Raw genomic sequence first — 144,179 nt, 5'->3', positions numbered from 1 at the left:
CAGGGAGAACTCTTAAGGTTTTATAGGGCTCACCCATATGCTCCTTAGTTTGGGATCAAGCCAGTCGGATGTTTATTTATAAGTTCCAGCTATCTGCAACGTCATCCGTGACATGCGGTCACTGTAAAAGTCACTGTTAAAGGAGCGGTCACTGTGAAAGTCACTGTTAAAGGGGCGGTCACTGTGAAAGTCACTGTTAAAAAGGCGGTTACTGTCTAAGCTCTCTAGGACGTACCGTTTCCGAGATATTTCAAAAAATTACCCACATTAGCCAATTCAAGCCTGGAAGTCTTTCTCTTCAAATCCGAACTGCCATAAACACAGTTTTACTCCAGGTTTCCATAACAACCCAGCCATTTTCTTTTCTGCTTAAAGGGGTGGGTACGGTGGAGGACACTGTATAAAAAAGGGACGGGCACAGTGGAGGTCACTGTTATTAAAGGGGCGGGCACTGTGAAGGTCACTGTTATTAAAGGGGCAGGCGCTATAAGGGTCCCTGTTAAAGGGGCAGTCACTGTGAAAGTCACTGTTAAAGGGCAGTCATTGTGAAAGTCACTGTTAAAGGGGCGGTCACTGTGAAAGTCACTGTTAAAGGGGCGGTTACTGTAAAAGTCACTGTTAAAGGGGCGGTCACTGTGAAAGTCACTGTTAAAAAGGCAGTCACTGTTAAAGGGGAGGTCACTGTAAAAGTCACTGTTAACGGGGCGGTCACTGTGAAAGTCACTGTTAAAGGGGCGGGCGCTATAAGGGTCCCTGTTAAAGGGGCAGTCACTGTGAAAGTCACTGTTAAATGGCAGTCACTGTGAAAGTCACTGTTAAAGGGGCGGTCACTGTGAAAGTCACTGTTAAAAAGGCGGTCACTGTTAAAGGTGCGGTCACTGTAAAAGTCACTGTTAAAGGGGCGGCCACTGTGAAAGTCAATTTTAAAGGGGAGGTCACTGTGAAAGTCACTGTTAAAGAGGAGGTCACTGTGAAAGTCACTGTTAAAGGGGCGGTCACTGTGAAAGTCACTGTTAAAAAGGCGGTCACTGTTAAAGGGGCGGTCACTGTAAAAGTCACTGTTAAAGGAGCGGTCACTGTGAAAGTCACTGTTAAAAAGGCGGTCACTGTTAAAGGGGCAGCCACTGTGAAAGTCACTATTAAAGGGGCAGTCACTGTTAAAGGGGCAGCCACTGTGAAAGTCACTGTTAAAGGGGCGGTCACTGTGAAAGTCACTTTTAAAGGGGAGGTCACTGTGAAAGTCACTGTTAAAGAGGAGGTCACTGTGAAAGTCACTGTTAAAGGGGCGGTCACTGTTAAAGAAGCGGTCACTGTGAAAGTCGCTGTTAAAAGGGCGGTTACTGTGAAAGTCACTGTTAAAGGGGTGGTCACTGTGAAAGTCACTGTTAAAAAGGTGGTCACTGTTAAAGGGGTGGTGTCACCGCCAGTTCTGTGAGAAGGTCTGGCAGACGTTCTTCTCTACCTCTTGCATGACGTTCTTTGTTTTGGTTTCACTTTCTCATCTCCTTTCCTTCTCCCAGGTGTCATCCATTTAGACTAATTGTCTCCCTTTATATTCCCTCCCATACTGCCTCACTTTGCGGTTTATACTACTTCCCGGATGAGGTGTTCACTGCTGGAGGCTGCTGCTGCTGTTTGCTCAGATAAGTCCTTTCCTTTATTTGTGTTTCCTTGCTGGCTTGATTGTAGGTGACCCTGGATCCGTCCGTATTAAGTGTAGGGAGCCGGTGGTCGTGTTCCCTCACTATTATAAGGTTTTCAGGTGTCACACAGTCTTAGGTACGTGGGCATGCAATCGTCTAGCATTGAGACCCTTGCATGGGCATAGCAGTCAGGGAGAACTCTTAAGGTTTTATAGGGCTCACCCATATGCTCCTTAGTTTGGGATCAAGCCAGTCGGATGTTTATTTATAAGTTCCAGCTATCTGCAACGTCATCCGTGACATGCGGTCACTGTAAAAGTCACTGTTAAAGGGGCGGTCACTGTGAAAGTCACTTTTAAAGAGGCGGGCACTGTGAAGGTCTCTGTTAAAGGGGCAGGCATTGTGGAAGTCACTGTTAAAGGGGCGGGCACTGTGAAGGTCACTGTTAAAGGGGAAGCCACTATGAAGGTCACTGTTAAAGGGGTGGGCAATGCTAAAGGGGCGGTCACTGTTAAAGGGGCGGGCACTGTGGATGTTGCTGTTAAAGGTGCAGGCACTGGTAAAGGGGCGGACACTGTGGAGGTCAATGCTAAAGGGGCGGCCACTGTGGAGGTCAATGTTAAAAGGGCGGGCACTGTGGAGGTCATTGTTAAAGGGGCGGTTACTGTAAAGGTCACTGTTATGGGGGAAACTGTCGATATCTTTTGAGACCCTTGCATGGGCATAGCAGTCAGGGAGAACTCTTAAGGTTTTATAGGGCTCACCCATATGCTCCTTAGTTTGGGATCAAGCCAGTCGGATGTTTATTTATAAGTTCCAGCTATCTGCAACGTCATCCGTGACATGCGGTCACTGTAAAAGTCACTGTTAAAGGGGCGGTCACTGTGAAAGTCACTTTTAAAGAGGCGGGCACTGTGAAGGTCTCTGTTAAAGGGGCAGGCATTGTGGAAGTCACTGTTAAAGGGGCGGGCACTGTGAAGGTCACTGTTAAAGGGGAAGCCACTATGAAGGTCACTGTTAAAGGGGTGGGCAATGCTAAAGGGGCGGTCACTGTTAAAGGGGCGGGCACTGTGGATGTTGCTGTTAAAGGTGCAGGCACTGGTAAAGGGGCGGACACTGTGGAGGTCAATGCTAAAGGGGCGGCCACTGTGGAGGTCAATGTTAAAAGGGCGGGCACTGTGGAGGTCATTGTTAAAGGGGCGGTTACTGTAAAGGTCACTGTTATGGGGGAAACTGTCGATATCTTTTTACGACACACGGAAACATAAAATGAAATAGATGAAATATACCCGTGCGAAGCCGGGTCCCTCTGCTAGTACTGTATAATAACGAGAGTATGCCCTGCGGGATGTGTGTAGACATTAATACAGCGCTCAAGCCGTCTGCCTGTTGCGCTTTCACAATACAAAGTGTCAGCTCAGCAGGGCCGGTTCCCTGTGATATGTATTGGTGGAAGACAATGGGGGAGATTTATCAAATTGGTGTACAGCCAATCAGATTCCACTTTTCATTTTTCAGAGCTTTGGAAAATTAGAGTTGGAATATTATTGGTTGCTATGAGCAACTAAGCCAGTTTTCCTTTATACCAGTTTTGATAAATCTCCCCCAATGTGTGAAGTATAAATAGGGAGGCTGGGTGCTACCAGCCCACTTCATAATAAGAGGTAATCGGCCCACCAGAAATTGTCCTGATGGGTTGAATTGCCAATCCGCCCCTGCTACTTGATCAGCCAGATCCTACAGCAGTATAGTATATGGTTAGATAGCCATACTTTGAAAAGTGGAACCTTGGCACTGCAGTTGGCCTGTCACAGACTAAAGAGAGGTTCAGAGTGTATTGAATTTTACTGTTCTTTACCAGAGACCCCTTCAAAGACTTTTTTGACAGTCATTTAAAAATGTTGACTCAGTATGATCAAAAATAGTAAACTGAGTAATACTTAACTTATTGATCCTCAGATGCTAACTCAATCACTGGCTGCAGTGGTGACCTATGTGAGACAGTGACAGGTCTCACGCAGGTTGGAGGCAAGGAAGGGGTGGATAGTGCGGTCCACACCCCTGTTCCACCACAGGTGAGACAAGCTGGATTTAATCAGGCTGGCATAAAGCACCTCCCAGGGTGTCAGAAGGGGGGAAGTGTGTTACCTGTAGACAGAGGCCTGGAGGCTCTGTCTGTGTGGTCTCAGCTGGGCAAGGCTGAGGGACCACAAGGCTGGGAGATAGCCTGGAGGTGGGGGGACAAAGCGACGCCTGGGAGGGTCGCAGGGCTATAGTCAGGCGGACTATTAGGCCCCAACCCCCACAAGAGACATTGGTCTGGTGGACAGAGGCCTGGAGGCTCTGTCTGGGTGGTCTCAGTTGGGCAAGGCTGAGGGACCACGAGGCTGGGAGATAGCCTGAGTTGGGGGACGCAGCGACGCCTGGGAGGGTCGCAGGGCCATAGTCAGGCAGACTACTGAGCCCCAATCCCCCACAAGAAACAGTGAACTAGAGACAGTGGGCATACTGTGCTCTGTACAGCCAGGAGGCTGTGGGACATTGGCTGAAAAAGCCGCACAAGTTCAAAGGGTGTGAACTGTAACTTAGGTGAGTCAGGAAACTGTGTTAGTTAGAGCCTAGCCGGGCAAGTGTTTATTATTTTGTCATTTTGTTGTTGCTGGTGTTGCACAATAAATGCACTGTTTGGACATTATATCCGTGTCTAGTGAAGTAACCTGTGAGAATGACCCCCGGAGAAGAGCTAACCCCCCACACCTACCACAGCCGTTGATTGGAGTGATCATCTTCGGCATGTGTAGAGGAACCAAAAAGAGACTAGTGAGGGTCTATGAAGTGTCAGAACAGAAGTGGCAGGTGGATGGGGGGGTTAGTAAAGTGAATATGTTTTATTATTTTACACCTCATGGAGCCAGACAAACACTTTAACTAGTCAGTTCCTCAGGTTGCAGTACTCAGTACCTATTGGCAGCAAGATGCATCAGGTTGGAATGGAGAGTAGCCAGATGGAGCCATAAGTCAGGCTGTGGCAGATCAGCCAGGAATGACAAATCCAGAGGGCGTACTGGAGGGAGATTCAGGAGGTAAAAACAGAAAGGCAAATGGAAAAGGATCAAGGGGTAGGACAAACAGCAAAGTCCAAGATACAAAAGCTGGGTGAAAACAAAGGCAGGCCATAGTTTATATGCAGACTAGAAGCAGGGTCCAGAAGCATGAATTGACAATCAGACAAGGGAAAGGAGACCCTTAACAGTTAAAGTAGGCCACCAGAATTGGTTTGCATCTGCTTGCCATGGGATAGCAGCAGAGGGTACCTGATGGCTACTGCATTGTGTCCCACACTTTGTAGAGGTGATGCAGTGGTGCTGGAGCAGGGAGAAGTATGTAAAAGGAAACCCCTGTATATACAAAAATAGAGAGTTACGCTGCAAGAGCAGCTCCATCCTTGGTGGAATCAAGCCATCATCTTATAATGTGGACAGTGATTAATCGGATAAAATTATCCTCCTGGCAAAATCAGCAATTTGATTTTAAGAACTATATTCAGCATGATACATAATGATGGGCAATGGTATATTCAGTGATCTGCAGGTGATCGTGACCAGTATATGCAATATGCATTGTCCAGTTTTTGTCTAGTTTTATTAAAGCACACATGGATAGTCAATTAATAAGACAAGGCCTACCCTTGCAAAATCAGCTGAGTGCTTGGGGAAGCCTTACTGACAGTGATTTAAATATAGTGTAAATGGGGCTATCTTAATGGAGTTATGCAGGATTGGAAAAACACGGATGCTTTCTTTGCAAATCATCACCACACCTGTCCACTGAATTCTGTCTGGAATTGCAGTTCAGCTGAATACTGAAAACTGAGCTGCAATACCATACACAACCTGTGGAGAGTTGACATCCTCTTCGTTTTTGCATTTTCATTTTTCTTCCCTATCTTTCTTGAGCTATACTTTTTTTATTTTTCCGTTCACATATCCATATGAGGGCTTATTTTTTGCTGGACAAGTTGTACTTTTTAATGCCACCATTTAGTATGGCATACTATGTAGTGGGAAGCCGGGAAATATTCCAAATGGGGTGGAATTGGAGAAAAATGAAATTCCTCAGTTTTATGGGTTCTGTCCCTACGGCGTTCCCTTTGCGGCAAAACCGACCTGTGCCCTTCATTTTCTGGGTCAGTACGATTGCAACAATACCAAATATGTATCGTTTTTTTTTCATGTGTAAATAGTGTTAAAAATAGATTAAAACTTTTTTTTTACATCACCATATTCATTACGTTTTTTATAGTTATATCTACTGAGCTGTGTGAGGGCTAATCTTTTGCTGGGCGATCTGTAGTTTTTATTGATACCATTTTGGAGTGTGTGTGACTTTTTGATCACATTTTATTACATTTTATTACCTATTCTACAGAAAGGGGGTTGATTACATTTTTTTTTATTTTTTATATTTTTTGTGGTTGTGTAGCTCAAGTTTGAGGATACAAAACTATTTTTTTCCTTCAATATTACCACACTCCATACAGTGTTGACCTGCCACCTGGTGGCCAAAATAGGAATTGCAGCTCCAATACCCTGGGTATTGAAATCAAATACCGGCATCCTCATTGGCTGAAGTTTTTTAGCTTTTAGATGCCGCGATCACACTTGATCACGGCATCTAAAGGCTTTAATGACCGCGGGTCTCTGCTGTTTGAAACAGTGGAGAACCACCGGCCATGCTGCCCGTTGCATGTGCGAGCGGGCGACATGTTTACCCATTGCGAAAGGGTTAAACCTAGCTGCAAGTGTTAATTAGCCATGCCACAGGAGAAATAAATCAGTGGAATGTTTGTTTACTATATGGTCAGGTAGGGTCCTCCAGAGAGAGATGCTCTCTTGGTAAGGGCTCATGCACATGTATTTTGCGGTCCGTAAAACACGGATCTGCAAAAAAAAATAAAAAAAGATGACATCCATGTGATGTCCGGATTGCATCTGTTTTTTTTGTTGCAGATCCATTGTAACAATGCCTGTCCTTGTCCGCAAAATTGACAAGAATAGGACTTGTTCTATTTTTTTGTGGACTTGCGGGCATACGAAAATGGAATGCATATAAAGTAATTTCCTTTTTTTTTCGTGGACCCATTGAAGCAAATAATTCCGCATACGGGCTGCAAAAAAATACGGAAATACGGTCGTATGCATGAGCCCTAAGGAATCATGCACACGACCGTATGTAGTTTGCGGCCCACAAAAAATGGATCCACAGATGACATCCATGTGCATTCTGTATTTTACGGAACGGAACAGCTGTCCCTTCATGGAACTGTACTATCCTTGTCCGTAATGCGGACAATAATAGGACATGTTCTATTTTTTTGCGGAACGGAAATACGGACATAGGCCTCTTTCACACGACCGTGTATCCCCCATGGCCGTATTGCGGCCCGCATAGGGTGGGTCCGCAATAGACAGGGCACTGGCTGTGTGCTTTCCGCATCACCGATGCAGACCCATTCACTTGAATAGGTCTGCAAATCTGGAAATGCGTAACGAAATGGAAGCACTACGGAGTGCTTCTGTGGGGTTCCGTTCCGCAAAAAGATAGAACTTGTTCTATATTTTTGCAGAACTGAGGGATCGCGGAACCCATTCAAGTGAATAGAGTCGCGATCCGCATGTGGCTGTCCCACGGTTGGTGCCCGTGCATTGCGGTTCGCAGCACGGCCACGGGGGACACACGTTTGTGTGAAAGAGACCATGCGGAAACGGAATGCACACAGAGTTTTTTTTGCAGACCCATTGAAGTGAATGGTTACGCATACGGTCAGCAAAAAAAACTGAACGGACACGGAAAGAAAATACGTTCCTGTGCATATGAGCCCTAAGGCTGAGTACACACTTCAGTTATTTGGTCAGTCATTTTCACCAGTTGTTATGAGCCAAAACCAGGTGCGGGTTAAAAACACAGAACAGCAGCAAATCTTTTTATTATAGCTTTTCTCTGAGTATGCTTTACTACTATTTCAACTGATGGAAATAGCTGACCAAATAACTGGTGTGAACTCGGCCCAAGGGCTCATACATGAAAGTATTTTCTTTGTGAGTCCGTTCATTTTTTTTTTTTGCGGTCCTGTATGCGAAACCATTCACTTCAATAAGTCTACAAAAAAAAATAAAAAAATGACTCTGTGTGCATTACGTTTCCGTATGTCTGTATGGCTGTTCCGCAAAAAAGATAGAACATGTCCTATTCATGTCCATTTTGTGGACAAGGATAGGCATTGCTTCAATGGATCCGCAAAAAAAACGGATGTAATACGGATATCACATGGATGTCATCCACAAAATAAATACGGTCGTGTGCTTGAGCCCTAACTTTTGTCTTTTGCAGCTAAATGATTGAGGTCCTTCTATGAGAACACCCTAATAGGGTAACTGAAGATTGCTTTCTAAGCCAGGCAAACAGTAGCATATTCTGCATCAATTTCCTCATAGTCAGTGTTATAATTTGTTTTCTAGGTAGTGTGGCAAGCAGTTTTGTAGTCATTTGCATACATTTGCATACATTGCTTTATAGCAAGGTGACCTGCAAATTGTTTCTAAGGCTGAGTTTACATCACTGTTTATCTTTCCGTTTTTGGGATCTGTCAGAACTGAAAAACAAAACAAAAAAAAGGATCCGTTATTTTGAGCATCAGTTATAATCAGTCACTTCCATCAGAGATCAGTTATTTTAGATGGGATTGCAGTACAAACTGATTCTAACTGAGCATAACTGATGTTCAAAATAACCAAATATTTTTCCTTTTTTCTGTTCATCTGATGGATCGGAAGAACGAAAAACCAAACGGTGATGAGAACTCGCCCTTAGGGCTCATGGCCATGCCTGTATCGTGGCCCAATAACAGCGGGTCCGCAATATATAGAGGCATCGACCATTTGCACGCGGTATCACGGATGCGAACCCATTCACTTAATTAGGTCCGAAATCCGGAAGAAGGGTGCGAAACGGAGATACGGAACCCTATGGAAGCACTACGGAGAGCTTCCGTGGGCTTTCTCTCAGTGCCTCCGCACTACAAAATTGTTTTTTTTGGAAGTGCAGACAGATCATGGACCCATTCAAGTTGAATGGGTCTGCATCCATCTGCAGCAACCTCACGGATGGTGCTCGTGCATTGGGGACCGCAAATTGCATGAGCCCTAAAAAGTTTTCTACTAATTTCTCTGTGATGCGTTAAAAAACTCAATGCTTCCACCTAGTGGTTATATGTGCTGATAAAGAGTTTGTATACATATTACAAGTGCCTTCCTGGAGATTCAAAAAAAAAAAAAAAAATCTAGCATTTTCTCATATATCCTTTGACATGCTAGCCCCACTTACTACAGATACTTTGAATTAAGTATTGTGAGGGATGAGAATCCATTTTGTATAAACATGTCCTTCATCTTGTGCATATGTGAAAAATTACTGAGCCAGCTGTGAAGGATGGGGGGGGGGGGGGGGGGGTGTTCTGTGAATAAAACAAATGTTCTAGCTACAAGGCCACGGTAAGCAGCTCCCTTGCTCCCCTTATCAGAGTTTGATGTCCAAGAAAGTTATGTTTTGTTTTTCAGTTTTAGGATGTGCAGCTGAAGAATGTCAACTCTGAGATAAGATGCTGCAGAAACTTTTTAATTATTAGAATTCTGTTACTATAGTGCGGAAGTATTGCCTTTTATGAATAACGAATCAAATCATTCGTTTCGATTTCCACCCCCTTGGTGGTGGGCCAGATTTGTCTATGATTACCTGTAGTGTTATAAAGATGTATATGTGTGTGGAATAAAGGATAGAATCTGATTCAGCAGTGTGTCTGTGTCAGCTCTCTGAGCGCTCATAAGGACACTTCAATTGGGACCCCGACAATTATAGAAGAAGGGTTTTTTTCCCCAACAAAACTTGGCGCCCAATGTGGGGCTCGACTAAAGGACACTTCATTGATCTCCCGACAACTTGGATAATCCGGACCGGGATGGACAGATATAAAAGACAGCGCTGCAAGGTAAGAGACTTTATCTTACATTATATCTGTGCCTCCTTGACCGGTTGTCTGGTTCGAGGGATTTTTGAAGGAACGTACATATAAAGTCCTTCTACAGTCGAGTCCATATTGATAGAGAACCTTGAAAGTTGAAAATACCTATGATTGTTGGGTTTAGTTTCTGATCATGAGTTACTTTGATTGATGATATTTTTGGTCTGGCTTTAGGAGTCACGGTATATGTTTTGTTTGTTCTTTACTGTGTTTGGAAAATTGCAGAACATTAAAGAAAGGGAAATCTCAGTTAGGCCTCTTGCACACAAATGTGTGCGCCCCGTGGCCGTGCTGTGGCCCGCAATGCACGAACACCCACCGTGGGGCAGCCACAGCGGATCGCGGACCCATTCACTTTAATGGGTCGGCGAGCTGGCCGTTCCACAAAAAGATAGGACATGTTCTATCTTTTTGTGGAACGGAAGTACGGGACGAAACCCCACGGAAGCAGTCAGTAGTGCTTCTGTAGGGTTCAGTTCCGTGCTTCTGTTTCGCACCATTCCACATCTCCGGATTTGCGGACTCATTAAAGGGAATAGGTCCGCATCCGTGATGCAGAATGCACACGGAATGCTGCCCGTGTATTGCAGATCCGCAAATGCGGCCCGGAATACGGCCACGGAGCGCACACGTTCGTGTACAATAAGCCTAACAGAGTACACTAGGTGATATAGTGAGGAACCTCTGAGGAAACTGAGGGGAAACAGACATCTGAATTTTGTTACTTTCTATAGTTGTTCTGGTACAGTTGAAGAGCATGGTACTGCCTTTCTGTTTGAGTATACAACACTCTACCTCGCACAACTTCTCCTCTACATCCCTCAGTTTCAACCTCATCAGCTACTTTTATCCATTTATCAACCACTTCTTCACATCCACGATCCTTTAGTCGTGGCCACATCAGTTAGAAAATTATGCCCGGCTGACTGCGGGAGCCCGATACAGGATCATGCAGTCACAAGGGGTGCACCGCGCAGGCGCCAGACTTGCGCGATTCCAAGGAATCAAAAATATGTAAATCACAGTCAAGAGGGGACGGGTAAGAGGCGGGCTTTGATTGATTTGAAGCAAGGAGGCCACTGCCCCCTTGACTTCAAGCTCACAAGAAAACAGAGCGCTCATGGAGATAAAAAAAGCGTTTTTCTCAAGTATGGATTATCGAATTTCTGGCTCACACACATGATCAATAACAGACTGGGGGCTGCTATAAGGTAATGCTGGCAGTTTTATATCACTTTTGGAGGTCACAGGTTCCCTTTAAGGGGTTTGATATACCTGCTTCCAGCAAATATTCATTAAGGGGTTCTATATACCTGCTTCCACAAATACTGCTCTTCTATAGGGACTTTGTCATAGGGTCATTTTGAAAATGACAGGCAGAGGAAGAGGCAGGCCATTCCGCAGGGATAGTAGGGGTCAGGCAGGTGCACCAGGCCGGAGCCTAAGTGGGAAGTTGGAGAAGGTACGTGCGATTACTTCAAAGGACGCACTAGAGTTGGTTGAGTGTCTCACTCAGCCTTCCGCTTCTGTACCTTCCTCATCCTCTGCATCAGCACCCTCCTCACTCTCTGCTGTGTGCACCCCCAAAGACACCACCACCACCATAGCCCCTCCACTTGGGTCAACGGAATTATTTTGCCATCCATTCCCAGACCTTACTGATGCGCAGCCATTCTTGGCATCGGATGAGGAAGAGGAGGTAGCAACAGCCACCACCTAGCGGTCTGACGACAGTACCCAGATCAGCCCAAGGAGGGTGGTCCCCGCTGTTGCTGCCTACTCCGAGATCTCTAATGTCAGTGGTGGTGAAGGTGACGATGATGACGTGTCGATGGATGTCATGTGAGTGCCCACAAGAGAGGAAGAGGAGGGGAGTTCAGAGGGAGAGATGGAGCAGCAGATAGGGAGGAGAAGGAGGAGAAGCAGGCAGAACTCGCAGTGCACAGGAGGCAAAAAGCAGACTGCAAATTTATCTGGAGCGAGCCGAAAACCATGCACGGTCACACGTGGCGCTCCCAGGATGCTGGCACATGGCTCCGCAGTGTGGGCTTTTTTTAACGTGTCAGCTGCTGACAATAGTGTTGCCATCTTCAGCCTGTGCTGTCAACGCATAAGTCGCGGTAAGCCCAACACTCACCTAGGGACGACTGCCTGAATAAGGCACCTGGCCTCCCATCACCGAGCCCAGTGGGAGCAACGCCGTCAGAACCCACAAAGCCACACTCCCGGCGCTCCACGTCTTGCCTCTTCTCCTTCTCCTCTCTCCTCCCATTTCTACTCCACTCCACCTTCCAACGTGCCATCGTTGTGTTCATCTGGCAAAAGGCAGGCTTCCGTGGCCCAAATGTTCGAACGTAAAAAGTTGATGATGCCGGATAACCGTCTTGCCCAACGGCTGACCGCCAACTACTGCCATATAAACTGGTGGACTCGGAGGCCTTTGGCACACCGCAATGGAAGGTCCCCGTAAGGAAATATTTCTCCCAGAAGGGCATCCCAGGGCTATATGGCCATATTCAGCAGCAAGGGAATGTATCTCTGGCACACTGTGTCGGTGCCAAGATACATCTGACACAGACATAGACTAGCAAACACAGGCAGGGAAGGTACATAACTTTTACTGCCCACTGGGTGAACCTTCTGACAGCTGTCAAGCATGCAACCCGTGGCAAACATGTGGATTTGGTGTTACCGCCACGGATTGCATGCAGAGCTGCCTCTTCTTCTCCTCCTCCTACTACATCCTCCATCTCCTCCTCGGCTGACTCCTCCTTTTCCACTGCTACCGCCTCTTCCGCTGCACCCCCCAGCTCCCCAGAACCTATTCGACGTGCCAAGTGAGACGTTGCCATGCTCTGCTGCGGCTGTTGTGCCTGGAAGACAAGAGCCACACCGGTCCTGCACTGCTTTCAGCTCTGCGGTCACAGGCCGATCAGTGGCTAACCCCACTGAATTTGACAGTTGGTAAAGTGGTGTGCGACAACTGTGCCAATCTGCTGAGCGCGCTGAAACAGGACAAAATGACACACGTGCCGTGCATGGCACACGTCCTGAACTTAGTTGTACAGCGATTCGTTGCCAAATACCCCGGGGTCCAGGACGTCTTGCGGCAGGCCAGGAAAATCTCTGGCCATTTTAGAAGATCTTACACACCCATGGCTCGCCTTGCTGACGTTCAGCGGCGACATCACCTGCCCGTCCGACGTCTGATTTGTGACTGCCCGACGCGCTAAAACTCCACCTTGTATATGCTTGATAGGCTGCTCCAGCAGCAACGTGCCATTAACGACTACCTGTACGAACTCTGCGGCAGGACAGGTTCTGAGGAGCTTGTTTTTTTTTCCACCGTGCCAGTGGCTGCTCATGCACGATGCATGAAGACTTCTGCAGCCATTTGATGAGATCACCAAACTGGTCAGTCGCAGCCAGGGCGCCATCAGTGACATTGTACCTTACCCCTTATTTCTGGAGCATGCATTGCGTCGTGTCATTGATCAAGCCGTCGAGGAGCAGGAAGATGAGGAAATCGCAATGCTGAATGAATTCCCAGGGGGGGCTACTCTATCTGAGACAAATCAGCAGGAGTCTGAAGATAAGTCAGAGGAGGATGGTTCCTGGGAGGAGGAGGAGGAGGCGCAAGAAGAGCAGGCTTTAAACTTTTCTGGGATCCCTGGTGTCGTCCGTGGATGGGGGGAGGAGACCGAGGACGACATTCTCCTAGGTGATGAGCAGGAGCCAGGCCGCTCCACCGATTCCAATTTAGTGCAAATGGGGGGCCTTCATGCTCCAGTGTTTGAAGAGGGACCCCCATATAAAAAGCATAAAGGGCAAGGACCAGTACTGGGTGACAACGTATTTAGACCGCCGGTACAAACACAAAATGGCGGACATGTTACCAGCATCACAGAGGGCTGTCAGAATGCAGCATCGTGGCTGCATTCATGACAGCCTGTGAGATCCAGCCCCCTGGATCTCACAGGCAGAAGGCTGTAAGTGTATTACAGTGTGTAATACACTTACAGCCAATGCATTACAATCCAGAAGTATTGTGGTGCATTGTAAAGGGGATCAGATCCCCAAAAGTTAAAGTCCCAGAGTGGGACAAAAAATAAAGTGACAAAAGAAGTTAAAATAAATAAAGTTTTACAAAAAAATGTAAAAGTTTTAAGTAAAAAAAAAGAGTCCTTTTCCCAAAATAAAGTTAATTATTTTTTTTTTAAATAGGAAAAAAAAGAAAAGTATCGACCGGCTCTATAAACATATCACATGACCTAACCCCTCAGACGAACATCGTAAAAAAAAATATTAAAACTGCTAAAAACTTTGCTAAAAAAACATTTTTTGTCACACCAAGCGATCAAAAAGAAGTATGCCCCCCAAAAAATAGTACCAATCAAACCGTCACCTCATCCCGCAAAAATTGTCAATCTCCCAAAAAATAAAAAATTATGGCTGTCAGACTATGGAGAAACTAAAAAGTTTTTTTGTTTTTGTTTCAAACATGCTTTTATTGTGTTAAAGTAAAAATAAATAAAAAAAAGTTGACATATTAGGTATCGTCGCGTCCGTAACAACCTGCTCTATAAAAATACCACATGTCCTAACCCCTCAGGTGAATACCGTAAAAAGATAAAATAAAAACGGTGTCAAAAAAGACTTTTTTTGTCACCTTACATCACAAAAAGTGTAATAGCAAGCAATCAAAAAGTCATATGTACCCCAAAATAGTGCCAATCAAACCATCATCTCATATCTCGAGTCTCCTCTCCGCACGTTTGTTGGCTGTTACGCAGCCAATAAACATGCAGGTAAGTACTGCCCTTCACTGTAATGCCGTAGCCATGTTCGTTACTGGCATTACAGTGATTGTCTGGCGGAACCCGTCATCAGGTGCTATATAGCACCCGATGACACGTGTTCGGCTCAGTGTTAGTCAAGGAGAGCTGTGCTGAAGAAGAACTTGTCAGAGACCCAAAAGTCCTTTTAAGGACTATTGTTGTGTGTGGCAGCAGCAATATATATTTTTAGCGCAACCTGTGCTAAATTGCTAAAATTTTACAGACCCAAAAGTCCTTTTAAGGACAATTGTGTGTGGCAGCAATATCTATTTTTAGTGCATCCTGTGCTAAATAGCATGCAATAGTTTGGCCGCTGCAGACAGCGACATTTTCTGCGCTACATCTCCTGTGTAACGTGTGCGCATCCCAAAAATATCTGTGACATCAAGTGTACTTTTTCCGTAGAAGGTGTCCGCTGCGGACAGTGACATTACCTGGGGTACAGCTCCTGTGTAACATTTCCACATCCTAAATACCTGTGACATTCCCTGTAATTTTATATTAGCCGCTGCTGACATCAACGACATTATCTGCGGTATATCTCCTGTGTGACGTTTTATATACAAAAAAGTATCTCTATGCACCAGGTATATATGTGCAGAAATATGTCACACCTCTAATTAACCTATTTACCACATGTGGACTGAGTATATATAAAATATAACTTTTACTTTAGATTCACTAAAAGCATAAGTGGTTGCAGTGGGACGAAAGACAAAATAACATACATACATATAAACACATATATTGCCACCGTCTAGGACTGCGGTAAGATAGTATTGGTTTGATCTTACCCCGTCCTGTAGACACACGATCAGATAGACGGTGGATGGCGTCAGTGCCCCGGTGTAATGATGGGCACTGGTGACCAAATGCTTCTGTGCGTATGGCAAACTGGACACTCTTATAATGCCCTGGTCTAGAGCCCTCACTATATGGATGGTTAGGGGCTATCCTCATAGACCTGCCTCAACGACACAGAGCACCCACCCCGACAGGGGCGACCCCATACGGAACCTGTCCCTAAATGGGGCCTATTCCCTGTAAATCCCTTACTGTATAGCCCTACATGCCATGTTTCATTCCATTAGAATTGGAACTCATCAGGGGTTTATTCAAGTCAGAAGGTTTTACTTCAGGAGAAAGTTTCTTTCCTTCTAGGTATGAGGCAGTATGGACGGTCAGTGGTACACGTCCCTACCAGGGTATGGGAAAGTGTTCCCAACGATACCCTCGCCTCACCGCAAGATGCCAGCAGTGCGGACAGTATCTCCTGTGTGACGTTTCCACATCCAAAATACCTTTTTTAATTTTTTGGCGCATACACTTACAAATCCTACGCTACTGTACGTGTGACATACGTTCAAGAATATATAACATTTAACATAAAGAAGGCGAGCAGTAAGAGACATGGAAGTGGCCGTGATGCTGATGGTGCACGCAGAGCCAAGAGTCTGGTCAACACAATCCTCACCCTGATCCTCCTTCCTCCCACCTTGGAGAGTCTTGCCAAACAAGTGATCCCACACTCAGATATTCCGAGGAGCTCTTTTCAGCTCCATTCCTTCATTTGGGCCTTTCGACAAGCCCGCTTGAAGAGAGACATGAGATCTTGTGCCCTGATTCCCAAACTCTTGAGCATCCACAGTCACAAGAAGATTACGGTGGGGAATTAGTGTTTCACGAGGAGGATGATGATGATGAGAAACTGTTGCCAATAAGTCAACGGAATTTAGTGTCTCAAGAGGTTGATGATGAGGATGAGACACAGTTGTCAATAACTGAGGTTGTTGTTAGGTGAACAAGTCAGGAGGATGAGCAGAGTAAGGAAGTGGAAGAGTAGGTGGTGGACAATAAAGTCACTGACCCAACCTGGGAAGGTGGCAAGCTGAGCGAGGACAGCAGTACAGAGGGGAAGGGATCCGCAGCACCGCAACAGGCTGTAAGAGGCAGTGGGATGGCAAAAGGAAAAAAGCGGGCCACACCAAACAGGCCCGCAACTGTTCCATGGAGCATACCCTTGAGGCAATCTTCCTTGCCAAGAGGTAGGTGTTCCGCAGCCTGGCGCTTTTTTGAGGAAAGTGCGGACGACAAAAGAATTGCAATTTGCAACCTGTGGCATAAAAAAATGAGCAGGGGCGTGAACAAGTAGCAACCTCACCACCACCAGCATGATCCGCCACATGGCATCAAAGCACCGTAATAGGTGGGCCGAACGCCTGGGTCCACAATCTGTGTCTGCGGGTCACACCACTGCCTCCTCTTCCCCTGTGTTATGTGCTGGCCAATCCCCTGTCAAAGGTGCAGGCTCGGATGCCTCCCGCCCTGCTCCTGGAACTTTGCAAGCACCATTAGCGACCACATCCACTTCCGTGTCCCAGCGCAGCGTACAAATGTCCTTACCTCAGGCATTTGAACGCAAGTGCAAATTCCCAGCCACCCACCCACAGGCCATAACACTAAATGCGCAACTTTCCAAATTACTGGCCCTGGAAATGTTGCTATTTAGGCTTGTGGATACTGAGGCCTTCTGCAGTTAGATGTCGGTGGCCGTCCCTCTTACGCAGTCCCCAGCCGCCACTAATTTTCACGGTGTGCCGTGCCTGCCTTACACCAGCATGTGTCCCTTAACATCACCCATGCCCTGACCAACGCAGTTACAGGGAAGGTCCACTTAACCACTGACGCATGGACAAGTGCTTTCGGCCAGGGATGCTACATTTCCCTGACGGCACACTGGGTGAACGTTGTGGAGGCCGGGAGCGAGTCGTACCCTGGGATGGCACAGGTGCTACCGACGCCGAGGATTGCGGGCCCTTATTCCATCAGGGTTTCCGCCACCACCTACTTTATTGTCTCCAACCCCCACTTCTCTGCCTCCTCCTCCACTTCCACCTCAGAATTATCCTCTTGCAGCACCAGTCAGCCATCAGTTGGTAGCTGGAAGCAGTGTAGCACTGCAGTGGGGAAGCGTCAACAGGCCGTGCTTAAGCTGGTCGGCTTAGGTGACAAACAGCACACCGCCGCAGAGCTCTGGCAGGGGAAAAGAAACCAGACTGGGCTGTGGCTCTCGCCACTCAACCTACAACCAGGCATGGCTGTGTCTGATAATGGCCGTAACTTGGTGGCGGCTTTGGAGCACGGGAAGCTCACACACATCCCATGCCTAGCCCACGTCTTCAACTTAGTGGTTCAGTGGTTTCTCAAAACCTACCTCAATTTGCCTGAGCTACTGCCGCCGTCAGCCGGTCTGTCAATGCTGCAGCAGAACTTACAATTGCCAGATCACCGGCTTTTGTGTGACGTGAGCACGCGCTGGAATTCAACGTCCCACATGTTGGCCAGGCTTTGTGAGCAGCAGAGTGCAGTAGTGCAATACCAGCTGCAACATGGTCGTCGCCATTCCAGTCAGCTTCTGCTATTCACACAAGTGAGGAGTGGGCATGGATGTCTGACTTCTGTGAGGTTTTAAGAAACTTTGAGGAATCATCACAGATGGTGAGCGGCGATAACGCTATTATCAGCGTAACCATACCATTTCTGTGTCTAAACAAACGATTGCTGCTCACAATTAAGGACGACGCTTTGCATGTGGAAGAGGTGGAAATGGGGGAAGACATTACACAGGGTGATAGCCAGACCACACTCAGTTCATCTTCTCAGCGCAAATTGGATGATGATGATCATGAGGAGGAGGAGCAGGAGATGGTTGCCTCCGCTACAGAGGGTAGTACCAATGGAAGTTTAATTCCATCTGTTCAGCGTGGATGGGCAGAAGAGGAGGAAGGGGATGAGGAGATTGAGAGTCATCCTCCTGATGACGACAGCGATGTCTTGCCTGTTGGGACTCTGGCACACATGGCTGACTTTATGTTAGGCTGCCTTTTCCTTGACCCACGTGTTTTACGCATTTTGGACAACACCGATTACTGGTTGTTCTCCCTTCTCGACCCCCGTTACAAAGAGAACTTCTCATCTCTTATTCCTGTGGTGGAGAGGACGAGCAAAATGGTGCAGTACCAGAAGGTCCTTGTGGAAAAATTGCTCCAAAAATTTCCAGCTGAGAACGCTGGCGGCAGAGTACGTAGTTCCTTGGGCAACCGAGGAGGGAAGACAAGGGGCACACATAGCAGTTCCAACAGAGGCAGGACAACACTCTCCAAAGCCTGGGACAGTTTCATGACACCCCGCCAGCACCCTCACCCTAGTGGCACAAGGAGGGAAAAATTTTGGAAGATGGTGAAGGAGTACGTATCAGACCATGTTAGCGTCCTTAATGATCCCTCTGAGCCTTACAACTACTGGGTGTCCAAGTTGGACACATGGCACAAACTGGAGCTCTACACCTTGGAGGTGCTGGCCTGCCCTGCCGCCAGCGTTTTGTCAGAGCAGGTATTTAGTGCTGCTGGGGGCATAATAACTGATAAGCGCATCCGCCTGTCAACTGAAAATGATGACAGGTTGACTCTTATAAAAATGAACAAGGCCTGGATTGCCCCTGACTTCTCTAGTCCACCAGAGGAAAGCGGCTGAACATAAAGGCACTTTAAATGTGTTTTTTTTATAATGTACTGAATACACTGCATTCCCATGCACCCCTTCCACCACAAAAAAGGGTATATGGTTCAATCTTCCTTTTATTGTCGTCCTCCTCCTCTGCTTCCATCATATCAACATGCTTATTAGTCTGCCCTCGCTCCTAATGTTGTAGTGGGTCAGCTACCTGCAGACCCTTGCATATAATGTTTTATAGTGTCAGCTCACCAGAAGGCCCTCACCTACAATCTTTTAGAGGGCCAGCTCACCTGCAGGCCCTCGCATGTATTGTTTTAGAGGGTCAGCTCACCAGCAGGCCCTCACCTACAATCTTTAAGAGGGTCAGCTCACCTGCAGGCCCTCACATATAAGGTTTTTGAGGGTCAGCTCACCAGCAGGCCCTCAACCATAATGTTTTACAGGGTCAGCTCACCAGCAGGCCCTCACCTACAATCTTTTAGAGGGTCAGCTCACCAGTAGGCCCTCGCATATAATGTTTTTGAGGGTCAGCTCACCAGCAGGCCCTCAACCATAATGTTTTACAGGGTCAGCTCAATAATTTTTTCAATGGTCAGCTCAGCAGCAGGTACTCGCCCATAATTTTTTCGATGCTCAGATCAGCAGCAGGCACTCGCCCCTAATGTTTTAGAGAGTCAGACACCCGAGCATTTTGGTGCTCGATCAACACTAGTCACCTTACATCACAATAAGTGTAATAGCAAGCGATTAAAAAGTCATATGCATCCCAAAATAGTGCCAATCAAACATCTCATCCCTCAAAAATAAGACTCTACCGAAGACAAGTCTCAGACTATGGAGACACTAAAACATGATTTTTTTTTGTTTAAAAAATGCTGTTATTGTGTAAAACTTAAATAAAAATAGTATACATATTAGGTATTGCCACGTCCGTAAGAACCTGCTCTATAAAAATATCACATGAACTAAACCCTCAGGTGAACATCGTAAAAAAAAAAGTGTGTCAAAAAAGCCATTTTTTGTCACCTTACATCACAAAAAGTGTAATACCAAGCGATCAAAAACCCTAAAATATTACCATTCAAACCATCATCTCATACAAAAAAAATAATAATGAGCCCCTACATAAGACAGTCGTCCAAAATTTAAAAAAAACAATGGCTTTCAGAATAAGGAGAATGCTTTATTATGTAAAACTGAACAACCTGCTCTATCAGATGAACATTGTAAATAACAAAAAATAAAAACGGTGCCAAAACAGCGTGTGTAATATAGAGCAACCAAAAATCATATGTACCCTAAAATAGTACCAATAAAACTGTAATTTCTAAAATGGGGTCTTTTTTTGGAGTTTCTACTCTAGGGGTGCATCAGGGGGTCCTCAAATGTGACATGGCAACCTAGAATTATCCCAATGAAATCTGCCTTCCAAAAACCATATGGCGTTCCTTTCCTTCTGCGCCCTGCCGTGTGCCCGTACAGCAGTTTACAACCATATATGGGGTGTTTCTGTAAACTACAGAATCAGGGCAATAAATATAGAGTTTTGTTTGGCTGTTAACCCTTGCTTTGTTACTGTAAAAAAATTTATTAAAATGGAAATCTACATTTTCCTTTAATTCTTGTTGAACACCTAAAGGGTTGAGAAGGTTTGTAAAATCAGTTTTACCTTGAGGGGTGTAGTTTCTAAAATGGGACCATTTATGGGTGGTTTCTATTATGTAAGCCTGTAAGTGACTTCCGACCTGAACTGGTCCTTAAAAAGTGGGTTTTGGATATTTTCTTAAAAATTTCAAGATTTGCTTCTAAACTTCTAAGCCTTCTAACGTCCCAAAAAAGAAAATGGCATTTACAAAATGATCCAAACATGAAGTAGACATATGGGAAATGGAAAGTAATAACTATTTTAGGAGGTATCACTATCTGTTTTAAAAGCAGAGAAAATTTAAATTTAGAAAATTGCGAATTTTTCCAAATATTTGGTAAATTTTGTATTTTTTTCATAAATAAAAATGAAATATTTTGACTCAAATTTACCACTGTCAGGAAGTACAATATGTGATGAGAAAAGAATCTCAGAATGGCCTGGATAAGTAAAAGCGTTTTAAAGCTATCACCACATAAATTGACACATCAGATTTGCAAAAATCGGCCTGGGATTTAAGGTTAAAAGTGGCTCGGTAGTGAAGGGGTTAAAAAATGCACCCTTAATCTGATTTTAAAAGAACAAAACACATCTCTAAAACCAAATAATGATGAATCTCACCCAGTGTCACTCTATAACCTTTAATTACTATTTTACTTAAGCAGAAAAACCCATGCAGGGCCTGGAATGAAGCTAATGAGCCTTGTCAGTGGTCAGCAGGTGCCAGCACTAGAGCATCAGTCCATCTGTATGATCATCTACCATCAACCAAGAAGACAAGAATCCCAGCAGCAGGAAAAACTAATGAAGGGAAATGCCTGGAGATGATCAATTCCCTAGCAGAGTAATTAACCTGCAATAAACACAGCTAATTATCAAGTTTCCATTATAAACTGTTTGGCATGGAGATATAACACACTAGCCGAAACCTCTACCATGGGTCAGCGAAGGCCATGTTCTTTAGTTGTTCCATAACAAAACTACATTCTGGCAAATACATGAAACAATGATTTCCGTAAACTAGAGACTACTGAAAGAATGCACACTTCTAAAGACCGATGATAAATTCATTGTATCTGAGAAGAGCCAAGGAAAGGAGATGGGGAGAAGCAAGAACGGTGATAAGAAGACGGTTACATGTGATTGGTGTTCTTTAGAAGTTAGTGCCTCTAGGCTATCAGCAAGAGTTGTATCTCTCTCATTTTCCTCTTGTTAGAAAGCCAGACGGAAATCCATTTCTAAGGCTCTGCAGTGTGAATAAAGCAACAAGACGTACCGTATATCCATTCCTGACCATCTGGGGCCTATTTATCAAGCTCTGAATTCACGTTGTGATATAAAGTCTCACAGCTTGAATTTTATCGGTATGTTTCAGACTTGTTGACCTATTGCAAAAATTTCCATACCTAGTATAAACTCCTTTAGTAATGACTAGCGCTTCAAAACTTTTCCCTAACTGTCTTACAACACTAGGCACAAAGTACATTGAAGTTTTATGAAGAAGACCGAGTTGTATAGACTAGCCTTTATGTGTAAATCAAGAGAGCTTTTCACCCCGTTCTTCCTAATTCAAATGCTAGAGAGGAGTAATTAATGGCTCAGTAAGCAAGTTATATGGATTATTTTTCACATATCCAAGTGTGAAATGACCTATAAACCATGGGTGGGATGCTTGATAGGATTATCAGTCCATTACACTGTAGAATTATATTAAGATGGCAATCAATAGACACAGTGGACTGCTTCTTCTTGTCTTCAAAGAGAGTGTTAATAAATAGGACTGAAAAAAAAAATGAATAGATCAACATTGGACTTTTCACATGTTAAAATATAGACCTTTTATTAATTTGGGAAACAGAAACTAATATTGTGACATTTCAGATAATTATTAGTGCCCTATCTGATAGAGGGAGGTAAGCTGGGATATGTCTGAATAGGTTATATGCTTTGGAGCAGAATATTTGAGTAAAAAGCACAGTAAATCCTGACAGGACTCCTAGGGGAAACAGTGAGAGTCCCGATTACCACGCCCCACAGACAGGATGTTTGATAGTGTTTCCTATATAAGTACGTACACAGAAGACTGTCAATCATCTTGTGTGCTATGGGTAATCAGGACTCTAGGGCAGCAGAAATCATCTGCCAGGAAGGGTGTAACAAGTAACCATGGGTTCCCACCATGACCATTTCCATCACCAAGTTTAAAAGTTGATGACTGGTCTACCTACCTGTAACAGTACAGGTATAATGCATACAGAGATGTTCAAAACTATGTCACAGTACAGGAAGAAGGTTCACAGTGATGTCACAGTACAGGGATACTGCACACGATGATGTAATGTTGATGGCAAGATTATGTGCCCGGGTATATCACAGTGTTACAGATCTGTGAGTGTGGACCCACTTTGCCAACGAACTGGCTTGGCTTTGGGCTAAATCCTAAGGGCGTTATTCCGATGCTCCCCTGGTATTCACTCTTTGACCCCTCTACAGGAATCTCAACTTTTCTGCAGGGAAACAACCAGACCGCTACCTCGTGGCATAGTCGCAGTATAGTTGACAGCTGACCCAATGGTGTCAGGGACTCTGGTGCAAGCACGAGGAGCTCAGAATAACAAAAATCGACCAAAAACACAAGTATGGCCTGTCACTTAGGTTTCAACATCCAGGAAGCACACTGGAAATGTAGATGAATGGCAGGCAGGAATACAGACTAAGCCAATGGACTGGGAAAAACTAACCAGGCTAGGGGTACCTGAGGAAGGATTTGGAAGCCTATTAAGGAGACAGAAGCATTGAAGTAGCAGCATGGTGAGCTCTGGTATCATGCCTGCAGGTAGGAGCAGGCAGACATAGGCTGCTGACCTAACAGTACTTCTTCCTTATGCGCCATCTTCTTCAGTCTGGCTCTAAGCAGACACTTCTTCACAAGAAGAGAAGCATCAGAGTTTTCCTAGGGTCAGCGCCACCCATAAGCAGAGAGAGCATGCCACTGACACACAGCTACGAGACCCTGGTGTATTTAAATCTCTTACAGAAAAGTTTCTCCTGGGATTTGAACTCACAACCTTTCACATCAGAGGCAAGGCATTTACCCTCACAGCTATGAAAGCTGTATTACCAGTTGCTTTAAAAAATATATATAAGACTTCTACTGTAGGTAACTTTGATACCTAGTGTACATCCATACACATGTCAGCTGCCCCAACACACCCAGCTCTGCTACATCCATACACAGTGTACTGGGGCAGCTGTCATGTGTATGGATGTACACTAAGTATCAAAGTTATCTACAGTAGAAGTCATATATATATATATATATTTATATATATTTAAGTATCTGTCTATACAGCTCTCATAGCTGTGTGAGTAAATGCCTTGCCTTTGATGTGAAAGGTTGTGAGTTCGAGTCCCAGGAGAAACTTTTCTGAAAGTGTTTTTTTTTTTTTTTTTTAAATACCGGACTGCTACTTAACTTTTTTTTCAAAGTAACTTGCTACATTGCTTTCATAGCTGTTTGGGTAAATGACTTGCCTTTGATGTGAAAGGTTGTGAGTTCGAGTCCCAGGAGAAACTTTTCTGAAAGTGTTTTTATTTTATTTTAAATACTGGACTGTTACTTTACTGTTACTTTACTGTTACTTTACTGCCACGGGGGAGGGGGGGGGGGCTATTGGCGCCATGATACTGGCACATGGAGGGGGGAGGAGAGAGGCACTTGATACTGGCATATTAGGGGGCAGGGGGAGAGGATGGCACTATGATATTAGCACATGGGGAGGGGGCAAGAAATGGACATGAATCATGAGGGGCAGAAATGTGAAATGATGGGGGGGGGGGCAAGAAATGGACATGAATCATGAGGGGCAGAAATGTGAAATGATGGGGGGGGGGGGGGGGGGGGGGGAATGTACATTTGCTTCTGTTGACAAAAATCCTTGCACCGGCCCTGACTTCGGGCGTGCAATCCCGCAAGACCAGTGACCCCCAGAGGTGGGTCTCGCGGGATCACGCGCCAAAGACACATGAGCCAAGGCACAGAGCCAAGGCAATGTGGACCTGGAGCACAGCGAGGAGCAGAACCTGGTGAGCACCCCTGGCAACCGCACTCTGACAACCTGCACTAGGGTGTCAGAGGCTGCAGGACAGTGACTGGCAGCAGGGTGGCACACACTTGTGTATAGGGGTCAGGGCACACCTGCTGCTTGACTAGGGGCCATAGATTCTGACTGGCACAGGGTGCCCAGCAGTGGCACATGGAGCCTAATAGGTGTCACAGACTGTCTAAAGGGCTATGAATGGTACAGGGTGCAGGACAGTGCCAGACTGGCAGAGGGCACAAGGCAGCATACTGTTTTATGTTGCCCTGGTGGCACAGGATTTCAGACAGTGGCTGAATGGCGCCTGGCAGTGAATAGGTGGCACTGCTCGTGTTTGGTGTGCCAACCTGCTGAACAGCGCAGAGTGATTGGCATCACTGGGATGGTACTAGGTGGCAGACAATGGCTGGATATTATATATACATGACCATAGTCAGACTGGCACAGGGTACGCGACCATAGTCAGACTGGCACAGGGTACATGACCATAGACTGGCACAGGGTACACGACCATAGTTAAATGTTGCATGCAATAGGTGGCTGAAAAAGGGGCGGGAAAATGTGTGTGGCCAATGGGCGGAGTCAAGGGGGCGGCAAAATTAGCTTTTGCCTAGGGTGGCAAAAATCCTTGCACCAGCCCTGCCTAGGGTACCCAACAGTCTCTTCACATCCAGAATGTTCTTGACTTCACAGGCATGCAAAGAACTACCTAGAGCCAGAGTCACTACTTTGGCAAGATCCATGGGATGTTGTGAGTTTTTCTCTTGGGTAATGAAATGCAGAGATCTTGACAGGGCATTGGCTTTGAAGGGTTTCTGTCATCATAAATAACGTTATGTAGCTGACTGACATTAGCGATGGGCTAATATCAGCAGTACATAACAGTGGGCTTTCTAAGTCTCGGCCTGCTGCTGTTTTCTCAAAATAAAACTTTTAAAATATGCTAATGAGCCTCCAGGTGCTATGAGGGCATTGCATCAGCACCTAGAGGCTCGGTCTACGCATCCTTTGGCATGCCCAGGTCCCTTTGATTGACTTGCGATTTCTCATCTTCGTCCTGTAAATCCCGCGCCGTCCTGTTTACTATTTGGCGCAGGTGCAGTGAGTGAAGGACACGCTCCTGCTGCCGGCCTCACTTCACTTACTGCACAGGTGCCGGCCCGTTGAATATTCGGCACAGGCGCAGTGAGTTAAGGATGCGCTCGGAGCGCGTCCTTCACTCACTGCGCCTGCGCCGAATACTAAACGGACCGGCGCCTGCGCAGTGATTGAAGCCGGCGCAGGCGCAGTGAGGAAGGGCGGCAGCAAGAGCGCGTCCTTCACTCACTGTGCCTGCGCCGAATAGTAAACGGGACGGCGCAGGCGCGGGATTTACTGGAGGAAGAGGAGAAATCTCAAGTCAATCAAAGGGACCTGGGTGTGCCAAAGGGTGAGTGGACCGAGCCTCTAGGTGCTGAAGCAATGCCCTCATAGCACCTAGAGGCTCATTAGTATATTTTAAAAGTGTTTATTTTAAGAGAACGGCGACAGGCAGAGACTGAGAAAGCCCACTGTTATGTACTTTTGGCATTAGCCCATCGCTAATGTCAGTCAGCTACATTACATAATTTATGATGACAGAAACCCTTTAATGTTTTTGCTCTTCTTCTTCCTGAAGAAAAATCCAGCTCTGGCTAGAAAAGTTGATTTGCTAATGGGTGCGGAGACCATGGCAGTAAGTTACTGGTACTTCTAGAGAGTGTAGAGATACTGTATAGAAGGAAGATGAACAGACTGAACTAAAGTTAGACACTTGACTTGACGTGACAATCCGGTCTCGAGTGAAGAACCTGACTAGAACTCCAATCCAGAACTAAGGGGACAGAGGCTGGAGCACAAGGCAGAAGAATGGAGGCAGCAGTATGGTTGGCAGCGCTGCTATCATGCCTGCAGGGGTGAGCACAGCAGCAGCAGACATAGACAGCTAACCTAACACATAGCACAGGGATATAGTGCACACAGTGATTCGAAGTACAAAGATATGCTACTCAGTGATGGTGTGAGAGAAGGATTTATTATTTTATGCATATATAATGAGAACATTCTGTAGTACACATTTCTGTCCACTAGATGGCCGCAAACCATATGTATGAGAAGGTCAATAAGGGAGGGGGAAGAGGGGATTACATTACAGTTTTCAAATACACCTATAGACTCAGTTGAAGTTGCAGAAACCACTCCTATCAGGTTAAGGAAGAAGGAGAAGCGCATGAATTGCGCTAACAATGGTATAGTGCAGGAATTAAACAATGATGTCATGGTACATGCGTAAAGTACACCACATCGCATAGCACAGGAATAACACAAAAAATGGCACCATGTAACAGTTTCCTCACAGCACAGTAAGGCCTCTTTCACACGAATGACACGGATGTCAGGATGCGTTCAGTGAAACTCGCACCGTTTTGCAAGTGTAACACCCCAGAGTTGTGTTACTACACTCCTCTACCCCGCTACTGCCCTCCAGGAGCCATTATATTGTCATTTGATGTGATTTTGATTATGTCATTCACAAATGTGCATAACACCATGTTAAAGGTAATTTTTTCCTTGTAATATTCCAGGTTGACCAGCAGGTGGCAGCATCATTGGTAGGGATAGTTTTAATGTTATGGCCGTTCAGAGTGGAATGATCCTGTTCTGTTCTGCCCCCCTGCGTTAGGGAAGTGGAGGTTCCCACATCCTGCAGCAAGGGAGGAAAAAAACTGTTAGAACCAGTTCTAGCTCTCCCTGCATAGGGAAGACAGCAAGGGTCAAGTCTCATGCTGAGATTTGATCAAATTCCCAGTCTGAGCTCTGCAGCTCAGCTGGATGACACAAAGCAGAAAATTACAGACAACTCCAGTTCCAGGAAGAAATCATCCCCTGAGAAGATAACTGTGAGTAAAATACAGAGACCCTAGGAGAAGCCATTCCTCCTCAGCTAGTCAGTCCCCATACAGCAGAAGATAGAGAGTGCAGAAGCAAATTTCCTGCCACAGTATAGAGCTACAAAGCAGAAGTCTTTTCCTGCAAGCTCCAGGTTGATAGAGCAGAAGATAAATCCCTGCCAACCATTGCCAATACCTGCTAGGACCTAAGACAAAAGCTGTATCTTGCTTGGATGAAAGTTACAATCAGTAAAGACAAGTTTGAACGTCACCAAAAGTCTGGATCTCAATTTCTGCTGCAAATTCCTCTCTTACTCCCACTATCACTACCCTCAATTTATTGCAAGTGAGCCAGGAGTCCAGCCGTACCCAGGTAGGAGACACCGTTGACACCATTACCACTACCATACAGAGACATTACACCACTCTGGCATTCCTAAACTGGGGCATGAGTTATAACACCTTTGATAGGCCCTGTGACAATACCCTGTGCACGCTGTAATAGGCGTCACAGACTATTATACCCATATCCTGACCCACTGCATTAAAGTGGCGTCAGTATACTCGCATCCTGGTCACTGCATAAAGTGGTGTCACTGGAACAGGATTGGATCGAATTGTGTGCCTATCCCTGCCAACTGGATCTAACTGTGTGAAAACAGAACCGGATCCAATTGTGTGCCTCAACAGGATTTACCTTTGTGCCTTATTGCATGTACTTATTGCTAAAGAGTGTGGGCTTGCATCAGCTGCAGCACAGTGGCAGAGCAGGGGTTAATTGACCATCTCAGATATCTCCAACCAGCAGAGGGGAGAGAACCAAACAGCCTGCCTCCACAGGGAAAGCATTCCTACAGCAGCAGGAACAAAAGTGCTAAATACAAGTTCCCAGGAGGACAGAGAAATCGCTGCCCATACAGGAAGTAAAGCTGCGGCCATTTTGAAAAAGGGAAAATACAGTATTTTTCTGCATTGAATGTTGGAGAAGCACCTGCCCTTGGATCTGAGTGAGTACTACTGTGCAAATAACCTTGCTAAAGACTGTTAAGAGTTATAATCTGTCTGCCAGAGCACCATACTTCCCGAAATTGAGCAGTTGCTTCGACTCTTAAAAGAGCCACGCACCAACTCTGCTGCAGTCACCCATAGCAATCTACATCTAAATTGCATTGTAGCCAATACTGATTCCTCTAATCTGGTACTGGGTATCAAGGACCATGTCTGACAATGAAGATACACCCACTTGGACCACAGTGATCCACCAGCAGCAGCGGCAGCCACCTGCATTATGCCTCTTACTATGCCATACTATTTTGGGGCACCCTGGCTCCCAAGTTACTCAGGAGAACCCCATTCAGTCAGGGAATTGCTGATAAAATGCTAGCCACGTTTAAGCTATATCCAGTATCACAGGATCAGAAAGTGGAAATCCTGATTGGCCAGTTACAGGGAGCTGCGCTCCGGGAGGTCAAATCCTGGCCCCAGCCAGAGCAGTAAACCGCTGAACAGATCCTAGACCGGCTCAGTACCACCTTTGAGACTAGGACCGCCTCTGAACTTAAAAAGCACTTCTTTGGAAAGCGGCAGCAGTCAAAGGAGACCTTGAGAGACTTTGCCCTGTCCCTGCAGGAAGCCATGCGGGCTGTTATCCAGATTGATCCCCGTGAAACTGAGGGACAAGATCAAACCCTCAGGGCAGGGGCGTCGCTAGGTTAAAACATTCGGGGCCTGGACCCCGGATGTTTTGTCCCATGCCCCGAATGTCCTGCCTGCCTGCTAGATACAACTGTATTACCGTACACAGAACGGCAATACAATTTAATCTAATACACTGGGAAGAGATGAAGGACCTGTGGTGACATCATAGGTCATGTGATCATCAAAACAGGCTGTGATAGGATGACCTGGATGATGTCACCATCATGTGACCAGTGCAGGATTGGGATGGAGTGAAGAGGAGAAGGAGCCTAATGGTGATGTCTGTACATGAGGAGAGGTAAGTGAAGGGAGAGGCAGAGCAATGCTGGGAGTTGTAGTTATTTAACTGGGATGTATGTTAGAGCTGAAGGGAGGGATGTTATTGACATGGAACTGTGTGCTTGAGGTGGCTGGGGGAGGGAGTGATGGTATTTACATGGGACTGTATGTTGAAAGTGGATGGTGGGGGGGAATGATGTTTATATACATGGGGCTTAATGTTTAGGCTACGTTCACACTTGGGTTTGGGGATCCGCTTGTGAGATCCGTTTCAAGGCTCTCCAATGCATTCTGAATGGATGCAGATCCATTCAAAATGCATTCGTTCGGGTCCGTATGGCCCCCGTTCCGTTTTGGAGGTGGACCCCAAAATGCTGCAAGAAGCATTTTTGTGTCCGCATGGCCTTGTGGAGCCAAACGGATCCGTCCTGACTTACAATGTAAGTCAGAGGGGACGGATCCCTTTGCATTGACAAAAAATGGTGCAATTGTAAACGGATCCGTCCCCCATTGACTTTCAATGTAAGTCAGGACGGATCCGTATTGGGACTTAGAAATTCAAATCTAATACAAACGAATCGGTCCTGAACGGATGCATTCGTTTGTATTATTGGTGCGGATCCGTCCTGTACAAGTACAGGACAGATCCGCACGAACGCAAGTGTGAAAGTAGCCTTAGGAGGTGATGTTTACATGGGATTGTGCGTTGGAGGCGGCTGGGGAGGAGGTCATGTTATTTACATGGGACTGTATGGTTGAGGGAGGATTATAACTGCAGGGGGCACTGCAAATCCAGGGGACATTATAGGCGGTCTTATTACTACTGGGGGCTGTATAGGAGGGTCTTATAGATCCGCATTATTTCTACTAAGCGCACTATGGGGGCCTTATTACTACTGAGGGGTCTGTAGGGAGCTTTATTACCACTGGGGGAACAATAGGGGGCCTTATTTTTACTGGGGATTCTGTGAGGGTATTATTAACCACTTCAGCCCCCTTAGCTTAAACACCCTTAATGACCTGGCCACTTTTTACACTTCTGCACTACACTACTTTCACCGTTTATTGCTCGGTCATGCAACTTACCACCCAAATGAATTTTACCTCCTTTTCTTCTCACTAATAGAGCTTTCATTTGGTGGTATTTCATTGCTGCTGACATTTTTACTTTTTTTGTTATTAATCGAAATTTAACGATTTTTTTGCAAAAAAATGACATTTTTCATTTTCAGTTGTAAAATTTTGCAAAAAAAACGACATCCATATATAAATTTTTCTCTAAATTTATTGTTCTACATGTCTTTGATAAAAAAAAAAATGTTTGGGTAAAAGTTATAGCGTTTACAAACTATGGTACAAAAATGTGAATTTCCGCTTTTTGAAGCAGCTCTGACTTTCTGAGCACCTGTCATGTTTCCTGAGGTTCTACAATGGCCAGACAGTACAAACACCCCACAAATGACCCCATTTGGAAAGTAGACACCCTAAGGTATTCGCTGATGGGCATAGTGAGTTCATAGAACTTTTTATTATGTTAGCGGAAAATGATGATTTATTATTTTTATCTTACAAAGTCTCATATTCCACTAACTTGTGACAAAAAATAAAAACTTCCATGAACTCACTATGCTCATCACGAAATACCTTGGGGTGTCTTCTTTCCAAAATGGGGTCACTTGTGGGGTAGTTATACTGCCCTGGCATTTTAGGGGCCCAAATGCGTGCGAAGTAGTTTGAAATCAAAATCTGTAAAAAATGGCCGGTGAAATCCGAAAGGTGCTCTTTGGAATGTGGGCCCACATCTGGTATTGCCGTACTCAGGAGAAGTTGGGCAATGTGTTTTGGGGTGTCATTTTACATATACCCATGCTGGGTGAGAGAGATATCTTGGCAAAAGACAACTTTTCCCATTTTTTTATACAAAGTTGGCATTTGACCAAGATATTTATCTCACCCAGCATGGGTATATGTAAAATGACACCCCAAAACACATTGCCCAACTTCTCCTGAGTACGGCGATACCAGATGTGTGACACTTTTTTGCAGCCTAGATGCGCAAAGTGGCCCACATTCCTTTTAGGAGGGCATTTTTAGACATTTGGATCCCAGACTTCTTCTCATGCTTTAGGGCCCCTAAAATGCCAGGGCAGTATAAATACCCCACATGTGACCCCATTTTGGAAAGAAGACACCCCAAGGTATTCAATGAGGGGCATGGCGAGTTCATAGAATTTTTTTTTTTTGGCACAAGTTAGCGGAAATTGATTATTTTTTTTTTTTTCTCACAAAGTCTCCCTTTCCGCTAACTTGGGACAAAAATTTAAATCTTTCATGGACTCAATATGCCCCTCACAGAATACCTTGGGGTGTCTTCTTTCCGAAATGGGGTCACATGTGGGGTATTTATACTGCCCTGGCATTTTAGGGGCCCTAAAGCGTGAGAAGAAGTCTGGAATATAAATGTCTAAAAAATGTTACGCATTTGGATTCCGAGAGGGGTATGGTGAGTTCATGTGAGATTTTATTTTTTGACACAAGTTAATGGAATATGAGACTTTGTAAGAAAAAAAACAAACAAAATAAACAATTTCCGCTAACTTGGGCCAAAAAAAATGTCTGAATGGAGCCTTACAGGGGGGTGATCAATGACAGGGGGGTGATCAATGACAGGGGGGTGATCAGAGAGTCTATATGGGGTGATCACCCCCCTGTCATTGATCACCCCCCTGTAAGGCTCCATTCAGACGTCCGTATGTATTTTGCGGATCCGATCCATGTATCCGTGGATCCGTAAAAAACATACGGACGTCTGAATGGAGCCTTACAAGGGGGTGATCAATGACAGGGGGGTGATCAGGGAGTCTATATGGTGTGATCAGGGGTGATCAGGGGTTAAGAAGGGGTTAATAAGTGACAGGGGGGGGTGTAGTGTAGTGGTGTTTGGAGCTACTTATTACAGAGCTGCCTGTGTCCTCTGGTGGTTGATCCAAGCAAAAGGGACCACCAGAGGACCAGGTAGCAGGTATATTAGACGCTGTTATCAAAACAGCATCTAATATACCTGTTAGGGGTTAAAAAAATCGCATCTCCAGCCTGCCAGCGAACGATTGCCGCTGGCAGGCTGGAGATCCACACGCTTACCTTCCGATCCTGTGAACGCACGCGCCTGTTCACAGGAAATCTCGCGTCTCGCGAGATGACGCGTATATGCGTGACTCTGCGCAGAGCTGCCGCCTCCGGAACGCGATCCTGCGTTAGGCGGTCGGGAGGCGGTTAATATGGGAGGGCTCTTCTAATAATGGGGGGAATTGTTGAGGAGCATTATCACGGTTGGGGCAGTGTTACTAATGAGGGCATTCTAGAAGGGAATTACTATTGGTGGGACTATGAGGAGCACTATTACTATGGGGGCAGTAATGTTTCTCCAGGATAGTATTTGGGGGTATTGGGGGGGGGGGCAGGGGCGTAACTAAAGGCTCATGGGCTCCAGTGCAAGAGTTCAGCTTGGGACCCCCTTCCCGCAGTGCTTTGTGTGTCTTCTTATGCGGCACAAGTGTCTTTTGCTACCTCTGCACCCCCTATAGCTACACCCCTGGGGGGGTGGGGCACAGCAAGCAGCAGGATAACACTGTGGGGACTCCAGTTGGGGGATAATGATAGAATGTGAGGAAGCTAAGATGTCTGTGTGTCACACTCTGCAGAGACGAGGCGGCTGAGAGAAGTTGTCCAGACCGAGTGGAGAAGATGATGAGAGAGAAGATCTACAGAGAAGATGATGACAGAGAGGAGACGTCATCTGGAGGCCCTGGATGTGACAGGTAAGTGCTGCTGTATAGCAAGTACAGCAAAGTGCGGCGGGGGGGGCACAACATATTTATTGGGGCTTGTGCCCTGGACAGGACTCGAGTCGAGGGGGAACGGCGTTCCTGCACTTTTTTCATGGCAGGAACGCCGTTCCCAAAGTTTCAGGGCAAAAGGACTAGGAAGGAAGCGGTGAATGCTTTGTACTCACCGCTTCCTGGTCCTCGGCTGTCGGCTCTGCAGGCTGCGCAGTAGTGAGTCGCTCTGTGACGTCACGCTGTGCGCAGCCTTCACAGCACAGCCGACAGCAGGAGAAGAGGAACGTCTGCGTCCAGGAGAGGTAAGTGTTTTTTTTTTTCATATATTATGGGCAGTGGGCTGATGAGAGGCACTGGGGGGGGGGGGGGGCTGATGGAGAGGCACTGGGGGGGGCTGATGGAGAGGCACTGGGGGGGCTGATGGAGAGGCACTGGGGGGGGGGGGCTGATGGAGAGGCACTGGGGGGGGGCTGATGGAGAGGCACTGGGGGGGCTGATGGAGAGGCACTGGGGGGGGCTGATGGAGAGGCACTGGGGGGGGCTGATGGAGAGGCACTGGGGGGGGGCTGATGGAGAGGCACTGGGGGGGCTGATGGAGAGGCACTGGGGGGGCTGATGGAGAGGCACTGGGGGGGGGGGATGGAGAGGCACTGGGGGGGGGGCTGACGGAGAGGCACTGGGGGGGCTGATGGAGAGGCACTGGGGGGGCTGATGGAGAGGCACTGGGGGGGCTGATGGAGAGGCACTGGGGGGGGGGGGAGGGAGAGGCACTGGGGGGGGGCTGATGGAGAGGCACTGGGGGGGCTGATGGAGAGGCAAGGGGCTATTATCTGAGGTCTGATTGTTGGTCATTCATATTGAGATCTGATCTGAGGTCTTATTGGGGATTTTATTGGGGCTGTTAGCTGAGGTCTGATTAACATTGGGGGTCTGATTGGTGGTCTGACCTGAGGTGTAATGAAATATATTTTTTTCTTATTGTCCCCCTCTAAAACCTAGGTGCGTCTTATGGGCCGGTGCATCTAATAGGGCAAAAAATACAGTACTTGCTTGCTCCAGCCGACCTCCCCTGCCCTTTGCCGTGACATCACGCGGAGGCACTTGGGTGAGTTCCCACCCTTTTTTTCCCAGGACTTGACCCCTGGCCCTGGATCTTTTGAGACCCTAGCAACGCCCCTGCCTCAGGGAACAGTTTATTGAAGGTGTCCTTGATGAATCCCTCAAACGTCAGCTGAAGATGCTTTCAGCTCAGCACCCAGATACCCCTTTCTTGAAATTTAAGGAACTTGCTATTGGCATCCTAGGGGAAAGTCACCAAGCTGAACCTCCTGAAAACAAGAAGGCAGGGCCCACACTACGGCCTGCTACTCACAGCCAAATAGCTGAGCATGGGGCTTAGGCACCCGTTCCAGATGCCGTAGCAGCTCTGACTATTTAAGTCTCCCTCTTAGCTGAGAATATGGAGAGGATGAGGAAACAGCTAGATCGACTGGAACAGCAACCCAAGGTGGGGAAAGGGACTTCTGCCATAGACCGCCCTACACCCGGTCCACAAGAATATCGGCGTCAGACCCCGGTTATCAAAACATTAGGAAACAGTGATGCCTGCATTGTCAGAGGTATGGACACACTGAAAAGGACTGCTGTCAGTTAAACGGGTATCCCCTGAGGTCGAGGACCCCTCGGGTGGAAGAATACTAGGTCCCAAAGATCCAGCCTTTATGCCTAGGTATGTGGGCGCCCGCCCCGTGGTTGAAGTTGACATCAACGGAGTGAAGTTTCCTGCTTTAATTGATACCGGATCTCAAGTGACTACCATCCGCCAAGTAGCATTTGACACATGCAGAAACCACTGGCGGATCCGGGGGGAGGGGGGCCAACAGGGCAGTTGCCCCCCGAGCTGCTCGAAGGTGGGGGCGGCAGCCATAGGGGCACAGGGAGATGAGCACTTCCATTGTGGAAGCGCTCATCTCCATAGTCATCTGTATCGCCGTCCTCAGGACAGCGATACAGATGGCTGTGCTGGGAGAGCGAACGGGCAGGGGAGGCAGAGGAGTGTCCCTTCCCCTTCCTCTGATAGGCTGCTGGCCTAGTGCCTGTAGCCTATCAAAGGCCGGCGCAGGCGGCGCAATGACGTCATCGCGCCGCCTGAGCCATACAGCACGGGACACAGGCCGGAAGAGGCCTGCATCGCATCGCTGACATGGAGGTAAGTATAAGTGTTTTTTTTTATTTTTTACATATACAATAGTATAGTTTTATTGGCACATTAGGGGGGGCCCTCTTGTTACTGGCACATTAGGGGGGCCCTCTTGTTACTGGCACATTAGGGGGGCCCTCTTGTTACTGGCACATTAGGGGGGGCCCTCTTGTTACTGGCACATTAGGGGGGGCCCCTCTTGTTACTGGCACATTAGGGGGGGCCCCTCTTGTTACTGGCACATTAGGGGGGGCCCCTCTTGTTACTGGCACATTAGGGGGGGCCCCTCTTGTTACTGGCACATTAGGGGGGCCCCTCTTGTTACTGGCATATTAGGGGGGGCCCCTCTTGTTACTGGCACATTAGGGGGGCCCCTCTTGTTACTGGCACATTAGGGGGGGGGCCCTCTTGTTACTGGCACATTAGGGGGGGCCCTCTTGTTACTGGCACATTAGGGGGCCCCTCTTGTTACTGGCATGTGATTGGGGGCACTTCTTACTGGCACATTAATGATGGGCATTATAGGGGCATCTACTGAGGCCACAAAGAAGGGGTATTTTATATGGGGGCTCTGTACAGTAGCATTTTATACTGGGACACATTATGGTGGGTACTATGGGGAAGGGGGGAGAGGAGTATTATGGGGTCATCTACGGGGGGCACTAAGAAGGGGTATTTTATACTTGCAAATTATGAGGGACACTGGGGCATCTACTAGGACACTATATATGGGGCATTTTATACTGGTGCATTATGGGAGGCACTAGGAGGAAGGGGGTAGAGTAGCACTATGGGGCATTTACTGGGGCCACTATATAGGGGTATTTTATACTGGCACATTATGGGGACATTAGCTCAACTGGGGGCATTACAAGGGGGTATTTTTTGCACTGTCTATTATAAGGAAAATTATTACTACTGGGGGGGCATTATGGTGGGCTTTATTACTCCCCCATGGTATGACCCCCTAGTAGCAGCACCAGCCTCTCCCTGCTCTGCTATCCCTCTGCCCCTTCTCCAAATCCTTATTATGAAATCTTTGTCATTAGGATAAAACACATCAGCTCCGCTGAGCCCCCCAGCCAAGTGTTGAAGTGGTGTCCGAGATCCCCAAGGGCCAAGCCAAGTAATTGTAATTTTTCATGTGAAATATGTTTGTTATGCACATATAGCATACACTGTGCCACACAATATACAGTATACCTCTACACTGTGTAGTCTTGTGGCAGCGGACAGAAAATATCTCTGTATGCGCCACTGGCAGAAACGGAGCCCAACCTTTGGAATCTTGGCTCTGCATCATAGCTACCAATGGCAAACCAGTGCCTATACTAGGTTATTGGGAACCTACCTTACAGATTAAAGATACTGAACTCTCATGCCAAGGGGTAGTCGTGATTCAGGTCCCAGATGATGACAATTCCCCTGTGGTCGTGGGGATGAATGTACTTGGCAACTGTTACCCTGAAGTGCTGAAAGCCTTAAAGAAAACCCTACTGACTACACCCCGTGCAACTCAATGGGTTATAAACCAGACCATTTAAGTGCTAGCCGCCCAACAAAAATTCAGCAATTAACTGGGCGAAATCTGTTGTGTCCGCATCAAGGATGCTCACCCTATCAAACTCCAGCCTGGAGCAGAGACTCTGATATGGTGCAAGGCTTGCATCGGTATCCAAAGTCAAGATTATCAGGCCCTTGTGGAACCAATACATCTTCAGGATCACCCCCTTGTCCTAGCCGCTAGAAGCGTGGTCACCGTGTCCCAAGGAAAGGTACCTATAAAATTAAAAAAGCACTATCCAGTGGCCTACCTATACCACATCCGTCAACAGGATATCCTGGATTATTCCACTGCTGCGGCTCAACAATCACTCCAAACAGTGGAGGAAGCCAAAAACCCGCCAGAACAGCCCTGGTGGGCCGAACTACACATCGGGGATACCACAACCTCTGCCGAGCAGATCAACGGCGTGCTGCACTTAGTCAAACAACACCATCAAGTCTTCAGCAAACATTCTCTGGACTATGGTCAGACTCGCTTAATAGAGCACACCATTCCAACTGGCACTCATCCTCCAATCAAGGAGAGATACCGACCAGTCCCTCCTGCCATGTACCGGCAGATGAAGAAGATGGTGCAGGATATGAGGACAGCTAATGTCATCCAGGATAGTCACAGCCCCTGGGCTGCCCCCTTAGTCCTGGTAAAGAAGAAGGATGGAACCATCCGTTTTTGTGTGGACTACCATAAGATCAACAACAAGGATGCGTACCCCCTGCCACGAATTGAAGATTCCCTGGCAGCTCTGGGATCTGCTGCTTACTTTTCAACTCTGCATCTAACCAGTGGCTATTGGCAAGTCCCCATGGCACCAGAAGATAAAGAAAAACCAGCTTTTGCCACCCCATTGGGTCTGTTTGAGTTAAACAACATGCCATTCGGGTTATGCAACACCCCTGGGACATTTCAGAGACTCATGGAAAGATGTCTTGTACACAAAAACTTTTAAACCGTGTTGCTGTACCTGGACGATGTGATCATCTACTCTAAGACCTACGAAGAGCATTTACAGCACCTGGCGGAAGTGTTTCAGACTTTGGCCCAACATGGACTGAAAGTGCAACCTTCAAAGTGTCACTTACTGAAGCCCCAAGTGAAATATCTGGGACATGTTGTGAGTGCGGAAGGCGTGAGACCGGACCCTGACAAGATAGCTGAAGTACAAAGCTGGCCGGCTCCCAAAACAGTCAAAGAGGTCAAGAGCTTCCTCGGATTTGCAAGTTACTATCAGAGATTTATCCCACACCTTGTGAAAGGTCACCCTAAAGGCTGTCAGAATTCAAAAATACCGGTGGAGTGGAATGAAGAGAGAGAAGCTGCTTTCCGACTGTTGAAAAAAAAACTTACAACCTCCAGTCCTGGGTTACCATTTTGCCTCTATACTGACGCAAGTAAGAAAGGTTTGGGAGCTGTACTATCTCAGACACAAGCTGGAACTGAAAGAGCCATCGCCTATGCCAGCAGATCTTTACGAGAGCCAGAGCGGGATGACCTTAACTACAGTTCGATCAAATTGGAATCTGGGCTGTACCTGAGAAATTTAAGGACTACCTAGCTGTTACACCTTTCACGGTCTACACCGACAATAATCCGCTAGCTCACTTGAACACTGCACGTCTGGGAGCTCTAGAACAAAGATGGGCCTCTAGACTGGCGAACTTCAACTTCACCATTAAGTACCGGACAGGAAAATCTAATGACAATGCCGACACTTTGTCTAGACTACCTGCCCAGAAAGAACCAATTTCTACTGATGAGCAGTGGGAAGATGTGGAAATGCCAATATTCTACTCCCGATTTGCCCAGCAGGAGGCCCTACACACTAGGGGCCCGACCTCTAAAGTCCCTTGTTTTCCACAGACCTGTGACCCCTCACCTCCAGTTGAGAAAGAGCTCTGGATTAAACTACAATCTACAATCAGAGAGCAGAGCCATTGGAGAACTGTTGGATTATTTTTACAGCGGAAGCATACCGGAGAGAATCCAACAGCAGAGAGCTGACTCAGAGCTAGTTCGCCTCTGGCGACAACGGAAACTACTCTTCCTACAAAGAGACCTACTCCTCAGGAGGACGCTTGATCCAGTCACCTATGAGCGCCTCCACCAGATAGTGGTGCCTCGAAGAGATGCCAAGATGGTGATGGACATGTACCATAACCGGTCTGGTCACTTTGGAACCGAAAAAATGGAAGCCACCATCAGTTGACGTTTCTACTGTATTGGCATGAGAAGTGACATTGAAACCTGGTGTCGGCATGTCCCACCTGTGCTGTGGCAAAAGGGGAAAGACATGATCAGCGAGCCCCCCCTTCATCCAATAGTGAGTAGAAGTCCTCTTGAAATCGTGGCAATCGACCACGTGAAACTGGAACCCAGCATATCCAGGTATGTCTATGCTATGAAAATCATAGACCACTATACCAAGTTCATTGTGGCTGTACCTGTGAAGGACTTAACTGCAAAAACTGCTGCCATGTGGAAGAGCTTCATTCTGCCGTATGGGTGTCCTGACAAGATATTCACCGATCAGGGATCTGCATTCGAGTCTCAGTTATTCTATGAACTTTGTGCCTTGTACAACTGCAAGAAACTGAGGACCACCGCATACCACCCTCAGGGAAATTAACTGTGCGAAAAAATGAACCTCACAATAGGGCCGAATGGCCGTTACTCCTCCCCGAACTAGTGTACCTGTACAACAATACAACTCATTGCTCCACTGGGTACACTCCATACTCCATAGACATGGCCGTCTACCTGCAGATCTTGCCCTTGACGTCCCTGTACCGGACTCTGGACCACTCCTTCCTCAATCTGAGTGGGTTAAAGAGCATCAGAAGCGCCTGGAGGACGCCAAAGAAATAGTGGACTCTAAAATAGAGAAGGCCCAACAAAAACAAAAACAGGACTTTGATATGCATGCACATGCTGAGCCCTTACAGCCTGGAGACCAGGTCTGGCTGAAAAACAATCACCCTGTAAGCAAGCTGGATAGTCGCTGGGAGCGTGAGCCATATACACTAGTGGCCATTTCCTCATCAGAGGTCTATGAAATCCAGAGAGAGGATAAAGGTACTCAACGAGTCCATCATAACAGGCTCAAGAAATGCCTACAGGAACCTGTTCAAGAGCAGCCAAAAGAAGATGATACATTACCTGAGCTGCCATTGTCTTCAGAAAGTAAGATTCAAACAGAGTTGCCTTCCATGCTTTATCCCCTTCAGTGGTTACTCCAACCTCAAATTCGAGTCCTGATGCCAGTTGCTGAGACTACTCCAAGTCAGACAGCTGATCCTCCTGCACAAGTCCAAGACTCTACTTCTACCCCTGGAGACTCGGAACTGCCCTTGCGGAGATCAAGGGACCAATAAAGGTAAACCACCTGCCCGGTATCGGGAATTCTTTGAAACCTGTGTTTAGCTACAGAGACAATAGGAGCCAAGCCATGGACACAGTTTTACTGGTAACAAACATTGCCTTTTTCATCTAACCTTTTTGTGCCTGACTTCATGGACTCCATCTATCAGCCAAACCATACCTCACGTTGGATTAAAAATTATTATTATTATTATTATTTTTTTACTTGTTACAAGTTATGCAATAATACAAGCTTGCACCCAAAGAAAGGACTCAAACGTGTACCTGAGCTCTTTGTGACTTATACTGTTCTAATCTTGCACTAATTTTGCTTAAATGTTTAAAGGTTGAGCAACGTTCAAGGTCTCATGCCCATTGTGTGGCCGCAATGTGACCTTTATGCATTTATTATGAAACTGCACTAACTTTTGCCTTTAGCCAGAGAAGTAGCTCCTTGCTTCTTTGTGCCTTGCCTAACAGTTCTGTTCTCTTTACACGGACTGCCTCTGCGGACGCTTAATACTAATGGCCTACATCTGGAGTCATATATCCCGGGTATCTAGGTAGGACCAAGTGGTAAGTCCCAGGCAGGTCCAGCAAGGGTAACCCCGCTGCTTCGGGAACGGCTAGGGGAATAAGGTACCCCTCCTTCCTGTTTGTTATATGTGCCAGGATTCGTAATGGGACTACTAAACCCCCCATCCTGGTGTGTCTTCCAGGAGTTTCATGGGATTATTATACCCTCCTCCTGTGACTGCCAGAAGTGCATGGAGACGCTAATACCTCCCCTTCTGAGCCTTTGCCTAAGGTATGGTACCTCAAGCCTTAGAGCCTTTTAGCTACTCATAGTCACCATAGTAATCGTGCTATAAGCCTTATATTTTGACTTTGGTGCAGAGAAGGGAATACAGGAAAAAGCCACCCTTCTATTTGCAAGTATTTCAGTACACCATGGTGGGACTACAGAGTAAAGACACCCCCATGCTTTCTTTAGTGTTTACAGAGCTCAGAACACTTAAAAGTTAGTCAGTAGTGATCTCTTAGTGCAGCCCTTTGGTTCACTGGTTATACCGAGAGGGAAACTGTTACTTAGGACACCCTACTCATACGGGTAGGAACCTCAGGGTAGACGTTATATGTTTGTCTTTCTATGTCTTTATGTGTATTCCATGCAGCCCTTTGTATTAATTTGGGTACCCCAGAGCTTATTCCTCTTATCCCAAGCACAAGCCGAGGACTGCTTGATTCAAAGTAAGGGGGAATGTAACACCCCAGAGTTGTGTTACTACACTCCTCTACCCTGCTACTGCCCTTCAGGAGCCGTTATATTGTCATTTGATGTGATTTTGATTATGTCATTCACAAATGTGCATAACACCATGTTAAAGGTAATTTTTTTCCTTGTAATGTTCCAGGTTGACCAGCAGGTGGCAGCATCATTGGTGGGGATAGTTTTAATGTTATGGCTGTTCAGAGTGGAACAATTCTGTTCTGCCCCCCTGCTTAAGGGAAGTGGAGGCCCCCACATCCTGCAGCAAGGGAGGAAAAAACCAGTTATAACCAGTTCTAGCTCTCCCTGCATAGGGAAGACAGCAAGGGTGAAGTCTCATGCTGAGATTTGATCAAATTCCCAGTCTGAGCTCTGCAGCTCAGCTGGATGACACAAAGCAGAAAGTTACAGACAACTCCAGTTCCAGGAAGAAATTCCTGCCACAGTATAGAGCTACAAAGCAGAAGTCTTTTCCTGCAAGCTCCAGGTTGATAGAGCAGAAGATAAATCCCTGCCAACCATTGCCAATACCTGCTAGGACCTAAGACAAAAGCTGTATCTTGCTTGGATGAAAGTTACAATCAGTAAAGACAAGTTTGAATGTCACCAAAAGTCTGGATCTCAATTTCTGCTGCAAATTCCTCTATTACTCCCACTATCACTACCCTCAATTTATTGCAAGTGAGCCAGGAGTCCAGCTGTACCCAGGTAGGAGACACCGTTGACACCATTACCACTACCATACAGAGACATTACACCACTCTGGCATTCCTAAACTGGGCGTGAGTTATAACACCTTTGAAGGGCCCTGTGACAATACCCTGCGCACACTGCAATTGGCGTCACAAACAAACTATAGACTATTATACCCATATCCTGACCCACTGCATTAAAGTGGCGTCAGTATACCCGCATCCTGGTCACTGCACAAGGAAGTTCAGTCAGTCAGTTTTTTCTGTGCCGGTGCAAACAACATCTCCTAGCAACCATCAGTGAAAAACTCATTGCATCTGGATGCAATGCGTTTTTTCACTGAAGCCCTATTCACTTCTGTGGGGCCAGAAAGCAGAATATAGAACATGCTGTGATTCTCACGCAATGCAAAAATGATGATCACTTCACACATTGCACCTGCGCGGAAAAGTCGCTTGTGTGAAAGGGGCCTTAAAAAACATATAATGATGTCACATGTAGGTATAATGCACACATGATGCACTATACAGCATACAGTAGTGATGTCACAACACAAAAAAAATACAAAAAGTGATATAGAGAAGTGATTATGCACACTGCAGGGGTAACCATTGGGTACTATACTCATAGTAAAACTTAAAATGGGATTGCATTTAATTTTTCATGTTGCCTTACATATACTTCATTACTAAATGTACCATATGTTTGAGTGAATTTTAGTTGTTAGACTTTATTGCAGCTGCTATGCCTGCTACCCTGGTAATTATGCCCAGCAGTTTAACTAGGAAAGGTTGGGCCCCATGTGATAAAAAAAAATAAAAAATTAACCATTACTCATCTGTTAAGTTCCCTTCCTGCTACCAATATAACACTAACCTTCTATGTTCATGAGCTGTCTTGCATGCAGTCTTCTCAGTTGGCAGTTCATGTTAGACCGCCCCCTTGAATACCAGGGCAGTCATGGAGGGAGTCAGGAGCACAACTAAGGGGCTATTCACACCGAATTTTTCTAGGCAGAATTTTGGCACGGACACCACAACAAAATTCTGCCTGAAGCCGCACTGGGAGGCAGCACTGAAGATCTCGGAGCACCTGCAACCACGCCGAGAAGGGACATGCCACAATATTCAGCGCTGCTTCCCATTAAAAAGAATGGGAGGGAGAAACGATGCAGCTGCTGGATGAATTTCGGTAGGTTGTCTGGGCCAAACTTCTGCTGGAAAAGAACGCTGTGTGAACGCCCCATAACAATTCAGATGAGAAACAGAAACTCCTCTCTGACTCGACAGTTCCAGGCAGCTTAGGCCTTTTTCACGTCATTGTTTCGTTTTCAGTTCTTCTGATCCATCAGAAGAACCAGAAAATAAACAAAAGAACAGATCCTGTATTTTTGGCATCCGTTATGCACATTTTGCATCCATTTTAGCTATTTGCATCTGAGATCCGTTATTTTAGATGGGAAAAAAAATTCTTTGTGTAGGACTTTTTATCCCCTTCTAAAATGAAACTTATATATATGGTAAAAATATATGATCCGTATTTTTTTTTGTTTATTTTTCTGTTCTTCTGACGGATCGTAAGAACGGAAAACTAAACATAAAGGATGAACGTGACTGTGAAGGATGCAATATGTATGTAATTCTTTGTATCCTCCACTATTTTGACTGATTGTTTGCCAGGCTAGGCCTCCTAACATTGTGGACCTGATAGCAGCCATTATGGCTGCTATAGTGGTAGTTACGCCCATTCTTGACAGGTCCGATTTAAGCATTGCTAAAGATCCTAGAAACCAAAATCCATCAGATCTGCTTGGCTCCTTATACTAGTTTTACTTGTAATTGTTATTTTTGAATGCACTACAGATTTTCAAATCATAGCTATAATCACTGCGTGTCATAGCAACTGAATAAGAATCTTATAAACATGACCACGATGAAACTCTATGGTCGGGTATATCATTCTTTATTTTTCTAGAAAATAATGAATCGCTGAGCATACATCTAATTGTCAATACATATAAACTCAGACTATAACAGCACATTAAAGCTTAATTCCTCTACATTATATAAAATCATTTTCCCAAATACTGCAGAATAAGGGCTCATGCACACGATCGTTGGATGTTTTGCGGTCTGCAAATTGGGGATCCGCAAAACATGGATACAAGCCGTGTGCGTTCATCATTTTGTGGAACATTCGGCCCCTAATAGAACAGTCCTATCCCGGTCCGAAATGCGGACAATAATAGGACTTTTTTTTTTTTTTTTTTAAGTGGAACGGCCATGCGGACATGGGCTGGGCTTCCATCTGTTCAACATGTTTATTAAAGGGGTTGGCCACTTTCTGGTTATTGTTGACCTATGTGTTTGTGAGATGATTATATGGCACTTACTATTATAGCCTTTGATGAAATTCTGTGCCATTTTCTATATTTCATAAGGTCTGCTCCCCTGTTTACAAAGTCTTTCGTGCTGCCCACACAGAGGTCCTGTCCATAAGATGGCTGCTGATGGAGGGTCGTGTGACCAAGCAAATCATCTCCATGTGATGTCTCTTGCATTCAAATACACTGCACCTGCCATCTGCACTTCACTGCTGGGAGTTTAATGCAGGTGCCGTGTATTAAAATGGAGGAGACATCACATGGAGGTGATTTTTCTGGTGACATGAACCTCCATCAGTGACCTCTGTGTGGATAGCACAAAAGACTTTGTAAATAAGGGGGCATAGCTTATGAAATATAGAGAATAGTGCAAAATTTCAGCAAAGGCTATAATAGTAAGTGCCATATAATCATCTCACAAACACATTGGTCAACAGTGACCAGAAAGTGGCCAACACTTATAAGTTTTAACCCAGAACATGGCGTATAAAGTGGCACAAATATATGCCGCTCATAGCAGGCATAGGTATCCCTATCTTGCTTAAAGGGATTGTCTCACTTTGGCAAAAGGCATTTATCATGTAGGTAAAGTTAATACAAAGCACTTACTAATATATTGTCATTGTCCATATTGCCTCCTTTGCTGGTTTGATTCCATTTTTCCATTGCATCATATACTTTCCATGGTCATAACCTTCTCGCCCTATGCAAACTTCCACATTCCCAGCCACCAGAGAGTCCAGTGGTTTTTCCTATAGTGTACAAGCATGGCCACTGCTGCTGGATTGCAGGGCGGTCGTAACCATGGAAACGAGAAGTATATAATGCAATGGAAAAATTAGTTAAGCCAGCAAAGGAGGCAATATAGACAATCACAATACATTAGTAAGTGGCTTACATTAACTTTCTCTATATAAAAAATGCCATTTGCTGAAGTAAGACAACCCCTTTAAAGACAGCCCAAGTTATACCAACATTCTTAAGAGACGTTTACCGCGTAAAAGGTCACTAACATTTTTTAAAAACTTTTGATATGTCATTGAGCCATATCAAAAGTTTAGTTTTGTGGGGGTCTGCGTGCTAATATCTACAGGTAGAACAAGAAAAAAAAATGTCCTTGCTTTCTTATGGGAGCCCAGTTATCATTGACAGTGGGCTTCCTGCTCCCACAGCTGCTCTACAAGGACTTCAGGAAGAGATAAGTGCGGACCGCCCAGACGTTTGCAGTCAATAAGCGGTCCAAAAGTGGTTAAAAAGCAATTGATAAAAGTTGTAATGATTTACTTGGCAAGTTGCATTTGTTACTATTTAATTTTACTGCCTGCAGGCAAAAGAGTTTGACAATTTCCAAAACTACGAAACCTATAAATGTACAGATATGTGATTTAACAATTCATAAATTATCCAGTGTAGAAATGCTGTTTACCGGAGCTGTGCTAATGATACATTACTTGTTTCTTTATTATGGCAAACGCATATGACCCCCAGTGTCTCACTGAAAACAATGATAGTTCCAGCCTCATTAGAACTACAGCAGATGGCCTATTAAGGTATTGCTGACATTTCTATCCATTTTGGCTTGCTGAGTAAAACTGTCACCTTTACACATCTTGTAAAATACCAAAGGAATTATCCACATTTAAATGAAATCTACCACCACTAGATTTCTCTGTGTTCTCTGTAGCACTTTTGATTTTGCCCCCAGTCTACATGTTTGATGGTATGAAAATGCTGGGATGAATTAAAACCACATCCCTGTTTCCCTAGTGTTCTTGAAGTAGACTTTTCATCCATTACATGAAATCCCACCTTCTTGTTGTATAGTTATAGGATTTGTTTATCTGCCATGACAAATAAAGGCGACATTAAAACTAGGGAGAGGATGGAGCAGAGACTTAACTAGAACATTTCTCATTATTGTTATGACTTTCAGTCCCTCTTGATATCATGACCTAGTTTGAACTATAAAAGCTAATCACCAAAGAAGTTCATTTTAGCTATACGTGTATCTTTTCTCAGTTCCAAGATTCATGGAAGATATTGAACATTATTGTGAGACCAAATTCTTAATGCGTACTTGAGTTTTCAAAAAGTTTGCATAATTGCTATGCTTTTTTGTACAATTATAACTGTGAGGGAACTGGTGTTTTTAGGGTTCTCAACTATAGTCTCTTTCAGCCATATTATTTCCTTTTTCAGCTGCACAGCGAGATGCATTTCCCTCAGAAGCAGGAGGTATCTCCCTTCTGTTAAATCTTCCAGTACTGTATGCAGTGACCTCGCTTCCCTTAATTCCCACTATGAACAAATGAGAGATAAGCTTCTCTGCTTTTCAGAAACAGTGTAGAAGCAGTACTTCTATCAGGCTCGGTATCTCAGCTAGCTCTGACATGTCCCCATTTCCTGTGAACCCTCTTCTGAATCTCTGATATCAGGGATGGGTCTTGCCTGACAACTGGCAGTGGACTGCAAATTAGGTGGAAGTGAGACCCCTAGTGGCCATGACTTTACAGCTTTTTCAGGTGGATGCAGGCATATTTTCTAAATAAAGTGATTTACAATTTTGCTAGTTACAACATCCTCTATAAATGAAATTGTGTGAAAGTACAGTGACTCTTTAAACCTCTTCCAACCAGATGCCTGCAGTGTGCTATTACAAACTGCCACTTGCCCCTTGAATAATTAATAATGCTTCTGTGCCCCTTGAATAAATAATAATGGCTGTGTGCCCCTTGGATAAATAATGGTGGCTATGTGTCAATTTAATATATAATAATGGTGGTGTGCCTTTTCAATAAATAATAGCCGTGTGCCCTTTGAATATATAGTAGTGCCTCTGTGTCCATTGAATACATAATAATGCCTCTGTGCGCCTAGAATGAATAAAAAGAATAATAATACCTCTGTGACCCTTGAATAAATAATAACAATAATAATAATAATAATGCCTGTGTGTTAGTGTTGGGCGAGCATGCTCGGCCGAACCGCTGTTCGGCTCGAGCATCACTATGCTTGGCACATGGCGGTACTCGGCCGAGTACCGCATGTGTTCGAGCGCCATGCTCGAGTCTCCTCCCCGCACGTTTCTCGGCTGCTATGCAGCTAATAAATGTGCAGGTAGGTACTGCCCTCACTGTAATGCCAGTACATGGCTACTGGCATTACAGTGATTGGCTGACCGGAACACGTCATCGGGTGCTATATAGCACCCGATGATGCATGTTCTGCTCATTTGTAGTCAGGGAGAGCTGCGCTGCGGAAGGGACAGAGAGTGTAGGGAGTCGGATCGCAATCAATTTAGTAGAAAAAAATGTTTCAAAGACCCAAAAGTCCTTTTAAGGACTATTGTGTGTGGTGGCAGGCTGGCAGTATTTTATAGATACAGTACAATCTTTTTTTTCCATAATTTTGAATACTTTTTCTATAGAGGGTGTCTGCGGTGACTAGTGACATCTGTCCAATACCTTCTGTGTCAGGGCCAGAGATTGGAGAAATATAAGTGAAAATTAATATATTTATTCCATCATTTTAAATACTTTTTATATAGAGGGTGTGAGGGATACCACCCCTCGTGCCCACTTGACGTCAACTACGTCGAGCTCACGTGACGTGGTATGGTCCCTGGTTACCAAGACGTGACGTTACGCCCTCCTGGAGAAGAAGGTAAGGTCAGCTTGGTACAGTTTACACAAACACCTCCTGTCCACGCGGGCACAGAGAGGCAACAAGCTGAGAGAGCCTTTTCACTGCCACAGTGAAACAGCGCTTTCTCAGCCTGGGTATTCTGCCACCAGCTTCTCATTTGATTTAAGCCCGATCTGCTAACGGGATTATATAGGGTGAGAAACCAACCCGCGGTAGCTTATAACTAGGCCGAAACACGGACATGGGGATTCGTGATCGAGATACAAGACAGCACAAGATTAAATTATATATTTAATCGCCTTAAGGGCACACTAGTTCACACACTATACACAAAGAATAAATACAGTGGTCTGAGGTTACAGGTAATATGGTACAAACAGGATTACACAAAATTCAAGTCAGTTACCGGGTAGATGAATGTTCCTTTGGGTTATGGTTAGTCCTTTGCTGTATTCACATGGAGGGCAGTCATGTCAGCTGGTTGCAGGTCCCTCTAAACAAATGGCATGATGTGACCCTCATTCAGAGAAAAGACACGCCCGCTTGCTGGCACAAGCCTTTTAAACTGTAGCCAGCCCCTCCTTTGGGAAGGGTCCACTCCCCCTCTTCTGGGCTGGCATTAAATGACCCACAAAACCCTTTAGGGTTCATAGCTCCAGACCAGAACTTCACAGGGGGATGGTTCTGGGACCAACAGATCCGCCTGGTACCGTTATTTGGTTTCTGTGGAGAGATATGTATATCTCCCTTCCCTGGCATCCCACCACCAAACTAAGACCATGGGCATGCTCATCGTGGCCACCGGGACACAAATATGTATCCGGTTTGCGCCTGTGATGGCTGGACGATTCATGATTCCTTATTAGTGGCCAGTTCCATGCTGTCTGCTAGATTTGATTGAACTGGGGAATGGCTTAGACTCCCTGCAGGGAGGTTTTTCTGCAGGATACTTTCTGTCTGAATGGAGTGTGAAATTGTAAACAAAGGTGGCCTGCAAGAAGTTCCCTGCCATATGGCTGGGGCTTTGAAGCAGGGCCCTCCTGTGGAGTTCACTACCTCTGCTATCTTTCAGCAAAAGGTGGGTGTAGGGACATAGCTGACAGTAAATATTAATCCATATTCCTCACAGAGGGTGTCTGCAGTGACTAGTGACATCTGTCCAATACCTTCTGTGTGTCAGGGCCAGAGATCGGAGAAATATAAGTGAAAATTAATATATTTTTTCCATAATTTTCAATACTTTTTATACAGAGAGTGTCTGCAGTGACTTGTGACATCTGTCTAATACCTTCTGTGTGTCAGGGCCAGAGATTAGAGAAATATAAGTGAAATCTATTTTCCTTTTTCCATACTTTTATGTACTTTTTCAATATACTGTGCTTGCTGAGCTGTGACATCCCTGCCACATCTTGTGTGTCAAGCGTGCATATAACATTTGATATGAAGAAAGCAAACACTAAGGGACGGGGAAGTGGCCGTGATGCTGATGGTTCACGCAGAGGCCGTGGCCCTGGGCGCGTTGAAACAGTGCCTGCTGCCAGAGCACAAGAAAAACAATCATCCAAGTTACCTAGCTTCATGTCCCAGTTTGCAGGGTGTCGCAGGACAAAACTTTTGAAGTCAGACCAGTGCGACCAGGTGGTTGGTTGAATTGCAGCAGATAATGCTTCCAGTCGGTTAAGCACCACCCGGTCTTCCACCAAGTCCAGTCTCAGTAGCCAAGAGTCTCGTCAACAGAATTCTCTCCCAGATCCTCCTTCCTCCCACCATGGAGAGTCTGGCCAAACAAGTGATCCCACACTCGGAAACTCAGAGGAGCTCTTTTCATAGCCATTACTTGATTTGGCCCTCTCACCAAGCACTCTTGAAGAGGGACATGAGATCTTGTGCCCTGATTCCCAACCTCTTGAGCATCCACAGTCACAAGAACATGACGACGGGGAATGGCAATTAGTGTTTAATGAGGTGGATGATGATGAGACACAGTTGCCAATGAGTCAACCGCAATTACTGTCTCAAGAGGTTGATGAAGAGGATGAGACACAGTTGTCAATCACTGAGGTTGTGGTTAGGTCATCAAATCAAGAGGATGATCAGAGTAAGGAAGTGGAAGAGGAGGTGGTGGACGATGAGGTCACTGACCTAACCTGGGAAGGTGGAAAGCCGAGCGAGGACAGCAGTATAGAGGGGGAAGGATCTGCAGCACCGTAATAGGCTGGAAGAGGCAGTGGGGTGGCACAAGGGAAAAGGCGGGCCACACCAAACAGTCCAGCAACTGTTCCACGGAGCACCCCCTTGCGTAAATCTCCTCCTCTACCCCTATGGAACGTGCTGGCCAATCGCCTGTCGAAGGCGCAGTTGAGGATGCCTCCTGCCCTGCTCCTGGACCTTCGCAAGCACCATCAGCAACCACATCCACTTCCCTGTCTCAGCGCAGCGTCCAAATGTCATTACCCCAGGCATTTGATTGCAAGCGCAAATACCCAGCCACCCACCCACAGGCCATAGCACTAAATGCGCACCTTTCAAAATGACTGGCCCTGGAAAGGTTGCCATTTGTGGACACTGAGGCCTTCCGTAGCCTGATGTCGGCGGCCGTCCCGCGGTACTCTGCCCCCAGCCGCCACTATATTTCAAGGTGTGCCGTGCCCGCCTTACACCAACATGTGTCCTGAACCGTCACACGTGCCCTGACAAACACAGTTACTTGGAAGGTCCACTTAACCACGGACATATGGACAAGTGCATTTGGCCTGGGATGCTACATTTCCCTGACGGCCCACTGTGTGAACATTGTGGAGGCCGGGAGCGAGTCATACCCTGGGATGGCACAGGTGCTACCGACGCCAAGGATTGCGGGCCCTACGACGATCAGGGTTTCCGCCAGCACCTACATTATTGGCTCCAACCCCCCACTTCTCCTCCTCTGCCTCCTCCTCCACTTCCACCTCAGAATTATCCGCGTGCAGCACTAGTCAGCCATCAGCCGGTAGCTGGAAGCAGTGTAGCACTGCAGTGGGGAAGCGTCAACAGGTCGTGCTGAAGCTGATATGCTTAGGGGATAAACAGCACACTGCCGCAGAGCTGTTGCATAAGAGACCAGACTGAGCTGTGGCTCTTGCCACTCAACCTACAACCAGGCATGGCTGTGTGTGATAATGGCTGTAACTTGGTGGCGGCTTTGGAGCTCGGCAAACTCACACACATCCCATGCCTTGCCCACGTCTTAAAATTAGTGGTTCAGCGGTTTCTCAAAACCTACCCCAATTTGCACGAGCTACTAGTGAAGGTGCTCCGCGTGTGTGCACATTTCCGCAAGTCATCGACAGCTTCAGCTGGTCTGTCAACGCTGCAGCAGCGCTTTAACTTGCCAGCTTACTGGCTGCTGTGCGACGTGAGCACGCGCTGGAACTCCACTTTCCACATGTTGGCCAGGCTTTGTGAGCAGCAGAAGGCAGTAGTGGAATACCAGCTGCAACATGGTTGTCGCCTTTCCAGTCAGCTTACGCTAATCAGAGGTGAGAAATGGGCATGGATGTCTGACCTCTGTGACGTTTTAAGAAACTTTGAGGAATCAACACAGATGGTGAGCGGCGATAACGCCATTATCAGCGTAACCATCCCACTTCTGTGTGTACTCAAATGCTCGCTGCTCACAATTAAGGACGACGCTTTTCATGTGGAAGAGGTGGAAATGGGGGAATAAGACATTACCAGGGTGATAGCCAGACCACCCTCAGTTCGTCTTCTCAGCGCGAATTGGACGATGAAGAGGAGGAGCAGGAGACGGTTGCCTCAGCTACAGAGGGTAGTACCCATGGAAGTTTTATTCCATCTGTTCAGCGTGGGTGGGCAGAAGAGGATGAGGAGATTGAGAGTGATCCTCCTGATGACAACAGCAAAGTCTTGCCTGTTGGTACTCTGGCACACATGGCTGACTTCATGTTAAGCCGCCTTTCCCGCGACCTGTGCGTTATACGCATTTTAGACAACACGGATTACTGGGTGTTCACCCTTTCGACCCCTGCTACAAATAGAACTTCTCAGTGATGCAATGTAGGCCTCTTCCGGCCTGTGTCCCGCTCTGTACGGCTCAGGCGGCGCAATGATGTAATTGCGCCACCTGCACCGGACTTTGATAGGCTGCAGGCTCGCAACTCAATGTCAGAGGAACGGGCAAGGGAGAGGCCTCTCCCCTGCCCCACCGTTCACCTGTATCGCCGTCCAGAGGATGGCGATACAGATGAATATAGACATGAGCGCTTGCACAATGGAAGCTCTCATCTCTCCCTGCCGCTGCCACCGCTGCCGGGCCCCCTAATGGCTGCGGGCCCTCGGTCCATGACCAAGTGCCCTAATAGTCAGTCCGCCCCTGATAGGACATGCTCTATGTTTTTTGCGGGGACACGGAACGGAAGTGCAGATGCGGACAGCACACGGTGTGCTGTCCACATTTTTTGCGGCCCCATTGCAATAAATGGGTCTGCACCTGTTCTGCGGACCCAGTCATGCGGACGTGTGAATGGACCCTTATGCTGTGGATTTGCTGCATAAAATTACGCTAGGAACACAGATCGTGTGCATTAACCCTTAAAGGGGTTATCCGAAACTATAAACTGCCCCCCATATGCCCGAGCTCCTCACGTGGAAATATACTTACCCCTCTCCCTGCGCCGCTCCTGGTCCCCACACCGATGCTGGTGCTGCTCTTCCCTGTGAACGGATGACAACAACCGGTGTCAGGGTGGGGAGCAGCCAATGGCAGACGGGGACAGGGATGAGCCTCCCTAGCATTGCCGGTGACGCTAGGGAGGCTTGTCCCGGACTGCCATTGGCTGCTCCCCCCGACACCAGATGTTTTAATCCATGCACGGGGAGAAGCGGCAGTGTGGGGACCAGGAGCGGCACAGGAAGCAGGGTAAGTATATTCCGCGTGAGGAGCTCGGCATATGGGGGGGCATTCTTTTGGCACTCCAGCTGTTCAGAAACTACAACTCCCAGAATCATCTTCACTTCTATAGGAGTTACAAGAACATCTGCGTTATTGTGCATGATAGGGGTTGTAGTTTGAGAGCAGCTGGACTCGGAGGTTGCTGATGACAGGGGTTCATGCAGTTCCTGAACCATTTATATAATCCCTGCATATGATTCTTGTATCGGGCTGGAGGAGGTCAGTGCACAGCCATTTACCACTGACTAACCTATGACATCTACACAGAGACATCACCCATTCACCCTGACAGACCCCACTACTTATAAGAGGAGGAGGAGGCAGCTACAGAGCAGGGGGCAGCGGTGGCCATGGGGAGGGTGGCGGAAAGCCGTTGCTACAAGTCTCAGGGTTGCTATAACTAAAGTCTCAGGGTTGATACAGCGGCGTCCCTAACACCCAAGCAGAGCAACAGTGCCAAACAGATTGCAGGATGCGCCCGTATAAAAGGCGCAAGACACAGCCCAGATACATTATCCCGGGGACCTGTCCACTGCGCGCAGCCATGGCAGACACTCAGAGCCTCAACGAGAAGTGGGACAAGCTGAACAAGAACTATCATGATGTGAGCAGACCGGCCACGCACGGTACTGTATATGACATGGGCTGTGATAGTGGGGCATGAGTGCCTGTCGGTGTGCTGAGCAGGCAGATAGGCACACGTACATGCCCTCTATGTGCCCTGTGTTATACGGTACTTCTCAGCAGGTACAGCCTGTGTAATGGGATTACATGATTACTGTATCTGTGTGTACACCACCACGGCTGGAGAGACAGCGGTAACCAAGGACGCTCGTTGTCATGGAGACAGGAAGCTCGTTCGAGGTGGAAACCAGTGCCAGCTCTTATGTTATCAGCACAAGTGTATGACTGTACCCACTAGAATAAGTGTATGGCTGTACTCAATATACTGCACTATACAAGTGTATGACTGTACCCACTAGATTGGACTATACAAGTGTATGGCTGTACTCACTAGACTGGACTATACAAGTATATGACTGTACTCAATATACTGCACTATACATGTGTATGACTGTACCCACTAGACTGGACTATACAAGTGTATGACTGTACCCACTAGATTGGACTATACAAGTGTATGGCTGTACTCACTAGACTGGACTATACAAGTGTATAACTGTACCCACTAGACTGGACTATACAAGTATATGACTGTACTCAATATACTGCACTATTACATGTGTATGACTGTACCCACTAGACTGGACTATACAAGTGTATGACTGTACCCACTAGAATAAGTGTATGACTGTACCCACTAGACTGGACTATACAAGTGTATGACTGTACCCACTAGACTGGACTATACAAGTGTATGACTGTACTCACTAGACTGGAATATACAAGTGTATGACTGTACTCAATATACTGCACTATACAAGTGTATGACTGTACTCACTAGACTGGACTATACAAGTGTATAACTGTACAAACTAGACTGGACTATACAAGTATATGACTGTACTCAATATACTGCACTATACATGTGTATGACTGTACCCATTAGATTGGACTATACAAGTGTATGACTGTACCCACTAGACTGCACTATACAAGTGTATGGCTGTACTCACTATACTATACAGGGTCCGCTCACCAGCAGGCCCTCATATATAATTTTTTAGAGGGTCCGCTCACCAGCAGCCCCTCATATATAATTTTTTAGAGGGTCCGCTCACCTGCAGGCCCACAACTCAAATCTTTTACAGGGTCAGCTCACCTGCAGGCCCGCAAATCAAATCTTTTACAGGCTCACAACTCAATGTGAATGAGGCCCACCTTTATGCGATATACAGGTTGTATCGGAGTGCCTGTTCCTTGTACTTTTTGGCAGCACTTGCACTTTATATACAAGTAAATATACAGGAAAGAATGTTTTCAATTTTTTTTCCTATAAAATCGATTTTTTTACTTTCTGTGTAAAATCTTAATTAGATTCTGGGCCTGGTGATCAGTTTAAGGCCTTTTAAGCAGCATCAGTAGCAGCATGGTGATAAAAATGAGCTGCAAGGTGACATGGTGTGGAGATGGCAGCATGAGGAGGCCACATAGTGGCACAATGACTGAGTCTAGATAAAAGACTAAGGCCACAGATTGTTTAGAAAGATGCAGATGGAAAGAAATCTGTGGAGCTGTATCACGGTCACCTGCAGATTAATGCAGACCAGGGGCATAGCTATAGGGGAAGCAGGGGAAGCTGCAGCTTTGGGGCCCTAACCCAGAAGGGGCCCCTCCAGGAGGAGGAGGAGTAAAGGATTTGGTCAGGGCCCCCTCAACAGTATTACACAATGAAATTATATACAGTGACAGTATAGACGGTGTAGGAAACGGATGCCGACCCTGGTCTGAGAGAGAGATCTTGACTAGCCACAGGAATGGGGGCGGCATGAAAGGAAGGGGTCGCTAAAAATTTACTGTGAGATGGAGCCCCATTCAAAAATTTGCTGTGGGGCCCAGTCATTCTGAGTGGACGCGCCGGCGCGTCATCTCCCGAGACGCGAGATTTCCTGTGAACGCGTTCACAGGAACTGCAGGTAATCGAGTGGATCTGCAGCCTGCCAGCGGCGATCATTCGCTGGCAGGCTGTAGATCCGATTTTTTTAACCCCTTAAAGGTATATTAGACGCTGTTTTGATAACAGCGTCTAATATACCTGCTACCTGGTCCTCTGGTGGTCCTTTTTGCTTGGATCGACCACCAGAGGACACAGGCAGCTCTGTAAAATAGCACCAAACACCACTACACTACACCACCCCCTGTCACTTATTAACCCCTTATTAACACCTGATCACCCCATATAGACTCCCTGATCACCCCCCTGTCATTGATCACCCCCCTGTAAGGCTCAATTCAGACGTCCGTATGTGTTTTGCGGATCCACGAATCCACAAAACACATACAGACGTCTGAATGGAGCCTGACAGGGGGGTGATCAATGACAGGGGGGTGATCACCCCATATTAGACTCCCTGATCACCCCCCTCTCTCATTGCTCACCCCCCTGTAAGGCTCCATTCAGACGTCCGTATGTGTTTTGCGGATCCACGGATCCGCAAAACACATACGGACGTCTGAATGGAGCCTTACAGGGGGGTGATCACCCCATATAGACTCCCTGATCACCCCCCTGTCATTAATCACCCCCCTGTAAGGCTCCATTCAGACGTCCGTATGTGTTTTGCGGATCCGCGGACCCACGGATCCGCGGATCCACGAATCCTGCAAAACACATACGGACGTCTGAATGGAGCCTTACAGGGGGGTGATCACCCCATATAGACTCCCTGATCACCCCCCTGTTATTGATCACCCCCCTGTAAGGCTCCATTCTGATGTCCTTATGTGTTTTGCGGATCCGCGGATCCACGGATCCGCAAAACACGGACACCGCGGATCCGCAAAACACGGACACCGGCAATGTGCTTTCCGCATTTTGCGGATCCGCACATTGCCAGAACTATATAGAAAATGCCTTTTCTTGTCCGCAATTGCGGACAAGAATAGGACATGTTCTATAGGCTCTACAAAAAACGCAGTGTTCGCCCGATCAGGCCTGATCTTGTGCGCACACTTGCGTTCAGTCCACCCCACCGCAGTGACAGAATTTTTTTTCTTCTGATCACTGCAAAAACACCGTAAAATCGCTGCGGCGCTATAAAAAGATCACTTTTGAGGGGCATGACGAGTTCATAGAAGATTTTTTTTTTTTGTCACAAGTTAGCAGAAATAGATTTTTTTTGTTTTTGTTTTTTTGTTTTTTCTTACAAAGTCTCATATTCCACTAACTTGTGACAAAAAATAAAATCTCACATGAACTCACCATACCCCTCACGGAATCCAAATGCGTAATTTTTTTTTGACATTTATATTCCAGACTTCTTTTCACGCTTTAGGGCCCCTAAAATGCCAGGGCAGTATAAATACCCCACAAGTGACCCCATTTCAGAAAGAAGACACCCCAAGGTATTCGCTGAGGGGCATATTGAGTCCATGAAAGATTTAACTTTTTGTCACAAGTTAGCGGAAAGGGAGACTTTGTGAGAAAAAACTAAATAAAATAAATTTCCGCTAACTTGTGCCAAAAGAAAATAACTTCTATAAACTCGCCATGCCCCTCACGGAATACCTTGGGGTGTCTTCTTTCCAAAATGGGGTCACATGTGGGGTATTTATACTGCCCTGGCATTTTAGGGGCCCTAAAGCGTGAGAAGAATTCTGGAATCCAAATGTCTAAAAATGCCCTCCTAAAAGGAATTTGGGCCCCTTTGCGCACCTAGGCTGCAAAAAAGTGTCACACATGTGGTATTGCCGTACTCAGGAGAAGTTGGGCAATGTGTTTTGGGGTGTCATTTTACATATACCCATGCTGGGTGAGAGAAATATCTTGGCAAAAGACAACTTTTCCCATTTTTTTATACAAAGTTGGCATTTGACCAAGATATTTATCTCACCCAGCATGGGTATATGTAAAATGACACCCCAAAACACATTGCCCAACTTCTCCTGAGTACGGCAATACCAGATGTGTGACACTTTTTTGCAGCCTAGGTGGGCAAAGGGGCCCACATTCCAAAGAGCACCTTTAGGATTTCACAGGTCATTTTTTACACATTTTGATTTCAAACTACTTACCACACATTAGGGCCCCTAGAATGCCAGGGCAGTATAACTACCCCACAAGTGACCCCATTTTGGAAAGAAGACACCCCAAGGTATTCCGCGAGGAGCATGGCGAGTTCCTAGAATTATTATTTTTTTGTCACAAGTTAGCGGAAAATTATGATTTTTTTTTTTCTTACAAAGTCTCATATTCCACTAACTTGTGACAAAAAATAAAAACTTCCATAAACTCACTATGCCCATCACAAAATACCTTGGGGTGTCTTCTTTCCAAAATGGGGTCACTTGTGGGGTAGTTATACTGCCCTGGCATTTTAGGGGCCCTAATGCGTGAGAAGTAGTTTGAAATCAAAATGTGTAAAAAATGCCCTGTGAAATCCTAAAGGTGCTCTTTGGAATTTGGGCCCCTTTGCCCACCTAGGCTGCAAAAAAGTGTCACACATGTGGTATCGCCGTACTCAGGAGAAGTTGGGCAATGTGTTTTGGGGTGTCTTTTTACATATACCCATGCTGGGTGAGAGAAATATCTCTCTAAAAGACAACTTTTCCCATTTTTTTATACAAAGTTGGCATTTGACAGAGATATTTATCTCACCCAGCATGGAAATGTGTAAAAAAAAAAAATCATAATTTTCCGCTAACTTGTGACAAAAAATAAAAAGTTCTATGAACTCACTATGCCCATCAGCGAATACCTTAGGGTGTCTACTTTCCGAAATAGGGTCATTTGTGGGGTTTTTCTACTGTCTGGACATTGTAGAACCTCAGGAGAAATTTTAGAACTGAAAGTGAAAAATGAAATTTTTTTTGCAAAAATTTCGGTAAATTTCGATTAATAACAAAAAAAGTAAAAATGTCAGTAGCAATGAAATACCACCAAATGAAAGCTCTATTATTGAGAAGAAAAGGAGGTAAAATTCATTTGGGTGGTAAGTTGCATGACCGAGCAATAAACCGGTGGTTAAAGGGCTTCTGTCACCCCACTAAAGTCAGGCGCCAGATTTTGAACGCAGACAGGGCCAGGTAGAGGACAAGCGCGTTCGCTGGCCCTGTCAATCAACATGAGGAGGGGGCGTCTTTATGAAAGGAGGATGCGGCTGCTACCAGCAAGTAGCCGCCCTACTTGCTGGTAGAGAGCTCATTTACATATTATAAAAGTCTGTTTTTGAAGAAACTGCTGAAGGAAAGTGAGTAAGAGCACTATATATTCATATATCGCAGTATAAGGAATTTAACTAGCCAAAAAAAAAAAAATGACTTTAGTAGGGTGACAGAAGCCCTTTAAGGCCTTTTAAGCAGCAGCAGCATGGTGATAAAAATGAGTGGCAAGGTGACATGGTGTGGAGATGGCAGCATGAGGAGGCCACATAGTGGCACAATGACTGAGTCTGGATAAAAGACTAAGGCCACAGATTGTTGAGAAAGATGCAGATAGAAACAAATGACGGTCATCTGCAGATTAATGCAGCCATCAAATCTTTTACAGGGTCAGCTTACATGAGGGCCTCACATAGAATTTTATAGAGAGTCAGCTCAGCTGCAGGCCCTCGCATATAATGTTTTACAGGGTCAGCTCACCCGCAGGCACTCGCATATAATGTTTTACAGGGTCAGCTCACCAGCAGGCCCGTACCTAAAATCTTTTACAGGGTCAGCTCACCTGCAGGCCCGCAACTCATGCTGCCTTGCTTTGAAGTAGTAGCCGTAACTGTTTATCAGGCTACCTCTCCAAAATCGAACAATGATTCCCCGTTACCGGTGGTCACCATGTTAGGCGCATAAAAGAACATCGAAAGTGGATAGGGAAGATATCTAAATGGATCATGGACGTCACGGGGACGTGCAATGAGGCAGAAGTTATCTAGAGTCAACAAAGCGGCAGCAGGGCCTCTCCTGTATAACGTTTCCTCATCCAAAATACCGCAGTGACATTCACTGTAATTTTTTATTACTCATTCCAATAACAGGGCATCTTAAGAGTCCTGTATTGTTATTTATCGTCCACGAGTCGGGAGGGTGCGATTTGCGCGCACCCGCTTGCGTTCCTTGGATGTGGTAGCCATTTCTCAGGCCCCCTTTCCGGAATCAAACACTTATTCCCCGTTACTCGTAGTTTACAATGGTTTTGAGCTGACAATTACATCGAAAGTTGATAGGCCAGACATCCGAATGGATCGTCGCCGTCATGTGGACGTGCCATCGGCCCCAGGTTTACTAGAGTCACCAAAGCGGTGTATTTTGCAGATCCGTGGTTTGCGGACTGCAAAAACGGATACCGCTGTGTGCAGGAGGACTAAAGAACCTGCAGTTTTAAGGTTCAATATATTTATTACTGAAATTATGTGTTAGTCCTCTTTGGGGTTTATGCCACACGAGGAGTACTGATGGTTTTTCATGCAAGTTGAAGCAGTTTTGTCTGCGATTGCGCTCACTATTTGTATTTTTTTCACACATATGTAGTTTGCGATTAGTTTGATTGTATCTGTGCAGGAAAAATGCAAGACCTTAACCACCTCAGCCCCTATAACTTAAACACCCTGAAAGACCAGGCCACTTTTTACACTTCTGACCTACACTACTTTCACCGTTTATTGCTCGGTCATGCAACTTACCACCCAAATGAATTTTACCTCCTTTTCTTCTCACTAATAGAGCTTTCATTTGGTGGTATTTCATTGCTGCTGACATTTTTACTTTTTTTGTTATTAATCGAAATTTAACGATTTTTTTGCAAAAAAATGACATTTTTCACTTTCAGTTGTAAAATTTTGCAAAAAAAACGACATCCATATATAAATTTTGCTCTAAATTTATTGTTATACATGTCTTTGATAAAAAAAAAAAGTTTGGGTAAAAAAAAAAATGGTTTGGGTAAAAATTATAGCGTTTACAAACTATGGTACAAAAATGTGAATTTCCGCTTTTTGAAGCAGCTCTGACTTTCTGAGCACCTGTCATGTTTCCTGAGGTTCTACAATGGCCAGACAGTACAAACACCCCACAAATGACCCCATTTCGGAAAGTAGACACCCTAAGGTATTCGCTGATGGGCATAGTGAGTTCATAGAACTTTTTATTTTTTGTCACAAGTTAACGGAAAATGATGATTTTTTTTTTTCTTACAAAGTCTCATATTCCACTAACTTGTGACAAAAAATAAAAAGTTCTATGAACTCACTATGCCCATCAGTGAATACCTTTGGGTGTCTTCTTTCCAAAATAGGGTCACTTGTGGGGTAGTTATACTGCCCTGGCATTCTAGGGGCCCAAATGTGTGGTAAGGAGTTTGAAATCAAATTCTGTAAAAAATGGCCAGTGAAATCCGAAAGGTGCTCTTTGGAATGTGGGCCCCTTTGCCCACCTAGGCTGCAAAAAAGTGTCACACATGTGGTATCTCCGTATTCAGGAGAAGTTGGGGAATGTGTTTTGGGGTGTTATTTTACATATACCCATGCTGGGTGAGATAAATATCTTGGTCAAATGCCAACTTTGTATAAAAAAATGGGAAAAGTTGTCTTTTGACAAGATATTTCGCTCACCCAGCATGGGTATATGTAAAATGACACCCCAAAACACATTCCCCAACTTCTCCTGAATACGGAGATACCACATGTGTGACACTTTTTTGCAGCCTAAGTGGGCAAAGGGGCCCACATTCCAAAGAGCACCTTTCGGATTTCATCGGTCATTTTTTACAGAATTTGATTTCAAACTCCTTACCACACATTTGGGCCCCTAGAATGCCAGGGCAGTATAACTACCCCACAAGTTACCCCATTTTGGAAAGAAGACACCCCAAGGTATTCGCTGATGGGCATAGTGAGTTCATGGAAGTTTTTATTTTTTGTCACAAGTTAGTGGAATATGAGACTTTGTAAGAAAAAAATAAATAAAAAATCATCATTTTCCACTAACTTGTGACAAAAAATAAAAAATTCTAGGAACTCGCCATGCCCCTCACGGAATACCTTGGGGTGTCTTATTTCCAAAATGGGGTCACTTGTGGGGTAGTTATACATTTTCCAGGGGCCCTAATGTGTGGTAAGTAGGTAAATGACCTGTGAAATCCGAAAGGTGCTCTTTGGAATGTGGGCCCCTTTGCCCACCTAGGCTGCAAAAAAGTGCCACACATGTGGTATCGCCGTACTCAGGAGAAGTTGGGGAATGTGTTTTGGGGTGTCATTTTACATATACCCATGCTGGGTGAGATAAATATCTTGGTCAAATGCCAACTTTGGATAAAAAAATGGGAAAAGTTGTCTTTTGCCAAGATATTTCTCTCACCCAGCATGGGTATATGTAAAATGACACCCCACAACACATTCCCCAACTTCTCCTGAATACGGAGATACCAGATGTGTGACACTTTTTTGCAGCCTAGATGCGCAAAGGGGCCCACATTCCTTTTATGAGGGCATTTTTAGACATTAGGATCCCAGACTTCTTCTCACGCTTTAGGGCCCCTAAAATGCCAGGGCAGTATAAATACATTTTGGAAAGAAGACACCCCAAGGTATTCAATGAGGGGCATGGCGAGTTCATCGAATTTTTTTTTTTTGGCACAAGCGGAAATTGATTTTATTTATTTTTTTCTCACAAAGTCTCCCTTTCCGCTAACTTGGGACAAAAATTTTAATCTTTCATGGACTCAATATGCCCCTCACGGAATACCTGGGGGTGTCTTCTTTCCGAAATGGGGTCACATGTGGGGTATTTATACTGCCCTGGCATTCTAGGGGCCTTAAAGCGTGAGAAGAAGTCTGGAATATAAATGTCTAAAAAATTTTACGCATTTGGATTCCGTGAGGGGTATGGTGAGTTCATGTGAGATTTTATTTTTTGACACAAGTTAGTGGAATATGAAACTTTGTAAGAAAAAAATAATAATTTCCGCTAACTTGGGCCAAAAAAATGTCTGAATGGAGCCTTACAGGGGGGTGATCAATGACAGGGGGGTGATCAGGGAGTCTATATGGGGTGATCACCCCCCTGTCATTGATCACCCCCCTATAAGGCTCCGTTCAGATGTCCGTATGTGTTTTGCGGATCCGATCCATGTATCCGTGGATCCGTAAAAATCATACGGACATCTGAATGCAGCCTGACAGGGGGGGTGATCAATAACAGGGGGGGTGATCAATGACAGGGGGGTAATCAATGACAGGGGGGTGATCAGGGAGTCTATATGGGGTGATCACCACAGTCATTGATCACGCCCCTGTAAGGCTCCATTCAGACGTCCGTATGCATTTTGCGGATCCGATCCATCTATCAGTGGATCCGTAAAAATCATGCGGACATCTGAATGGAGCTTTACAGGGGGGTGATCAATGACAGGGGGGTAATCAATGACAGGGGGGTGATCAGGGAGTCTATATGGGGTGATCACCACAGTCATTGATCACGTCCCTGTAAGGCTCCATTCAGACGTCCGTATGCGTTTTGCGGATCCGATCCATCTATCAGTGGATCCGTAAAAATCATGCGGACATCTGAATGGAGCTTTACAGGGGGGTGATCAATGACAGGGGGGTAATCAATGACAGGGGGGTAATCAGGGAGTCTATATGGGGTGATCACCACAGTCATTGATCACGCCCCTGTAAGGCTCCATTCAGACATCCGTATGCGTTTTGCGGATCCGATCCATCTATCAGTGGATCCGTAAAAATCATGCGGACATCTGAATGGAGCATGACAGGGGGGTAATCAATGACAGGGGGGTGATCAGGGGGTCTATATGGGGTGATCACCACAGTCATTGATCACGCCCCTGTAAGGCTCCATTCAGACATCCATATGCGTTTTGCGGATCCGATCCATCTATCAGTGGATCCGTAAAAATCATGCGGACATCTGAATGGAGCTTTACAGGGGGGTGATCAATGACAGGGGGGTAATCAATGACAGGGGGGTGATCAGGGAGTCTATATGGGGTGATCAGGGGTGATCAAGGGTGAATAAGGGGTTAATAAGTGCCAGGGGGGGGGGGTGTAGTGTAGTGGTGCTTGGTGCAACATATTACTGAGCTACCTGTGTCCTCTGGTGGTCGATCCAAACAAAGGGGACCACCAGAGGACCAGGTAGCAGGTATATTAGACGCTGTTATCAAAACAGCGTCTAATATACCTGTTAGGGGTTAAAAAAATCACATCTCCAGCCTGCCAGCGAACGATCGCCGCTGGCAGGCTGGAGATCCACTCTCTTACCTTCCGATCCTGTGAACGCGCGCGCCTGTGTGCGCGCGTTCACAGGAAATCCCGGCTCGCGCGAGATGACGCGTATATGCGTGACTGTGCGCAGGGCTGCCGCCTCCGGAACGCGAATCTGCGTTAGGCGGTCCGGAGGCGGTTAAAGGTGTTGTCTCACTTCAGCAAATAGCATTTATTATGTAGAGGGAGTTAATACAAGCCACTTACTAATATATTGTAATTGTCCATATTGCCTCCTTTGCTGGCTTGATTCATTTTTCCATCACATTATACACTGTATGGTTTCCATGGTTATGACCACTCTGCAAACCATCAGTGGTGGTCATGCTTGCACACTATAGGAAAAAGCACTAGCCTCTGTGCGGTCCCACAGTCCCTGATGCAATTTCTTAAAGTGCAAGCATGACCACTACCAATGATTTGCAGAGCGGTCATAACTAGGGATGAGTGAATCGAATTCGAATGAAACAGCCGAAGTCGATTCGCTGGAATGTATTGGCTGCGATGAGCAGAAATTATTGCTTTGCGAAGTCTCGCATAAATTCATTTGTACTGTAAAAAAAACATTTCCCGAACTCAGGTTCGGTTCCAAGTGGTACCTTGGAACCGAACCCGAGTGAATGGGGCTGAACGCGATACCAAGCACAGCGACTATACAATGTACAGCGCTGTGCTTGGTAAACACTGGTGCCTTCTAAAACCGCTGATCAATGGGGGTCCCGGGTGTCAGATCCCCACCAATCAGATACTATTCACTATTAAAGTCTTGGAAAAACCTTTTAATGCCCATTTTTTTGGGTGTTTATCCTAAATCCTATATATGAAAAATATGTGACATTTATATAATACTAGCTGAAGGACCCGGCTTCGCCTGGGTATATTTAATCTATTTGATTTAATGTTTGTGTATGTTGATACTATCCACTATAACAGTTAAATCTACAGCACCCCGCCGCCTTAACAGTGACCGCCACAGCCCCCCACCCCTTAATACTGACCCCCCCCCCAGTGCCCCATCCCTTAAAGAGGACCTTTCACCTGTATAAACTATGGTAACTGAGTATGCTGACATGTAGAGCGGCGCCCGGGGATCTCACTGCACTTACTATTATCCCCGGGCGCCGCTCCGTTCTCCCGTTATAGGCTCCGGTACCTTTGCTTCTTAAGTTATAGTAGGCGGTGTCTTCCCTTGTCCTGTGGGCGTCTCCTTCGCCTAGGCTGCAGCGCTGGCCAATCGCAGCGCACAGCTCACAGCCTGGGAGGTTTTTTTCTCCCAGGCTGTGAGCTGTGCGCTGCGATTGGCCAGAGCTGCAGCCTAGGAGAAGGAGACGCCCACAGGACAAGGGAAGACACCGCCTACTATAACTTAAGAAGCAAAGGTACCGGAGCCTATAACGGGAGAACGGAGCGCCGCCCGGGGATAATAGTAAGTGCAGTGAGATCCCCGGGCGCCGCTCTATATGGCAGCATACTCAGTTCATATAGTTTATACAGGTGAAAGGTCCTCTTTAAATTGGGACCTCCACAGAAGCCCACCCCCTTAACTTTGACCTTAACAGCAGCCTTCCCCTTTAACAGTGAGTTTCACAGCACACCACCCCCTTGACAGTGACCTCCACAGGGGCCCTTCCCCTTAAAAGTGGCCTTTACAGCAATCTGCCCCTTAACACTGACCTCCATAGCGGACCATCCCCTTAACTGTGACCTCCACAGCAGCCTGGCCCTAGGGTGGCCAGAGGTCCGGTTTTAGGTCGGACAGTCCGGCTTTCAGACTCCCTGTCCTCTGTCTGGTGCAGTGCCTGAACGGACACAGGGATGTCCTTTTGAACAGCTCACTCTCAGACAGCAGCACTGTGGTGTCTGAGTGTGAGCTGCAGGGAGAAAGTCACCGTCCCTCCCCTCTGCAGCTGACCGTTTATTTTTAACTTCATTTTTTCAATCTCTGTCAGTTGAGGAGTGGGAGGGGCGTGGCCTAACTGGATCGGGGGCGTGGCTTAGCGGGACCTAAAAGTTGATTTTTAACTTCATTTTTTTCAATCCCTGTCAGGTGAGGAGTGGGAGGGGGCGTGGCCTAACCTGATCTGGGGTGTGTCCTTTTGAACAGCTCACTCTAAGACAGCAGCACTGTGGTGTCTTATTGTGAGCTGCAGGGAGAAAGTCACCATCCCTCCCACCTCTGCAGCTGACAGAAGTTTATTTTAACTACATTTCTTCAATCCCCATCGGCTGCGAAGTGGGTGGGGGCATGGCCTAACCGGATCAGGGGCTTGGCTTATGGGACCTGGGGACGGGGGTTTTAAGTTTGTCTTTTGAGGGTGGCCTGCCCGCTGAACTGTGACCTCCACAGCACTCTGCTCCCTTAACAGTGTCATCCACAGCTATTAGGCCATGGCTTTACTTTAATAGCGATTATCCTGGTGACAGATTTCCTTTAAAGGGGTTCTGCAGTTATTTTAAACTGATGATCTATCTTTTGGATAGATCATAAGCATCTGATTGGCACGGGTCCGACACCTGGGACCCCCGCCGATCAGCTGTTTGAGAAAGCAGCGGCGCTAATGCCAGCGCCGCGGCTCACTGTTTACTGCAGACCCAGTGACATCACCACTAGCATACTGGCCTGGGCGGGGCTAAGCTCCGTTCACTTGAATGTAGCTTAGCCCCCACCAGGCCAGTGATACCAGTCGTGACCCCTGTGCGCTGGATCAGATGCTGATGATCTATCCAAAGGATTTAAAATAACTCCAGAACCCCTTTAAGGCAACTTTCACACTCGCGTTTTGGGCATCCGTCCGTTTGTATTGCAAATATTCGAGGTATTTTTTTTTATCCTTATTATGCTATCTATCATCCATAACATTATTTTTATTTTTATAATAATTTTTTTACTTATTATTAATGAATTTTTCTTAAAAGTATTTTTCTACCTATCATTAATAATTTCTTTTTATAGATGCTATATTATTTTATTTTTTAAACAAATCATTACCTATGACATACAATTGACAACAAATAACAGACAATCACACAAAGGCTATATACCAAAAGCCGGGTATGTGCAAGCCAACAACCTATGCATGAGTCAGCATACCTTACAATGGCAGCCTTGTATGCGATAAGACATTCAAAACCAGCTCTTATCTGACTGAGAGCCAGTAAGCCTCAAAGTTGCTTGATTTCTGTTGGATGGCTTGGGGGGGGACCTGCGCACCTAAATCATTATCTTTAGGGTGACAAAAATATTTTTTTTTGCATAAACATGGGCATATGGGAAAGACATGCAAATAGTGTTTCAGCTGAAAAACAAGGCAGATTCTGCTAATTTGCATCATGTCTTTCCCATATGACCATGACCATCTTTAAGGCTGACTGGCTCTCAATCAGATAAGATCTTGTTTTGAATGTCTCGTTGCACACAAGGATGCCATTGTAAGGTATGCTGACTGTACCTGTCTCATGGATAGATTGTTGGCTTGCACATACCCGGCGAATTTGAATATTGCCTATGCTGTAGAATAGCTAAGATGGATCCGTCATGAACTCCACTGAAAATCAATGGGAGACGATCGGTTTTCTATTGTGTCAGCTTATGTCAGAGAAAACGGATCCGTCCCCATTGACTTACATTGTGTGCCAGGGTGGATACGTTTGGCTCAGTTTCTTCAAGCAAAACGCTGCAGGCAGAGTGGAATGCTGACTGATTGGAGGCAAACTGATGCATTCTGAGCGGATCCTTTTCCATTCAGAATGCATTAGGGCAAAACTGATCAGTTTTGGACCGTTTGTCAGAGACCTGAAAGGAAAAACGCGAGTGTGAAAGTAGCCTAAAGCTCACCTACAGCAGTGAAGATAGCTGGGTTGTTACGGAAACCTGGAGTAAAACTGTGTGTGTGCAGATTAACGGCCTGCGAGCTTCTATTGGCTGATAAGGGTCATTAGCTAATGCATTTTTTTTTGGGAATATCTCAGGAACGGTACGTGCTAGAGAGCTGAGACCAGGTCTAAAACCTTACCGGACACCTGATGTACCTGTGTGCCAAATTTCGTGATTGTAAGTGCGACGGTGCGAATTCCTTTAGTGGACATACACACATACATACATACATACATACACTAAGCTTTATATATTAGATATGCACTACTAAAAAAATCCGGAAAACACGACCTGTTGGGCGTACTTGAGGAATGGAGTTGAATAACACTGGTCAAGGGTATTGAAAGGGGTGCCAGTGTGACTGGTGATCTAGCGTAAGGGGTTGCATGGTGGATTGATGGGAATGAATGGTGTGGCGCCCCCCCCCCACACACACAATTTGGATATTGATGACCTATTGTGAGCATATGAGCTTGGAAAATCCCATTTAAAGAGGAATGTACACCTCTCCTGACGTGTGTTTTAGCAACCACTTGCATTCTGGGGAGTTTGGCAGGTGTTCATACCCTTCTCCTCATGGAAAGAAACTTGCATGCTTGGCCAAGCCTGTGCAGTATGTTTATAGTGGTGTTATGAGAAATAGATGTTGGCTGAGAGTAAACTGCTTGTGTTTCTTACTATACGGATGTCGGGCATATAGTAAATAGAGCCTGTGTGTACTTCTATTCTGTTTTATGCTTGCTGACAATCCATGAATGGACTTCTAGCCGCTTGCTTTTGCTCTGATTGTTGTTCAGTTACTGTAATCACAGATTTCGCACCAAAAAGGCTACCAGTCGGGCACCCCAGAGAATGCTGCACTGCCATTCATGCGACCTCTGTTTATTGCTGTGACCACATCAAGAAAGAAAATGCCCCTTCTTGCCACAGTCACAGACATAATTGTGACTTTCCACTGAAAACAATGGGGGACATTTTCTTTGTGGCTGCCCAGTGACTTTTTGAAACGGAATACAAAAACCCAATCTGTCCCTAATCCTAAACATTCCCTTAAGGCTACATGCACACGACCGTATGTGTTTTGAGGTCCGCAAATTGCGGATCCGCAAAAAGAGGATGCCCTCGGTATGTCACCCCTTTTTTTTTTTGCGGATCCATTGTAACAATGCCTAAAACGGACAAGAATAGGACATGTTCTATTTTTGCGGGGCTACGGAACGGACATACTGATGTGGACAGCACACGGTGTGCTGTCCACATTTTTTGCGGACCCATTGAAATGAATGGGTCCACATCCTATCCGCAAAAAAAAAAACGGAACGGACACGGAAACAAACAACGTTCGTGTGCATGTAGCCTTAACCTTTGACTTGATAAATGAGTTGAAAAATACATACAGCTTCACAGCACACACTTTTCCTACCTGTTTTTTTTATTTTTTTTATTTTAATGTCTTTGCAGATTTGCAGTAACAGGCGTAAACTGAATAGTAAAAGGTGGCCTATGTGTTTTATTAGAAACCACCCTGTCTCTTCCTTACCATCTAGTCTTACCATCATGTCATTCTTATTAACCCCCAATTGAATATTTTATTGATGCAATTACATGAAAATTAAAGAACTGAATGTGTACTAGCGTGCTAATTAATTATAGATACTAGAACTATGGTAATTACCAGCCCCATCCCTCACATTCATGCGAAGTGGACATTGTTGCTTTCAGTTTGGCAATGTTCTTATCATGGCTGAGGAACCAATCCAATTATGTTACACTTTAATTACTCTCATTTACAAAAGCCTGTGTATTAGCACATACAAGTATTGGTCATTTGTAGTATATTTTTTTTATATTTAGATACGATTATGTAGAGTACATAGTGGTGACCATTGTACATAATGAATATAGCTGAACATGGACCCAACCTGTAATCTCTTGGACAAGTATAACTAGGCTACTATCACATTAGCGTTTTTTGCGGGTTCCGTCATGAACGGATACCGTTACCATAATACAACCACATGCATCTGCCATGAACGGATCCGGTTGTATTATGTCTTCTATAGCCATTACGGATTCGTCTTGAACACCATTGAAAGTCAATGGGGGGCGGATTTGTTTTCTATTATGTCCGAGAAAATTGATCTTTTTGCGGTGCGGAAGCACGGAACGGAACACCAGAAAGCACTCCGTAGTGCTTCCGTAGTGTTCCGTTCCGCACCTCCGGATTTGCGGACCCATTGAAGTTAATGGGTCCACATTCGTGATGCGGAATGCACAGGGAACGGTGCCCGTGTATTGCGTATCCGCAAATGCATGTGAACGAGCCCTAAATGAAATTATGATATGTTTCAGGAATCTCTGGAAAAGGACAAACAAATGAGAGAATCATCATCTTCCCATGAAAAAGAACTGCACAAGCTGGAGACTCAGTTAGCAACTACACCCCAGGAACTACACTCTGTGAGACAAGAGTAAGTTACAATTCTGCATTTATAATACTGTATATATCATGTTAAATTGGTGTTCAGTTGCATGAGGCATTGGTCATTTTGAGATGCAAAATTTTGTGTTGATTTCTTTCTTCATATATCTTGCTATGAGTCAGATCTCCAATTGCAGATCTGCAAAACATGGATAACGGCCATGTGCGTTCTGCATTTTGCGGCATGTAATGTGCTGCCCTCTATAGAACTGTCCTATCCTTGTCCATAATACGGACAAGAATAAGACATGTTATATATTTTAGCAGATGCCATGGAATGGACATACGGATGCGGACAACACACGGTGTGCTTTCTGTATGTTTTGCGGCCCCATTGAAGTGAATAGGTCTACATCCGATCCGGCAAAAATGCAGATTGGATGCGGACTAAAACAACAGTCATAGACATGAGCCCTTAAACCAGGAAATTGACTGCTAAACCAGATACAATACAATGCTTTGTAGGGCTAGCTCAGCAGAATGCAATACCTGTCACCCAGCGATAATTTACTTCATTCTGGAGAACAAGTTAATTGCGGATCCGCAAAACACGGACACCTGCAATGTGCGATCCGCAATTTGCGGACCGCACATAACAGACACTATAATAGAAAATGCCTTTTCTGGTCCGCAATTGCGGACCAGAATAGGACATGTTCTATTTTTTTCAGGAACGGAATGGCAGATCCCGAAAAAACGGATCCCGAAAAAACTGATGCGAATCCCGAAAATGCGAATTCGCATCCGTTCCAGCCCTATTGGAAGTGAATGAGTCCGCAAATTGCGAAACGAATGCGGACCCAAATTACGGACGTGTGAATGGACCCTTATAGGGGATCTGAAAAAAAGGTAAAAAAAATTGATGGCCTCGAACCCTGTGGTGTGAAATTTAATGCCTGAGGAGGAAGTGAAATCCGGCACTTGGGGGATATTATTGTCTGCAGCTACCCATGTCAGCTCAGGTAGAGCTGGACCTGTAACTCTTTGGCGCTGATCCCAGTCAATCACAGATCCCAGTGGGTGGGTGACAAGTGGGTTGGTGGGGAGGGCAGATTGGGGGGTTTGTTCATATATTTTTCACCATCTTCTTTCAGACAGAGCCTCTTCACAGGCTATGCAGCAGCAATTTCCTTCTCTGACAAGCTCTGTGACAGATGGGAACTTGTTAGAGCTGGATATGCTGACAAATCCAGCATTCAGCGCTGTGATTGGCCAGTCTGCACTGATTGGCCAATTATAGCAATCGCTGGCATGGGAATGGTGTGATTGGTCCAGTGGCAGCAAGCTATGCCCGGCAACTGTCAGAGACAGTTGCGATCACTTCCCTGTGACTGTGGCTGACGATGCGGTGACAGGTTGAAGCTAGGGAGTAACTGTACACCCAAATGCGCTAAATTAAATGCAATTCCGACGTACAGTTATGCCCAAATGCGTGAAGAGGTTAAGGACGCTGTTATAATAATAATATTTAGGGTTGAGCGAGTTAAGTCGATTCGATAAAAAAAACTTCATTTGTAATGCTCTTTCTGTGTACAGCATTAAAATGTATTGGTTCCGTGTAGGAAAACGTCATTTCGGCAGAAGTTGCGCAAGACTTTGGTGAATGACTACGGTATTCCTATCTGCATATTTAAAAACATTTTAAAATAGGAATCCCAAGTCGGCTTTGGTACCGAGGTACCAGCCAGTACCAAACTTGACTTCAGATTCCTATTTTCAAATGTTTTTAAAAATGCAGATAGGAATAGCGTAGTCATTCACTGAAGTCTCGCACAACTTCGGCCGAGAAGAAGTCTTCCTACACAGAACAAATACTTAATACTGTACAGAAACAGCATTATAAATGAAGTTTTTTAACAACTCGACCCTAGATCTATGATCCGAAGCTCAATTCGCTCAACCCTAGTAATAATAAAAAAAAAACATTCCAAACTTCCTTTGTTCTTGCAATGCCAGTCCATCCAACCCCCTTGTTCTGACTGCCAGTCAGTGAGGCCAGTGGTCATGATGCAGCCATCACATTATGGTACAGGCTGCTGCAGAGTGGAGGCACAGTAACGACATTGATAAGTATAATTGTGGGATAACAGCGGCTGCTGTGCTCCGCTGTTGCCCTGCTTAACGCCGCGGTCCCGGGGGCGCCGCGTTCAGCGGTGATCTGCTACCAGTGCTTCCCCATTCACCGCTGCAGTCTTGGGCTTTCTACTTTTAGGTACTGTTTGTTCTGGGATCCGCTCCACAGTTTGCATTCAGCCCTGGCCACAGCATGCTTGCTGCTTTTTTCCTGCAGCACTTTCTTAAGGGATGGCGCCCATCACTTCCTGTGTTTTATGGGTTAGATCATGTGACCTCGCTGACCAATCCTAGCCCTCCTGCATGTATATAAGTGGCTCAGCCCCCTTCCCAGATGCCTCAGCGTCAAGCTCCTTGTGTCCTGCTAGGTTGTTGTTATCTCTGCTTGTGTTCCTGTGTACCTGATCCGTGCTTGTGTTTCTGGACTCCGCTACCTGTTTGATCCCTGCCTGCTTGCCTTGACTCTCCTGTTGCTGACCTGGATTGCCTGACCTGTACCTGTGTTGCCTGCCCTGACCTGTTGCTTGTTTGACTTTACCTCTGCCTCATCCTTTGGTCCTGCACTGTTGCTCCTGATTACGACTCGGCCTGCTGACTACCTCTGGACCAGCTGCCTCGTGAGCCAATCCTACTTAAGAGGTAGCCAATCCTCTTTAAGAGGTTCCCCTCAGGACTGTCTATACCCACCATCAGGGGTACTGTGAAGATCGAGGGGTTCACTTAGACAAACCCCTTAGAGGAGGTAGAACACGTGGCACAGTGGGTTCACACTCTCCGGAACATGACAGTACGCTGAGGCCATGGACCCCGCGGGTCACCCCAAGCCTGTCGTTCAGGAATTGTTACATGAAGTGAAGCGTCAGAGCGAACGTCAAGATGTCATGATGCAGTTCATGCAAAATGTTGCTGCTCGTCTGGATGCCATCTCTTCTCCAGTCGCTGCTACCCCTGCAATACCCACACCTGTGAATCCAGATTTGTGTGCTGCTGATGTGCAACTCCCTCTGCTATCACACTATGGTGGAGATCCAAAAACGTGTCATGGCTTCCTGAACCACTACCTGATCCATTTTGAGTTGCATGGGCAGAAGTTTCCCACTGAGCGGTCCAAGGTTGCCTTCATTGTGTCCCTCCTGTCTGATCAGGCCCTTGCTTGGGCAAATCCTATTTGGGAACATGGAGGTCCAGAGACCACTAATCTGCAGTATTTCCTGGCTACCTTCCGGCTGGTCTTTGAAGAGCCCGGCCGCACGTCCTCTGCTGCATCAGCTCTGCTGCGTCTAGGGTTCCTTGTCTGTCGAACTTTCATGAGCTCAACTGGCGGTGTTCTAGGAGGGCCTTTCTGACTGGATTAAGGATGAACTAGCTGGTCGCAACCGTTCGTCTACTCTGAATGACCTGATCACCTTGGCCACATGGATAGATATGCATTTCAGGGAATGTTCTAAGGAGGTCGCAGGCACCAGAAGACCACCTCGTTTGGCTCCATCCTTCAAGAGGCTGGTTCTTCCTCTAGTGTCCACCCCATCTGAAAAGCCCATGCAAATAGAGCGCCTTCGATTGTCTGACAAGGAACATTTATGCCACAAAGCCGAGAACCTGTGTCTGTATTGTGGAGGCAAGGCCCACTTTGTGTGTAATTGTACACAGAAGCCGGGAAATGCCAATGTCTAGGATCAGTTGGAGAGGTGGTCCTAGACAAGGAGAAGTCCTCTCCGAAACTTTCAGTTCCGGTGACTCTCTCTCACAAGGGAGTCACACTGTCTGTGCCTGCCTTCTTGGACTATGGGTCAGCTGGTAACTTTATTTAGCAAGCTCTGGTCCATTAGTACTGGATCCCTACCATCCGTCTAGAAAGGCCTCTGTCAGTGGCTTCCATAAATGGACTGCCACTTCCTGAACCTGTGCTGTCTGTTACTATGCCCCTTAAGTTGCAGATAGGTGTTCTGCATTCAGAGATGATCTCCTTCTATGTGCTGCCAGCGTCTATGAATCCAGTTATCCTTGGTCTTCCCTGGCTGCGTCAGCACACTCCAGTTCTGGACTGGCACTCCGGTCAGATTCTGCGTTGGGGATCATCCTGTCAGTCCACCTGCTTATCAGAGGTCCAACCTGCTTCCCCGCCTACTGTACCTGTAGACCTGCCTGGACTTCCGCAGCAGTATGCCAGTTTTGCGGATGTCTTTTCCTGAGACCCTGCCTCCTCATTGTCCATATGATTGTCCGATTGACCTTCTGCCTGATGCCACTCCTCCTCATGGTCGAGTCTACCCACTCTAACTTCCCGAGACCTAAGCGATGTCTGATTACATCAAGCAGAATCTCGAGAGGGGGTTTATCCGTAAATCTATTTCACCAGCGGGTGCTGGGTTCTTCTTTGTGCAGAAAAAAGTTGGATCCTTATGGCCCTATATCGACTATCGAGGTCTGAATAAGGTCACGGTCAAGAATCGATACCCTCTTCCGCTAATCTCCGAACTCTTTGACAGGATCCGGGGAGCTAAGGTCTTCACTAAATTAGACCTGAACGGTGCATACAACCTTATCCGCATTCGAAAGGGCGATGAGTGGAAGACCAATTTCAACAATTGGGACGGTCACTACGAGTATCTCATTATGCCCTTCGGTCTGTGAAATGCTCCCGCGGTACTCCAGGAGTTGGTAAACAATATCTTCCGGGACCTGCTCTATGTCTGCGTAATAGTGTACTTGGACGATATACTGATCTATTCTCCAGATTTGACCACTCACAGGAAGCATGTTTGTTGTAGCAGTTGAGAAAGAATCGACTTTATGCCAAACTCGAGAAATGCTCTTTGAAAAGTCCACCGTATCGTTCTTCGGATACATAATCTCCGATGCCGGGTTGCAGATGGTTCATGAAAAATTGAATGCAGTAATGGACTGGCCCTGCCCACAGGGTCTTTGTGCTATGCAGTGCTTCCTTGGATTTGCAAATTTCTATGGTCAGTTCATCCTGAATTTTTCATCTCTTACATCCCCGATCTCCGCTCTTAATAAGAACGGAGTGAATGCCAGAGTCTGGACTCCTGAGGCTGAAGCCGCCTTTGTCCAATTAAAGAGGTCCTTTGCTTCTGCACCTATTCTGCATCATCCCGATTTCTCCCGCCAATTCTTTTTAGAAGCCGCTGCTGTTTAACTACAGAATGGTTCCAAGGGCAAGATGTTTACATGTGGATTTTTCTCCAAGCTCTTCTCGGCTGTTGAGAGGCATTACTGTATAGGAAATAGAGTCATTCTTGCCATAAAACTTGCCTTGGAGGAGTGGCGTTATCTATTGGAGGGGGCCCAGCATCCGGTGATAACCTTCACCGACCACAAGAACCTTACATATCTGCAGATGACCCGATTTGATTTTGAGCTTTACTTTTACTCGGTTGAGAAGAACATCAAGGCGGATGCTCTGTCTCGGTCATTTTACTTCTCTGACCAGCAGGAGGAGATACAGTACATTGTAGATCCTGCTCGCTTGATCATAGTGGCTCCTGTCCTGGTAAAAGACATCCCTCCCGGGAAGACATTCGTACTATCTGCCAAGAGAAAACATATTCTAGCTTGGGGGCACAACTCCAAACTGGCTGGTCACCCAGGGATCCTCAAGACCTCAGAACTTTTGTCTCGCCACTACTTGTGGCCCACACTGTCTAAGGATGAGTGTGATTATGTGTCTGCCTGCACCGTCTGTGCTTACACTAAAGTTTCCAGGACCAAACCACCCGGGCTGTTGTTACCTATCTGCTCTCTTCTACCAGATGTACAGCTATCTGAGTGGTCGTGGACCAGTTCTCCAAGATGGCACACTTCGTTACTTTGGCTGGACTGCCCTCGGCTGCTAAACTTGCTAAACTGTTTGTGAAACACATATTCCACTTGCATGGTCTACCTTGGCATATTGTTTGTGATCGCAGAGTCCAGTTTACCTCTAAGCTCTGGAGAGCTCTTTGCCGGCTGCTCGAAATTGAGCTGGACTTCTCTTCTGGTTATCATCCCCAGACCAACGGGCAAGTAGACCGGGTCAATAAAATATTAGAGAACTATCTCCGGCATTTTGTTTCAGCCCAACACGACAACTGGGTACAATTGCTACCTTGGGCTGAGTTCTCCTATAACAACCACTTTAGTGAGTCTACTGGATCCTCTCCATTCTTTGTCATTTATGGACAAAACCCTCGTACTCCTCTCCCTGTTCCTACATTTTCTGGGGTACCAGCTGTGGATTCCTCTTTTAGGGATTTTATGAAGATTTGGAGTGACACCAAGGACTGCATCAGCAAAGCGGTGACTTGCATGAAAATGAATGCAGACAAGAGAAGAAGAAAACTGCCTCAGTTCTCGTCATGAGATAAGGTATGGCTCTCCTCTAAAAATATCCGCTTAGGGGTTCCCAGTTTCAAGTTTGCCCCAAGGTTCCTTGGACCCTTTAAAGTATTGAGGAGGATCAATGTAGTGACATATAAGTTACATCTGCCTCTCTCTCTGCGGATTCCTAATGCCTTCCACGTGTCCATACTGAAACCAGTAGTTCTTAATCGCTTCTCGACAGCTCCTTCTACTCCAACTCTGGTATCTGGAGATTCTGACTAAATATTTAAGCTCAAAGAGATCCTGGACATCAAGAAGCGTGGCAAGAAGACGTACTATCTTGTGGACTGGAAAGGCTTTGGTCCTGAGGACAAGTCTTGGGAACCAAAGAACATTCATGTCTGAACTTTTTAAAAAGGTTTCTGTCTTGTCGTGGACTCGAGAAGAGGGGGAGGGGGGTACTGTAACAGCGGCTGCTGTGCTCCGCTGTTCCTCTGCTTACCGCCGAGGTCCTGGGCACTGTGTTCAGCGGTGATCTGCTACCAGTGCTTCCACATTCACCGCTGCAGTTCTGGGCTCTGTACAAGTAGGTACTGTTCTGGGATCCGCTCTTCAGTTTCCACTCAGCCTTGGCCACAGCATGCTAGCTGCTTTTTTCCCTGCAGCACTTCCTTAAGGGCTGGCGCCCCTCACTTCCTGTGCTTTATGGGTTAGATCATGTGACCTCGCTGACCAATCCTAGCCCTCCTGCATGTATGTAAGTGACTCAGCCCCATCACGTCTGATAAGGCAGATAGCAGACGTGGGGCACAGAGAGGAGGGAAGGAGGACACCCTATCATTAGGGAGAGGGAAGAGTGGGGACCCCTAACTCACCTAGTATTGGCACCTGGCTGCCCTGACGTCCCTAGACGGGCTGCTCACCTGTACTCCGATCACGTGCCTCGTCCTTGGCTTACCTTGAATAAAGCCCTAGGTAGTGAGTAGGTCGATGGGAACACTAGTCCTAGGGTAACAACAGGGAAAAGACAAACAATACGTACAATCCCAAAGGGCGACAACAGACAGGAGACAATAAACAGGAGAGAACCGGAGATCCAACAGCACCATTTCCACTGCTCCAACAACTCCAAAGCTCCACAGCAGAATAGAAGATATAGAAGATCTGGTAGGAAGGTCTACAAGGGAAGAAGGAAGAGAGAATATATAGTAGCTGGGAGTGTCAGACAAGGAACAGCTGAAAGGAAAACTACTGATACCCAGATAGGACAAAAAGGATTGCAAACCAAAACAGGAAAACGCACAACTAGGTCATGGAGAAATCTCTAGAAATTGAGCGAGTAGCCACCCGCTGCGACCTTCTGACCCCAGGCACCACAGGGTAAGGCTGCATTCACACGTCCGTGTGTGTGGATCCGCAAAAAACGGACATCGGCGATGTGCATTCCGCATTTTGCGGTCCGCACATCGCCAGCACTTAATAGAAAATGCCTATTCTTGTCCGCAAATGCGGACAAGAATAGGACATGTTCTATATTTTTCGGGAACGGAAATGCGGACCCGGAAGTGCGGATCCGCAATTCCAGGTCCCATAGAAATGAATGGGTCCGCAATTCCGTTCCGCAAAAAGCGGAACGAAAATGCGGACGTGTGAATGGAGCCTAAGTGATAGATCATGACAACCTGGTGACAATACCCCCCTTTCTACGAGGGGCCATCGGACACTCAGGACCAGGTCTTTCCGGATGAGAGATGTGGAAAGAACGAATTAATCTGCTGGTGTTTACTTCCGATGCTGGCATCCACATTCTTTCTTCCGGACCATAACCCCTCCAATGCACCAGATATTGAAGGGAGTGGCAGACAAAACGAGAATCAACAATTTTTGCCACCTGAAACTCCAAATTGCCATCGACAATAACTGGAGGGGGCGGTAACGGTGATGGTCCCGGAGGTGCAAAATACTTTTTGACCAACGATTTGTGAAATACGTTATGAATTTTCAATGTTTGAGGTAGCTCCAGATGAAAAGTCACGCGGTTAATGACGGTGACTATTTTATAAGGACCAATAAACCTAGGACCCAGTTTCCAAGAGGGAACCTTTAACTTAATATTTCTAGTCAACAACCACACATAGTCATTCACCCCTAGGTCCGTACCTGGCGAACGTTTCTTATCAGCCATACGTTTATATCTGCCGCCCATATTTTTCAAATTGCTTTGAACCTTCTGCCATAGAGAGGTGAGTGATGACGTAAACTGTTCTTCTTCAAGAACCCCAGACAGCTCCCCCTCACAGAAAGTACGAAACTGAGGATGAAAATGATATGCACCAAGAAATGGTCACTTACCAGTTGATTCTTGACAGCGATTATTTATAGCAAACTCTGCTAAAGGTAAGTAAGATGACCATTCCTCCTGATTTTCAGACACAAAACACCTTAGGTAAGTATTTAGGTTTTGGTTGGTGCGTTCAGTCCGGCCGTTCGACTGCGTGTGGAAGACTGAGGAAAAAGACAAATGTACCCTCAGACGAGAACAAAAAGCTTTCCAGAATTTATAAATAAACCTGGTACCCCGATCCGAAACAATATCGGAAGGGACCTCGTGAAGCTTCACAATTTTACTGATAAAAACCTGAGCCAGGGTCTTAGCATTGGCAACGTGGGTAAGGCAATGAAATGCACCATTTTACTGAACCTGTCTACAACTACCAGGATAACAGTTTTACCCGCAGATACAGGTAGGTCAGTGATAAAATCCGGTGACAGTTGTGTCCATGGTCTGTTGGGAATGACCAGTGGCAACAGGGACCCCGCCGGACAAGTATGAGAGACTTTAGTGCGTGCACAGGTTGTACAGATGGACACAAAATCAACTACATCCTGATGCAACTTCGGCCACCAAAAACGAGGAGACAATAGCTCCGAGGTTGCTCTACTACCCGGGTGCCCAGCGAGTGCAGAGTTATGATGTTCTCTTAATATTTCAAGGCGTAAATTTAAAGGCACAAACAACTTTCCTGGGGGGCAGGAGACCGGGGCGTCCCCCTGAGCCTCCAACACCCTCCCCTTCAGGTCTGAGTGTAAAGCAGAGAAAACCACCCCCTTTTGTAAAATCGGCACTGGATCATTAACATCACCCCCTCCAGGAAAACTTCGGGATTATGCATCAGCTTTGGTATTTTTTGCCCCCGGACGATAGGTGATAAAATTAAACCTGGTAAAAAACTAAGACCACCTAGCTTGTCTAGGGGTTAGAATATTTAGAAAACTCAACTCTTCCCGATCAGTATGGACACTCCGCGTGCTTTATTCGTGTACGTCACATGGTAAGACTGTCCCACCCAAGGACGACGGAGAGAGCGCACCCTACGGTCCAGCAAATGCATCTACTGCAACACAAGTATATCTGGAGCATAATACTTGAGATAATTGAACACCAGAGACCTTATGATTTTACAATTCATCCCTCTCACATTCCACGATATTATCTTAAAGGGATTCTGTCATCAGGTTTGGGGCTATAGAGATACGGACATGCACGGCTAGATCGACGATAGCATGTCTGCAATATATGTGTCCTATAGGGCTGTGTGGTTTTAATTTCTTTAAAAAAAGGATTTTATAGATATGCAAATGAGTGTTGAATGTGTCCAAGGGGCTGCACTAACCTTACTTGTGCCCAGCCGTGCCCAGCCACGCCCGCCTGTGAAGGAGCCCAGCACCGCCTATGTCTCCTCCTTTCATCAACGATAGATTGCCATAATCTCGCGATGCGCGAGCTCGCGCATGCGCAGTGCCGGTAAGGTGTTCCTTCCCCGTGCTGGCATCAGCCTCAGGGAAAGAACTGAGCATACGCGAGCTCGCGCATCGCGAGATTACGGCTATCTATCGTTGATGAAAGGAGGAGACATAGGCGGTGCTGGGCTCCTTCACAGGCGGGCGTGGCTGGGCACGGCTGGGCACAAGTAAGGTTAGTGCAGCCCCTTGGACACATTCAACACTCATTTGCATATCTATAAAATCCTTTTTTAAAGAAATTAAAACCACACAGCCCTATAGGACACATATATTGCGGACATGCTAGCGGCGATCTAGCCGTGCATGTCTGTATCTCTATAGCCCCAAACCTGATGACAGAATCCCTTTAAGTACCACCATTTTGAGGACAAGAATCTATGGGTCACATGATGCTCACTCGTGGCGTCATAAAACCATACATACCACCATTCATGAACAAAATAATCAACATTAACCTCTCCCCAAGTCCCACCCTGCCCACATATCCCCAACTTGTCTGAGCCTCAAATCCCAAACTAGAAAGTGAGAGAAAATAGGTAGGTAGATAACCTTACCCCCAACCTGTATCTGACTTAAACTCGTCAGCTATTAACTATCACTTATTCCACCCCCTACCCCTTCTTGGTGACAGGATGTGGTCTGTTGCCACTAGTATAGAACTTAACCAAACAGGTGGTTTCCCACTCTTAAATTCTCCTCTGTTACTGCAGTGCATATAACCCGGTCTTAGATAACTTTGCTCCAGGGAGCAGGTTAACCGGGCAATCAAATGAACGATGGGGTGGTAACTCTTGACACCCCTTCTCAGAGAAAACGTCTTCAAAATCGGACACAAATGTTGGTAAGGTTGTAATGGAGGTGGCTGAGCAACTGCTACTTAAGCAATTGTCCCTACAATGCTCACTCCACTCCAATATCTCCCTGGCCTGCCAATCAACAACAGGATTGTGCGCTACCAACCAGGGAAGACCTAAGACCATAGGAGTAGGAAGACCTTCCAGGACATAGCAAGAAATAAATTCATTATGGAGGGTCCCCACCCGAAGATGTATGTTATGTACAATGTGTGTCAGGTTCCCCTGAGTAAGAGGAGCAGAGTCGATAGCAAATATGGGAATAGATCTATGTAAGGGTCAATTCACACGTCCGCAATTTCGTTCTGCATTCTGCGGAACGGAATTGCAGACCCATTCATTTCTATGGGGCAGCACCATGTGCTGCCCGGATCCGGAATTGCGGATCCGTACTTCCGGGTCCGCAATTCCGATCCCGAAAAAAATAGAACATGTCCTATTCTTTGTCCAATTGCGGACAAGAAAAGGCATTTTCTATGAGAATGCGGAATGCACATCGGAATGCACATCGCCGATGTTCGTGTTTTGCGGATCCACGGATCCGTGGATCCGCAAAGCACACACGGATGTGTGAATGGACCAACGGACTAAAAGAAAAACCCAGAGTCCTAGGCGAATTGGGCATCCACCAAATTGACCCCCGCCCCACTGTCTAAGAAAACAAAAATCGTCTCAGTTTTATTACCTGAAACTACCATAGCTGGCAAAACAAACTGAGAAGTTCGTATGGAGGAAATGTATACACCCAGGTTGTCATCCTCCGCACAACCTGGGGTCAGTAGTTTTCCGATGGTTGTTTTAATTTTAGGTACAGATAGACAAGCACCAATGAAATGACCCTTCCGCCCACAGAAAAAAACAAACCCCACATTTACGGCGAGCCCCAGGAGGATCAACCTGACGAGTGGCTCCCCCTAGTTGCATAGGTTCGTATAAGTCAGAACAAACTGACTCCTGCTTGAAAAAAGTTTCTGCATGACAAGAACTCCTCAGCCTATCCCTAAGACATCTATCAATTCTTATGGATAGCAACATAGTGGCCTCAAGGGAAATAGGGGTCTCATACAGCGCAAGTGCATCTTTTATTTTTTCTGACAACACCTGGCAAAACTGGCATTCCACTTAGTATCCGTGGCCCACCTACGGAACTCGGAACAATAAACCTCCGCTGACCGATCTCCCTGCTGAAGCTGCTGTAATCTCGACTCAGCTAGGGAGACTCTGTCAGGTAGCGACCTGGTGTTCCCCTCGGAAAAGTCTATCCTCACCATCAAGGGTACTGTGAAGATCGAGGGGTTCACTTAGACAATGCCCTTAGAGGAGGTAGGACATGTGGCACAGTGGGTTCACACCCTCCGGAACGTGACAATTATTATTTTTTTATCATTATAACAGTTTGTAAAGAAAAAAAACACATCTGACAACCCTTTTAGCATAATAAAAATGGTTGTTACTGCTGATTAGGCACCTCTGAATAAGTTGGTACCACCGTGTTGGCGCTAGGAGGACTTTCGGTCTGACAGTTTTTTAATGTTGGGTGCAATTAGTCAGCCTCAGTCACTATATCATAATGTCCCTTGTATCCATTGTTGTATGTTACATTATTTTGATGATTATAGCATTAACGAGGTTTTCCTCTGGATAGGTCATCAGTATCCGATGGGTGGGGGTCCAACACTCAGAACCCCGATCAGCTGTTTGAGGAGGCACTCACACCACTGTAAATTCTATTCTGGCTGTGCTGCGATTCACTTCAGTGGACCTGAGCTGTGCCTAGACCAATGAATGTGACATCACATGGCCTAGGCTATCACTAGGCCAAACTATGTGTAATACTGCCGCCGATTACCTTATGAATGAGCAAACGCTCATTGAATGGGCAATCCAGATTTTTAAAGGGGTTGCTCACCTCAGACATTGGGGGCATATCGCTAGGATATAGTCAAACGCTGGTACGGCTATTTCCATCAGCCCAATATAAGTGATGGCCATGCTGGTGCCGTGCATTTTCTATTCGTTTTAAAGGGACTGCTGAAAATAGCTGAGCGCGTTGCTCGGCTATTTTCAGTACTCTTAGGCTAAGTTCACACGAACGTGTGTGATCCGTGGCCGTATTGCGGCCCGCAAATCGCGGGCCGCAATACACGGCCACAGTTCCGTGTGCATTCCGCATCACGGATGCGGACCCATTCACTTCAATGGGTCCGCAAATCCGGAATCGCGGCACGGCCGCACGGGACGGGACCCCTCGGAAGCACTACGGAGAGAACATGTCCTATCTTTTAGCGGAACGGGCGGATTAAAGTGAATGGGTCCGCGATCCGATGCGGCTGACCTACGGCCGGCGATCGTGCATTGTGGCCCGCTATTTGCAGGCCGCAGCACAGGCACGGCTGCACATGCTCCCTCCTTACTTTGCCGGCTCCAATCTAAAGATAGGTGTGGGTCCCATATGTGGGACCCCCACCTATCAGACATTGGGGGTGTAACATCCTGAAGTATGTAACTAAACTTCTGTTCCCCTGCTTCATAATGTTAATGTAAATGTGTATTACCAGCTAGTGTAATATAACTGTGCATTACCAACAAATGTATATTTTTTATGCCTGTTTTGTATATATGCTGTAATTCCCAATGTACACCAGCAGGTGGCAGCAGTATGCAGCAGGCCAGAGTTAGCTTCTAGCCTGGAACAGACCATTCCAGTCTAGTCTCCCCTACATGAGCAGAAGTGGGATGTCCCATGCCATGCTTTATGAGGAGGAGAAGGAAGTTAGTCAGAGTGTGAGCCACCCCCCTGCTGGGGTAGGCTATGCTAGTAGGAGCTCCCAGAAACAGGGACCCCAACCAAGGATCCAAGCCTCTGCTGAGGCCCAAGATCAACCTTCCCAGCCTGAGTCCCTTACCTCAGCTGGTGGACCAAAGAAAGCAGCCTCTCACAGAACTATCAGATCTCCAGGAAGCCACCACCATACCCTGCGAGCAGTCCTGTAAGTAAAGATCCAAAGATAAAGAGAAGATAAATACCGCTAGTCAGACCCAAACTAAGCAGACTAAAGACAGAGCAGAAGATAGATACCTGCCAGTTTCTCTAGGCATAATGATCAGATGCAGAATACATATAAATTCCTGCCACATATGGCCAAAACCTGCTGGGACCCTAGACTATTGCTGTAACTTGTATGGATCAAAGCTGCATATCATAACACCAAGTAAAGACAAGTTGGACCCTATTATCTGTGTGGAATTCCATCATTCCTCCATTACTCCTATTAACAGCACTCATTTTGTTGCATGTGAGCCAGGATACAGGAGTCCAGCCGTACCACAGGTAGGAGACACCATTGACACTACCATATCTGCTATACAGAGACAATATCCCCCTCTGGCATTCCTCACCTGGTACGTGAGCTATCACATCTTAAAGGGCCCTGCTACAGTACCTGCGCAAGCTGCAACTGGCGTCACAAACTTATACACATATAAACTGACCCACTGCATAGCATTCCCACTGACCCAGTGTCCTGCTCATTGCAGGGGCATATCCTAGCCTACAAAATTCCATCTTTTGCATTGCAGCCATGGTAGCGTGCACCTGAACTCCCTTTATGCATAGTTTGGAGGTGCTGGTCTAGCTCTCTTTGCATTATACATTTGTGGCTTCTCCTCTTTAGACTGTGCACTCTCACTCATCAGCCTAATGCTTTTAATCAGAGTATAATATCGCTGGATTCTACATTACCCTGAATTTTGTAGGCCCAAAGCCCAAGAGAGGCAAGAATGTTAATGTAGGTCCCATCTGTTAGAAGCCACCTTGTCTCTGGTAGATGGGCCCGACATATTCTTGATCAAAAATATGTGCAAAGAGCTTCTAGTTTTCATACAGTAAGTATAGCAGTGGTGCAGTCCTCAATTATTCATGTTTTCAATGTTTGCATGTGTCGTTGTGCATAAAGCAGTGTGCTACTATCCAAAGGCTAAGTCTCGGACAACACTTTAATGCATGAAAGCCTCACGCAGTTGCAGACCCTACCTATGCTGACTGTACCCTTGAAATAATAAAGTCCTCTGACGTCAAACCAAATGACATTGTACATGGCATACTGATTTTAAATTGTACGTTTTATAGAACCATGGAAAATTCACCTCAAATTCCCGAGAGATGAAAATGTCCATGTCGCACAGAGCAATCAAGCCATAAACGTCTCATTTTTTTCTACTTCTGGCTGCTCGCTTCTGTGATTTCTGAGACAATGAAGGAAGATCACTCTGGGTATGCTGGCTATATAAAGGGTAACACTGCGGTGTGGTGCTGAGAGTCAAATGCGGATCACCAAGGGAATGGGCCTAAAAGATGATGAAAGGGAGGACGCTAGGAACAAAGTGCTGCTGTTATCCCATTTGAAAATAATTTCATGCGACAGAAACCTTTGTTGCCAGCGCTTACACGTGATGTGAAATTGCTTCCTAGGGTTTGTATAATCTTCTGAGATATACCATGTGGTTATAATGGCTAATAAAGGCAGAAGTGAAGGTTTTTAAACAATAACACATGGAGGGCATTTACTACCAAGATAATGACTTCCACTGAGCTCCGAGCCAGAATCACATGCAACACAACAGAATTCCCAAGGTGACTTTTCATCTTGTCGCCTACACATGAAGGAACCAGTAAACTGAAGGGAAAATAGCAAAGACAAAATAGTTTTCCTACTTATGGGGCCTGACATTAGGAGCAATTATTTGCACTTTTTACAGGGGTAATTCTGTTAACTCTTGGATTGGTGGATTTCATTTTGCAAAAAGTGATACTCTGAAAAGTTCCACCACATTTTTCCGGTTTAGAATATATGAATGCATTTTGAGAGTAACATTTAAGCCTTGTGGCAGTATGGTGTTGTAGTACCCCATACCTGGGGTTCCTACAAATAGTTTATCATGATGTTGTGTATTTTACTGTTTGTTCCTGGTCATCACTACCAGCAAGGAAGGAATGGCAAAGGTTGTCAAGAACCACATGTCCCTCCCCTCTTCGAAGCCAGGGACAGATTGGCCATAAACACTACAGGGAAACTTCCCGCTGTGCAGATGCCCAGAAGGCCACCTGAGACCTACTCACGGCTGCCAGCCAGGTAAATAATGATCTGACACTCCCAGAATTAATTAACTTGACTGGGAGCGTCAAGTACCTATGGACCAGGCCAGCAGCTACAGGTGCCCTACTGACTCCGGAATTCAGCAATATTGACATCCTAAAGCAACTGGAGTAGGAGAACAGAACATGGCAGCTTCTGTGGAGATATTTTGTGATGCACTGTAGTCTTTGGTTCTGCTGGGGCAGCATTTTGTGGCGCAATATGCTATTGCTGGCCCCATCTACTTGTGTTGGCTCTGCCTTCTGTCAATTGAGACTCGCCTACAACATGGGGACACTTTTAATTTCCAGGGCCACTTTAAGTTCCCAATCAATCCTTGTTTGTAGGGATGGGCTGGTCCTGCTTCCTGTCAAGAGAGGGAGTTGCTGAGAAGCCACAGAGAGGAGAAGAAGCAACTTGCTGGGCTCCTGTTACAGATTTCTCCAGAGAGAACTACTCCAAATTGTCCTCAAGTAAAGCCTTGAGATTCCAGACTGCTACATCCATATCTAAAGACCCTGCTGTAAAGTGAGGGACTACAGCCAAGCCACCCATCACTAAACAACCAGTAGGCTATTATCACCTAAGTGCTGAATTTCCACCAACCTCCCTCCAAATCCTTGCTGGTGCCAGATAGAAATAGCACTAAAGCCTGCTGCTACTGTTTGTATTTCCAGTTCTACATTGCACTTAGTAAAAAACTTTGTTACGTTTAACTGTGGCCCCATTTTTCAGTACTATAATTCCACTGCACTGAAACCCAGGGAGCAACGGCCTGAGGGAGTACACCATGACACAACACTTCATCAGTCCACTACCACTCCTATCCTCTACTCTACTATTATTAACTACTATTAATTTGCAGCACTATGGTCATAGATTCAATTCCAAAGGGAACACCTGCCTGGAGTCTGCATGTTCTCACCATGTTTGCATAATGTCCTTGCATACTCCAAAAACATAATGATGGGTTATGTGGCTTTCAAGGAAATAGTCTATCTGAGTTAGGAAAATCTGATTTTGAAGTACTGAAGTCAATTGTGACAGTTTCTGAACTGTGCTGTGGAATATGGCGGTGCTATATAGGCAGCAGGGCATAAATATAGTTATAAATATGAAACTGGCTGACCTGTTACACGTGCGCTTGGCAGCTGAAGACATCTGTGTTGGTCCCATATTCATATGTGCCCACATTGCTGAGAAAAATGAAGTTTTTATATATGCAAATGACCCTCTAGGAGCAACGAGGGTGTTGCTATTACTCCTGGAGGCTCAGCTCTCTCTGCAACTTCCACGCCCTCTTCACTTTGCTAGACAGGGTCAGGCAATGTAAATGTAATCACCAAAGTGCAGAGCCTCTAGGTGTAACAACATGCATATGAACATGGGACCAACACAGATGCCTTCAGCTGCCAAGTGCACATGTAACAGGTTAGTCAGTTTCATAGGGACAAATTTGCTGACAGATGCCCTTTAACCTTTTAGGGACCCTGCCATTTTATACCTTAAAGAGGACCTTTCACTTGTAAAAACAATATGAACTAAGTATGCTGACATAGAGCGGCGCCCGGGGATCTCACTGCACTTACTATTTTCCCCGGGCGCAGCTCCGTTCTCCCGTTATGCCCTCTGGTACCTTTGATCTGTAAGTTATAGTAGGCGGTGTCTTCCCTTGGCCTGTGGGCATCTCCTTCTCCTAGGCTGTAGCGCTGGCCAATCGCAGCGCACAGCTCACAGCCTGGATGAAAAAAACCTCCCAGGCTGTGAGCTGTGCGCTGCGATTGGCCAGCGCTGCAGCCTAGGAGAAGGAGACGCCCACAGGACAAGGGAAGACACCGCCTACTATAACTTACAGAGCAAAGATACCGGAGGGCATAACGGGAGAACGGAGCGGCGCCAGGGATAATAGTAAGTGCAGTGAGATCCCCGGGGCGCCGCTCTATATGTCAGCATACTTAGTTCACATTGTTTTTACAAGTGAAAGGTCCTTTTTAACCGCCTCCGGACCGCCTAACACAGGATCGCGTTCCGGAGGCGGCAGCTGCAGGCAGAGTCACGCATATACGCGTCATCTCGCGAGACGCGAGATTTCGCTCAAAGCCGGCCCGCGCATGCGCATCGCGGGCCGGCAAAAGTTCAAGGAGTATTTTGTCAGCCACCTGCCAGCCAATGATCGTTGCTGGCAGGTTGCTGATTTTTAAAAAATCGAATCACAAGCCATCTAACACCTTATATTTATAAATATAAGGTGTTAAATGGCTTGTCTAATCCTCTGCTGGTCCTTTTGGTCGGTTGGTTCCAGCAGAGGAGCAGACATCACAGTGAGTACCCACCAACACCACACCAGATCACCCCCCATCACCCCAATTAACCCCTTGATCACCCCTGTCAATCACTAGTGAAAGGGAAAAAAGTGATCAGTGTAAACTGTCACTTTTTTTTCCACTAGTATTGACTGTTAGGTTTTAGGATAGTTTAGGTCCCTTGGTTAGGTAGTTAGCGTCAGTTAGCGGCCAGCCCACCGCACCGCAGTCACTTATTCGCTGATTATCGTATCGCTAATCAGCATTTGTACTTTTATAGTATCTGTAAGTGATCAAAACTGATCACAGTCAGATCTATAATTGTATTAGTGTCACCTTAGTTCACCCTCCACCCAAAACGCAGTGTTTGCCCGATCAGGCTATTCGGTCGCCCACACGTGCGTTCATCCACGCCCGCCCCGCCGCAGTGACAAAAAAAAACACTTTTTTGATCACTGCACAATCACTTTACAAGCGCTGCGGCGATAAAAAAATCAGTTTTGATATTTTTTATCAATCGCAGCGGCCTCCAGTACTTCGCTAGCCTCCCATTTGTAAGACAGGCTTGCTTTTTTTCCTGGGTAGTCTCAGGGAATACCCCTAAATTTAGTAGTCCAAATGTCAAACAGGGGGTATTCTTCTGAAGAGGCCTACAGGTTTCTGACCCAGTCGGATGAGGAATGGGAACCCTCATCTGACGAATCTAGCGGGTCAGAATATGAACCTGTAGAAAGCAGTGGCAGTCTGACCCAAAGTTCGGACGAGGAGGTTGAGGTCCCTGATAGCACCAGGAGTACCCGGCCCCTTGTTGCTAGACCACAGGTTGCGCAGGATCCGCTTCAAGAGCAGCAGAGTGGGGCTGGCGCTGTCGGATCACGTGGTGAGGCATACACCAGCTGCGCAGCCCTCCCTGGACCTAGTACCAGCACTGCAGTACAACATGGTGAAGTGGTGAGCACCAGAAGGGCAGTTGAAGCTGGTACGGTGGCACGTGCAATAGTTACCCCGTCGCAGCCACCGCACAGACAGGCCCGTAGAGCCCCTAGAGTCCCTGAGGTGCTGGCAAACCCTGATTGGCAGTCCCCAACTTCAGCCGCACCTGTAGTTCCCCCTTTCAGCGCCCAGTCTGGAGTTCGGGTTGAGACAGCTCAGATCGCTTCGGCACTGGGATTTTTTGAGCTGTTCTTGACTGCGGAGCTCTTGGACTTAGTCTTGGCAGAAACAAATCGGTATGCCACTCAATTTATATCCGCCAACCCGGGAAGCTATTATGCCCAGCCTTTCCGGTGGAAACCAGTCCAAGTTTCCGAATTAAAAAAAATTCTGGGCCTTCTCCTCAACATGGGTCTAACCAAAAAGCATGAATTGCGGTCATTTTGGTCCACGAACCCGATTCATCACATGCCCATGTTCTCTGCTGCCATGTCTAGGGCACGATTCCCAGATGCCACCCAGCTTTTGACCGGCTCCACAAAATTCGGCCCCTCATAGACCACTTCAACAACAAATTAGCAGATTTGTATACCCCTGAGCAAAACATCTGCGTAGACGAGTCCCTTATACATTTTACCGGGCGCCTTGGCTTCAAACAATACATCCCAAGCAAGCGCGCCCGGTATGGGGTCAAATTGTATAAGCTCTGTGAAAGGGCCACAGGCTATACCCACAAATTTCGGATCTATGAGGGAAAAGATCAGACCCTGGAGCCCTGGAACCTGGGGAGCAGTGGGAAGACAATCTGGGACTTGGTGTCACCCTTATTTGGCAAGGGGTACCATCTTTATGTGGACAATTTTTACACAAGTGTGCCCCTCTTCAGGCATTTGTTCCTAGAACAGATTGGCTGCTGTGGCACCGTGTGACCTAGTCGCCTGGGCTTCCCCCAATGGCTCGTTACCACCCGTCTTGCAAGGGGGGAGAGGGCTGCCTTGTGTAACGAAGAACTGCTCGCGGTGAGATGGAGAGACAAGCGTGACGTTTACATGCTCTCCTCCATTCACGCAGACACGACAATACAAATTGAACGGGCAACCAGTGTTATTGAAAAGTCCCTCTCAGTCCATGACTATAATGCGCTCATGGGAGGGGTGGACTTCAATGACCAGATGTTGGCTCCCTATTTAGTTTCCTGACGCACCAGACGCTGGTATAAGAAGGTGTCTGTATATTTGATTCAATTGGCGATGTACAATAGTTTTGCTCTCTACAGTAAGGCTGGGAGAACGGGATCCTTCCTCAAATTTCAGGAAGAGATCATCGCGAACCTCCTGTATCCAGGAGGTTCCGTGGCCCCAACCACCAGTGTAGTGAGCCGTCTACACGAGCGACATTTCCCCAATGTCGTTGCTGGTACCTCAACCCAACCGTCACCCTGAAAAAGATGTTGTGTCTGTAGCAGGAGTGGAATAAGGCGTGACACCCGCTATTTCTGTCCTGACTGTCCTGACCACCCTGCCCTATGCTTAGGGGAGTGTTTCCGGAAGTACCACACACAGGTACACTTAGCATAGGGATTGCATCTCACAGGACAGGCACACAGGGCTATTAGGGCCCTTACACTCACAGCTGCTGCAAACCTCTCCTTTCACCTGGGATAAAGTGCATAATGTACTTCGCCACATCTTTGGGCGATTTGCGCTTTGCACATTGTCCCATGGGGAAGGAGAGGTTTGCCCTATAAAGGTAAAAACAAAAAACAAAAAAAACCACCGGTAAGCAAAAAAGTTAACGTTCAGTTCAAAAAGTTAAATAAAGTTTATATGTTCCGTTCAAATGTTATTATAAAGTTAATAAAATTATTGCGTTGCGGCCTGGTTTTTTCTTTTTTTTTTTTTACCTTCCAGGTGGACCAACCGATCGACTAGCTGCAGCACTGATGTGCATTCTGACAGAAGCATTGCGCTGCTGTCAGATTACACAAAAGTCAGTGTATGCGGCGCTGCAAGACGAGATTTCTCCTCTGCAGTAAAAGATACGTTTGCCGAGGCATATGAGCTGAGGGGGCGGCAGTGTTCATATACTTTGACAAACACTTTGTATAGAAAAAAAATAAAATCCCGGCAATCGATTGATGTGAATGGAGAAATCGGGTTTGCCAGGGCATACGAGCTAAGTGGGTATGGATGTTGGGCGGAGCTCCTATGTCCTGGCAGACGCCTTTCCCCTCCTTTTTTTTTTTGGCGAATGAAGAAATCTGTGCCGTTCATTTTTTCTTTCAGCCCAGAGGCGGAACGGAAAAAAAAAAAATCTCATTACCCGTATGCTCAATATAAGGAGAATAGCAGAAACTCCTAATGCTGGCCATACATGTAATGATTGCGGAGACCCTCAAATGCCAGGGCAGTACAAACACCCCACAAATGACCCCATTTTGGAAAGAAGACACCCCAAGGTATTCACTGAGGGGCATATTGAGTCCATGAAAGATTGAAATTTTTGTCCCAAGTTAGCGGAAAGGGAGACTTTGTGAGAAAAAACAAAAAAAAATCAATTTCCGCTAACTTGTGGCAAAAAAAAAATATTTCTATGAACTCGCCATGCCCCTCATTGAATACCTTGGGGTGTCTTCTTTCCAAAATGGGGTCAAATGTGGGGTATTTATACTGCCCTGGCATTTTAGGGGCCCTAAAGCGTGAGAAGAAGTCTGGGATCCAAATGTCTAAAAATGCCCTCCTAAAAGGAATGTGGGCCCCTTTGCGCATCTAGGCTGCAAAAAAGTGTCACAAATCTGGTATCGCCGTACTCAGGAGAAGTTGGGGAATGTGTTTTGGGGTGTCATTTTACATATACCCATGCTGGGTGAGAGAAATATCTCGGCAAAAGACAACTTTTCCAATTTTTTTATACAAAGTTGGCATTTGACCAAGATATTTATCTCACCCAGCATGGGTATATGTAAAATGACACCCCAAAACACATTGCCCAACTTCTCCTGAGTACGGAGATACCACATGTGTGACACTTTTTTGCAGCCTAGGTGGGCAAAGGGGCCCCCATTCCAAAGAGCACCTTTAGGATTTCACAGGTCATTTTTTACACATTTTGATTTCAAACTACTTACCACACATTAGGGCCCCTAAAATGCCAGGGTAGTATAACTACCCCACAAGTGACCCCATTTTGGAAAGAAGACACCCCAGGTATTTTTTGTCACAAGTTAGCGGAAAATGATTTTTTTTTTTTTTCTTACAAAGTCTCAATTCCACTAACTTGTGACAAAAAATAAAAACTTCCATGAACTCACTATGCCCATCACGAAATACCTTGGGGTGTCTTCTTTCCAAAATGGGGTCACTTGTGGGGTAGTTATACTGCCCTGGCATTCTAGGGGCCCTAATGTATGGTAAGTAGTTTGAAATCAAAATGTGTAAAAAATGACCTGTGAAATCCTTTGGAATGTGGGCCCCTTTGCCCACTTAGGCTGCAGAAAAGTGTCACACATGTGGTATCTCTGTACTCAGGAGAAGTTGGGCAATGTGTTTTGTCATTTTACATATACCCATGCTGGGTAAGATAAATATCTTGGTCAAATGCCAACTTTGTATAAAAAAAATGGGAAAAGTTGTCTTTTGCCGAGATATTTCACTCACCCAGCATGGGTATATGTAAAATGACACCCCAAAACACATTGGCCAACTTCTCCTGAGTACGGCGATACCAGATGTGTGACACTTTTTTGCAGCCTAGGTGGGCAAAGGGGCCCACATTCCAAAGAGCACCTTTAGGATTTCACAGGTCATTTTTTACACATTTTGATTTAAAACTACTTAACACACATTAGGGCCCCTAGAATGCCAGGGCAGTATAACTACCCCACAAGTGACCCCATTTTGGAAAGAAGACACCACAAGGTATTCGCTGATGGGCATAGTGAGTTCATGGAAGTTTTTATTTTTTGTCACAAGTTAGTGAAATATGAGACTTTGTAAGAAAAAAAAAATCAAAAAAAAAATAATCATTTTCCACTAACTTGTGACAAAAAATAAAAAATTCTAGGAACTCGCCATGCCCCTCATGGAATACATTGGGCTGTCTTCTTTCCAAAATGGGGTCACTTGTGGGGTAGTTATACTGCCCTGGCATTCTAGGGGCCCAAATGTGTGGTAAGGAGTTTGAAATCAAATTCTGTAAAAAATGACCAGTGAAATCCGAAAGGTGCTCTTTGGAATGTGGGCCCCTTTGCCCACCTAGGCTGCAAAAAAGTGCCACACATGTGGTATCTCCGTATTCAGGAGAAGTTGGGGAATGTGTTTTGGGGTGTCATTTTACATATACCCATGCTGGGTGAGAGAAATATCTTGGGAAAAGACAACTTTTCCCATTTTTTTATACAAAGTTGGCATTTGACCAAGATATTTATCTCAGCCAGCATGGGTATATGTAAAATGACACCCCAAAACACATTCCCCAACTTCTCCTGAATACGGAGATACCACATGTGTGACACTTTTTTGCAGCCTAGGTAGGCAAAGGGGCCCATATTCCAAAGAGCACCTTTCGGATTTCACTGGTCATTTTTTACAGAATTTGATTTCAAACTCCTTACCACACATTTGGGCCCCTAGAATGCCAGGGCAGTATAACTACCCCACAAGTGACCCCATTTTGGAAAGAAGACACCCCAAGGTATTTGCTGATGGGCATAGTGAGTTCATGGAAGTTTTTATTTTTTGTCACAAGTTAGTGGAATATGAGACTTTGTAATAAAAAAAATCAAAAAAAAAATCATCATTTTCCACTAACTTGTGACAAAAAATAAAAAATTCTATGAACTCGCTATGCCCAACAGCGAATACCTTGGGGTGTCTTCTTTCCAAAATGGGGTCACTTGTGGGGTAGTTATACTGCCCTGGCATTCTAGGGGCCCAAATGTGTGGTAAGTAGGTAAATGACCTGTGAAATCCGAAAGGTGCTCTTTGGAATGTGGGCCCCTTTGCCCACCTAGGCTGCAAAAAAGTGTCACACATGTGGTATCTCCGTATTCAGGAGAAGTTGGGCAATGTGTTTTGGGGTGTCATTTTACATATACCCATGCTGGGTGAGAGAAATATCTTGGCAAAAGACAACTTTTCCCATTTTTTTTATACAAAGTTGGCATTTGACCAAGATATTTATCTCACCCAGCATGGGTATATGTAAAATGACACCCCAAAACACATTCCCCAACTTCTCCTGAATACGGAGATATCACATGTGTGACACTTTTTCGCAGCCTAGGTGGGCAAAGGTGCCCAAATTCCTTTTAGGAGGGCATTTTTAGACATTTGGATACCAGACTTCTTCTCACGCTTTGGGGTTGCTAAAATGCCAGGGCAGTATAAATACCCCACATGTGACCCCATTTTGGAAAGAAGACACCCCAAGGTATTCAATGAGGGGCATGGCGAGTTCATAAAAAAAAAAAAAAATTGGCACAAGTTAGCGGAAATTGATTTTTTTTTTATTTTTTTCTCTCACAAAGTCTCCCTTTCCGCTAACTTGGGACAAAAATTTCAATCTTTCATGGACTCAATATGCCCCTCAGCGAATACCTTGGGGTGTCTTCTTTCCAAAATGGTGTTATTTGTGGGGTGTTTGTACTGCCCTGGCATTTGAGGGTCTCCGCAATCATTACATGTATGCCCAGCATTAGGAGTTTCTGCTATTCTCCTTATATTGAGCATACAGGTAATGAGATTTTTTTTTTCCGTTCAGCCTCTGGGCTGAAAGAAAAAAATGAACGGCACAGATTTCTTCATTCGCATCGATCAATGTGGATGAAAAAATCTCTGCCAAAAAAAGAAAAAGGAGGGGAAAGGCGTCTGCCAGGACATAGGAGCTCCGCCCAACATCCATACCCACTTAGCTCGTATGCCCTGGCAAACCAGATTTCTCCATTCACATCAATCGATGTGGATGAATAAATCATTGCCGGGATTTTTTTTTTTATATATACAAAGTGTTTGCCAAAGTATATGAACACCGCCACCTCCTCAGCTCATATGCCTCGGCAAACGTATCTTTTACTGCAGAGGAGAAATCTCGTCTCGCAGCGCCGCATACACCGACTTGCGTGTAATCTGACAGCAGCGCAATGCTTCTGTCCGAATGCACATCAGTGCTGCAGCTAGTCAATCGGTTGGTCCACCTGGAAGGTAAAAAAAACAAAACAAAAAAGAAAAAACCAGGCCGCAACGCAATAAATTTATTAACTTTTGAACAGAACATATAAACTTTTTTTTACTTTTTTAACTGAACGTTAACTTTTTTACTTACCGGTATTTTTTTTTTTGTTTAGTTTTTTTTACCTTTATAGAACAAACCTCTCCTTCCCCATGGGACAATGTGCAAAGCGCAAATCGCCCAAAGATGTGGCGAAGTACGTTATGCACTTTATCCCAGGTGAAAGGAGAGGTTTGCAGCAGCTGTGAGTAAAAGGGCCCTAATAGCCCTGTGTGCCTGTCCTGTGAGATGCAATCCCTATGCTAAGTGTACCTGTGTGTGGTACTTCCGGAAACACTCTCCATAGCATAGGGCAGGGTGGTCAGGACAGTCAGGACAGAAATAGCGGGTGTCACGCCTTATTCCACTCCTGCTACAGACACAACATCTTTTTCGGGGTGACGGTTGGGTTGAGGTACCAGGAACGACACTGGGGAAATGTCGCTCGTGTAGACGGCTAACTACACTGGTGGATGGGGCCACGGAACCTCCTGAATAAAGGAGGTTCTCGATGATCTCTTCCTGAAATTTGAGGAAGGATCGTGTTCTCCCAGCCTTACTGTAGAGAACAAAACTATTATACAGCGCCAATTGAATTAAATATACAGACACCTTCTTATACCAGCGTCTGGTTCTGCGGGAAACTAAATACGGAGACAACATCTGGTCATTGAAGTCCACCCCTCCCATGAGCGCATTATAGTCGTGGACACAGAGGGGCTTTTCAATGACACGGGTTGCTCGCTCAATTTGTATTGTCGTGTCTGCGTGAATGGAGGAGAGCATGTAAACGTCACGCTTGTCTCTCCATTTCACCGCGAGCAGTTCTTCGTTACACAAGGAAGCCCTCTCCCCCCTTGCAAGACGGGTGGTTACAAGCCGTTGGGGGAAGCCCACGCGACTAGTTCGCGCGGTGCCACAGGCGCAAATCCGTTCTAGAAACAAATGCCTAAAGAGGGCCACACTTGTGTAGAAATTGTCCACATAAAGATGGTACCCCTTGCCGAATAAGGGTGACACCAAGTCCCAGACTGTCTTCCCACTGCTCCCCAGGTAGTCAGGGCAACCGACCGGCTCCAGGGTCTGATCTTTTCCCTCATAGATCCGAAATTTGTGGGTATAGCCTGTGGCCCTTTCACAGAGCTTATACAATTTGACCCCATACCGGGCACGCTTGCCTGGGATGTATTGTTTAAAGCCAAGGCGCCCGGTAAAATGTATTAGGGACTCGTCTACGCAGATGTTTTGCTCGGGGGTATACAAATCTGCAAATTTCTGGTTGAAGTGGTCTATGAGGGGCCGAATTTTGTGGAGCCGGTCAAAAGCTGGGTGGCCTCTGGGACGGGAGGTGGTGTTGTCGCTAAAATGCAGGAAACGGAGGATGGCCTCAAATCGTGCCCTGGACATAGCAGCAGAGAACATGGGCATGTGATAAATCGGGTTCGTGGACCAATATGACCGCAATTCATGCTTTTTAGTTAGACCCATGTTGAGGAGAAGGCCCAAAAAAAATTTAATTTCGGAAACTTGGACTGGTTTCCACCGGAAAGGCTGGGCATAAAAGCTTCCCGGGTTGGCGGATATAAATTGTGTGGCATACCGGTTTGTCTCTGCCACGACTAAGTCCAAGAGCTCCGCAGTCAAGAACAGCTCAAAAAATCCCAGGGCTGAACCGATTTGAGCCGTCTCAACCCGAACTCCAGACTGGGCGGTGAAAGGGGGAACTAATGGTGCGGCTGAAGTTGGTGACTGCCAATCAGGGTTTGCCAGCACCTCAGGGATTCTAGGGGCTCTACGGGCCTGTCTGTGCGGTGGCTGCGACGGGGTAACTACTGCACGTGCCACCGTACCAGCTTCAACTGCCCTTCTGGTGCTCGCCACGTCACCATGTTGTACGGCAGTGCTGGTACTAGGTACAGGGAGGGCTGCGCTGCTGGTGTATGCCTCACCACGTGATCCGGCAGCGACAGCCCCACTCTGCTGCTCTTGAAGCGGATCCTGCACAACCTGTGGTCTAGCGACACGGGGCCGGGTACGCCTCGTGCTGTCAGGGACCTCAACCTCCTCGTCCGAACTTTGGGTCAGAGAGCCACTGCTTTCTACAGGTTCATATTCTGACCCGCTAGATTCGTCAGATGAGGGTTCCCATTCCTCATCCGACTGGGTCAGAATCCTGTAGGCCTCTTCAGAAGAATACCCCCTGTTTGACATTTTGGACTACTAAATTTAGGGGTATTCCCTGAGACTACCCAAGAAAAAAAGCAAGCCTGTCTTACAAAGGGGAGGCTAGCGAAGTACCGGAGGCCGCTGCGGTTGATGAAAAATATCAAAACGGATTTTTTTATCGCCGCAGTGCGTGTATAATGAATGTGCAGTGATCAAAAAAATATATATTTTTTGTCACTGCGGTGGGGCGGGCGTGGGTGAACGCACGTGTGGGCGACCGATCAGGCCTGATCGGGCAAACACTGCGTTTTGGGTGGAGGGCGAGCTAAGGTGACACTAATACAATTATAGATCTGACCGTGATCAGTTTTGATCACTTACAGATACTATAAAAGTACAAATGCTGATTAGCGATACGCTAAACAGCGAATAAGTGACTGCGTTGCGGTGGGCTGGGCGCTAACTCACACTAAACTACCTAACCAAGGGGCCTAAACTATCCCTAAAACCTAACAGTCAATACCAGTGAAAAAAAAAAGTGACAGTTTACACTGATCACTTTTTTTCCTTTCACTAGTGATTGACAGGGGCGATCAAAGGGGTGATCAAAGGGTTAATTGGGGTGCAGGGGGGTGATCTGGGGCTACAGTGAAGTGTTTGGTGATACTCACAGTTCAGTCTGCTCCTCTGCTGGATTCAACCGACGAAAAGGACCAGCAGAGGAGCAGAGAAGCCATATAACAGATCATATTTACTAATATGATCTGTTATATGGCTTGTGATTGGATTTTTTGAAAATCGCCAGCCTGCCAGCCAATGATCGTTGCTGGCAGGCTGGTGACGAACTTGTTCTTTAACTTTTGCCGGCCCGCGATGCGCATGTGCGGGCCGGCTTTGAGCGAAATCTCGCATCTCGCGAGATGACGCGTATATGCGTGACTGTGCGCAGCGCTGCCACCTCCGGAACGCGAATCTGCGTTAGGCGGTCCGGAGGTGGTTAAAGGGGCAGCCCAAGATTTTTAAAATGTAAGGAGATCAGAGGACTGTAGGAAATAAGAATAAAACAATGCATGCCGCCCCTCAGGTGCACGCTGGTCACTAGGCAGCCACTGGTGTGTACAAGAGCAGCGGCGTGATGGGACAATTAGAAGTTGTGTGTGGTGTTTTTTTTTTTTTTTTTTTCCTGTTATGGCGTTAACCGTGTAGGAGAGATTATTTATTTTTATATTTTTTTTCGGGTGTTGCGATATGTAATATGTTTATTGTTTATATATTTTATATGTAAAATTGGGAAAGGGGGTGATTTATACTTTATTTATTTTTACTTTTTTATTTAATAACTATTTCCCCCCTTAGGGGCTAGAACCTGGGATCTTTTCATCCCTCGTCCTATTCACCCTAATAGCTCTATCAGGGTGAATAGGACCTCACACTCTCCCTGCTGCCCTGCAGGGAGCGTACCATGGCAGCCAGGGCTTCGGTAGCGTCCTGGCTGCCATGGTAACCGATCAGAGACCCTGTGGCCACTGCCACCAATGATTTAACATGGGGGGGGGGGCAGAATATATAGCAGAAAACGTTTCATGATGTGTCTGATAGTGTAGACCGCACACATCCCATACTTCTCATCTCTACGGCACTGAGATTAGTGTCTATGATGATTCACATTCAGTGCTCCTAATAGTCATCACTCGTGGCTCTGAGCGTGCCGGCCCATATTTTCCTCCTGCTGAGAAGATCATTAAATCCTGGCCTCCTAGCATCATCTAGTAATGCGCATGCTGGGGTCAATCATTTTTTTTTTTTTATGTATGCACTATCTCTTTTAAGCATGTTTTACCCAGAATTCCTCCCTGCATAGTTTATGCTAATAGGTTCATTAGTGTTCTTTACCATAATGACTGGGAGTGTCATGGGAGTTAAAGGCTGACCGTGAAATAATTGCCAGGTATCAATATTTACATTGTTTACCATGCTGATTTTTAAGGTTCATTGTACTCTATCCATTTGCATTTTTCTTTCTAGGCAAGCAGTTGATGCGACGTGTAAAAAGCGGGAGGATTACTTAGAAGGGCGTGAATATTTTATGACGGTTGCCTTTTTATCAGCACAGAGAAGTAAAGATCCAAGTTCTCAGGTAAATACATTGCACTGACTATTCTCACGTAACATGGCGAATTCCTTTCCCCTTGTCGCTTAGTTAATAGCGCTGCATAGAGGGGAGCACGTGCAGTGCTTGTAAAAGTTTTTAGTCTTCTTTGGAAAGTGAAAAGTGTTTTCTAAATGAATATTGTATTTTTCATCTTATTGATTGGCTTGTAACGAAACTTCAAAGTTTTGGGCTGGTTGCTTGCAGGATAAGAGGGTGTCTTTCCTCCTGTATATCTGGATTCCTATGAAGCCGAGGAGGGAAGGGATGGTTAATGTCTTAGTGGCCTCATGCAGATAAGAACCGTTGAGGCAAACTGGTGGGCGCATAGGGATCTTCTGGTGGCCGACTGGGTATTTCTAGCTGCTGCATGGAAAATGTGCGGTAGTATTAGGCTACTTTCACACTTGCGTTTGGGGTTCCGCTTGTGAGATCCGTTTAAGGGCTCTCACAAGCGGCCCTGAACGGATCCGTTTATCCCCAATGCATTCTGAATGGATAAGGATCCGTTCAGAATGCATCAGTTTGGCTCTGTTCCGCCACCATTCCGCTCTGGAGGCGGACACCAAAACGCAGCTTGCAGCGTTTTGGTGTCCGCCTGGCTGTGTGGAGCCAAACGGATCCGTCCTGACTTACAATGCAAGACAATGGGGACGGATCAGTTTGACGTTGACACGATATGGTACAATTGCAAACGGATCCGTCCCCCATTGACTTTCAATGTAAAGTCAGGAGTCCCTATTAATATACCATCGGATCGGAGTTTTCTCCAATCCCATGGTATATTTTAACTTGAAGCGTCCCCATCACCATGGGAACGCCTCTGTTAGAATATACTGTCAGATCGGAGTTTTCACGATCTAACTCAAAGCCGATGGTATATTCTAACACAGAGATGTTCCCATAGTGATGGGGATGCTTCAAGTTAGAATATACTAAGAACTGTGTACATAACTGCCCCCTGCTGCCTGGCAGCACCCTATCTCTTACAGGGGACTGTGATCCGCACAATTAACCCCTCAGGTGCCGCACGAAGTCCCAGTTTAATCGCTGGGGCTTCGATCGGTTACCATGGCAGCCAGGACGCTACTGCAGTCCTGGCTGCCATGGTTACTTAGCTTATACTTACCTGCGCTGTCTGTGGCCGGCCAGCGCTCAGCCTACTGGTAAGTGACAGGTCTGTGCGGCGCATCGCACAGGGGTTAACTGTGCGGATGACAGCCCCCTGTAAGAGATCGGGTGCTGCCAGGCAGCAGGGGGCAGTTATGTACACAGTTCTTAGTATATTCTAACTTGAAGCTTCCCCATCACCATGGGAACGCCTCTGTGTTAGAATATACTGTCGGATCTGAGTTTTCACGATTGTGAAAACTCAGATCTGAAAAAGCTGTTATGCAGATGGATCTGTTCTGAACGGATGCAAGCGTTTGCATTATAGGTGCGGATCCGTCTGTGCAGATACCAGACGGATCCGCACCTAACGCAGGTGTGAAAGTAGCCTTACTTGTCAGCCATCAGATAAATCGCCACCAGGGGGCATATTAAGCTATTTGTTGTTCAGGCTCATAGAGGGAAGGCCTCAGTACGTAGGTTTCTCTCCATCTCATGAAGATGCAAAAATTTCAACTTTAGTTTGCCGAAGACTGCTGACCCTGGGTGTAGGCAGTGTATACTTCGACAGTCTAAGTCTATCACAATCGGGCTATATGATAAGTTTTGTGCATGGCTAGACACTCTTGTCTAACTCCAGCTACTGCTGGCTGTGCTTTTTGGGAGCATTTTGTGACAAAATTTTCCTGTGAAATTGGCTTATCCTGGCCCACGCACCTTTTCACTACATTTCATTAGGTGCAGTGGATTCTTTTTGGCTTCATAAATATGTCTAAAACTTGATGTGCTAGAAATGCACTGGAGTTTACTCCACAGGCGCAATCTCATTAGTTAATGTGCGCCACCATTTCCAATGTTGTAAAAGAGTGCAGATTGATATATTTTATTTATTTTTACTTCAGAAATATAAACATGGTTCCTTATTTTAGAACACACATTGGGGTTATTTAATAAAGACCTGTGTTTTTAGTCTTGGTTTAAAAAACAAACAAACAACCAATTTATTAAATATTGCACACCTCTTAATATATTTGTCACATCCTTCGCAGTTGGTGCGCCTGAACAGTAATCTATTCCAGCCAGGAGGTGGAGTAGATTTATGGTGTAATGCATACATGTTAAAGAGAGTCTGTCACCTAATCTGAGCCTTTTAGACCGCTCAGATCAGGTTATAGACTCCTTTGCCCACATTACAATGGTACCTTTTATTTGTGCTGTCCCTCGCCGAAATCGTCCAAAAAAGACTTTTAAAACTTATGTCAATGAGGTTCGGCAAGTGCCCAGGGGCGGCGTTACTGCAGCAAGTGCCCAGGCCCCTCGGCGATGTGCCCAGAAAACCACACCTCTTTCACCCCTCTGGCCCGCCCTCCTTTCCTATTATTACCTCCTCCTCTCCCTCACAAATCTCGCTCCTGCGCTGCTCCACACTTGTCCTGCACCTGCGCACTGCTGTGCCCATTATGGGCAGAGGAACAGGGAGTTGGACTGCGCATGCGCCAGTCCGTAGCTCGAAATCCAGCTGGCGGAAGTAACCAGCCGCTGCAGGGAAGCCAAAGAAGTGGTGGGTCGGCGCAGCAGCGTCTTTCCTCTAGCAGGCGCGAGATTTGTGAGGGAGAGGAGGAGGTAATTATAGGAAAGGAGGGTGGGCCAGAGGGGTGAAATGGGTATGGTGTTCTGGGCACATTGCCGAGGGGCCTGGGCACTTGCTGCAGTAACGCCGCCCCTGGGCACTTGCCGAACCTCATTAGCATAAGTTGAAAGTCTTTTTTTGAAGATCTTGGCGAGGGACAGAACAAATAAAGGTACTATTGTATTGAGGGCACAGGAGTCTATAACCTGATCTGGGCGGTCTAAAAGGCTCAGATTAGGTGACAGATTCCCTTTAAACGAGTTGGGCCACGTTGCTCCAGCCCACACCCTACCCACTTTTTGGAGCGTTAGTACCACACTGTTTTCTCTGCAGGTGTTTGGACCACTTCAGTACTGTATAACATTAGCCAGTAGCGTTATATAAAATCCCATTAACACAGTGCATGTACAGTTTTTAGGTGATGCTGTGTTATTTGTTGACCTATTGGTGATGTATTTAATTACATTATGACTTCTTTTAGTATAACCACTGCATCAGAACCAAATGTAAAAACTACAATCCTTTCTGCAGCACCATTGCCTCCCTGTGTAAAAAGAACTTGTATGCTGCTACCGTTATGTCCTCCTATTAAAGGAGGTATTTGCATCTCATTAATGGCTGACATCTGAATGCTAGTCTTGTACGGCAGCATGTGACCGAATTTGCTGAAATGGCATAGAAGTAAATGGGAGCTACTGTACATAAACCTTTAAAGCAAGCTACACCTTTTCTGTAGTGCACAAGTCATTGAAAGGAATAGCTTGATCTCTAGCACGATTGAGAAAGAAATACCCATTTAAACTGTGACAAAAATGTCATCGCGCCGCCTGCACCGGCCTCTGATAGGCTACAGGCACTAGGCCTGTAGCCTATCAGAGGAACGGGCAAGAGAGACGCCTCTCCCCTGCTCCTCCGCACCATTCATCTGTATCGCTATCCTGAGGACGGCGATACAGATGAATATGGAGATGAACGCTTCCACAATGGAGGCGCTCATCTCCACTCCTGCTGCCTCCGGACAGAACGGGCCCCCCTCCGGCGCTGCGCACCCGTCGCCCGTGCACCTTTTGAAAACGGACTGACAAATACCCAAGCTCCAGGACCAAATTCCTGATCGCCATGGCGACCTGGCGCCTGGGATTTGTCGAGCCCTGGATTAGCTATATCTTCTGACTTGTCTCTGTGTCCAGTAGAACATGCAGTGAGGGCTGTCTATATTGTTTGTTTTACTTAACTGGTTGTCATCTATTATCAGTGGTTATTTATTTTTGAAGATATTACTCTTTTATTTTAGGTTGGAGCATGTATTGTAAATACAGAGAACAAGATAGTTGGTATTGGTTATAATGGAATGCCTAATGGCTGTGATGATGACATTCTTCCGTGGGCTAGAACGGCAGATGACAGGCTTGACACTAAATATCCATACGGTATGTATATATCATTGACTGTTTCAAAATGTTATTAATGAGCACCTGTCGGTAGGATCAACCCAATGAAACTAGGATTACTGCCTGGTTGAGTTGCTCATGCAGATTAAAATGATACCTGTTTTGTGAAAATCGGTTGCACCATTCCTGATGAAAGAAAATCTTTTCCATTCCTTCCCCTATGATGGCTCCACAAGGAGGTTGACCCTTGACCTCTGTAGGGGCAGGAACAGAGCGAAGTCAGATTGCTCCCTCCCATTAGTGTTTCCAGTCAGGGCAGAGAGTCCTCCCTGATCTAGAAGGGGGGGGGGGGGGCGGGTTAGGAGGATATTTATATCTAGACCATTTCTAGCTTTGGTTCTCTTTACTACTTCCAGGTCCTTCCTTTTCCTTTTCCCTTTCCTATTATATATGCGCACAATCTCTATTTATGGTGATTGGAGTCTTCTATTCCCTTATACTCTGGTGATATTTGGTTGCTCTTTCTTTGTTAGAAGACAAGAAAGTTCAGCAGCTCCCACCTTCACCTGTGAGCACGGAGGACCCGTGTCAGGCCCGGGTAACATATTGCAATATGGTTCAAGAAAATCCAGCTCCACTTTGGTAAAGGAAAATTTACTTTGCTTGCGGTAAAATCACATACAGTTACAAAGTCGTTGTCTACGCGTTTCGGGGCTACTGAAGACAATTCGCGCCCTTACTCATGACACAATACAACATTAAAAAGTGGCAGTGTTTATAGAGGGACTGCACCTGTTTTTACTGATTGTGGTCACATGACTGCAGACACCATCTAAAACATGCCACACCTATGAACAAGACTTCTCATGAGAAAAAAAGAGACAAAAAGAGAAAAAAACACACAATGAACAAAAAAACCTATACAAAAAGTGCACAATATATGTACTGGCTGTGGGAAACAAAATTAAAGGAGAGAGTTTTTTTAATTTTAGCTTTTTTGAGGGACGGCTGTGAAGTGCAGGAACAATGACATGATGGGTTTATTGTTGCAAGATTAGGTCTAGACGTCTGTTCAGACCATCAGGTTGCCGCGTGTTCAATGCGAAAATCCAAAAGGAATTTTCTTTGTAATCCCCTCCCCTTTTTGGCAAAAAAACATTTCTATACCCTGTACCACTAGATCCGATGTGTCGCCACCATGGCTGACTGCAAAATGCAGACTAGCTACAGATGTATTGCGGCTGCCATGGTGGGGCACATCGGAAATATGCCTACGTATTCTGGTTTTTATGGTATTAGTGGTGCAACCTACATCTTGCAGTTTGCATTTTCTGCATGTGATTAAATAAACTGCAAAGGTTGTGTTGCAATTAAGGTATGTTTTCATTTGAAAAATCCTGCCAGTTGAAGCTAAAACAAAGGTATTAGAAATCGACATGTGGGTGCAACATATGCACCTATAATGTCCGCATCTATAGCTTCCTTTGGTCGTGAGCCAGACAGGCTGCAATTTTTTTTTTTTCTTTTTTTTTTTCCTGTCCTGATACAGGCTAGGACTGACAGGTAGCGATGGTGGGTGCTCTTCTGGCTGCACATTTAACCCCATCTGCAACTATGTCCGTCAATTCTCTATCATATGCCAGGACAGGAAAATGCCTTTTTACAATGTGGCAGAACTGTGTTGTGTAATAGACAGATTTCTTTTGTTTCCATTACTTTTTAAGTTTTTGTTTTTAGTTTTGTTTCTGTTGGCAACCACAGCACTGAGTTCACTATCCCTAGATACACTCTCCTGCTCTGGATGAACCAGAGACCCTCTTTCAATCTCGGACACCTGCCGTATTACATCCTCAACCTGACTTCTCTTGTGTAATCTGTGGGCGATATTTTCAGCTTCAATCATGAAGCTATCATCATCCGTGCTGTTCCTCCTTGCACGTATTATCTCACCCCTCGGTATATTTGCTATATGTTTCGGCTGGCAGGATGTGGCGTGCAGGGTTGTATTTCCTGCTAAGAGCTTTCTATAGGTACACGTGTGGATTTTTCCGGTGGAGGGGTCCCCCCTCAGGCGCAAATCCAAAAAAGAAATATCCTGCATGTCATGGTGAACACTAAATGAAATAGTGTCCACACAGGAGTTGATATAGCAACCAAAAGCTGGTATGGCCGTCACATCACCCGTCCAAACCAGGATCAGGTCATAGATGTAACGGCCATACCACCTGATGCATCGCCAAAAAGGATGGGTGTCGATGAGGAGGAAGCTCCTCTCCCACCATGCCATAAAAATATTAGCTATGGAGGGAGAGAACTTAGCCCCTATCGACACCCCTGATACTTGCAGAAAAAACGTATTGTTAAACATGAAGAAATTGCGCCTGAGGAGGAAATCCACCACCAGAAGTACATATTCCTGCAACCCTGCGGTAATGTTACCATAGGTTCCCATCTCCGCAGCACAACCATCGTGGTCGCCCACCTGGAAATGTCGCCGGAGAGTGAGAGCGCGGGCCAGCCTGTTGACATCCAGGAGCGTCCTATACAAATCAAACTGACAGGTGGGAGAAAAAGTTAAACCTCTTTTAAGCACATTAATGTCCTCTGATGATAAAATAGAAGCGGACAAGTTGATCACTTGGAGTTCGTCTTGTTCTTTTTGTATCTCACCGGATACCGGCGGTTTTCGATGTTTCCGACCTGCCCTCCGTTTTTTGAAGCCGCTTTTATGTGAATCAGTCTCTTTCACTTGAGGTATGTGCAGGTGAAGAGATAAGTTCCTGCTCTGAATCAATGGAATCCAGATCTGTCAAACTAAATGAAACCCTCTGGGAGTTTTCGATTCTTTTTACTGCGCAACTTTTTCAGAATCGAACGGGGTGTATGTTGTTTAGAAACCGTCCATGTATATACTTGGTTCGACTCGTAGTCAAGCAGATCTCGATTATATTTCATCTGTTTAAACTTAAGATCATCTTCCATTTTTTTTCAGCTCTTCCTTTAGTTTTATACTGTTTGATGAATTCAGGATTATTTATATATACACCTAGTTGTATTGTGTCAGGAGTAAGGGCGCGAATTGTCTTCAGTAGCCCGAAACGCGTAGACAACGACTTTGTAACTGTCTGGATGTGATTTTTACCACAAGCAAAATAAATTTTCCTTTACCGAAGTGGAGCTGGATTTTCTTGAACCTCTTTCTTTGTTAGGTTTTTCTAAAGATACAAACCGAGAAGGCTAGAAGAAGTCTAAAATGTTCAATATGTCTTCAAAAAAAATGTCAGAAGCTTTATAAGAAGCTTTTGTATGGACTATATTGTTAATCTCATAAGGGAGGAGCAACTATCTATTATGGCTGAGTTTAAGTCCCTAATCTACAAATAAGCCGATCTTCCCTGGCATCTCTAGGGCCCCCAGTCCTAGTGTTCAACCCTTTAAGTGACCTACAATTGCCGTTTTATCTTCATCTAACTCGGATGATATGGAGGATGGAGCCTTCATTTCCAGACTGTATTATAATGATGACTTGTTATCTGAGGAGGAGAAAAGAATTACTACTTTAGAGGAAATGGATTCCTTACTTGAGATCTGCCATGGGAATTGAGGTGCAAAAACCTCATACTGTACAAGACAAAAATGTTTGGGGGCTTTCAAGTAAAGAAGTCGAGATTTTTACCTATCAATGAGAATGTTCAACACATGATTCTGGATGACCAGTTAGATCTGGAAAGAAGACTGGGGGGGTTTCTAGAGTTAGAAGTCTATTTTTATTTGACTGTACTGAATCTAAATTGATTGCTTTTCCTAAAACAGAATCGTTGCAGATCTGATTAAAAAACAAAACCTCTTTGCCATTTGACAATTCTTCTCAATTGACCATATGGAATGGAAAGGTTCTTCTATGGTTTTAAGGCTAACATAGTGATGACTTCTGTTGCCTGTTCTATATCTTTTTGGATTATTGAGCTGAAAAATCACCTTTTAAAAATCAAACTTCTGGAGAGGACATTATTGATTTTAGTTCTCCTTTCAAATTATGCCACTTTTTTTTTTTTTTTGTAGACGCCTCTGTCAAATACGTTTTGGTTTGTGGCTAGAGATTTATCTAGTTTAGCTAGGAGAGCACTATGAATCAAGTCGTAACCACTAAGGGCAAGTTATATTCTTCCTTTTCTGGAAGTATGTGTTCCGTCCTGTAGAAGACAAAATATTAGAGGAGGCAGCAGATAAGAAAAAAGCTTTTCCAGAGGAAAGGATGGGTAAAAAGCAGTCCTTTCGTTTCTTTAATCCTCAAGGCAAGTCTTATAGTGGTAAAGGAAAAACAGGATGTGGGAGTTATCCACAAGGGGGTAAGAGGGAAAGGTTTCCTTCCCAATCACCCAAATTGGCTGATGATTATGCCAGGGGAGAGGGGGAAGGTTGAATACTTTTTAGTTATTTATTTTTAAATCTGGACTGGTATCCTAAGATGCTAAACAGATGCATTTTCTGCAAAAAATTCAAAACGGTGACAATAAATTCCACAGAACCCGAAGAAAATAATCTTGTGGCAAAAAAAATCAGCACTCCATATTCATACAGATGCAAGCAGCACAGGTTTGGGGTGCAGATGTGGCAAACTACTTTTAAGGTAGCAGAACGTTAAAAGTTAGTGGAATAGATACTTTCTCCCAGACTTGGACATGGAGTCTCGCCTATGTATTCCCTCCCATTCCTCTATTCCAAGGGTTATTCAGAAGATCTTTTGACCCAGTGACCATCGTACTTATCACTTCTTATTGGCCCAAGAAAAATTGGTTTGCCCTACTACAACTCATGGCCCTAACAGATCCATGGATTCTTCTCTTGCGCAGGAATATGTTGTCTCAGGGGGTGGGGCAGTTCTTCGTCCAGGTCCTCATGAATTCTGTCTGACAGCATGGATTCTAAAAGCGCAATCTTAAAACGCTTTATCTAGAAGATATTGCAGATCTCTACCTCTGAAAGCCATCAAAAAAAAAAAAAAAAAAAACTTCAGCCATTTATCTTTTTAAAAGGGTATTCAAGTTATCCTCTGTACACAGGATAAGGGGGTAACTATCATAATGGTGGAGGTCCTACTGCTGGGGCCCTGTACCTTGTGGAGTCCCCCTGAAATGGACGGAGCAGTTGGTCAGAAATGTGCTGTGTAGCTCTGTATTCAGTGCACCTATAGAAATGAATGAAGTTATGGTGCACATTTCAGACTAGCCGCTGAGTCCATTTCAGGGGGCTCCACAGGGTACAGACCCTGTTCTCATGATCAGTGAGAGTCCCAGCGGTATGACTCTCACCGATCTGATAGTTTTGCCCTATCCTTTTGGATAGGAGATAGGTTGTTATAACCAGAATACTCCTTTTTAAATGGGTTGTCTCACTTCAGCAAATGGCATTTATCATGTAAACAAAGGAAATCCAAAGCACTTAAAGTATTGTGGCTGTGTATATTGCCTCCTTTGCTGGCTTGATTTTGTCTTTACCCACTTGTTTCCAGTGCTTACGAGTGACAATATAAGAAAAGATGCCGGCCTCTCTGGTGTAGTGCTTTTTCCTATAGAGTGTGTGTATATATAATGTGATGAAAAGATTAATCAAGCAAGCAAAGGAGGCAACATGGACAATCACAATACGTTAGTAAGTGCCTTGTATTAACTTTGTCTATGTGATAAATGCCATTTCTGACGTGAGAGAACCACTTTAAAGGGATTCTGTTAACTCGTTTTCCATTATAGAGCTGCGGACGTGTATGGCTAGATCGCCGCTAGCATGTCCGCAATATACCGGTCCTATAGGGCTGTGTCCTTTTTTATTTTGTTTAAAAAATGATTTTAGAGATATGTAAATAAGCCTTGTAGGGTGCCCAAGGAGCTGTACTAACCTTCCTGGTGCCCAGCCATGCCCCCCTGTGAAGGAGCCCAGCACCGCCTGCGTCCTCCGAATCTCCTTTTTTCTTCACAGTTAGATTGCTGTAATCTCGCGCATGTGCAGTGCCGGCAATCTAACTGTGAAGAAAGGAGGAGATTCGGAGGACGCAGGCGGTGCTGGGCTCCTTCACAGGAGGGCGTGGCTGGGCACCAGGAAGGTTAGTACAGCTCCTTGGGCACCTTACAAGGCTCATTTACATATCTAAAAAATCATTTTTTAAACACAATAAAAGGACACCGCCCTATAGGACAGGTATATTGCTGTGATCTAGCTGTGCATGTCCGCATCTCTATAACCGAAAACGAGGTGACAAAATCCCTTTAAGTTATGGAAACCTTTCTGTTTCTGGGCTGGAGACACAAGCTGTCGTTCGGCGGTGCCTGCGTTAACGACAGAATCAGTGTTTTTGCTTTTCATCGGGTGATCGGCAGCACATTTTATTGCTTGCTGTCTCCACTGGCACTCGCAGTCTAAATTCCCTATCAGTATGTCTTTGTAAACTGGAGTACCTAGAAGAAACACGGGGAGAACATACAAACTCCATGTGGGGCACCAGTGCTAACCACTGAGGCAGTATGCTATTAGTTCTCCTTGTGGTGCAGTCACGGGGATTAAATGTTCATTGTGTGGTCTAGTATGCTAAGAAAAGCACGGAGAGGTTTTGGGAGGGGACAAGTTTAATCTCTGTTCCTGCCCCTACAGTGGTTAAGGCTCAACCTCCTTGTGGTGCCTAGTGTTGAGTGCATTGAGCTCCGAAGATCAGAAGTCGATTAGTTTCAAACACTTCGGTTTTAGGGTCCATTCACACGTCCGCAAAATGGGTCTGCATCCGTTCTGCAACTTTGTGGAACGGGTGCGGACCCATTCATTTTCAATAGGGCCGCAAAAGTTGCGGACAGCACACTGTGTGCTGTCCACACTTCCGTTCCGCGGCCCTGCAAAAAAATAGAACTTGTCCCATTCTTGTCTACTGCCACAGACAAGAAAAGGCATTTCTATTATAGTGCCGGCTGTGTGCAGTCCGCAAAATGGAACGCACATGGTCGATGTCCGTGTTTTGCGTATCCGCAATTTGCGTACCACAAAACAGTTGTGGACGTGTGAATGGACCCTTAACGTTGTCTGAGACCTGTCTCTGTACAGCATTAGGCCTCATGCGCAGTTGAATGGGTCCGCTATCTGGTGGTGTGGAACAGAGGCATAGAACCCCACAGAAGCACTACAGAGTGCTTCTGTGGGGTTCCTGTCCGTGCCTCCGCACTGCAAAACAAACTTATTTTTATTTTTTTGGTGTGGACGGATTATGGACCCATTCAGTGGGTCTGGATCTGGCGCGGCAGCTGCATTGGGGACTGCAAAATGCGGTCCCCAATGCATGCAACTAGGGCTGCAGTAAACTATTTTAGTGCCCAAGTGCATCAGTTCACTCCAGTGCCATCAGCTCTGCCCTGCCGCCCCAGTGCCTCCTGACACCCGGAGTGCACAGCGTCATTGGTTGCAAGCACTTCACTCCCGCTCCGTGGTCACGTGATACAAACTAAGCTTCGATGCAATTTTGCATCGAGTATTTTTTATTGTGTAGAATTACTCGATTTAATAGAGTATTCATTGCAGCCCTACATGCAAAGACTGTGTGTATGAGGCCTGGTTAGTCCTAATAACCCAGGCATACTATCTACTAGGATTAATCCTGCTGATTTAAAATACCTGTCTTTTAAAAATCTGTTGCAATGTTCAGGAACAGACTTATTATTTTATGCAATGCAGTGCACTGAGGCTCCCATTTGCATAAACCATAAAATTGGAACTATTCTTAAGGCAATTCTGTTTCAATGAATCCACCATGATGGCACCTTTTTGTTGAGCAAATTGAGCTTCGGAGATCTGAAGTCAATTCGTTCAAACAATTCAATTTTAATGCTCCGCATACAGCATTAAAATGTACTGCCCCCGTGTAGGCAAAATTCGCCCGAAGTCGTGCGAGAATTCGGTGAAATAATTTGGTAATCACATCTGCGTCTTTAAAAACATTTTTTAAAGTGCCAATCTGAAGTGGGTTTCAGTACCGAGGTACCAGCCAGTACCATACCTGACTACGGATTGCCATTTTAAAATGCTTTTAAAGGCGCACATGTGATTACAGAATTAATTCACCGCAACATGGCTAAGTCCTAATCTTTTTAGTTTTGTTTTTTTCCTTTTACTATACCGGTATATCCTAAAATCTTGACTATATTGTGTGAAATGAGAGAGAAATTCTTGCTCTTTTAAGAAGCTGTAATCATTTATTCTGCCCAAAAATTGCTGAAATGGAATTTGCTCTAGTAAAAATCAGCTTGGATGTGGTGAGCTAATATTTCTCCCGGAACCCAGCTGTGGCATCTATGAATGTGCTATCCAGGTGGAATGGGTATTGTGGCTTCAGTATATATATTATATTCAGCTGGATCAACACAGCCTTGTATTAGCAAGGGTGTACCTCCTTAATATATATATATACCAACAAAAGAGAACCGGTACTATATGTTACCCAATAAAATTTATTCTCTATTATGACATAAAAAGGAGCATTAGCGAAACGTGCGTCGAGGACTACGCCAGACAGAGACAGCCCACACACACACTGCTGGATATCGGGTAAGAAGGAGATTCTGACCGCTTCGATGCACACATTGTAGCATCATTGTGATGCGCCGAATTGCTTATACTGCACAGGTCAGACCATATGGATGTCATCTATGCCCTTTGCATATTCATGCCAGATGTATTTATAGCTAGAGGCAGCTTTTATATTATATGCTGGTCTAGATACACTATACACAGTACTCCCACACAGAGATTGTGGGCTCAGCAGTGATTTATTACCAGTTGGTAGTGGTGTTATTGTGGACTGCCCCTGTAGGCACTCTGTACGGTCTCTACAAATATGTATTTGTCTGTATGTTTTTATGTCATAATAAAGAATTAATTTTATTGGGTATCATATAGTACCAGTTCTCTTTTGTTAGTAAGTATATATATATATATATAATTTATATATTATGTCTGGAACTTGTGTCAAATTTAGTTTGTCAGTAGGAATTGGTCACAAAGTCATACACACATAATGAAATACCCTGTACGTAAGTTGATGGGCTCTGCAACTCTTGCTTAGCAGAAACAGATTATACCTTTAGGCATTGTATGTGAGGGGAGAATGTGGTGCACTGTCGTCATTATTACAGGTTCGAAAGATGCACTTTGATCGTTTTTCCCTGTCTAGAATAGCAATGGTCTACTTACAATCATGCCTTTTTTCCATTTGGCCATTCAGTGTGTAGCCTGTAATGAGACTTTGTTTTTTTACCTGTACCTAGTGATGTTCCTTGACAGGGGGCCAGAACTGGCATAGCAGTCAGTGATTTGGGTAGAATAAAGCAACATGCTGCTCTAAACAGTAACAAAGCTTGCAGAGTACAGATGCCACCTAAAACAATGGACAGTGGCTGACACTGCTGTCCAAATGTAGCTCTTTCAGTGAAACCACACATAAGCCGGCATCCTATATCTCCACACAGGGCTCCAATTGTGTTCAGGAGAAAGATCAAAATCTCACCTGATCATGAATTTCACAGAGGACTTCATGGATGAATCCTGCAAAATGGAACATTTAACATTCAGTACACTAGTGAGGGATCCCGGCTGGTGGGCTTGCCTACAATGGTTTGCAGTCAACCTGACAGCCAAACAGGAGTGAGGATATCATATAAGTGTATCAGGTTGTATTCTAGGGCTGATGTACAGATGCCATTGTGAGCTCATCCACTGAAGCAATAGGACGTTTCTCCCATGTCTGACATATCAGTTTTTTATTTATTTTTAATGATTTAACTGGGGCTGACATAGTAACCCCTTTACAGGGAGAATACAGCCCCCGAGAGAGGTTGTACATCAGTATAAACCTCAATGCAGAGCTGATTTGGATTTGCTTAGACCCAGCAACTTGCGCAGTCACTCGGCTCCTGGGACCGAAGCAGAATGCATGATGCAGCTTCACTGATCAGTATACACCGTGCACATTAAAGAGGACCTTTCACCTGAAAATGAAAGTTAAACTAAAGATATAGCCTTACTTACATGCCCCCGGTATTGCTTATTCAGTCATTCATTTTTCAATCAGGGCCCCGTTTGTCCGCGCTGCCCCCCAGAATATTTGCCGCCTTTTATGCTAATGAGCCGTTCGGCTCAACTGGGCGGGCCATCAAAAGTTCTCCTGGGCGTGTCATTCTTCTCCTGGCATGGGGCGCATCCAATCAGCGCGCTCCGCTCTTGGCCAGGGAGAAGACGCTCCAGTTCTCGCAGGATTCGCGAGAACTGGAGCGATTTCATCCATCTCGCGAGAACTGGAGAGTCTTCTCCCTGGCTAAGAGCGGAGCGTGCTGATTGGATGCGCTCCGTGCCAGGGAGAAGAATGACATGCCCAGGGAGAACTTTTGAAGGCCCGCCCAGTTGAGCCGAATGGCTCATCAGCATACAAGGCGGCAAATATTCCAGGGTGCAGCGCGGGCAAATGGGGGCACTGATTGAAAAATGAATGACTGAATAAGCAATACTGGGGGCATGTAAGTAAGGCTATATCTTTAGTTTAATTTTCATTTTTAGGTAAAAGGTCCTCTTTAAGCACTGTGTATGTAGCAATCGGGAAGGTAAAGAGCCCGGCAGTCACTGACTCGCTGCATGCTAATTGTGCAGCTGTGGTCTCTGAGGTCAGCAAGTGGCTAACTTTTTTATAAAAAAAATGTTTTTTTTTTTTTCTCATCTGGTCTACTTAACTGTATAGTAACTTTCTTTCCCTCTTAAGGCTACTTTCACACTAGCGTTCGGAGCGGATCCGTCTGATGTTTCATCAGACGGATCCGCTCCTAAAATGCAAACGCTTGCATCCGTTCAGAACGGATCCGTTTGCATAACAGTTTATTTCAGATCTGATTTTTCACTTCGGAAAACTCAGATCCGACAGTATATTCTAAACACAGAAGCGTTCCCATGGTGATGGGGACGCTTCAAGTTAGAATATACTGAGAACTGTGTACATGACTGCCCCCTGCTGCCTGGCAGGTGCTTCCAGGCAGCAGGGGGCAGACCCCCCCCCCCCTCCTGTATTTAACTTATTGGTGGCCAGTGCGGCCCCCCCTCCCTCCCCAGTATTAATTGTAAGCAGTGCGGCCCCCCTCCCTCTATATTCATCGGTGGCCAGTGCGGATATTAAATATGAGCAGTGCGGTCTCCCCCTCCCCAGTATTAAATATGAGCAGTGCGGTCTCCCCCTCCCTCCCTCCCCAGTATTAAATATGAGCAGTGCGGTCTCCCCCTCCCTCCCTCCCCAGTATTAAATATGAGCAGTGCGGTCTCCCCCTCCCTCCCTCCCCAGTATTAAATATGAGCAGTGCGGCCCCCCCTCCCTCTATTCATTGGTGGCCAGTGCGGATTCAAAGTATTGTGATCAGTGCGGCCTCTCCTCTCGACCCCCCCCCCCCCCATCATTGGTGGCAGCGGAGAGTACCGATCGGAGTCCCAGTTTAAATCGCTGGGGCTCCGATCAGTTACCATGGCAGCCAAGACGCTATTGCAGTCTTGGCTGCCATGGTTACTTAGCAACAAATAGCAGCATTATACTTACCTGAAGAGCTGCGATCTATGTGACCGGCCGGGAGCTCCTCCTACTGGTAAAGTGACAGGTCTGTGCGGCGCATTGCCTATAGACCTGTCACTTACCAGTAGGAGGAGCTCCCGGCCGGTCACATAGATCGCAGCTCTTCAGGTAAGTATAATGCTGCTATTTGTTGCTAAGTAACCATGGCAGCCAAGACTGCAATAGCGTCTTGGCTGCCATGGTAACCGATCGGAGCCCCAGCGATTTAAACTGGGACTCCGATCGGTACTCTCCGCTGCCACCAATGATGGGGGGGGGGGTCGAGAGGAGAGGCCGCACTGATCACAATACTTTGAATCCGCACTGGCCACCAATGAATAGAGGGAGGGGGAGACCGCACTGCTCATATTTAATACTGGGGAGGGAGGGAGGGGGAGACCGCACTGCTCATATTTAATACTGGGGAGGGAGGGAGGGGGAGACCGCACTGCTCATATTTAATATCCGCACTGGCCACCGATGAATATAGAGGGAGGGGGGCCGCACTGCTTACAATTAATACTGGGGAGGGAGGGGGGGCCCCACTGGCCACCAATAAGTTAAATACAGGAGGGGGGGGGGGGGTCTGCCCCCTGCTGCCTGGCAGCACCTGCCAGGCAGCAGGGGGCAGTCATGTACACAGTTCTCATTATATTCTAACTTGAAGCGTCCCCATCACCATGGGAACGCCTCTGTGTTAGAATATACTGTCGGATTTGAGTTTCACGATGTAACTCAAATCCGATGGTATATTCTAACATAGAGGCGTTCCCATGGTGATGGGGACGCTTCAAGTTAAAATATACCATCGGATTGGAGAAAACTCCGATCTGATGGTATAATCCTGACTTTACATTGAAAGTCAATGGGGGACGGATCCGTTTGAAATTGCACCATATTGTGTCAATGTCAAACGGATCCGTCCCCATTGACTTGCATTGTAAGTCTGGACGGATCCGTTTGGCTCCGCACGGCCAGGCGGACACGAAAACGCTGCAAGCTGCGTTCGGGTGTCCGCCTGCTGAGCGGAGCGGAGGCCAAACGGTGCCAGACTGATGCATTCTGAGCGGATCCGCATCCACTCAGAATGCATTGGGGCAGTACGGATCCGTTCGGGGCCGCTTGTGAGAGCCTTCAAACGGAACTCACAAGCGGAGCCCCAAACGCTAGTGTGAAAGTAGCCTAAGTTTGTCATGCAGAACTGAATGCCATTATAAACAAAAACTCTGCTGATGTCAAAGGCTGTACCATGTACGTAGCTCTATTTCCATGTAATGAATGCGCTAAGCTCATCATTCAGGCAGGTAAGTGATTTTGTTTATTTATTTTTATTATATTCTACATAGCATTCTGATTTATAGATTACTTGAGAAGAGACATGATCCATGCCATAATAGTATAGGTTAGGCAGGAGTTTGCAGAAAACGTGTGCCATGATTGACTAGACACTTCCGCTGTGCCCATTAGAACAGGATGGAGCCATAACACAGGGGAATGCTGGCGGTACGTGTCCGCTCTTCCCTCTCCCGTTAGTCACGGCTGCAGGAGTACTTTTCTATGTTCATTTCCGCTCTCTGCAGTCCCTGCCTTCTTCCAGCCTTCTTGGCAATGTCCTCAGGAATGGCCCTAAGTTGAATCCATTCATTGTCAGTGGGTACACACTTGGATGTGCTACACACAGCTGCTGCTCTCCGCTAACTAAAGCCATTGGAAAATCCTCCCCTCTCTGAAGCTTAACCCTTATATGCAGTCACACGCGGCAGATTTTTATTTCTTTATTTTGCAGAAATTTCTGCTTCTGAAAATGTGTTCCTTTTCTTCTGGGTTGTTTTGGTGGCAAGTACGTTGAAAATTTTCTATTCATCAGAGTGAAAAATTTCTGTAACAAAATTGGCGCACCTGAGTGCAATGTTATCCTAAAGGGAAACGCAAATGGGAATTCCCTCTTTGATCACTGTGATGCAGTGTAGACACATACCTTGTTAACAAAGCAGGTGGTGGATCAGAGCATTGCAGGATGCACAGATTTCCTCACTTCACTGCCCACTCGACCAGTACAGCTAGTTTGAGAAAACAGTATGCAGAGCCCCAGAAGTGCGGTTTGTGGGCCGCTGAAAGTGCCCCTTGGCTTATGCTGTAAAGAGCTTGCTACTCTGGACAGTGACGTTTTGTTAGTCTCCTGACACAATGCTGGTGCCTCTCTAATCTGAGCTGCAACTGGGACCTAGGATCAGTACAATACTAATGCAGTGCCACCACAGGACGATTAATGCATTACACATTGAACACAGTAATACTCACGAGCAGCTACTCCCTGCCATTGACATACTTTTTTGTAAAAAATAAACTTAAAAATGGATTAAGCAGCCGTACTAGTCAAGGAAAAAAAGTGTCTTAAAGGGGTTATCTGAGAGTTTGCATAAGTGCAGAGACTTACAGAATAAAGACGGCATGGCTCACCCGCTAAAGGTCTCTCCACTTGTAACGCGAACACCTGCCCGCAGCGACCAGACATAATTCTGATCATTTCATCCCTCAGATGCTGCAGCAGGTAGCAACAGCAGCATCTGAGTAGATAGGATAGGGTGGATCCATCTCTTCTCAGATTGCCTTCCCCCCCATCCTTGTGCAGTTAAATTGTGGGATCCCAATTGGTTGTTATGGCAGACTTGTGGGTCTCCCAGGCCTGCAATTGTATTCTTTCTATTAAAGCAGGGCTTTATAGGAAGACCTCACAAGCTTTATTGACAGTAATAATAATAAATGATTTCCTTCTATAGTATAAATAATCTAACAACTGCATGTTCAACTTTCCTAGGGGGACTAAAAAAACTTTTTTTTTTTTCATTATATATGTAAAACTCCTTTTTCCAAATGTACTTAAACATAATTGGTATTACCATGTCTGATCTATTTAAATGTATGTATCCTGCAAAGTGAATGCCAGAACTGGGAAAAAGTGGGCAAATTGTCTTTTAACCCCTTAAGGACACATGACGTATCGGTACGGCATGTTTCCCGAGTCCTTAAGGACACATGACGTACCGGTACGTCATGTGTTGTTCCGATCACTGCCGCCCGGCCGGCTGTGATCGGAACAAGGTGCCTGCTCAAATCATTGAGCAGGCACCTCGGCTAAATGCGCGGGGGGAAGTCCCGTGACCCCCCCCCCCCGTGTCCGCGATCGCAACAAGCCGCAGGTCAATTCAGACCTGCGGTTTGTTGCGATTTCTGCAGTTTCTGATCCCCGCGGTCCCTGACCGCGGCGTTCAGAAACTTTAGTGTGGCGAAAATATATATTTATCACCCCCCCTGCACCTCTGAAAGATTTTAGCCCAGTGGGAGGTGCAGGGGGGTGGTGCGGCAGGCGGGATCGCAATCCCCCGCCCGCCTCCCATTGAATAATCGTTGGTGTACAGTGGGTATACCAGGGTGCCAGCACATTGCTGGCACCCTGGTATAAACGGCTGACATCGGTGATGCGATGTCAGCCGTTTAACCCTTTCCATACAGCGGTCCATACAGACCGCTGTATGGAAAAAGTTAACAGTAAGAGGGAGCTGCCTCCCTCTCCGATCGGGGGGCTGCTGTGCCTTTGCAGCCCCCCGATGGGAGAGGGAGAGAGCTCCCAGACAGCCCCCCGCCAGCCCCGTCCTCACCCTTCCCCGTCTGCCACAACTTCCCATAGCAACAGGACGCCGTCTCAGGCGTCCTGCTGTCCATGGTGCTGAACAGATCTGTGCTGAAAGCATAGATCTGTTCAGTGTAAGTAAAATACAGTGCAGTACCCTATATATTGTACTGTACTGTATTATACAGACATCAGACCCACTGGATCTTCAAGAACCAAGTGGGTCTGGGTAAAAAAAAAGTAAAAAAAAGTGAAAAAAAAGTAAAAATCAAAAAACACATTTATCACTGATTAAAAATTAAAAAAATAAAATTCCCTACACATGTTTGGTAACGCCGCGTCCGTAACGACCTGATCTATAAAACGGTCATGTTACTTTACCCGAACGGTGAACACCATAAAAATAAAAAATAAAATACTATGATGAAATTGAAATTTTGCCCACCTTACTTCCCAAAAAAAGGTAATAAAAGTGATCAAAAAAGTCGCATGTACGCCAAAATTGTAACAATCAAACCATAATCTCATCCCGCAAAAAATGAGACCCTACTTAAGATAATCGCCCAAAAACTGAAAAAACTATGGCTCTTAGACTATGGAAACACTAAAACATCATTTTTTTGTTTCAAAAATGAAATCATTGTGTAAAACTTACATAAATAAAAAAAAGTATACATATTAGGTATAGCCGCGTCCGTATCGACCGACTCTATAAAAATATCACATGACCTAACCCTTCAGGTGACCACCGTAAAAAAAAAAAAAAAAAAAAAACGGTGTAAAAAAAGCCATTTTTGTCATCTTACGTCACAAAAAGTGTAATAGCAAGCGTTAAAAAAGTCATATGCACCCCAAAATAGTGCAAATCAAACCATCATCTCATCCCGCAAAAAATGAGACCCTACTTAAGATAATCGCCCAAAAACTGAAAAAACGATGGCTCTTAGACTATGGAGACACTAAAACTTTTTTTTGTTTTAAAAATGAAATCATTGGGTAAAACTTACATAAATTAAAAAAATTGAATACATATTAGGTATCGCCGCATCCGTGACAACCTGCTCTATGAAATTACCACATGATCTAACCTGTCAGATGAATGTTGTAAATAACAAAACAAAAAAACGGTGCCAAAAAAGCTATTTCTTGTTACCTTGCCGCACAAAAAGTGTAATATAGAGCAACCAAAAATCATATGTACCCTAAACTAGTACCAACAAAACTGCCACCCTATCCCGTAGTTTCTAAAATGGGGTCACTTTTCTGGAGTTTCTACTCTAGGGGTGCATCAGGGGGGCTTCAAATGGGACATGGTGTCAAAAAACCAGTCCAGCAAAATCTGCCTTCCAAAAACCGTATGGCATTCCTTTCCTTCTGCGCCCTGCCGTGTGCCCGTACAGCAGTTTACAACCACATATGGGGTGTTTCTGTAAACTACAGAATCAGGGTCATAAATAATGAGTTTTGTTTGGCTGTTAACCCTTGCTTTGTAACTTGAAAAAAAATATTAAAATGGAAAATCTGCCAAAAAAGTGAAATTTTGAAATTGTATCTCTATTTTCCATTAAATCTTGTGCAACACCTAAAGGGTTAACAACGTTTGTAAAATCAGTTTTGAATACCTTGAGGGGTGTAGTTTCTTAGATGGGGTCACTTTTTATGTAGATTTCTACTCTAGGGGTGCATCAGGGGGCTTCAAATGGGAGATGGTGTCAAAAAAACAGTCCAGCAAAATCTGCCTTCCAAAAACCAAACGGCGCACCTTTCACTCTGCGCCCCGCTGTGTGGCCGTACAGTAGTTTACGGCCCCATATTGGGTGTTAATGTAAACGGCAGAGTCAGGGCAATAAAGATACAGTCTTGTTTGGCTGTTAACGCTTGCTTTGTTAGTGGAAAAAATGGGTTAAAATGGAAAATTAGGCAAAAAAATGAAATTCTCAAATTTTATCCCCATTTGCCAATAACTCTTGTGCAACACCTAAAGGGTTAACAAAGTTTGTCAAATCAGTTTTGAATACCTTGAGGGGTGTAGTTTATAGAATAGGGTCATTTTTGGGTGGTTTCTATTATGTAAGCCTCGCAAAGTGACTTCAGAGCTGTAGTGGTCCCTAAAAATTGGGTTTTTGTAAATTTCTGAAAAATTTCAAGATTTGCTTCTAAACTTCTAAGCCTTGTAACATCCCCAAAAAATAAAATATCATTCCCAAAATAATTCAAACATGAAGTAGACATATGGGGAATGGTAAGTCATCACAATTTTTGGGGGTATTACTATGTATTACAGAAGTAGAGAAACTGAAACTCTGATATTTGCTAATTTTTCAAAATTTTGGTAAATTAGGTATTTTTTTATGCAAAAAGAAAAATTTTTTTGGACTTCATTTTACCAGTGTCATGAAGTACAATATGTGACGAAAAAACAATCTCAGAATGGCCTGGATAAGTCAAAGCGTTTTAAAGTTATCACCACTTAAAGTGACACTGGTCAGATTTGCAAAAAATGGCCTGGTCCTTAAGGGGAAATAAGGCTGTGTCCTTAAGGGGTTAAAAAAAATGGAATAATAAGTATGTACCAGTAAAAACTACAGCCCTGAAAAAATAAAGTTCTCACATAGCTCTGCAGGTGGCTCAGATCAAATATTGGTGAGCTGTTGCACCAACGCCCAAGCTGGTGGATAAGAAGGAGATGGGGTAGCTTCAAAAACGGCTTGTTTAAGCAGGGAGTATTTATATCCTCAGTTCCGCCACTAGGATGGATACAGAATAGTCCAGAAAATTGCTTAAATGTGTAGAGTACATAGAGGTGCATCTCAATGGATCATAATATAATCAGTGAATTTATTTCAGTAATTCAATTCAAAAAGTGAAACTCGTGTATTAAAGGGAGTCTGTCAGCACATTTACCCCTTTTTAACAGTTCCCATAGCGCTGTAGCCTCAACACAGATGATTAAAACGGTACCTTTTATATGCTTTTGTGGACTTGTAAAACTGCCAAAAACAAACTTTGATGCATATGTAAATGAGGGCTCGCAAGTGCCCAGGGGCGGTGTCCACAGTGTTGGTGCCCAGGCAGTTTTGCCTCTTCGGCTTTTATCCCCGCCCAGCCTCTTCCACTGCCCGCCCATCTGTTTTCTCGATCCTGCGCGCTGACTTCCTTGGCCGGGGCATGCGCCCTGCAATGCCCATTGCTGGCACGGCATCGCAGTAGCTTATGCGCAGGCTAACGGATCAAAGGGATAAATGTACCTCTGTTGGCTCTGTCTGCAGTGACAGCTGCTCGCTCGGCTTTCCTCCTTCTCCTGCGCAGATGGACCGCCTCCTTTCTGCAGAGGAGAACGCTGAGCGTGCCGAGAGCAGTGCACTCATTGTTCGAGGATACTAGACTACGCAATAGCGAAGCCTAGTATCGGGGGAAAAAAGGCAAATCCTGGTACCGAGGTCGATACCAGGCAAAAGTATCGAAAATTTGATACCCGAAACAACCCTAACCTGAACCTTGTACGCGGAACTTGAAAACAGAAGTTCGCTCATCCCTAGTCAGCAGTCTTCCCCATGATTGTGTGGCATCCTGAAGCAGCCATTTAACCACTTAGTGACCACCCATATAAGTTATGGGTCATGGGAAGCGGCAATGCAAAATAATTTTTTTGTTTTTAAAAAAAGGGGTTTTATTGCAAAGAAAGTAGTAAAGCTTAAATATAGATGTATTTGGTATCACTGTAATCGTACTGACCCAGAGGATAAAGATATGTTATTTATACCGGAAAATGAACGCCATTAAATTTATAACGTAAAAATGCAGTGGCAGTATTTTTATCTCCCTCCCAGAAAGAGTTAATAAGTTAATCAAAGTTATATGTACTCCAAAATGGCTCCATAAAAAACAAGCCCTCGTAATGCTATATAGACGGAAAAATAAAGTTATAGCTCTTGGAAAGCGATGATGGAAAAAAAGAAGAAAAACACTTGGTCATAAAGGCCCAAACAGGCGTGGTCACTAAGGGGTTAAAGGCTTAGCAAAGCTTTGCAGGTGTTTTGTGTTGATTAGAATGTGACACCATGAGTCTACAATATTGATCTTTCACAATGTTCTAATTTTTTGAGGTACTGACATCTCGGTGTTAATTGGTTGTAAACCACAATCTTCAACATTAAAAGAAATAAACACTTGATATAGATCACTCTTTATGAAATGAATCTGAGTTTCACTTTTTTGAATTACTGAGAAAAAATAAAATAAAACCTTTTCGATGTGCTAATTTATTGAGATGCACCTGTAGGTCAGATCCATGTTGCTACCAGTTTTGGTATCTAAGTAATGTGAATAGTCTTAACGTGAGAGAACCACAAAATCATACACACACATTAAATGGTGCCATTAAAGGGCTTCTCTCACTTCAGCAAATAGCATTTATCATCATGTAGAGAAAGTTAATACAAGGCACTTACTAATATGTTATCCATATTGCCTCCTTTGCTGGCTGGATTCATTTTTCCATCACATTATACACTTCTTGTTTCCATGGTTACAGACCACCCTGCAATCAGTCAGTGGTGGTCATGCTTATTTATTTATTTATTTTTTATAGTGTACAAGCACGACCACCACTGATGGATTGCAGGGTGGTCGTAACCATGGAAACAAGCAGTGTATAATGTGATGGAAAAATGAATCCAGCCAACAAAGGATAATAATACATTAGTAAGGGGCTTGTATTAACTTTCTCTACATGATAAATGCCACTGGCTGAAGTGAGAACCACTTTAACCGCCTCCGGACCGCCTAACGCACGGATGCGTCCTGGAGGCGGTCGATTCATTCCTCCTGGACGCATCCGTGCGTCATCTCTGCAAAAGTGGTATCGCCGTACTCAGGAGAAGTTGGGCAATGTGTTTTGGGGTGTCATTTTACATATACCCATGCTGGGTGAGAAATATCTTGGCAAAAGACAACTTTTCCCATTTTTTTTTTTTTTATACAAAGTTGGCATTTGACCAAGATATTTATCTGACCAAGATATTTATCTCACCCAGAATGGGTATATGTAAAATGACACCCCAAAACACATTCCCCAACTTCTCCTGAGTACGGCGATACCACTTTTGCAGCCTAGGTGGGCAAAGGGGCCCACATTCCAAAGAGCAAATTTCGGATTTCACCGGCCATTTTTTACAGATTTTGATTTCAAACTACTTCGCACGCATTTGGGCCCCTAAAATGCCAGGGCAGTATAACTACCCCACAAGTGAACCCATTTTGGAAAGAAGACACCCCCAGGTATTTCGTGATGGGCATAGTGAGTTCATGGAAGTTTTTATTTTTTGTCACAAGTTAGTGGAATATGAGACTTTGTAAAAAAAAATAAAAAATTCATCATTTTCCGCTAACTTGTGACAAAAAATAAAAAGTTCTATCAACTCACTATGCCCATCAGCGAATACCTTAGGGTGTCTACTTTCTGAAATGGGGTCATTTGTGGGGGTTTTCTACTGTCTGGGCATTGTAGAACCTCAGGAAACATGACAGGTGCTCAAAGTCAGAGCTGCTTCAAAAAGCAGAAACTTTTACCCAAACCATTTTTTTTTTAATCAAAGACCTGTAGAACAATAAATTTAGAGAAAAATTTATATGTCGTTCTTTTTAAAAAAAAATTTACAATTGAAAGTGAAAAATTTCATTTTTTTGCAAAAAAATCGGTAAATTTCGATAAATAACAAAAAAAGTAAAAATGTCAGCAGCATTGAAATACCACCAAATGAAAGCTCTATTAGTGAGAAGAAAAGGAGGTAAAATTCATTTGGGTGGTAAGTTGCATGACCGAGCAATAAACAGTGAAAGTAGTGTAGGTCAGAAGTGTAAAAAGTGGCCTGGTCATTAAGGGTGTTTAAGCTAGGGGGGCTGAGGTGGTTAAAGAGGCACAAAAAGCCCTCATAAGACTACATGTAAAGTCAAGTTTTCACTATGTGAAAACTGGGAGGATAAAAAAAATTGTGTACAGCAGGAAGGTGTTAAGCCCCCTTTTAGTTACTGGTTTGTTTTAAGTGATAAATGTACTGATGTTCTTTAGGTTTCTTGTCTCCTGAAATGCATGGAGATATATATAATATATATATATTTTTATTATAGGTATTAAAGATGTGATATACATGTCAGATAAGTATCATGACACTCCAGAAATGAAAGCTTCAAGACACCTGTTTGATCTTGCTGGGATCAAATGCACGTAAGACCAAAATGTTTTTCTATACTTTTTACTATGGTAACTGAAGTTTATTGTCAGACTGTATATTGCATAGTTGTAAAATTACTGCTGCTGACAGCAGGAGTGCACATAGTCATTGGTTGCTATGACGCTGTGCGCTTCATGCCGCCGCTGCACTACAGTAATACACTCGTATAGATCATAACAGTGTAGTACTGTAGTGCAGCGGCGGCATAGCAACCAATGACTCCGTGCGCTCCTGCTGTTAGCAGGATGCCAGGCCGGGATACCACGGACCGCTCACGGCCGTGTGCATTCGGCCTAATCCTGTAAACACTGAAGGATTAGTCTGGTGACAGGAGGAATATGTAGAGAAATTCTACTTTATTTTTTCCAAATTTATCATTTTATTGAAAAGTTTACAATTCAGCACAGTGCAAAATCAGATTTCTTTTTGACCCCTATTTAAAAAAAAAAATTTAAAAAAAATCCCTAATCTTACCTCATCTTGCTCACATTCCATTAATTAATGTATATCTCTGATGGAAGGCTATGATATATTCCACTGTGTAGGCATACCACGCTGTATACTTATAGAGATTTTGGAGCCTTGCATTGGGAAATACCCCTGAAGTATACCAATGATGTGTACAAATGAGATACGAATAGACCCTAAGGGGCCTTGTACACAGGCCAGTTTCAGACCAGATTGGGCTGCTGCAAACTGCATGTTAAATGTGCCATCGTTAATATGATCCTTCAGATCCCATATAGTTTATTCGTTGTCGGCAGCACATTTGTGTCATTGGGGAGTGTGCTGCCGACAATAGTGACCTAAAGACTATGTAAAAAAATGTCATCAGCTGAAGCAAGCATTTGCTTGTTTGTTGGCTGATCGCTGCCATGCTTACAGGAGCCCATGATCAGAAATGAGCGTCCTTATGAATTATCTGCCCTTGTCAAAGGGCTTGAACTGAGCTATTTACTGTGTGTTTGATCGTTTATAGAGGAGATACGCAGTGGTGTAACTAGAGTGTTATGGGCCCCAGTGCAAACTTGGATCGGGGCACCCCCCCTCCCCCCCCCCCAAAACAAAAAAATACATTTTAAATGTTTTTATTTTATTTTTACACTAAGCCCAATGCATGGCTACACTCACCTAGTCCTAACTAATAAGATCTGGTCCTACCTCATCCAGGGTGGTGTTGGTGTGATGTCCACTGGATCCAGAACAAGGTCCCTGTAGTGATAAAGGAAAAAATTATAATCACCTAAAGGAAGGGATGGTGGCTGCCTCTGTGAAATCACCAGCAGGGGGCGCTGTGCTGGCCTGTAAGACTGAGCCATGCCAATGTATAGCAGGGTAATCTAGGACATTTCCCCTAAGTGCTACTCCACAGTACTAATGCCCACATTGTGGCCCCTGACCGTAATAAAGCCCACCTTGTAGTCCCTTCAAAATAGTTATGCCTAGTTTTGTGCCCCTCACTGTAGAAATGCCCAGATATGTGCCCCATCACAGTAGTTGTCAGATTGTGCCCCATTACAGTACATGTGCCCCCCTTTTGCCTCCAGTCTGCAGCTCTATGGGAAAAAACAAACGCATACTTACCCTCTTCCCTGATGCGCTCCTGGCTGTGCTGAAGGCCTTCAGCGCTCCTCCCACAGCCAGCAGTGCCATGTGCAGGGGGAGCGCCGGAGGTCAGAAGTAAAGTGAAGCAGGGAGCGGAGACAGCTCCCTGCTTCATTCTGGAGACGAGCCCCCCCCGGCAGTGACGAGAACTGCCGGGTGAGCACATGGGGGGGCCCCCACCACCACCTCTGCAACCCCCATTGTACATGTTTTAAGAGCGCTCTGATGGGGCCCGGCATTGTCACTGTACTTAATGCTGGGCCCCGTCTGAGCGCTCCCATTACATAGAAGTGCAGTGGGCCCTCTCCTTCTGCCGGTCGTGGTCGTACCCTCTGCGACCGATCGTTAAGCCCCTGGGGATACGTAAGAACAGATCAGACCATCAGTTTATTGCATTGAAAAATTATAGCAGTTTCCCTGACAACGAAGGCGAACTTTATTTTTTTATTTTTTTTATTTTTAACACAAGTATACTTAAAGGGATTCTGTCACCAGGTTTGACCCCTGTCCGTTAAACATATGCTGATGTTCAGGGCGTCTTCACGATTCCTAATGTGGGCTTATAAATGTCATCTGTGGGCTTATTTAGCTAAAAAACAGCTATTACTAACCTGTCAGTCAAACAAATAAGGTGCCCAAGGGGATGTTAATAGGTGCAAGATGCCCGCCGCACCCACCGCCGTTCGTGCCCAGCGCCGCCTTTCCGGACTTCTGCACCGCCTCCTAATCCTCTGTGCCGCCTCTCGCTCTCCCTCCCTCCCCCCTCCTTCTGCTGTAAGATCTCGCGCTTGCGCACAGGGCTCTGCCTGATGCGCCCGTGCGGACTTCTCCATTTGGCTTCTTACAGCGAAGTGCGCATGCGCCGGCACTTCGCTCAACCCCTGTATGCGCGAGATCTTACAGCAGCAGGAGGAGGTGGGAGGGGGGGGGGAGAGCGAGAGGCGGCACAGAGGATTAGGAGGCGGCGCAGAAGTCTGGAAAGGCGACGCTGGTCACGAACGGCGGTGGGTGCGGCAGGCATCTTGCACCCATTAACATCCCCTTGGGCACCTTATTTGTTTGACTGACAGGTTAGTAATAGCTGTTTTTTAGCTAAATAAGCCCACAGATGACATTTATAAGCCCACATTAGGAATCGTGAAGACGCCCTGAACATCAGCATATGTTTAGCTGACAGGGGTCAAACCTGGTGACAGAATCCCTTTAACCACCTCCGGACCGTCCTGGAGGTGGTTGATTGTTTCCTCCTGGACGCGCCGGCGCGTCCTCTCGCGAGACGCGAGATTTCCTGTGAACGCGCGCACACAGGCACGCGCGTTCACAGGATCGGAAGGTAAGCGAGTGGATCTCCAGCCTGCCAGCGGCGATCGTTCGCTGGCAGGCTGGAGATGTGATTTTTTTAACCCCTAACAGGTATATTAGACGCTGTTATGATAACAGCGTCTAATATACCTGCTACCTGGTCCTCTGGTGGTCCCATTTGTTTGGATCGACCACCAGAGGACACAGGCAGCTCAGTAATATGTTGCACCAAGCACCACTACACTACACCCATCCCCCTGTCACTTATTAACCCCTTATTCGCCCTTGATCACCCTTGATCACCCCTGATCACCCTATATAGACTCCCTGATCACCCCCCCTGTCATTGATCACCCCCCTGTCATTGATAACCCCCTGTATGGCTCCATTCAGAGGTCCGTATGAATTTTACGGATCCACTGATAGATGGATCGGATCCGCAAAACACATACGGACGTCTGAATGGAGCCTTACAGGGGAGTGATCAATGACGGAGGTGATCACCCCATATAGACTCCCTGATCACCCCCCTGTCATTGATCACCCCCCTGTCATTGATCACCCCCCTGTAAGGCTGCATTCAGATGTCCGTATGATTTTTACGGATCCACTGATAGATGGATCGGATCCGCAAAACGCATACGGACGTCTGAATGGAGCCTTACAGGGGAGTGATCAATGATGGAGGTGATCACCCCATATAGACTCCCTGATCACCCCCCTGTCATTGATCACCCCCCTGTCATTGATCACCCCCCTGTCATTGATCACCCCTGTCATTGATCACCCCCTGTCATTGATCACCCCCCTGTCATTTATCACCCCCCTGTAAGGCTGCATTCAGATGTCCGTATGATTTTTACGGATCCACTGATAGATGGATCGGATCCGCAAAACACATACGGACGTCTGAATGGAGCCTTACAGGGGAGTGATCAATGACGGAGGTGATCACCCCATATAGACTCCCTGATCACCCCCCTGTCATTGATCACCCCCCTGTCATTGATCACCCCCCTGTAAGGCTGCATTCAGATGTCCGTATGATTTTTACGGATCCACTGATAGATGGATCGGATCCGCAAAACGCATACGGACGTCTGAATGGAGCCTTACAGGGGAGTGATCAATGACGGAGGTGATCACCCCATATAGACTCCCTGATCACCCCCCTGTCATTGATCACCCCCTGTCATTGATCACCCCCCTGTCATTGATCACCCCCCTGTAAGGCTGCATTCAGATGTCCGTATGATTTATACGGATCCACTGATAGATGGATCGGATCCGCAAAACGCATACGGACGTCTGAATGGAGCCTTACAGGGGAGTGATCAATGACGGAGGTGATCACCCCATATAGACTCCCTGATCACCCCCTGTCATTGATCACCCCCCTATCATTGATCACCCTCCTGTAAGGCTGCATTCAGATGTCCGTATGATTTTTACGGATCCACTGATACATGGATCGGATCCGCAAAACACATACGGACATCTGAATGGAGCCTTACAGGGGGGTGATCACCCCATATAGACTCCCTGATCATCCCCCTGTCATTGATCACCCCCCTGTCATTGATCACCCCCCTGTAAGGCTGCATTCAGATGTCCGTATGATTTTTACGGATCCACTGATACATGGATCGGATCCGCAAAACACATACGGACATCTGAATGGAGCCTTATAGGGGGGTGATCAATGACAGGGGGGTGATCACCCCATATAGACTCCCTGATCACCCCCCTGTCATTGATCACCCCCCTGTCATTGATCACCCCCCTGTAAGGCTGCATTCAGACATTTTTTTGGCCCAAGTTAGCGGAAATTATTTTTTTTTTTCTTACAAAGTCTCATATTCCACTAACTTGTGTCAAAAAATAAAATCTCACATGAACTCACCATACCCCTCATGGAATCCAAATGCGTAAAAATGTTTAGACATTTATATTCCAGACTTCTTCTCACGCTTTAGGGCCCCTGGAATGCCAGGGCAGTATAAATACCCCACATGTGACCCCATTTCGGAAAGAAGACACCCCAAGGTATTCCGTGAGGGGCATATTGAGTCCATGAAAGATTGAATATTTTGTCCCAAGTTAGCGGAAAGGGAGACTTTGTGAGAAAAATAAATAAATAATCAATTTCCGCTAACTTGTGCCAAAAAAAAAAAAATTACATGAACTCGCCATGCCCCTCATTGAATACCTTGGGGTGTCTTCTTTCCAAAATGGGGTCACATGTGGGGTATTTATACTGCCCTGGCATTCTAGGGGCCCTAAAGCGTGAGAAGAAGTCTAAGATCCAAATGTCTAAAAATGCCCTCATAAAATGAATGTGGGCCCCTTTGCGCATCTAGGATGCAAAAAAGTGTCACACATGTGGTATCGCCGTACTCAGGAGAAGTTGGGGAATGTGTTTTGGGGTGTCATTTTACATATACCCATGCTGGGTGAGATAAATAGCTTGGTCAAATGCCAACTTTGTATAAAAAATGGGAAAAGTTGTCTTTTGCCGAGATATTTCTCTCACCCAGCATGAGTATATGTAAAAAGACACCCCAAAACACATTGCCCAACTTCTCCTGAATACGGAGATACCACATGTGTGACACTTTTTTGCAGCCTAGGTGGGCAAAGGGGCCCACATTCCAAAGAGCACCTTTAGGATTTCACAGGTCATTTACCTACTTACCACACATTAGGGCCCCTGGAAAATGCCAGGGCAGTATAACTACCCCACAAGTGACCCCATTTTGGAAAGAAGACACCCCAAGGTATTCCGTGAGGGGCATGGCGAGTTCCTAGAATTTTTTATTTTTTGTCACAAGTTAGTGGAAAATGATGATTGATTTTTTTTTTTTCTTACAAAGTCTCATATTCCACTAACTTGTGACAAAAAATAAAAACTTCCATGAACTCACTATGCCCATCACGAAATACCTTGGGGTGTCTTCTTTCCAAAATGGGGTCACTTGTGGGGTAGTTATACTGCCCTGGCATTCTAGGGGCCCAAATGTGTGGTAAGAAGTTTAAAATCAAAATGTGTAAAAAATGCCCGGTGAAATCCGAAAGGTGCTCTTTGGAATGTGGGCCCCTTTGCCCACCTAGGCTGCAAAAAAGTGTCACACATGTGGTATCTCCGTACTCAGGAGAAATTGGGGAATGTGTTTTGGGGTGTCATTTTACATATACCCATGCTGGGTGAGAGAAATATCTTGGCAAAAGACAACTTTTCCCATTTTTTTTATACAAAGTTGGCATTTAACCAAGATATTTATCTCACCCAGCATGGGTATATGTAAAATGACACCCCAAAACACATTCCCCAACTTCTCCTGAGTACGGAGATACCACATGTGTGACACTTTTTTGCAGCCTAGGTGGGCAAAGGGGCCCACATTCCAAAGAGCACCTTTCGGATTTCACCGACCATTTTTTACAGAATTTGATTTTAAACTCCTTGCCACACATTTGGGCCCCTAGAATGCCAGGGCAGTATAACTACCCCACAAGTGACCCCATTTTGGAAAGAAGACACCCCAAGGTATTCGCTTCGCTGATGGGCATAGTGAGTTCATAGAAGTTTTTATTTTTTGTCACAAGTTAGTGGAATATGAGACTTTGTAAGAAAAAAAAAAAAAAGAAAAAAAATCATCATTTTCCGCTAACTTGTGACAAAAAATAAAAAGTTCTATGAACTCACTATGCCCATCAGCGAATACCTTAGGGTGTCTACTTTCCGAAATGGGGTCATTTGTGGGGTGTTTGTACTGTCTGGGCATTGTAGAACCTCAGGAAACATGACAGGTGCTCAGAAAGTCAGAGCTGCTTCAAAAAGCGGAAATTCACATTTTTGTACCATAGTTTCTAAACGCTATAACTTTTACCCAAACCATTTTTTTTTTACCCAAACATTTTTTTTTATCAAAGACATGTAGAACAATAAATTTAGAGTAAAATTTATATATGGATGTCGTTTTTTTTTGCAAAATTTTACAACTGAAAGTGAAAAATGTCATTTTTTTGAAAAAAAATCGTTAAATTTCGATTTAATAACAAAAAGTAAAAATGTCAGCAGCAATGAAACACCACCAAATGAAAGCTCTATTAGTGAGAAGAAAAGGAGGTAAAATTAATTTGGGTGGTAAGTTGCATGACCGAGCAATAAACGGTGAAAGTAGTGTAGGTCAGAAGTGTAAAAAGTGGCCTGGTCTTTCAGGGTGTTTAAGCCATAGGGGCTGAGGTGGTTAAAGGGGTTCTCTGAGAATTAAGAAAATGTAAATGGTTAAATAGTACTTTATAATAAATATATTCTTAAATTCCTTTCATTAGTTATAATGGCTTGTTTTGTCTGGGGAGCAATCATCAGGGGAAACAAAATGGCCGTTGTCCCATTTAGTTCATACAAAACCTGTCCTGATCACACATGAGGACAAGTTAATTTACAACACTGAGGTAAAGAGCTGCCTCATCCTCCTCTCCTACTTGTCAGGGATTATGATCCTGAATACAGATAAGAACTTTAGCTGACTCTGGGGAATTTAGTTCATGGGGAGACATGACTTACAGAGAGGATGTGTAAAGGCACGTTGTTTACTGTATAGACAAAAAAACAGGGTGAACCATAGGGTAAAAACGTTTGGGAATTTTGAAATGTACTCCAATTTAGGAGGCTCACCTTATAGGGTTGTGCAATTATAGGCACAACGCTACTGTAGACGTGTCGGAGATAAATTCAATCCCCAATGTAAAGGTAGGTATGCAGCCACGGATGAAGGTGTCCTCAGATGAGCGTGCCAGGGCCCACACAGAGGATTGGAATGAAGTGAAAAAGAAGCATCCCTCGGCGCAAGGAACCAACCAATTCCGGATGATGTAGCTTCAAAAAGTATTTATTGCAACCACACTACGCGTTTCGGGTGAAGAATATTTCATAACAAATGGACAAACATGCTGGATATATATACACACCTAAATGGACGGACCAGCCCATCGCTAGGGAGGAGGAACAGCGTCACCCAGGGTCACATGATCGCTGGTCCGCTGGTGTGACCTATGATGCAGACTTGTTGCTATGGGACGTGACTCTTCCAGGCCGGCGTGAAGAGAGGCTCGGCAGACGGAGAGGTCAGGCGTCACGCTGTCTTCATGATGCAATCTGCAGTGCTGTTGAAATGTGCTTAAGATGCCATTCTTCACTGGGAAAGATCGGTCTACAGGGCAATGTATTATTTTAAAAGAAGGGGACGGGGGAAACATATTCCCACATGTATCAGGAGGACTGAAAGTTAAATTGATAATGACATAAATAAATATAAATATAAAAATAGATGGATAAGACGTAAATGAATAGGTAATAAAATCCAGAATATATAATGTATATAAATTTTGATATACAGAGAGGATGGACAGGGCAGACTGTGGTAATGTGGGTCTGTGGTAATGGAGACTGCATACAAGAGCTGCTGCTCATTAGCCACACCTCACCCTCCTCATGTCTCCTCATCTTCTCCATTCCCACAGAGATTCACCTATATTCAGAATCATGATTCCTGTCAAGCAGAGAGGAGGATGAGGCAGCTCTATGGCTCATTGTGGTGAAGTAACTTGTCGTCCTGTGTGATTTTAGGACAGGTTTTGTGTATACTGATAGGACGGAGGCCATTTTATTTCTCCTAATGACTGCTCCCTAGACAAAACAAGCCATTCTAAGTAATGAAAGTTATTTGTGAATATATTTATTATAAAATAAGTTTTTTAATTCCCGGAGAAACCCTTTTAATTTAACTTCAGCAAAGAGAATAGGGAAGGGGCAGGGCGTTTTGGCACAAAAGGAAAAAAAACTTTAGCAATGAAACCAAGTCCTGGAGCTCAGTTCTTAGAAATGTTTTCTTTTCCTGATAATTTATGATCTCCGTTAGCTGAAAAACACACAGCCTCAGCAACTCCATGTGTCTTTTTGTTTCTGTCTACCCCTTCTAAGGATTCTCTCTGCATGGGGCACTATAATTGGCTTCTCTAGAGAGAGCATGAAGTCTAAGCAATGTATTCCTCCCCCCCCTCCTCCTTTCTCTTCTCATTCGACTGATGGAAAGCATGTTTCAGCACATAACTAACCTATATATTTTATATTTTAAGGAATTTTGTACCCAAGCTGAAAAAAGTAGTCATTGACTTTGATTCAATCAATAACACCAGGAGGACTCCTGAAGACTTGTTGTCGTGCATTTTCATAAATGTACAATCTTATCTAAAGATATTATGGTCTAAATATCAATGCCCATTGCCTTTAAGTGTAGTCACAGATTGAACCAGAGTCTGATATTTCTCTATAGGATTGAAACAGGCCGAGATGAGGTTATGCTGAGTTCAATTTGGGAACATGTTTGTGGGGACATAGAGTATATTGTCTTTTAAAATTATTGTGAGCAGATGTAGTATATCCATTAATACTATAATGGGCCCTACAGACATGTATCTGTGAGAAACAACAATTTGAATAGCAATGTATTATTTTACTTCATTACAAAATCATTAGGGAAGTCTACTTTGTAGGAAGCATTAGGTGTATGAATGTCCCATTCATGTCTTCATAATTATATTCTATATATTCCTGTGTGGTGTATTTAAATTTGCAACATATCTTAACCAATGACTTATATAATATGTAATCTATGTATAACAGTGTATCGATGTGTGTGTGTGTGTGTATATATATATATATATATATATATATATATATATATATATAGATATAGATATATAATTTAGAATATATATTTTGTGCCGTGTATATCCCACTGACCATATAGACTTTTAAGGTTTAGAAAAGTATTGGAGTTATCTTCCTACTAATTGGTTTTCATGAGGAGAGCTGAATATTATTAGCCAGCCATGTGGCCAAGTTAATGAATCCGGATGTTAAGTAAAAGGAACCATTGTCCATTGTCCCTAAGAAGACAGTAGGAGATGGTGACTCCAACATGTCTAGATTAGGGGTAATTAAAATGTCGGGAAGAAACCCTTAATACTGATGTATGTTCAAGAGGTTAATAAGGTCATTATTAGATATTTAGAATTAATGTCGGAATTGTTATGTAGTACAACAGTGCCATCTAGAGGTAAATTGATAATAGTATGGCATTTTCACCAGTGTTCCAAGGGTTAAAATGACATCATTGGTATCTGCATACGAACACACCCATCTTGTCTGATTGGAGATCCCTAATCTAGAAGGGGAGGAATTCTTAGATAACATGGGGTATAAACTATGCATGTAAGAGGTTAGAAGATCTATCTAGCTATCTATCCATCTATCTACACTCTTCAACTGAAACAACTGCAACTAACAATTTACTTCAACAACAAAAAGAAACTTGGATTAATTTTTGGTCACTGGAAGAGTTTTTTTTGAGAACTGATTACACCCGAAACCTGTCCATCCTTGACTTGGTAACGTATGTTATATTTTGCTTGTGATATTATTAAGATATTCCTCTCAGCGTATAGTCAAGTGTTTCCATATTGTGGGAACGTATAGTGTTAATCACCTCCCTAATGCTAGTTGTCCTCTTAGCAAAGATGCATATTGCTAATGGGAGATTAGACATTATCTGAGTAGAGGAAAACTCTGGGAAATTATATTTCCATAGTCTGGTTGCTGAGTGGGATATAATATCATATTAATATCATTTATATTTTTGATTGTCATAGGCTGAGACAGAGTCAAGGGACAACATTTATTGTTCTTGTATTAATCTGTATTTTGTCATGTTATAACCTGTTGGTAAACAGAAAATCCTGAGCTTGTCTTGATGTATTAAGTATTGGTCTGTTTGATAAAGAAATTATCATTTATTTCTTATCATATGTTACTTTTAATAATTCTGTGCTGGTGAGAAAATGATAGTGGATTATACCACCATCTAGTGGTGGTTTATTGGTACTGCGTCAATTTGTCTATCCATTGATCTTATGTCAGTTTTATATTGGAATTTTACTCATTTATAAATAAATTGTTACATATATTTTGTATAATTGATTGCCCCTTTGTTTTCATTAATTGCATAAATTAAATTTAGAGTCTCAAGATAAAAGAAAGGCGTTTTATGTCCGCCTAGTGGATTTCCTGACTAATTTCCATTTTTTATTATTTTATTAATTTTTATATTTTTATATAAAATATTTATATTTTATATAAAAGATATACCTTGACATTGTAGAATCGTTTCGATGACAACCAATGAAAAGTTACTTCTGGTGATGAAGAAATGTCTCCAAAGACCAGTAAATACTTGCTTAACAGTTCTGTTCCACATACTGACAGGCCTAAAGATGTGACAAATGCTTTTGTTACTTGGCTGCAGTGATGGTAGTAGTATTGCTTCTTTACTTGGCATGGACTCTGGACTGACTTGTCTGTAGTATTCTCTCTGTAAAAGTATATCCCATTTTTAAAATGTTTTTATTAGGTATAGATTTCAGTGATTTTGGGTAAATCTGTTCTTAAAGGGTTGGCTTGTTGCTAGGAAATGCCACCAACGTCAGATTGCACTCCCTTGGCTCTTTTCAAGACTCCCATAGAAATGAATGGAGAATGTGGAGCTCTCCCCTTTTTGCTTTGGGAGCCCCGTTCTAGAGAGGTGCAGCTCCCACCACTGGGACCCCACCTAATATATCTGACTGGTGGCGTATTGTAGCAGTGTGCCGTCAATGTGTGGGATGGGCCAAGCCCTTTACTCTTCTCCCTGTAATATATCTTTAATTGTGTTGGTAGATTTTACTACTTTTTGTATTCTTTAATATGTTGCTAATAAACTTGTATGATTAGTCCTTGTGGATTTTGTTGTGTTAATTTTCTTTGTCACTGAGCATTATAGCTTGCAATCCGGTGTATCTTTTAGATTAATGGAAGAGCATGATACTACTGGGAAACGGTGACTGTCTTATCTACAATTATTAGATTATGATGTGCAGATTGGAATATTCCACTGGAATGGACTCATCGCGGCCTGTAACTCTTGATCTAGAGTAGTTTTACACTACGTAATATACAGGGGAAAATGCATGGCCCAGCATGAATGAATTGTATGTTTTTTGCTGGAGAAATGACTGAATTTCACGACCTCCATTGCAGTATAAATTGAGATCGCAGCATAAATTGACATGCTGCAGATTTCAGATGTGGATGACGAGCACATTTAGGTTTGTTTTGTCTATGGGGGAGATTTATCAAAACTGATGCAAAGAGAAAACTGGCTTATTTGCCCGTAGCAACCAATTGGATTCCATCTTTCATTTTTCAGAGCTCCTTTGGAAAAATGAAAGGCTCCTTCTGATTGGTTGCTATGGGCATCTAAGCCAGTTTTTTTTCTTTGCACCAGTTTTGATAAATCTCCCTTATGTCTATTAGCTGGTATATTTTACATCTGCTATACTATTGTTACAACTTAATTTATTCCTACGTCCTATGACGGCACCCGGAGAGAGGATCCGCTTCCCAGGACAGGAAACCCACAGGTATAAATTAAAAGGAGCCTCTCCCTCATTCAGTGGTTTCCTGTCCTGGAAGGACAACATGCAGGCTTTTTATTTTTACATGGGGAGTAGTTTCTCCCTGGATTAAGGTTGGCTGGGCAGAGGGGTGCGCCGCGTGAGTTCCCCGCTACGCACACGTTGAAGACGGTGCACTGTCGTTGGTCTCTGGACGGACGCGGCGGTACTCACCAGAGGGCAGCAGGCACGGAGAGCGATCCCTGCTTCGCCTCGTGGCGTCTGGGGTCTGGCCTCCACAGAGCAGGCAAGTAAGAGCGGGCGGAGCTTGAAGGAGCGCTCTTTTCAAAGCAGCAGAGCAGTAGTGACGAGCTCAAAGGCGCACGATGCATAAGAGGAAGCGCTAATCAGGTGATCCTGGTGTCACATGCTGGATTCAGAGCATTCTTCAGCCCAGTTCAAGCCTGCCTTAGGATCTTTGCGGAGTTCTTCCAGATCCAAGGCTGTAAGAGGTATCCCAGTATGGAGAGCTCTGGGGAGAACACAAGAGACCCAGTTACCCCTGTACCTGTGGTATGAATCAGGGTATGGGTCTATCTTCAATGTAATGGACTTTTTTTGGAGGATTATTTTATCTTGGCCATATGTGTATGTTGTGTGTGTTTTTTTTAATTTTTTTTATTATATAAGGATAAACCTAAAAAAGCCACCACTAAAACGCGCCATAAAGAATGTGGCCTCTGTAAAACAAAGCTAGATTCAGCCTTTACTAAACCGTTATGTAGAGCATGCATTAAAAATGCCATTGCTGAAGAATCCCCGGGTATGGTTGGATGCATGAAGGAAATGAATGGGGAAGAAGTCAATAGTACCTTGCTATCTAGAAAAGAACACAGTCACCATAGACAGAGAAGTTCTAGAGCAAGCATCCTCAAACTGCGTCCCTCCAGCTGTTGTAAAACTGCAACTCACACAATGCCCTGCTGTAGTCTGATACCTGTAGGCTGTTCGGGCATGCTGGGAGTTGTAGTTTTGCAACAGCTGGAGGGCCGCAGTTTGAGGATGCCTGTTCTAGAGAAAAGTCTGCTTTAACTTTGCGAGGTTCTGATGAATTCCTAGAAAGCGGGGAAGTAGACACAGCTTCATCCTCGGATGACGAAGGTGGCAGTAGACTTTTTCTTTCCCCCATTCAAGATGGTTGGAGCAGCCATGAATTTTGAAGATGCTAAAGAAGTCCAATCTGTACGGGACATAATGTTTGAGGGGCTACAAACGAAAACAATTTATTTATTTTTTATCCATAGAAATATCGGGGCCATGTTTAACAGGGACTGGAAACATCCGGATAAGCGCAGTTTCATCCCAGGCTCGGTTAAGAGAAAATATCCCTTTTTGAAGAAGTTGAGTGCTCTTTATGGGACAAACCACCTAAAATCGATGTCCCCATAGCCAAAGTCTCATGTAGATCCTCACTGCCTTTTGATGATCTCAGTCAACTGAAGGACACGATGGATAGGAAGGCGGATAGTTTTTTTAAGAAGAACTTGAGTCCATTGGAGTGGCATTAAAACCGAATATCGCTTCTACTTGTACGGCTGGAGCCTCGGATTAGGGATAAAACCCCCAGAGATAAATTATTAGAATCCCTTCAGGCCATCTCTAAAGCAGCAGATATTTTGGCTGATGCTGTTAGACTATCTGCTAAGGCCTCATCTATGGCTAATTCTGCTCGTCGAGCATTATGGCTGAAAAATGGGTCAGGCGATGTAGCCTCTAAGTCACCTTTGTAGCATCCCATGTGAGGGTAAATACCTTTTTGGCTCAACCCTAGATGAAGCGGGAGATAGAAGGGTTTTCCATCTTCCATTCCTCCTTCCTTTCGTAGACAGAATTTTTCTTTTTGAAAGGGCTGGCGGTTTAAGGATAGGGAAAAAAGCCCAGGGAGAAAGAACGATAAGTAGAAATGATCCAGAGCTAGGGGGTTTTTGTTCAGAAATCTGCCCTCAGATACTGCCAGAAAAGATAATCCACAATGACGCCAGGGTAGGAGGAAGATTAAAAAATTTCCTCCAAGCCTGGACAAAAATAACAAACAGCACCTGGATCCTTCGATCATTTAAAAGAGGGATTCAGAATAGATTTAACCAAAGTAGGAAGCTCAATTCATGCCTCGTTAGAAAGAGGTTTTAAGTCTTCTTCAGAAGGGAGCGCTTGTTTAATGTCCAGAAAGAGAAGAAGGTACGGGATACTACTCCACTCTTTTTAGTCAAAAAACCAAGTGGAGAATACAGAATGATTATAAACCTAAAGTCTGTAAACAGATATCTACAATACAGACTGTTCAAGATGGAGACAATAACTCCTCTACAAGGACTGTTTTATGGCGGTATTGGACAGCAAGGATGCCTATTACCATCTTACTATTTTTCCAGAACACCAGAAATACCTCCGAGTGGCACTGAGATTTCAGGGGCGATTGAGGCATTTTCAACTCCAGGTATTACCTTTTGGGATTTCAATGGCCCAGAGAATATTTAATAAAACTGGTCTGAGATGGCAGCCCATGTAAGGGAAAAGAACATCCTGTTCGTACCATATCTGGACGACGTCCTGATTGTAGCCCCATCAAGTCAAAAAATGTTTATCATGTTCAGCAGGTAACAGATCATGTCGTCCTTGGGTTGGATCCTAAACGAGGAGAAATCGATTCTAGTTCCAGAAAGGAAGCGGCAGTTCCTGGGGATAATGCTGAACTCAATGGTTCAGAGATCCTTTTTAACTCCAGAAAAAAAATCCTGGCTGTGCAATGGGCCCAGGTACATTGCAGAGATCTTAGGGGCTTGGTCAGGCGAGGCAAGAGACCTAGAGAACAAAGTTTTAATCTTAGCTCAGACATGTCAGGCCCTAGAGTGGTGGCTTTCTCTGGACAATCTAGTCCAGTGTGTTCCTTGGAGAATAGTAAACCCCCTTGTGATAACCAGGAATGCCAGCACACGAGAATGGGGGGCGCATGTGGGGGAAACCTTTACTCCAGGGATTATGGGATTGCCCAATATCGGACAATTCTTCAAATCTGAAAGAGCTCATGGCAGTCCTTCGGTCCCTACAGGGAGTTCTTCCCCTAATCAAAGACCGACATGTGAAGATATTATCCGACAATGGCTCCGTTGTAACTCATCTGAACCATCAAGGTGGAACGCAGTCCGAGTCTCTGGGAGCTCTGGCTGTTCAGATTTTTGGGTTTCCTGTCCTGGGAGGCGGATCCTCTCTCCTTGTGCTGTCACGGACTTCGGAAAATCAAATTACCGGTAAGTAATTATTTTTTTATGAATGAAGGAGAGAACAGAATGTCTGTACATTGTCTGCTATACCATTGCTATAACTAGTAAATATACAGTCAGTTCCATAAATATTGGGACATCGACACAATTCAAAATTTTTTGGCTCTATACACCACCACAATGGATTTGAAAAGAAGCGAACAAGATGTGCTTTAACTGCAGACTGTCAGCTTTAATTTGAGGGTATTTACATCCAAATCAGGTGAATGGTGTAGGAATTACAACAGTTTGCATATGTGCCTCCCTGTCACAGGGTTCCGAAGGTGCACTCGGTCCCCCATTGCCCGCAGAACTGTTGCTTAGCTTTTGGAATGAGGTTCTGTGTTTGACCTCATTCCCAGGGCGGCTTTATTAGCTGGGTGGCTCCCTGCTCCTAGTCTGCCTTGAGCGCCGAGCTGATCACTCGGTGCTCGACTGGTTGGTCTGCCGGTCATGTGACGCTGGCCACGTCACATGACCCTCACTCCCCACTGTAAATACAGGCAGCCTGCTGGCTACAGGTTGCCTGTTAATTTCTAGGTTCCTGGCTATTTGTTGGACTACTGAATATTTACCTGATCCTGTTCCCTGACGATCCTCTGCCTGCTCCTCCTGTACTGCGCATACATCCTGGTATTGTGACCTCGGCTCCCACCTGACTACTCTCTTTGGACTCCTCTTGTACTTCGCTACTCTCCTGGTATTTGACCCCGGCTTCTCCTGACCATTCTTTGCTTAATCCGTTGTACTGCGTAGCTCTCTTGGTTCTGACCCGGTCCGTACATGTTCCGTATTTTGTCTTGTCTGTCTTCCCTGCACATATCCTAAGTTAGGGACTGCCGTCCAGTTGTCCCCTGTCATCAGGACTCGTGAGGCAAGTAGGCAGGGCCAGGGGTGAGGGTGGAGCGCAGTGGTCACTACCCTTCCCCCTGTGTGTGTGTGGAGGTGACCGTTACAGATTAACAGGCCCAATAACCACTGTATCATGAATCCTCTTACTACCCTGACTGACCATGTCTCTAATTTGACACAGAGGGTGCAGGAGCTAGGAGAGAAACTCCGTTCTTGTGAGTTAGGGCAAGGTTCTTCCACTCCTCTGTCCTCCAGTCCATATTTTGAACCCCAGATCAAGCTCCCAGAACCCTTTTCTGGAGACCGGAAGAGGTTTCTCTCCTTTAAGAAGAATTGCAAACTCTACTTCCGTTTGCGCCCCGTGTCCTCCGGTCCCGAGAGCCAACGCGTGGGGATTATCATTTCTCTACTACAGGGTGATCCCCAGGACTGGGCATTTTCGTTACCTCCTGGGGCCAGTTGTCTAACTTCTGTGGAGGGGTTTTTTCAGGCCCTGGGTACCCTCTATGACGAACCAGACAGGGCCCTGGTAGCCGAGACAGCTCTTAGGGCACTGGTTCAGGGCCATCTCCCTGCGGAGGAGTATTGCACCCAATTCAGACGGTGGTGTGTCCCCTCAGGATGGAATGAACCAGCCCTGAAGAGTCAGTTTAGGTCTGGTCTATCTGATAATTTAAAAGATCTATTGGTCAATTACCAAATTCCTGAGACCTTAGAGGAGATGATGACCCTAGTTGTCCGACTTGACAGACGAGTTAGAGAGAGACGACAAGAACGACAGTTCTGTTCTGAGAAGGTTGGTCCAGCCAGAGGCCTTTTCCAGGGACAACACTGAGGTCTCCACCGAGGAACCCATGCAGGTTGGCATGACCCGGGGTAATCTTCGTCGCAGACGCGGAGAGTGCTTCTACTGTGGAGATCCTGGCCATTGGATCAACAAGTGTCCTAAGAGGGTTCTCTCTGACAAGTCTTCTAAGGCAAGACAACCTAAAGACCAGGTACACCCTGATTTTTCTAAAGGTAAGCTTTTGGTACCCATAACAATTTCTCTGGGGGTTAATAAGTGGCCGGGTAAGGCCTTTATTGACTCCGGTTCAGCGGCCAGCTTTATTGACTTTGAGTTTGCTTGTAA

The 144,179-nt window shown here is 45.3% G+C and overlaps 1 protein-coding gene across 1 annotated transcript; it reads left to right on the top strand.

Annotated features, from left to right (window-relative positions):
- Positions 1-46,477: 46,477 nt before the first annotated feature.
- Positions 46,478-140,095, top strand: LOC120991009 (deoxycytidylate deaminase-like). Its single transcript, XM_040419899.1, has 9 exons — positions 46,478-46,560; positions 70,728-70,846; positions 100,741-100,852; positions 104,899-105,034; positions 117,797-117,913; positions 126,370-126,466; positions 135,522-135,621; positions 139,566-139,698; positions 139,995-140,095. Exons 2-9 carry the CDS (start codon positions 70,752-70,754, stop codon positions 140,093-140,095), a joined length of 891 nt encoding a protein of 296 aa, XP_040275833.1. The 5' UTR covers positions 46,478-46,560; positions 70,728-70,751.
- Positions 140,096-144,179: the final 4,084 nt, after the last annotated feature.

The sequence above is a fragment of the Bufo bufo genome, chromosome 2 (assembly GCF_905171765.1).
Source record: "Bufo bufo chromosome 2, aBufBuf1.1, whole genome shotgun sequence".
Lineage (NCBI taxonomy): Eukaryota > Metazoa > Chordata > Amphibia > Anura > Bufonidae > Bufo > Bufo bufo.
The sequence above is the reverse complement of the archived record's forward strand: the minus strand, read 5'-3'. Positions and strand labels throughout refer to the sequence as shown.

Excerpts from the sequence above, each read along its gene's own strand:
- LOC120991009 (XM_040419899.1), top strand. The coding sequence starts at position 70,752 with ATGAGAGAATCATCATCTTCCCATGAAAAAGAACTGCACAAGCTGGAG. Across the intron at positions 126,467-135,521 it reads CTTGCTGGGATCAAATGCAC|GAATTTTGTACCCAAGCTGA; the intron begins GTAAGACCAAAA and ends TTATATTTTAAG. Across the intron at positions 135,622-139,565 it reads TGTCGTGCATTTTCATAAAT|GATAAACCTAAAAAAGCCAC; the intron begins GTACAATCTTAT and ends TTATTATATAAG.